At 38.3% G+C, this 131116-nt stretch overlaps 2 long non-coding RNA genes and 1 pseudogene across 6 annotated transcripts in view; 2 read left to right on the forward strand and 1 right to left on the reverse strand.

The window, feature by feature from the left end:
* LOC107313131 (uncharacterized) overlaps positions 1-8275 on the forward strand; it is a 13212-nt gene extending 4937 nt beyond the window's left edge. The window contains exons 2-3 of one of the 3 annotated variants that reach the window (XR_014945284.1): positions 3783-3960; positions 6238-8275. This is a non-coding gene — a long non-coding RNA (uncharacterized LOC107313131). Of the gene's footprint in view, positions 1-3782; positions 3961-6100; positions 6144-6237 lie in introns of those variants that run through there. The other 2 variants (XR_001554828.3, XR_001554829.3) reach the window with 2 other exon arrangements.
* An 11809-nt stretch (positions 8276-20084) lies between these two features.
* Positions 20085-80927, reverse strand: LOC107313129 (uncharacterized). 3 transcript variants are annotated; one of them, XR_014945286.1, is made up of 7 exons: positions 80397-80927; positions 78909-78990; positions 45348-45500; positions 43415-43544; positions 40311-42033; positions 33632-37884; positions 20085-32691 (listed from the first exon to the last, which is right to left on the reverse strand). It is a non-coding gene; the product is annotated as an uncharacterized LOC107313129 (long non-coding RNA). The 3 variants fall into 3 exon arrangements; XR_004307092.2 differs by having other exon boundaries at positions 33632-33680; positions 37759-42033; XR_014945285.1 differs by having other exon boundaries at positions 33632-42033.
* A 40324-nt stretch (positions 80928-121251) lies between these two features.
* On the forward strand, positions 121252-121389 carry LOC116653443 (U1 spliceosomal RNA; annotated as a pseudogene).
* The last annotated feature ends 9727 nt before the right edge of the window (positions 121390-131116 follow it).

Here is a 131116-nt window from a genome sequence, read left to right on the forward strand (position 1 = left end):
ATTCTTGGATACTGAGGATTTTGTTCCAGGACTGCTAGAAATGAAGAGTGTTCAGCACCTCCTGGGAACAGACTTGATCCTGAAGTCACTATTTATGCAACACTCCTATTCCAATCTGTGGGAGTTTTGCATGAGTTAAGTGTCAGTCACTTTGACATTTAGCCCAGCTGGTAGAATGATATACCATGAGTATCTGGTGCATTTTCATTTGAATTTCCTTTTTCCACACAATATTCTTTCTCTTGCTTTACTACCCATCCTCTAGCTATTCTGTGAATGTTAAAGACACCATGTGGATGCTAAAGGTACCAGGTTTAGAAAGCAGCCTTGCAGGGAGCTTTCCTGCAGTAATGGAAAGGTGGGTAATGCCACGGATGGAGAGGAAATGAGCTTGAAAAGGAGGCAGGAATTTCTGAATGTAGCTGTACCACCAAAGCTCATGTGAGTACATCCTACCATGGCATGATGCAGGGGCTGGGGCAACAATGTTGCATCTGACTCAGAGGAGCATACAGATTCTACTTCAGAACCCATAAGAAATTATATCAGTAGCAATAGCTATAAGCTGAAGGAAGTCTTTGTTGGTAAATGTTGCTTAATAAATCCATACAAATTTCTATGGTAAAGTGGTCATTTATCTCATTTGAAATATCTTGGGTTTTTCTGGACTCTACAGGTCCCATGGTATTGTATCATAGTGGTGGAAGTACACACAACAAAATACCTCATAGAAAACCTGGCAATACTTAAACAAAAATTAGTGTTCAGCAAATGTTCTCTTCTAATTTTCTTAAAACTGTCACCACTGGAAAAATTCATATAGAACAATAGACAATAAGTAATAATTAAAAACACTTCATTTTTTTCTTTCCCAGCAGATATTTCCAGGTTCTTTCCCTTGCCAAGGCTCAGTTTCCTTACTTCTACCTTCTTGCACTGGTTTCACCTCTCAATCTTAATGTTTTTTGTCTTTTATTGTCTCTGTTCTATACGTATTTTCTTTGGCTTCAGCTTAATGTAGCACTCAAAAATATGCTTGTCTTGGAACACACAAGCAGTCCTATTTCTCTATGGTGGGATTGCTTATACTCCCAAGTACTTTGTTTAGCCAGATTTTTGTTTCCACAAAACCATTGTACTTAATAATCTATCTGTCCAAAAAGGTGTAGTAATTTTCATCCAAATTACATCATCATCACATTTGCTGTATTGAAGAGGGAGGATTAGCATGGGAGAAGCTTACCATGCACTAAATTTTTTATTGCCCAAACCTTCCAATTATTGTTTAATTCTAGCCTGTTCATTAGTTTTGCCCCTTTTCTTACCAGGAAATTTGTGTATAGGCACTTTAGAAAAAAAGAGAAAAAGAGGAAATGAGCTTTCAGGTGGCCTGGAGAATTTTTCAGGAGCCTAGCAATGCCATCTTTTGTCATTTCAAACACCTTCTGTGTTTGAATTATCTGTTAAGAGCTGACAGACATCAAAAAGACCCAAGGATGACCCATTCCAAAAAAATCCTTGCTGGGCATTTCAAATAGCTTTAGACAGATGTACTTGGGCACTTGCATTTCACTCCAGGTCCATGCTTTATCTCTCTGAGATCGTTTTTTTGTAATAGAGATAATGCTCTGTTGGAGAAAATATTTAGCATCCTTAATCATTAGGATCACAAAATGTTAGCAGATTCTGACAAAAGCATAAAAATGGTCACAAAACTAAAGGCACATAAGCATAATAGTAATAAGCATCTATTTGTTGTAGATTTGCCTGAACAGTTCTTTGGGCACAAATTTACAGTGTTTGACTCCAAATCACAGAGTGAACATTTTAAATTTCCGAGTCACGTCTGGACAACAAGCTTTTATTTAAGGCACTGAAACACTCTGCTCAAGGGTATCAAAACATGAGGATCTAACCCCCCTAAAGTGTGTTCATTGTCTTGTATTTGTGTATGATTTAGTACAGGCTTTAAAGACCTACAGTCTTCTTGGTTTGCTGGAGTTATGTATCATATGAAGGCTGCCTTGGGACTCCACATCAATCTATTCATCAGCAGTCTCCAGTGCATTTTAATGCTCAAGCTGAATATGTCTCTTGCACAGCAGGGCTACAAGATACATGAATACTCTAAGATCAGATATCATGGCAAAAATGTTGATGTGAAAACCCTGATAGTCAGCGTGGTAAACCTGAAAAAATATTTTCCTCCTAAAATAAAAACAATATATTTGATTTAGTTGATTTAACTTTGTTACTACTGTAAAATATAATGTGACTAAAAGTAAGAAGGAAAAACAAGGGAACCTTCCATCCATTAAGCAATTTATTAGTAAAATTAGATACTTCAGACAGACATATGTTAAGAGATGAAAGCTTATTAAATAGAAAGTTATCTGAAGTGCTGCACCAGAACTGATGATTGCATGGAGCCCACCAGAAAAATTAATGTATGAGAATTCAGAAGAGAAATGAGAAAGTATGCTATTTAAAAACTTCTTCCTTCTCAGGCACTTTCAGGAGCACTATCTATTAGTATTCTAGTAGTAAAAAGGATGAAATATAGTGATCAGATTGCATAATTTTATTGGTTAAACAAGTCTTCAAATGCTACAAGAAGTAAGAAATATAAGCAACTGCTGCAATATGTCACCTGTATTAAACCTGCTTTTTTTCCATCTTTCCTTTTTGTGTCTTTTCCCATCAATCTTATAAAACTACAACTGCACCCTTGTATAAAACTCACTTTACATATATCGTAGAATCATAGAATTGTTTGAGTTGGAAGGGACCTTTAAAGGCCATCTAGTCCTACTCCCCTGCAATAAACAGGGATGCCTAACAGTAGGTCAGGTTGCTCAGAGCCCTGTCCAGCCTGTCCAGCCTAACCTTGAATGCCTCCTTGGTGCATCCACCACCTCTTGGGGAAAGCTGTTCCAGCGACTCAACACCCTCATTGTTAAAAACCCTTTCCTTATATCCAATCTAAATCTCTCTCTTTTAGTTTTAAACCATTTCTCCCTGTCTCATATATCTCATTACCAAAAAGATAAATCACAAAAGATTTATCTTTAAAACACTTGTGTTTTAAAATAACTATGTGGTAGAGAACTAAACTGGGTAGCCAATTTCTGCTGCCTCCCAAAACCTCGCAGGCTACCCTACTCTGTCCCACTTCATGCACCCAAGCACGATGATAATCTGCCAGGTGGAAAAGAGAGTGCCATCCAGAATATGTATCTGTACCGTCTGTTCAGGCCTCTTCAGAAGAGAACTCCTGCTGATACACAGCAATTATATTTTAAACAAAGATATTCTGCAGACCACAAATTCCTGTAAATCTCCATTATAATTCACACAAACGAAATAGAGATGGAGGGTTATACAGATGGCTAGGTACTGTAACGACTTTCTTCAGCATATAAACATTCTCATACTGTTTGAGAAGACCAATTAGGAGCTGAAGTCTTATTTTAAGATACAGCTTTTCTCCTCTACCACTTAAACTCTATTAAATATAAATACTTTATTCTCATTAATGGCTGAAGAAAGGCTTTATTTTCCAATAAAATGACTCAGAAGTCATGAAATCTCAAAATTATGTACTGTTCTTATCTCTAGTAGATATTGCCTTTTTTTTTTCTTTTTTTCTTTTTTTTTTTTAACTTTTCCAGAAAACTATCTTTGAAAGAACTCTGAGCCACTTATGTCTCAGGTATAAGTGGAAGAATGCAGTTAATACTCTGGTACTCATCACTCATGTGGTTCTCCGTTCTTGTTTACAGGATAATAACTAGTGATCCTCCATGCAGCATGGAAGTTCTACTGTGAGTCAGTTTCCCCAGGTCAAGGCTGTTGGATGACTGATGCCCTGACTAATTTAACATCTAGCAAAGGTTTATAATTCTTGGACAAAACTTGTCCCACCCAGAAGGCTACCCTGCTCCACCCGTCATGAGCAAGGTGAGTAGACAGGATCAGCAAAATATGCGGCTCTGAAGTATAGGAGTATCTTTGGCTCAAACTGAAACTAATTCAAGAGATCTGCACATCATAGCACCTCATTTGCTCCCAAAAATAGAAGCCAAAGTGAAATACGAATTTCACTTAAAGACCTGTGGAAAGCTTCCTTCCCTTCCTTGGATCAGGAATTTAACACGCATATCATGTATGCATTTCTCTTTATTCTTCCTCTTCTTCTCCACATCCTGAGGCACAGTAAACATAAAGTTAAGAGCTCTGTCTACCTGTCATGGTTGTGGGGAAGCACTCAGCATCAGGAAGAGTACACAGAACTGAGCACTTGACCACAGTGGCTTTAAAAAATTCCTACCAAAAAGTGAGCTTCAAACTTAATACAAAAATGTGCCAGAAAGTACAATTTACATCCTGAGGGGAAGTGAGAGTTGAAATGAAACCAATTTAGATTATTTAGGGATTTATTCTGACCTCTATTGACTAAATTTATAAGGCTTGTGCCTTTTTGCTTCCGCAGCTACTGCAGAGTTCCTCCTTGCAAAGTATACTCAAGCTATCCAGAATTCTGTCCTTCACTAAGTATTTACATTCATAATATACATGATGAAACATAATTTGTTTAAAGTACCACCATAAATTGGAGGCACTACAGTTTAAAGCATTAAAATTCCACGTTGAATATTTTTAAGGCTAAATTTGGATTTTAAGCATCTCAGGCTTAGTGTTCCCAATTAGATATATCAGGAAAGATACCAGTTTTCAGTTTTTGGAAAAGCTTTTTTTTTTTTTTTAATTTAATTTATTTTTATTATTATTATTTGAGTTTCAAAAAACTATCACAAAAGATTATTAGCTGGATAAGAAAGCACAGGGAGGACACTGAAGGCATGTGTATTCCATTAAATCAAGAATGGAGGAAAACTTAATGTTTAACGAGTAAAGTGGTAGGAATGCTTTTAGGAAACAAATTTTCCATCATCTGGAACTAGAAAAAGAAACCTGTTTAGATCATGGAACATAATCTCCTAGCTGCATTCGGTTTTAACATGGATGACCTGGGAATACATCTGACATGCCCAGTACAGGATAGGGGAATATTTTTCTGCTCAAATTCTATTTGTTGCCAATGTGAACAACTGAATGATGTTCCCCTGGACATCAGAACACAAGAAAACATACCAAAATCCTGTGAGCAGTCCTTATGAGCATTTTTCTGTGTTTAAAAAAATTTGCTAAAACTTTTTCATAGAAATAATCTGACCAAGTGTATAAAGCACAATAGAAGAAAATGGAGAAAATACTTTCAGTTTCTCATGGTGTAACAACTTCCTCATGCACTTGTCATTGCTCTTATTGTCAGCTACACATGGCAGCTCCTCTCTTTCTTTTAGTCATATTTGTATCAGCTCCAGATGACAGCATTCCAGCCTTAATGGTAAATCATAAATAGCTTTTCATTCTTCACTGCAAAAGTGTAATCATTATTAACTGCACCGGCATTCATGTGAAAGTAATAAGCATCTTTTTTGTAAGAATCTTATGATAATTTTATATTGCATGAATTTCACTTGGTATAGAACTGTGGTGACAGCTTTTAGAGAATAGATATTAAAGGTTACTTCTATTGTCTTAGATAATGTTCTGAGCCTTAAATGAAAATTGAGGACTTAATCCTACACGAGCAGAATTTGTGTCAAAATAACTGGATCTCCCTTCAGTTGTAAGTGGAATCAAGTCATTTGCTATAATTAATCAAAAACTTTTCATAGTGAAAGTTAAGTTTGCTTCAAGAAATCCTTGACAGGATGTTAGAATCATCAAAAGTTCATTGACTACTTCAGAAGAGCGCACAGCTACATACATAATGAGAGTTCATCTCATTTTACCATGGTTAATAGTATTGGTACTGGGGATCATTCATGTTCATGAGATTAAAGTCAGAAAGAACTTTATTAACAATGAAAAGTGGTTTTGTTTCTCCCTACCCTAAAATGTGTGTTGTCCTGGGTAATCTTTGATATATGCAAGTGAAATTATATCCACATTCATTTCCTTTTTTTATTTTTTTTAAATTTTTTATTTTATTTTATTTTATTTGTTTGTTTGTTTGTTTCATTTCTTTAAGAAAGCTCCTTGATGTAAGGAAATGGAGAGAAGGAAACAGCATTTGTTTGAAAAAGTGAGGGCAAATGGCAACATCAGATGCCTGCCCACTTTGATGGATGCAGAAGCCCTTACAAAAGCATACATCTGACATTTCAGGGCTACTGAAGGGTTGTTCAACAGTCTCTAACAAGAAAACAAATGCCAGTGCCAGTAACAGATCTGGCTGGAAACTTCATGAGGAGCTCTGCTTTACCGATCCTTGAGATAACAGAGATATGTCACCTGCGTGCACTATTTCCTTATATTCTGCCACCATGTCACCAGTCCCTGACAGTATCGTTCAACTCACTCTGACTTTAAATATTATGTATATTTTGTGATAGCAACATCAAATACCTGGGAGTCTTCTGGTGTAAGTGCTAATAAACGTGGATATGAACGCATTGCAAGAGTCTCTTTCAGTACCCTTTCTGTGCACTGGTGAAACTTCCCACCATCCTCTGGAAGCTGGCCTATCTCTTAGAGATAACTGTGAGCTAGGGGTAAGGTGCCACACTGAGGGTGTACAGGGCAGTGAACCAACAGAAGCCCACAGCCAGTATTGGGCTGCCTGCTCTCAGCCACCAGAGGTGACATTCAGTCTACAAGAAAAAATAATTAATGCTGACTAACATCATCCTGACCTTCTTCAGGACCTCATGGACAGAAATTTAGAGGTTTATTTCAAACATTCAGGTTGTGTAATTGCAAATCTTGCTTTTTAATTCCAGAGGTCTTGGGAGCAGTGCCAGAGCTGAGCTAGAGGGTATATCATTCATTATCAGTAGTCTAACCTATGTTGAGAGACAGAGTCCTCCAGCACCAGCATGTTCAGATTTCAGAAGATGGCTCCTCCGTAAGTCAAGAAGTATCTGAAAAATTAAAGAACAATCTGTGGTGTTATATGAAAAAAAACCTTTAAATTGTGGTACTTTTGCGATTCATGTTTGATTTGTTGAGTTGCTATCAGTTGTGGTTCATGAAAAGCATATAAACAGCCACCAATACAAAGAAATCACCAATATTTATAATCCATTTTTTATGCCGTATTTTAAGATGTCATTGCTATCATTACCTGGATCTGTACTGTATCCAAATCTCTTCTGGAAAATAAATAAATAAATAAATAAGCCAGTAGTTCTATCTTAGGCATTTCAATACTTTATTCTTCAAGGATGTATGTGTAGTCAGTGAATAGATCCAACTGCCATGAGAAAAGAATGGATGCATGCCCTGCCCTGGCCCATTACCCTCTTATTCATTTCAATACACCACTTGATTTGTAACTATTACCCCTTGCTCAGCTATTTATTTTATGGTAGCTCATTGCAATTCCTGTCATTGCTTCCTCCTTATTTTTCCATTTTACCTGATGCAGCTTGGCATGCTTGATAAGTGTAAGTGGGCCCAACTCAGTCTTGGCATCTGCAAGCACAGTGCAACTGGCATCAGTCAGAGCCACTAATAACAGGATGGACTTGGCACCATGAATGCACTGCAGGTATCAGTGCAAACCGATGACTTCATTACTGCCTTTATCAGTTTCACCCACCATCACAGCCTCAAAGCCCGAAAATGTGCTTAGTTTCAAGAAACATGAGAATTTTCTGCAGTGTTTTCTACCTGGCTCCACTGCCACTTTAGCTTCAGATTTCCATTTCTCTTGGTGTTTTCTGCTCTCATCATGGGACTATGTTTGTTACCATCCTCTATGGTCTCAGCATCAGGAGTCGAGAAGATGGAGCAGTTTGAGCTGTATTATTTATCTCACCTACTTTCCTTCCAGCAAGAAATGACTCTGAACTCTTCCTCCTTCCACTCTCCCCCAAATTTCTCCTTTCTTCAAGATTAAGAGTTATCAGAAGTAGAAATCCTGGGTATTCATGTGGTAGTATAGATATTTTTTGCTTGTACGTTTATATTTTGCATTACATTTGTATGTCTATCTCTGGTAAAAGTAAGTTGTTTTTCTAAGTGAAAAGATGCCCAGTATGTTTATCTGTTAATTTTGAATTCACAAGAAAAATGAAACAAAATGCTACAACTGTTGCCATCATCTAGAAGGAATAAAAATTTCAGACTCCCATCCCAGCTTTATGCATTTGAAATGCAGATTTGTGTATTTCAGTGCTAGCTGGCTTATAGGAAATACATAGGTAATGCTCATTGAAAGTAAAGAGGTGCATCTATTTGCTAAATCTCAGAAGAGAGGAAAAATGGTTGTAATGCTTATGTTTTCAGAGTAGAGAATACATCTTGCTTTATTTTAAGAATCTTTAAATTCTGGATTTAACAGGGTCATCACATAAATAGTGGGAGATTGCTGGGTGTGATTTCCTCTCTTCTCTACAGACTACTCTGCAGCATCCAGAAGAATAAGTTATGTGAAATAATTAAATTATAGCAATAAATGTTAGGCATCTAACATTGCTTTGTGTAATTAAAGTGTAAATGGAGTTGTAGAAACGGTAGAAAACGTGGAGAAAAATCTGCAGATTTTACAAGAGGTGTGGACAGAGAAGGGAGAACAAGGAAATTGTACAGACTTTTATCACAACTACTTATGGCTTTTTCTGGGGGTTGTATTTCTTTGTACTCTTCCTCTACCCTTCTTGACTCTCCCTATAAAGCATTTTATGAGACATGTTAAGTATTTTATGTAAAAAATAAGTTGTATCACATTGCACTGTAGGTCAAGGCAGGAAGGACACATTGCCTGAATAGCTAGTTAATCTCTTTCATCTTTCTCATGCTGTCATTAATGCTTATCTGTTCCCATAGCTATTGCAAAGTCATCTGTTTTCTCCAGTGGCATAGTGCAATAATAAAATCTTCTGGTTTGACATGCTAGTTTTTTGTGATGCTAGTTTTATACATGTCCATTTTGAGATCAGATTTGTGCTTTCTTGCTTTTAGCTTGTTCTCTAGATTCTATTGTCTGGGAATGCTGGAGTTTAACTTCACATTTCTGTCATCTTGTATGAGAGTGGTTTAATGCTGATGTGTATGGCGTAAGAGGGCTTCTTTTCAATCTTACTGATAAAGATCCTATGAATTAGTTGGCTGAGTTTCTCTGTGGAGTTTTTTTAACTCAGTGGTTATCTAATAGTCTGTCTCTTGTATATAAAATCTGATAGGGTTTACCTACCTGTTTTTTTGCTGAAAGGGGAGCACATCATGAGCTTCCATGTCCTGCTCTGATGGCAGAAGAGACCGTACCTAATTCAGAGTCTTTGACAATCTCTGAGCCTGCAGAGGAAACTTATTTTGTCTGTGACAGTAAAAGGTTTATCCAAACATGATTTAAGGCAAACAAAATGACTAAGGATATTAGCAAGCTGCTCTTACATAACTCTCAAATCTCTCTCTCTTTTCAGGATGTCTAAAATTCCTATTTCAGGAAAAAATGTATTTTATTGCTTTTGAAAAATGTTTCTAATATTCTATATATATAATATATTCTATATTCTAATATATAAATGAGAAGCAGAATGTGAATTACCTTAAGGAAAAGAATACTACAGCTCTCTATGTATCCTTGGGACTTTTTTCGTTTCTTCTGAGCCTTTGTAACATGTAACATTTTGTGTTGGGGCATCAACAAATCAAGAAATACGATCTGCGACTCATCTATTACTGCTCAGTTATTTCTCAGCAGTTATTCCTGAACCATTCAGGACTGTGTGTGGTGCATGTGTATGTTTATCATATACACACATAGCTGGAGAAGTCCCAGTGAACTGGAGGGTGAGGAGATAAATGCTGAACACACTTCTGCTGAAAGAGCTGGAACTGGCCAGCTGACAGGGAACACTAAAAACTCTTCTTCCAGTGACTGTCATTGCCAAGGAGTCCAAAGAGAAAAATATCCTCTTTAGTGTATGAATAAAAAAACTTACACAGATCTTATTTATTTCCTATTCAAAGTTGACACCAAGACTTGAAGTGGTCTGGCCACAAGAAAGGTTATGTGGGCTCTGTGCTACAGAGAAATAAAGTCTGTTTACAGAGAATACATACAGTTTGCCACTTCAGGAGTTACAGAGACATTGCTACAGGGAGCAATGCTTTGTGTATGTGAGATTCATACGCTGGTAAATTCATGAGAAAGTAATTTGATCTTAAAATTCAAGTCTGAGCTTTAATAGATGCAGTCATTCTGAGCAAACAGAACAAATAAAGGTATATTAAAACTAATTTTGTATTAGAGGACAAATGTCTGCAAGAGGGAGCTTCTCCACTGTCTGTTGACTTGAAAAAGGACTGAAGTTGAATATTTTAACATGAATTAATAAAATTCATAAATGTAAAGTGCAAAAGAACATATTTTTACTTCCACCGGACTTTGATACTTTTGTTCATCATGACTAACTTAACAGTGACATCCATAAGGAATTCACTGCAAGCATCAAGTGAATATTTTTCCAGTCTGTGCAGTGACACATACATACCTTATTTTTTAGAATACTGTAGATTCTATCTATACCATTCTATCTGAAGGACCAAGAAGAACGTTTCTGTACTTTTTCTTTCTCCTTTCTAGATGTATCTAGCTGTAGCCTCTTCTAATAGCATCAGAAATGCATAGTAGAATCAATCATTGCTCCCTTTTCTGATTATGTTTTTGGTTGCTGAATTTTTGTATGCAACAATGCAGTAGATATGGGACTGATTTTTTCTTTAAGCAAGAATGATTTTGAGAACTTAAGTCAGAGCCCACAGCACATCAAGAGCATCAAAACGAGCTTTGCTGCTTTCATTAGGCTTTTACACAGTAGTTTTCTTTGAAGTGACTGAGTGCATAAATGGAGGAGACACTGCCCGGGGTGCTGGGAAATTATGGCATAATGACACACAAGTATGTAATAAGCAAGTTTACCAGAACAGTACTGGATTTGTTTAATACGCTATATATATATATATGTAATTGCCCGCTTGTTCTGTATAGGACAATATTTTCAGTCTGTCATACAAAGAGAGAGAGACAGCCCCCCCTCCAAAAGCTAGTATGTATGTCTGAGAAGAATTTCATGCCCATACTGTTTCTGAAAGCTGAGCCCATAGGTTGTGGTAGATGATGACAGAGAGCTGCAAAGCAAAAGACTAGCTTGTTTCCCTTCCCTTTCCCCCATAGCAGTTTTTTTGCCAATGTCTTAGGTGTATTTTTGCTCAGCCTTTTTTGGCCCAAGCATAGGATCTGATAGACTGAGTGGCTTGGAAAAGGAAAAGGAAATGGGCCTCAGCTACATCACGCTGTTTGTGGTGGTAATGCTACTTTTGGTGCTCTTATCACAGTTCAAAGGGACTAATAGAAATGTCTTGTCCCACTGCAACATAGCAGTAACCCTATAGGCTTGAGAGTTTTGGTTTACTTAAATAATCATTTTTCATGCAAGTAACATGTATTTGTATTTAACAACCTGTAAGATTAAGCTACAAATTAGTGAACTTAGTCTGTTGATTGTTATTGTTGATTATTATTTTTGTATCTTCAGCATCATTTGGGTCTTTCATTTGTTCTGCCAGTACATCTTATTGCAGTATTTCTTGTGTTTAATCCTTTTCTACATATTTTAATGATGTCAGCCCAACAGCATTAGGTTGGGTTTCCTTTGTGATAATGCAAACAAGCTATGGAGCCCTGGATGCAAGAAGAATAACTGCAAAAGACTGATAATTGACCCTTATAGAACAATGAGTAGATACTTATACAGATGATCTATATTTAAAGAAAAAGACGTTTAAAATAACTAGAAATCTACTGAGTTATCACACATCATGAATTCTCTCCTTGGCTAAAAACTCCTTGGCTGTTATTACAGCAGCAGGTTCATAACAATGAATCATGGTTGGCAAAGGCTATTTAATCTTTGACTTCAGGACTGTGTTCAACCTTGAACACTTCCATGACTGTCAGTTAAATTTATAATTTGCTTTCTTAAATACTGATATATTTGACGCAATTAGGCAACAACAAGTTCTTCCCATTAACTACTTAATCCTGTTCCTATTCTTGCTCATGGTCATTTGAAGTGACTGCCTGGTACCAAACACTGAACAAAATAGCCCAAAATACATAAAACAGAACAATACTCAGGAATTATGCTCAAAGAGTCTTATGTATCTTTTGGGCTGTCACTGAAACAGGGTCTCCAAGGAAAATCTCTTTGCATCACAGAAGTATCTTGTGGTTTAACTTCCTTCTACTTGACTTACAGTTTCAACCTCATAAACTCTGTGGGAGCTGTGTTATTGGTAAGGCAGAGGTGCTGTAGGGGAGCTGTGTACTTAAAAGCTTGCGCAGACCTACCCACAACTACTCCTTGGTTCCTGTTAGTGGTGTTAACCTCTTCCTTCCTAAAGCAACAAGATAAGAGAAGTTTGAAGCATTTGTGATGCATGAAGAACCTTGTTGATGGTGAGGGAAAATGGCAATCTAATGGGTGGTGATGAAATGTGAGGGGAGTTCTTAAGCGAGTTCTTGAAGTCAGCTCTTATTTCAATGCTTTATATATGTTCTATACAGTTCTTCTTGTTGCTTTACCACTTCCTCTGTGCATTTGCAGATGTACTTTTATGATCAAGTTCTTTTCTCCCTGACATCCTTCCATTTTTCTCTTTGAATCTTGCCTTTCATACTGAGATTTCCTGAGGGTAGAAACGCTCCTGCATACAATTGTGTACATATGTAAATTCAACAAGGATTAGATAGTTAGCACTTTGGATGGAAAACTACACCAAGACTTAGTACACTATTCAAATGCATCTATGGACACTTAAGATTAGAATAGGCTTCTATCTTTGGTAGCCTTCCTCTGTTTTCTTTTGTTGTTGTTGTTGGTTGGTTGTAAGGTTTTTTGGTATTTTTTATTTTTGCTTTTTTATATTCAGTAATGAGAGTGAACTATTGTACTGTAAATAAGGCTGCTTATAATAATGTAAACAGTGCAGTAAAAGTACACCACTTGATGAGTCAGTTTGTTTCAAGCTACGGACCAGACACAAAGTTGTAGAGCATGTTGCAAAATTACAGCAGGTCAGGGGAAAAAAACTACAGTGTAAGAAAATTAAATCAGACATTTGCTATTTGTTTGATAAAAACCTTTTTGTAAGGGGGACCACCTGTCCCTCTTGTAATTGCTTGGATGCTGTCTTTTTCTCCAGCTCACAGAAAACACCTTGGATACACTGTAGTCTTTGCAGCCCAGTTGATTCATTCCTGCTTTGAATAGAGATTTTCATTCTTTAATACTTTGCTCCAGTTCTTCCCTATATGCAGCATGTGTCCATTATTCCCTCCCCCGCTTCCTTCCTCCCCCCCCCCCCCCATTTCACTTGTTATATATCTGTTTCATTTTCTTAGTTAGGTTGAATGTGAACCTGGGGTCAAGAACAGACAAGTCAGGTGATGGGACTGAAGTATAACTGCCTTTTCCAGTTTTTTTCCACCACATTGTCTGGGGGTTTGGGAGCATATACTTGCACACTGTGCAAAAAACAAAGTTCACAGTTCAGCTGTCAGCTGTGAAGCTCACAAGTTCCTTACAGAAGCCCAGACTTAAAAGCTACATGATGTGATCTCTCTTTAAGGTGCTTTTTTCAAGGTATGAAGCCTCCTTTTGGAAAGCGTGTTGATTATTACCCCTTCATAAAATCCATCTTTTGGAGGTCTTTTAGAACCCTGTGATGAGTCCATCTTGCATGTTAATGTTCATTTTTTATTGTCAGTTCTCCACATTCTTTAGAAATATGCTTGGTGTGTATGAAGTAAGGCTGAACTTCGTACTTCTTCAAAGGTGTGGCAGGCACAGAAAAATGAACCAAACACCAGACCTGATCTGTTAATGGAGTGTTGTGCCCAGTGGTCTGAGCTATCTATGAACTTGCCTCAGTACAAATATCTCCATTAAGTAAGATTTTTTTTTCTTGAGGTAGCATGCTATTATGCAACCACTGTGCCCCTAATAAATAGTAGGTCACTTTACCATTCAGCTTCAAGGACCAAAATATATCTTGAATGCAAGAACAGTTACTAAAGGCTTCTAAATAAGTAGTGGAGTGTTTACCTAAATGACAGAGTTATGGCTGACAACCTGAATGGCAATGACATTTAAGTTTTCCTGAGACATTTCTCATTCAAATTACATCACTAGTTCTGAGGATCTCTTTTATTAGTCTTGCTGGCATGTATCTCTATAGTGATGATTCCTTGCTGTCAATATAGCCAGTCATTTCTTCTCCACACCTGTTTTGATTGAGTTATTTCAGTTTTCCCACACGCCTATGTGTATGTAAACCTGTGTGAATGATTGATATGGATTCATACTTCTATTCTGAATTATCTTCTTTCATTTTTCTTCCAGGAGCAACTACTAAAGTTTTGTCTGTATAGCGTGCAAACCTAGCCAAAACTGGAATAAAAAAGCTGGAAGCTGAATATGGGTTTAGTATACTGCCGTCATGTATTCTGAAAGGTAATACAGTTCTGAGGAATGTTGCAGGAGACCCACAGTCAGGTATCCTCACTGCTGAAATTCACATGACCTTGGCCAGAGTAAATTCTTTGCTAAAGCAGAGATGGGAGGAGCAGCCTTCCAAAAACAAAATTTTGTGCCATAAATCTTCCTGAGAACATTGCACAATTTTAGCAAGGCTTCACAGTATGGAGGGCATTGCTGAAGAATGAGTGATACAAACCATACAAGGAGGCAAAAGATCTTGAGGACAGAAGCGAGTCTTTGTTCAAGCAGGTTACCCAGGGGGGAAATACAGTACGTGATGTACCATATGATAAATCCATCATACAAGTTGTTTCTGGAAGGTCATATTTACTGGAGAACTGTCTTCATTTTGAGAGGAATTTCTGCCTAGGCAGAGTGCTTGGAAAAGGCCAGCGTACCTCATAGTCTCACTGAAACTTCATTTTGGCATATAAGGCACAGCCTTGTGCAATCCTCTTGCACGTGGATGAGTATCACCTTTGCTAACTACCAGCTTAACACTCATCAGGTCTAAAAAAGGGCAGGAGATTTATAAAGACATTCTGCTCCGTTTGAGTTTTTGGAAAGCAGATCAGTCAGGCCATCATCCCAAACTTGACCTGTGCTGAAAATAAGCAATGTTGTCCTATTAGACCATTCTGCAAACTGACATTTCTCCTCCCATGCTGGACTCTGCACATCTAGCTGAAGATTGCTGGTAACCAGGTGAGTGGATGGCTAGAGCAGTTAAGGTGGGGTACTGTGTCTTGCAGGAAGACCATTATGTCTTTTTGAGGCTGCACTGAAGATCTGTTTTTCTGCATCTGTGTTAAAAATCACAGACCTTCTCTGACCTCCTCTGCAAATAAGCCTTTGGTTCCTCTACAGATGTGCGAAGTGTTAAATCCATCCTGACAGGGAGGAAGCACCTTCTACATATGATATATGATTTCTGTTGCACAGCTTAAATGACAGACAGACTTGGTCCACAAATACCCTCAAACAGTAGCCATTGCAATTAGTTTTATTGTTGCTCAATTCTCAAGCCACAGGTCAGAAGTACTGTTTGACTGGTCCTGGTAAGATTCTCTATGGCTGGTATAGTTACCCAGATATTAGCCATGAATATTCTAAGAAAAATATAATTAATGCTTTACTAGTCTCAGCCTGCACAACTGTCTTGCACCATCCCTTCAGAAGTACTTAAATATTTTTGTTAGTAGCTATATCTGCTATCTTAAGTTCCCAATTATATCTGCTGCTTAGACAGCTCAGAAATGCTGATGCTAGGGCTGAGGCAGCATCATACAAACCAATACAGGGACATACCTACTTGCAGTATGTCTTGAAGGGTGAAGGAATGAAAGTATTAATGTATAAAAACCTACCTTCTCACCTCAGTTCAAAGAGTATCTAAGAAAACAGAAGTGCAGCCACAGCCCCTCTTTCTTCTCTTCTCCTTCTGATGTAAGGAGAGGATGACAGTGGCTCATTGTTTGGAGGATGAAACCTAATGCTGGGTGTGGCTCTCTGTCCAGGAGAGCCTTGATTTTAGGGTGCTCCAGTAAGGCTATGACCACTTACATGGCAAACCTGACCTGACAGTCATGGCCTCGTTGTCTCTGTGGATGTTACACAACTCATACTCTGTTCTTCTACATCAATTTCAAATGATCCATAACATCCAAATGTAACTTAAAAGTAACTTACTGAGCTGAATTCCCGATGCACTGATTGAAATACACAGAAATGGAGAATCAAATTAACATGCTAGGGGACCTAGTTGCCTCAGTTACTAACTCTTTAATTCATCAGACCCATCATGCAGTTCACTGGACCCACTGCTTTAACAATGGCTTCAGACAAACTATGGTAAGATGTGAAAAGCTGGAATGTATTTGCTGGGGGATGCATCTGTAAGAGGAAGGAGAGACTTCAAACCATGCAAAGATGCATACTTGTACCCAGAGCTCTGTAGTGCAGCCTCTGTATAGTAGCTGATATGTACACTCCACAGAGACTCATGTGTTGGGGTATTTAGAGTATGAGCTGAGTGGCATCCTGTTCAGATCTTGGATCTCAATTTCAAGGATACTGAGTGCATTTTCAGCCTACTTGCTGGGAGATGACAAGCGAGTGGATAGGGCTGTCCCACATACTGATCAGCAGGAACAAGGAGAGCAGCCACCATGACTCAAGGATAGCAAACACAGCAAGGCACCTGAAACATGGCCCAGGACATGTCAGAAGATCTTTAATAAGGCTGAGGAGAACAAACTCCCCCAGACTCACTGAATAAAGAAGCTTTTGTTGATTATTATGAAATGTCAGTGCAGCCTTACCTTCCATGTGTATTTGGGACAAATGTTGCTGGAGTAATCATGGATCGTGGACAAATGGAGGGTGATCTTCTGATCCACTCAGAAGGTTTAAAGGCTAGCATTCATAAATGACAGATCAAGCCCAATGGATTGCCTGTGGACTCTACCTTGCGTGGGGATGTAGCCAAAGATGAGTTCAAGGCAGCACCGGGACAGCTTTCAGTTCAGGCACTTGGCTCTGCCTCACACTGTGCATGGTACAAGAAAAAGACCTGCTGCCTTTTCATTTCTAAATGGCCCATCTACAAATTTCTATTTCAAGGGGAAAGAGTATTTTTCAAGCTCTCTAGCCACTTTTTCTACAGCTTGTCATCATTACTTTTTATTTGGACAGAAAATTTCCTCTATTTTTGGAAGTTTAAGGTCTTTAGAACCTAAGTTAAGGAGCAGAATTGTCCACATGGGTGGATGGAAGCTGACCTGTTTATTGACTTTCATTTTATTGTCTACTGGTTGTTCCCAATAAAAAGAAAGAAAGAGAGAGAGAGAGAGAAAGAAAGAAAGAAAGAAAGAAAGAGAGAGAGAGAGAGAGAGAGAAAGAAAGAAAGAAAGAAAGAAAGAAAGAAAGAAAGAAAGAAAGAAAGAAAGAAAGAAAGAAAGAAAGAAAGAAAGAAAGAAAGAAAGAAAGAAAGAAAGAAAGAAAGAAAGAAAGAAAGAAAGAAAGAAAGAAAGAAAAAGAGCAAAGATCAGTTGTAGAAACAGAGTGTTGGCTAGGAAGGACTTCTTTCTTTCACCTTTGAGAGTTTGTGACAATCAGGAAAAGCAAATTAAACAGTGAAAATATTGGGAGAGAGGTCTTTTTGTGTCTGTGAATCAGTATTGGTAATAACTTGATTTTGTTTTGAGATTCATCTGTCTTCATGTTACTTCCTGTTTGCTATTTTGTTTGTTATTATTATTAGTAGTAGTACTAGTAGTATATATTTCTTCTTAAAACTCAATCAATAAGAAATAAGCAAAGGAAGCCCTGAAGCATTTATGTCTTCCATTGTATGTAACAATTTCAGTTATAGCTAGGATCATTTTCCAAAGGTTTAGTGCATAATTTCTGTAAGCAGGGTCAATAGGTAAGCATTTTTGTACATGCACACCATCCAGGTCATCAATAGAATTCAGGTTTCTCAGTGTCCCCTTTGACTCATGCCTCATATATTTGAAACATGTTCACATTTTTTCTTGTCTGTACATGTGTATTGCATACTTCTTTTTATGCATTTTTATTGAACTAGGGCTTTATTTCAGTATTTCTTTATCATTTTAATTACAAGCAAACATCTTGTCTGACTCGTTTCTATGACATATGTAAAGGTTCACAGGATCTGGTAATTAATAAAAGAGAAGCTAAGAATATATTTTTAAAAAAATCATGCTTAGAATTTGATCATAGTCTGCTTTTTCTTTTCCCTTCCTGTGGGTGAAAAATGACTTGAAGTCCCTCTCCTTCACCGTCACCTGCAGCATGAATTGATATGTGACTTTCAGTATTTTAATCATTCTGCCTTTTGAAGGAGAGGAAGAAATCCATAGCTGCCTTTATTAAACCACAAGTCAAACCTTGTTAACTAGAGTACTCACGCTGTATACATGTGCCTGGCTAATAAGGAAAAGAAGGCCAAGTAGGCAATCCAGTTTTCAGCAAGAAGCGTGGATCATGCGGGGTTTACTCATGTAAGTCCAGCCATTTTTTATTTTTTCAGGGGAACTAGTTTATACTTAACAACTTGACCTCCTTGGCTTTTAAAACATAAGCTCGTTTTTAAAGTTTATTGATTAATCATATGGTTGAGAAAGACACTGTCAGTTGGAAAATTGTAATGCTTACTATAAAAATAAAGTCTGAAGTGGATATGTACAGTACTGGAAATTACTGCAGCTTGTACAGCTCTGTGAGAAGGTTTTCTGGAAGTCAACTTCCAGCTTCTCCTCCTTGTAAGTATTTGGAAAAACTGAGCTTCCTTTATGTTCCTGTATTGTTGGGGCCAGCTACAAGGTCTGTTGAACTGGATTACAGCAATCAACATAAATCGGCCCCTTCATTTTTTCTGTCTAAAAAAACTAGCCAAAGAACAACAACAACAACAAAAAACAACAACAACAACAAAAAAACACCCTTAGAATAAAAAAAGCAAAACTGGTTTGCAAACTATCTAAATTAAAACCAAAATAATTAGAAGACAAAACCACTGAACACCACTAAACAAAACAAAGCCATTGTCATTTTTCTTTTTTTTAAAGATTAGGTAGACTGTGTTGCTTTAATTCCAAACTCAGACAGCTGCAGACTTACCTCAGAACACTTTTTCTTTAGGAGTGTAAGTCAAGTCCTTAATGCTAATGTAGGAGGGTTTTTTTGTATTTAATTTAACATACATTTTGTTATCGCTTGGCTCAGTGCCTCAGGACTATGAGCCAAAGCTGTTACACTGTAATATCCATGAGGTTCAGTTTTCTCTTTCACCTGCAATACTGTACTCTTCAGTGTAATGCTAATGTGACTCCTGCAGTATAACAAAGAACCCATAATGACAGCAGCAGAGGGGCCTGAATGTCATTTACACCTATTTGCTATATTCAAGGTCAGCAAGAATGCACCTGCAAAACACACCACTGCACCCAGACTGGCTACAGGAAAATAATCCACTGAGATGAGATAATTTTGAATAACAGACTTCTATATATTTTTTTCTCTTCAAATCTTGAAGGTCTTTGTATGAAAGATCATAATGAGATGCTCAAGACAAGCACGTGCATTTCCGTGGTAACAGTGAAAGAGACAACCTTTGGGACAACGTTAAAGAATAGTAAAAACAAAACATTATAAAAAAAGTGTGTAGTGTATTTATAAATGCAGAGGCAGAAACCTTGTTTCCTGTTGGCACATTTCTTGGACTCTGTTTGGTAAAGGAACAAATTGTTGACTGAATAATAAAAGTAACGCAGAGTTACACTGCAGCAGAAGTAGAAAGGCTAATGCCTTTGTCTCAAAGAGTGCAAAAGATTTTGACTTACAAAAGAAATGAAAAGCAAATAGTGGTGTTCTGATGTGATATTTGTTATGAAAGTATATTGAAATCCACACCACAAACACATTTTTATTAAAAAAAAAAAAAAAAAAGATATGGTGCATTCCCCCACTTTCATTCTCCATTGTAGTCCAGAAGGACAGTCCCTCTGACCAGCAGGAACAAGGAAGGAGCAGCACACTTCTGAAAGGAAAAGTCCCACAGCAGGGAGCTGTTTCTCAGCCCGCATTTGACTAAGCACAACTGACAGAGCGACATTAGTGCCAGTCACAACACTGGTAGTGATTCCCCCAGTCACTCTGCCTTCCCCATACCCATAACTTCCCTTCTCCCTACTTCCAGCAGAGGGTCCAAATTATCACAGCTTCAGGAGCTCAGGGCAGGCTTCAGAGAGCAGATCCCCTGGAATTTACAATTAAGAGAGTTTTTAGACTGTGCTCTGATAATATTTCACCATACTGCACCTTACCTTTCAACAGGAACATCTAATGTCAATTTCAGAGCAAATATTCATATATTCAAGCCTTCAGGTGGTTTTAGAGTTCAAGTAACAAAAAATAACAACACAGCTCTCCTCTGCTTTTTCATTTCTCTGTGGATTGAAGAAGAAAAATTTTGAATGAGTCAAATCTTATCCAATCTGAAGACAAAGATTCATGAAAGATAATCTGAAGCATGTGGATTCAAATAAACTTGTAATTTAAATCTGAAATGGATTTGTCCATGATCTTTAAGTGAACATAGACCAACCAGTGTTTCATCTGTGCAGATCAGTTTGTTATCTATCACTGCTCTGTTTACAACCAGCACAGATTTGAGAGAAAATTCCCATTTGAAAATACAATTTACGCTGACATTTTTGAAATTCATATCTGAAGAAAATATCTCAAAAGTCACAACTCGTGATCTGGCTTAGATTAAACCCTTTGTTATATTATGTAACATAAACTTTCGTTATACTAAATTCACTGCCTACCTCAAGTGTCTTTTCTGTATTATTATGCTCCACCATAGACTGTTTCAGGTGCCAGCAGCTGGCATATCTGTCCCTGAATCTGTGATTCTCTCCATTGCTGTTATCTCCATTGCACTATTTCCATAAACATATCATCGTTCTCAGGAGACTGTACATTGCTATGCCAAATTTAATGAAATTTTATTTAAAATCCAGGCATAATTTACTGATGAGAGGACAGCAGAAATATCCTGGCACACTTCTATTGTACATCATGCTTTCATGAGAATTAGAGGTCTGTATGTATCAATTGCTGTCTGCCCTTTTGGACCTATTTTGTAGAGTCATAGAATTGTTTGAGTTGGAATGGACCCTTAAAGGTCACCTAGTCTGCCTCTTCTGCAACGAACAAGGACACCTACATCTAGAACAAAAGGTTTAGGAATCTAAATACACTGAGCATCAAACTAGAGCTGTACTTAGATGCTTCAGCTTCAATATTTAGTAGAACTTACACTGCATATATGAATGTATATACAATCTGATAGTCATATAGTAATATTTTTGCTCAAGGGCCATTTTCAGATATCATGGTCTTACATACAGCTACAGCTCTCTTATGCATTCCTTTTTCTATTTTTAGCACAGAGCTTTTATCTGCTTTTCAGTCTCAAGGAGTATTGCTAGTCAATCTGTCTTAGTGCAAGAAGAATATTTCATGGTGGTCATTGTGGAGGATTCACTTTAATCTTGTATTCCCCAGGAAACTGCTGGGGTTTATGAAATGAATCTGTATACTTCCATTACATCTTCTGGCTTAATGCATGCTGGTAGGTCTGGAAGTCAGATGGTTCCTAGTCTTAATATGTACATGATCAATTTAGGATTCAGGCATGGTTTGAAAGCAAGCTGCAGTAGAACATTGTATCTGCAATTTAGAATTGTAAATATTTTATCTTCTTTAATGCACAGGCACATCTTGCACATTCATGACTAAGCTGCAAAAGGAAGCCGGCTTTCAGACAATAACTGTGATAAGCTTGAATAGTTTCACCTGTTCAAATATCTTTATGGATATTAAAATAATATGCGCACTAAATATCAACTAATATTTATCCTAGTGTCATTTCTCCCTGCTGGTAACCTTTGTAAACACATTGGGCGTTGTACTGTTATTTCTATTCAGGCAGCATCATACATCCACTGCATCATTCCTTCTGTGCTGTGACCCTGAGCCCATCATGTTGACTCTCTGAGATCTGCAGATTTATGTCTTCGCAGACTTTTTAGGCATTCATCTGTGTTTTGTCATTTCACATACTTCCTAGTGCTTCATTCTTTTGCTCCCAGCTTCATTGTCTGCTAGCTTTTGGCATTAGGTTGCTTTTTTTTTTTTTTTTTTTTTTTTTTTTTTTTTTGTAATATACATGAAGACTTAGTGAAATGTTGTCTTCTGTTTAGACATATGTTTGGAGTGGAGTTGTGTGCCATTCTGTGTGTTTTAACTGGTTTATTTAAATCTACTTTATTTGAACCTTGATTTAATTCAAATGGAATTTTTAAATGGCTGACTCATAAGCTTTCATGGGATGTGCCCCCCATGCCCAGCATATCACGTGTATCAGTAAAAGCACAAAGCTCACCTAGTAATATCAGTCTTTTCCAAAGCATTTTATAGGTACATTCAGATGTTACACTCTTAAAGACTGGTTTGCTTTTGAAAACTAAGATTACCTTTAGGATGACAAAAATAGTATGTCTATTAATAGTAATACCAGAACGAAATAACCTATTAATAATCTGTAATCAGCTATTTTTTCTCTTCAATATATATGCATCCAAATATCCTCCCATACTTTACCCAAGATCAGACAGTACCCTTTTTACCCTTGATTCCAGTTCTCAAACCCTTCACATGTAGAGCCATCCCTTCCATGGAGGGCAGTACCCTGCATGCTGCCAGGTGATATTGTACAACTGTGCTCACTGCTAGGTTTTGCTTTGTTTGCCCAGGTACCCGTAAGGAGCTGTTAATCTTAAGTAGTGATGCTGCACAGTCAAGGAAGAGGCACAGAACCGCTTAGAACCAGAGTTTTCTGATTGTATCTTGTTAAGCTTCCTGGTTGGTGCAAGTAGCTCACGTCACCTGAGAGAAATGCACAAGGCTAAGAGAAAGAATGTTGTAATGAAGACCTTGATGGGCAGGAAAAAGGGAGTGGAACAAGACCGATGAGAAAGCATGCCATGAAATCACTGCAGAGGCCCAGACAACCACAAACACCAAAATACAGTACATTTTTCCTAAAAAAGAAAAAAAGTGAACGTGAGTACAGCCATCTGGGACTATACTGGCAACAGCAAATCACTGCAATCAGAATGCAAGATCTTTCGGTCCACTTAAATGATCATTTAAGTCTATATGAGCACCGTATATTTACATATATTAATATGAGAATATCTGCATTCAAAGAAGAATGACAGAATATCATGATGTCCACATCCCTACCTCAGAGGAATCCAGCTGTGACTCAAAACTGAGGTGAGAGGACCCTTGAGCATGTTAGATTTGTCAGCCTCCAAATGTAGGCAGCTGTTTATTGTTATTCTTTGTACCTTCTTGGAAGAAATAAAATACAGGCTGGAACTTCAGCATAGTGCTGCGCCTCCTAAAACCCACAAGGAGAAAAAACCTCTGAAAGTTTCATTACAATTTTTATTTTATATTTTATAAGATGCTGCAAGGTATGGAAAAGAAATCACAAATAAATGTTAAAAAATAGAAGAGGAAGACAGATCATATCTGAAATTGAAAAATAAGTAAAAGTATAGTGATATGCATTACTGTAAAGGATAAAAAAATTGAAAATCCATTTAAATGATTAGTTGGGAAGAACATTGTTTGCCTATAAAGACTAATTATATTAGATATTTAAGGAATAAAGATAACAATAGGACCAATTTACTATGTAGGAAATTGAAGGAAAGACCTGAAAAACTGATAGCAGAACAGAGCAGAAAGTTGGCCTTCCTGCTGAAGTACAGCTTCGAGGTATGAGAGGATGGTGGAGTCATCGTTCCTGGAGGCGTTCATGTAAAGGGTAAATGTGCTGAGGGACATACATGGTCTAGAATAGTTACATGCTTGGGCTGATGGTTGGACTAGGTGATCTTAGTGGTCTATCCAACCTTATTGATTTTATGATTCAATCTAGTGTTCTCCCTCCCAACAACAGGCATATTTTAGTGTCTTCTGCATGCTACATATCTAAGTTCTTCACATTTCCCTGTGTAGATGTACTCATTTATAAGCAGCATAAACAAAGGGGGAAAAAAAAACCAAAAACATGTTATCATAAAACAAAAAAGATCACCAGTGTGCTGATTCTTCGACTTTTTATCTATTTCCTGACTTTTCATGTGTTTACTTCTTAAGCCCACACTCCACTGTGGAACAAATGCTTCATCACCTGAAGGAACGATCCCCTGGCAGGAGCAGGAAGGAACCAGCAACATTTTCCTGTGGGGTTGAGGGCTTGGCTTGGCCCTATATTGCTTCGGCAACAGAGGAGGAAGCAGCTCCTCCATCTGCATCAGCCCCACACCAGTCTCCTCAGGAATGGGGCCCTGTTTGCTGTTCCTGTCACTGGAAACAAGGAGAATGAGATGTTGCATACTGTTGGCATAGTAATGCCTCTGTCAGCAAAAGCTACATCCCACTGTCCTTGTCTAACCTTTATAATCCAAACTATTTCTCCACCCCAAGGCACAGATCCTCCTGCATGCGAAGGGCTGCCCTGTGCAGCCATACAATACCCTGATCAGCCTCTTTACTCAGCCTGTTTTGCTCATTTCAGTACAGTTGTCTCCAGTCCAGCAGAAAATGCATTAAAGAAGCTTTTCATAGTAGGAACATTTCACATCTCACTGTCTTTAATATAAATCTTTTTATCTTTTTTTTTTTTTTTTTTTTTTTTTTTTTAAATGAGTTTTCATAATGCTGGCAGACATGGAAGTCTCAAGCAGAATGTCTGTTCCATGGGGCTCTCCCACCTCGCACCCCATCAGTTGGCATGAACGTGGGACTGCTTCTCCAGTGTGCCTGAGGGGATGGAGAGCTGCCAGGGATAAAGGAACAGGAGCATGGACGTGATCATGGACATGTCAGGACTCTAAGCAGAAGGCTCCTGCTAGGTACCCAAAGCACCAACATGCTACAAAATCCAATCCCAGCTTATCCCTGGAGCTCATGGTTCTTAGGACATCACAAGCACAAAGTAAAAACTTGATTTTCCTGTTAGGAAATGCTTACACCTTGTTGGCAATTGGGTGTTTGCATTCTTTTAAGTCTAAGTGTCTTGGGCTGAGTGAACAGGAGCACAGCTTAGGATGGGAGAGGTAATGAAGAGAAAGGGAGGGGACTATGTCTTAATCTGCCATTCGGTAAACCCATCTTCATGCTAAAATGAATATAGTGATTAATAATAATAGCAACTTTTGACTATTTTGAAAAATTGCAATGCTAGAAAATGAATGTTTCCAAGTTTCTCAGAAGAAGAAAGATTTAAGGGGAAAATAGTATACTCAGAACTGAATTTGAAACTATGTATTGGTAATGCTGACCATAATCAGGAATATTCAAGTAATTTCGTACACTGACCTCATAGTCATAGAATCACAGAATCATAGAATGATTTGAGTCGGAAGGGACCTGTAAGATCATCTAGTTCCAACTCGCCTGCTATAGGCAGGGACACCTTCCTCTAGGCCAAGTTGCTCACAGCCCCATCCAGCCTGGCCTTGAATGCTTTCAGGGAGGGGCATCCACAACCTCACTGAGCAACCTGTTCCAGTGACTCACTACCGTCACTGAAAAGAATTTCTTCCTAATATCTAGTATAAATCTACCCTCCTCCAGTCCCAGAATTCACAAGAGCAGAGTAGAGAGGCAGAACCGACTCCCTTGACCTGCTGACTATGGTTCTCTTGATGCAACCCAGGATATTGTTGGCCTTCTGGGCTGTAAGCACATGTTGCCAGCTCATGTTGAATCTCTGAGTAGTACTTATCCCTGGCTCCTACTCTGCTAGGTAGAACACATTTTCTGTCTTAGAATCACAGAATCATAGAATCCTTAGAGTTGAAAGAAACCTCTGAAGGCCATCTGGTCCAACTCTCCTGCAGTGAAAAGGGACACCACAGCTAGATCAGGTTGCCCAAGGACTTATCCAGCCTTGCCTTGAAAGTCCCCAGGGACAGAGCATCAACCCCAACACATCTTAGTCTATGAAAATTTATAAATGCATATATGATGACTATTATACACACATGATGGAGTACCAATTGAAAGGGGACCAACTAAGAAACTCTGTTGCGCTTATCAATATTCCCACACTATTCCTCTCACAGATATTGGTATGGAGAAGAACTCTTCACAGATGCATTCTTTAACCTATTTTATCTAATTTGAGAATTACAGAACTATAAGATGTCAAGTTGCTTTTGCAAAATGAGCTTTTGCAGGAAGAGTCTCTTTTTCATGCAGTAATTATAAACAGAGGGACTATCGAAATTCCAGAGAAAAGAGAATCTGTCTGACAAATGATGTCTTAATGTTTGATCAAATTCAAGGCATTAATGGTATCATGCAGCATAATTTCTGCTTTCTTGAAAAACAGTGCAGTTCATTTTGAAATTGGAATTCCCTAGAGATTGCCAGGGGAGTGCAGATTATTAATTACAGTGTTCTCTCATTATCTTTCGTTCAGAACAATAGTGCTCCGGAGGTCCTGTGGAATCCTTCTCCCCTGCAAGGTGTCGGGTTTTGATTAAGCATCATTTCATACAGTTCATTAACAATGTATCTTAAAATGAGCTTTTGATTGAACATTTTTATTGGGCATTTAATATAATTTATGGTTTCTGTTGAAATTTTACATACAACATTTGCCAAGTTAGTTATATATTTTTCATTAAACAATGGCATTTTAAGTTTTCTGAAAGGTTCTATTTTTTGAAAAGAGGAACAGATTATATAAAAATTGATTATGAATGCAGTATATCATGAAAATAGCCCTCCTGGCTATATTTTATTCCAGTGGAGCTACAGTACATAGGTGTACGAGCAGGTCCATTTTCAAGCGTCGTCATTTTGCACTGCCAAGCTGAAAGCCAACCTTTAAGCTTACTTTTCCTATTTAAAGTGCTAATATGGGGAGTGTTTGGAAAGCAAAGCCTCCTATTTCATTATGCTGACCCACAGTGTCAGAGGTGGATCTTGGTGGTATGGCAGTAGGGGTTGAATCTTCACACCAATATTCCATTACAAGTTGTTGCTGTGTGATGGATGGCAGCAAAGGGGTGTTCTACAAAATGGCACCTGATGTGGAAGTGCACATGAAGCAAAGGTGTGTCAACGAACTCTTCAGCACCTGGAGGGGATGTTTTGCCACACGTCAGCTATGTAAAGTTTGTAAATATTCTTGGGAGCATTGGCCTCAAGCCCAGTTGAATACTCTGATGCAAACACAGGGAAAAAGATCTTTCAGCAGACTTACTGGGAAGTTCAGGTTTTGTTCCTAAGTACTCTGGGGGACACTAAGATCTGGGGCCTATGAGTGGTAAGGAAGAATTACTCTGCATCTCTCTTACACAACTGCCACATTAAGACGAATCATACACTGAATGCTGAGTGGCTTTCAGATCAGCCAGGTAGAGAGATGTATTTATATCCTACAGTTAGGGAGCACTGTTTCAGATGGGAATCCTGATTGGAATGTCTTCTTTGTCTGCAACAAGATTAAAAAACATATGTATTTTATATGCTGAAATAGCATGTATAGGATGTTCAGAGAGAGAGATACATTATAGTTAGAAACAAACTAGTAGTTGGAATTTGTGTCCAGGGAAATTATTGGAATTATTTACACACACATGCAAATATGCAGGGAAGCAATCCAACACTGACTGACTGTTACAAATCTGCTGGGATGAAACAAGAAGTCAAGTTTTCACTCAAAATACTCAAAGCAAAACATGCAAAACTCATCAGAACCTTTTGCTGAGCCTCAAGACAGCTTAGGGAAAATCTTCTATAATTTTTCTCTTTTACTTGGGCCCTGGACTTTGTGGTTGCTTGTTGGATGGGAATATTAGAATATTCAGCACACTTTTTCCTTGACCCATTAAGTATTAGAAAGCACCAGGAAATCTTATTATAAATATTTCCCATTTAATTATGTGTTTCCAGAGCTTGAGATCTTTCAGGATCTGGATGCTGCCTGTCCAAGCCAAACCAGAAATCTTTTTAAGAGATATGGGGTCCAACCACGTCATGTGGGTTCAGTTTAATGTTCCTGCCATACGTGAGAGGAAAAATGAAGCCAAAACATTCTGCTGCGCTTGTCTCAGAGCTGGATCCCTTTTTTATTTCCAGTGGACTCCACATTTCCTGTGCTGAGATGTAGCATAGGAGTCCATCTCTACTGCTGTGAATGGCTCCCATCAGAGACAACCCCAACTAAGGATTTTTACTTTATTGGAGAGCCGCAGTTTTCTTTTGTGCCCATGGATGTACTGATAGTTACCACTCTGGGGACATTCACGTAGTCTTGCTCTTGAACCTGGCAACCCACTGTGTGCTATTCAAACCTGGCAACATCTCAGAGAGTTCTTCAATAAAATATCCCTTCTCGCATTTTCTGGTTGCATCGTGCCACTTTTGAGTCAACTCCCTTTCCCAGGGTCACTGCAATACGGAAAATGTTTTTTTACTGATCTTTCCTAGCTACTGGTAATGCTGTTAATACTGCTGTAATTGACTTAGATGTGGAAATACATATACTTATTCTAGGGTTTAGTACTGTGTACTTGATAGCACTTTATAATTCAATTTCTTTCTAATTAATAGTGCAGTCAGCTTTCTCTGCTCTTTTCAGATGATTCATTGCATAAAAGAAAAAGAGATGAAATCACTTAAAAATAGGAAAACATAACTCCACAAAATGGATTATATTTCAAGCTGACAGTGCTCTTTTTCCTTCCACGGTGTTCTATTAATAGATGCAATAGATACATATATTCTGTATTATTCTTCTCTGCCGGATTTTCTGTCTCTTTTCTCTGTCATAAATTTCCCTATGTTTCTCACTCCATTCACTGTTTTGGGTGCAGCAGCCTATTTCTCATTTTGTACATAAACTCTAGTTTCTTGCTTCCCAGGGCTGGGAATCACTTCCTCCTCGAACACCTTTTCCCTGAGTGATTCTATGAGTCAACCATTGCACTAATCCCATTAAAACAAGCTTAGTTACTTTGTTTTTAATTGAGATGCTAAGATAAGGACATTCCATAGCTGATCAGTGGCATCATCATGCTTGGTAACCTTTGCCTCTCCTCACCCTGCCTGCTCCTAGCAATGCTCCTTCATGTCGCTTCAGGCTTTAAGTTTAAATTTCAGACAGCTCAAAACAGGGACAATATCTTCATGTGTGCTCCACAAAGCGACTAGCATGCTTTTCAGCACGCTAAAGACTATAAATAGTTTTTAAACAGCTCTTACACTTGTGTTACTTACTATGTCAGCAAGTTTCTGTTTAAAAAATGGCTGTCTTACAAAGAAACAAATTAAACTGGCAGGTTCCCCTGACTAGGAAACTCATTACTGACCAACACCCTCCTATGTCATGTGGGTGTGCCTGTGTGTTTGTGAAGCTCTGAAAAATCCAAGGCAAGGTAAAAAGCACAACAGTTCAAGGAAACACTTCAGTCTCAAATGGTAGGGCTTGATGGATGCAAGGCTAAAAGCAATCTGGGGCTGAGGATTTTGATCTTTAAAGCAAGCAATGCAAACAAAACATGAAAACAGTATTTGAAAAAGTAGAAAAACTTAGTATTTGGTATTCCTTATTTTGATGGGAAAAACTAAGGCACATAACTCAGAATCTGGTCCAAGGCAAAGTCTCTTCTCATGTGCCCTTGGCTGGCTGAGGGAGCACCTCTTCTGTGCACAATTCCTGCTCTCCCATTCCATTTCCAGTTGGGGGAGGGACAAGTCTTTGCAATTTCCCACATGCCGGCCCAGTAGAGGTGTTTTTTTCCTGTGGACACAGGGTGCCTGGGGAAGGGGCACACCTGAGCATCAGCATCACCTGGGGCTGAGCAGGCTTTGGAGCAGCAGATCAGAGGAACATCAGATCAGATGGCTCCTTGCACAGCCATGTAACCCTTGTTCCCCCAATGGTAAGTGTAGCATGAGTTTTTGCCAAGTCCCTAAGGCAAGGAACAAATGGAAAGGTCAGAAAGGAGTTTTCTGCTTTCATCCCAGGATAAAGTTTGTTTTTCCCGGTTTGACCTTCAACTCCCAGAAGACCTGAGTTTAAGTGCTTTGATTTACTTCCATAATAAAGTGATCGATTAATGTTAAAGGCAGGCTTTATGAGGCCTGTCCTCAGACAGTCTCGGAGCCTGCCACAGCAAGGATGTTATATTGCCATGATCCACAAAAGGTCACACGGAGGGAATCAAAGACAAGATAAGTGATGGTTTACATATCAGAAAAGCCGTCTGTAGTACAGGCAGGCAGCGTGGAACATGATGTCTCCCAGGGCTCTGTGCAGATGGTATGTAGTAAATATAGCCTGAGCTGCCTCCCCAGGACCTAGCAGTGTTGCTGCTGTGGTTGTTCAGGGTTTTACTTTTGAACAAATCTGTGCCCTGGAATTGTGAGGTACATGGACAGCTCTGCTTAAAATTTAGCAAATGATAAGATCTGATAAGCAACCCCAAAAGGCTGATGTTGAGCATCCTGCTCTCAAGAGCTAAGATTTTGATTTCTTAAGGTGTTGTGCCCTCAGTTAAAAATTCTAGTTCACTTTTGCTTTCTAGGTAGGTTTCACTGCAAGCATTTTTTCCTTAAAACAGAAAAGCAAACTGAGTAAGCAAAACAAGAATCAATACAAAACTTCTGTGTCAGTCTGTGTCTGCATGTCCTAAAGGGAAAGCTGCATGCTATCAAAAGGAAAAGCAAACATTTCTGAGTTTCCCATCATGCTTACAGGATAAATTGTTTAATCTTGCTCCATTTTCACTATTTTGGCTTTCCTGGGGTTGCAGAAATTGGGTGGCTGTGCTGAGAAATCCCCTCAGAGCCAGCTGCTCTGTTATTCTCAGAACAATAGAAGGAGATGACAGGGTACAGGGGTGATGATGCACCCCTGAAATCAACTTGCACAGCCTGACCAGAACCAGCCTGGCTTTTCCTCTTGGCTTAATCCAAACGTGGGGGAGAGCTTCTTGTTTCCTGCAGAGTGGTTGTCCCAGATCTGCTTCTAACAGTGTAAGAGTATATATAATTGAAGCTTTTGTTTTCTTTACAGTCAATAATGAAAATCCCACAGCATCTTACTGGCCAGTTACAAGCCCCTGTGCAACATCAGCCATTAAATCTGAACATTAAAGACGCCGCCTTGCAACACTGGGGCCCGGAATTCGAATCCCCCCTGTGGCGCAAGTGGTAGAAGTGCCGCTCTGCTACACAGAGGCTCGAATCCCGGGGGCTGGACTCGATGATCTCTAAGGTCCCTTCCAACCCACATGAAACTATGAAACTATGAAACATGAATAGCTGGTGCTGTTCAGTCAGGAGCAAGTGGTAATATTAAAATTGTTTCAAGAATGCACTGACTGCTGCTGATGTTCAGTGATGGGAAACTGAGGTGTTGACACGCTGGGAGGGGACCTGCTCTTAGTGCCCTCTGTCTAGAGGCACTTAAGATGAGGCAGGTAGTGCTGCCACCTTTGAAAATAAGTTTCCTGAACATCCATTTAAGGGACTTGGCTGTTGTGATCGTGTAAGCCTGTGATAAAACTTGTCATGGTAGAAGGAAATCATTTGAGTAAGAAGCTTGTCATTAAAGGCTTATCACTAATAGGACTTTTCACATGGCAATAATGTGCTAAGGCTGAATATGGCAAAAGCATCTGTATTTCAAGTTGGATGGTATCCTTGCAAGAAGAGAAGAGAAAAAAGGAGAGAGATCTAGGAGGAAAGATTAATCTCAAAACACACAGAGTAAAGCAGTCTATGGCAAAGCACTGACTGATGCAGTCTGCTCAGAAAAAATATTTGGCAAAATGCATATAATGAGTTTTTCAGGCTCCTAATATTTCCTTTCTATTATTTAGAGGACAGGTAGAATTTAAAGAAAAAAAAATAAATCTGTCTTTACAACATTCTAATAACTTAAAACAATTAAAACCAGCTCATAAAATTGTAGGTAGAACTGATGAAAAAACTTGCATCAGTTACTAAATCCAACCCTTGCCAGGACAGAGCTGCAGCATACATTTTACTAGTATATCCATTCAGTCAAGTTTTAGAGCTGACTTGATTTATTCTCTTTACATCTGGGGTTTTCTTCTATTGCCATCCCAGTTCTTTGGAGTTGCAACCCGTTGATATTCTGCTTGTTCCAAGGGAAATGATATGCATATTAAGGATCCAAATACAAAGCACATTTCTCTCTGTGTTCAGTGTAACCTGGCTAGACGGTACAGTTGGCAGACACCAGATGGTTGATTGGAGTCTCTAGCCAATCTCTGCAATTGCCGAAGCCTTAAGGACAAAACAACACCAGGGAGATGGATTTGATATGATCATGAATCACTGCTGGGACCACAGCAGATAAGTTAAGATAGGAGTCATGTGGGTCACCTTCTCGAAGCTCCTTCTGGTACTAAGTGCAAACAGAGACAGAAGAAGATTTATATCAGAGAGAAAACGATGATAGATGGTATTAGCAGAGTAGTAAGGCGTATTTGGGATTTACTGAACATCTTCACACAATGCTTTGAAAGGATCGACTAGCAGAAGCGTATGAGCTTTTCAGAATCAAAAAAAAAAAAAAGGCAAATCTTGAGGTGGAAATAAGGAAAATGAATGGTTCATTTAAATGATATAGCAAGTACTTCTAAAAAAGTATCAGATGGATGTTCAGAAATATAGAATGAGGGATGTGAAAATGTCCCCATGAAAACTAGGTGGTTATTATTAAAAAATCTCCTTGAGCAGCCATTCAGATTATAAAATGAATTTCCTGCAGCTGTACTTGCATCGCTTCTTCCACTTTTCATAAATTCTTGAGCAACTGGTCTTTTTATATTCAAGATTTCATGGATAGGAGCAAGCATTAAGCCTGCACACTCTAGAGCCTTATGAGTTTCCACCAGAAAGCATACTATTTGTGCAAGAAATAGTTAGTACAAACAGAAGGAAAAGGTTTCTGAAGAACCATGGTTAGCAATCAGAGCAGATTTCAGTGGGTATTTTATGACCTGAACAAGACTGTGACTTCTGTATCTACAAGTATTCTTGTACACAATCATTTTTTGTCATTAGGACAAAAGGAAACTTAAATTTATATTATAGATACTGCCAAGAAATTTATAGTAACTTTTTTTTTTTTTTTTTTTTTTTTAAGTATCTACTTATTTATTAGACACAAAAGTGCTCCTGTCTTCATTACAGTAGATGCACTTAAAATTACAGCCAATATTCTGGGGTTTGCCTTACTGTAGCTATCTGAAAGAATATGCAGTTCAAGTACAGACTAGCTAATAGAATGCTTAATGTCAGACAACAGAGTAGAGCTTTATTTACAAAGTAAAAAGACTGACCTTGACTGAAGAGCAAGTGATTTGTTCTGCTTTGCTGGATAAATGAACTCTGAAATTAAGGAGATCATAAAATGATCACCACATAGAAACAAATGTCAGAAGGAAAGTAGATTCTGGATGCTCCTACATTTTCTTTTGCTCTAATTTCTGTACTTCTGTGTGACAGCTTGAAGGGGTTTGCTACAGTGGGCTGGATGAATTGCTGGGGGCACAGCTGTTTTGTGCTTACTGTACATGTACTATACTGTACTGTATCTGGAATTTCCACCTTCTCTACTTCCTATTGTGTATATACTCAGGCAAAAATGCACCTTTCACTTTCAGAACATTACATTTTCTCCTCTTTATTCCTCACTGAATCACCAGAGATGGAGTGTACCAGTCTTCCTAAAAGTTAGTATAGCCTGTACTCACACTACACCTTGTGCTCTGAGTATGAGCTGAGCAGTAAGGAAGGCATAGCAGGCTGGCTATTCACAGCAATCTTTAGGGCTTTCATTTTGTTCAGAGATGTCCCAGGACAGAAATCACATTCAGTGAAGCCATTGACTCACTGGAATATGACAGATGGAGCCAAGCACTAGCTTATGGCTCTGTGAACTGTTGCTACTCTAACACAACTTGCTGATCTAAGCCAGGAATCATGTTCTATAAGAACGAGTACCGCCCCAAAATTCTAGCCAGTGGATAATACCTGCTCGTGTACACTCCTAGAAGAAGAGAAGAAATAGATGAATGTATGCAAAAGCAGAAAGAAGCAGGCTGTACTGAGAGAAGATTGGCATCCCTAAAGTCATTATTGTAAATAGAATATTGTAAATATGAAATCTTGTCATTGTTACTTTTGACAACTAATATTTTTAAAGTATAATTGCTCTTTAGGAGTGTGCTGCACCACAAAAGCAGAGAAGATATACGGGAAAATCTCTGCCTTCACAGTTGCTGCCTACCATGCTGGCTTTCCAAATGCTGCAAAATGGTGCCTGGTCCCTACAGACTTGGCGGAGCCCTGGCAACAGACTACCTGAAAGAACAACTTCTACCTTTTCCTTACCAGCACCCAAAAATAATGATCTGCAAGCCAAGTTGGTTGCAAGTCAGGCACAAACAGTTCTACCTTTGGATGTTGCAAGCCTTATATTTTTATCTGAGATGGGTGTTAAAAAGGCCTCTTGAGAGAAGAGTGGGGTAATGATCTGTGGAACAATATCGTCACTTCCTGGCACTGAAATATTAACCATAGTACTTCTTATCTGCAGTTCACGTTATTTTGATTGATTCTCTCTGGAAGATGGTACATGCCCAGCTCCCCTCAAACCCTCGAATCATTGCAATACTTAGTGGCCCTACTGAAGGGGTGCCACGAGTAAAGGGGAATTTCCTGACAATGGGAAAATCTTCCTTAGACCATGTGCAATTTATTGGTCTAGTCGAGTCAATTACAGCCATGACTCACCTTCCAAAATATGCAACTTGGCTTTCATTATTTGCACTCACACAGAGCCAAACGGTTGGACCCATCCTTAAGTTACAGTCATCTCCTTGTGCTGTACTTGAGCAAGTGATAGTTCAGTGATTGCAGAATGGAAAGGAGGAAGATTTCTTTAATTACTTTTCTGTACCTCAGTGTCTTGGATTCTATCTGTGTGGAGTTGAAAATGTTTCCCATAAACTGTGCAAATATGTGTCTTTTTGGAGCTACTCTTTGACATTTGTGAAGATAGCTCCCTTTTCCCATCTCTAACTTGACAGTCAATCAAGAGCAAAGTAACAAGGGAGAACAAGATAGAGGATCAGGGTATGCAGACTGAAAAAGAATCCAGGACAAAGAAAAAGGAAAAACAAAAGGAAAAGGAAAAGGAAAAGGAAAAACAAAAGGAAAAGGAAGGATTAAACACAAATACCTTTGGAAAAAGAAGATAACAAAATATTGTTTACAAAGAAAGAGAAGAAAGAGAGGAAAGGGAAAGGAAGGGAAGGAAGGGAAGGAGAAGGAAAGGAGAAAAAAAGAAAAGAAGGAAGAGCTGTTTTGCACAGGTGCTTTTCCCCACCATGGTCTATCTCTTTTCTCCCATTGCCATGCCCCCCTGACTTGCAGATGATTAGCTTTCTGACCCATAGGCTTCACTTGCCTTTTTCTATTGAGTACAGATTTGAAAAGGAGTTCAAGATGTACATGTGCATGCTCACCATGCAAAGCATGGCTAAAACAAGCTGCAGTGTGACGATTTACATGAAGCACAGGAGACCTTCAGGAAATGTCTGCTGATCTCTCCAGCAGCTCCCCCATGGAGACTTTGCCATGGTTACTTACTGCTTACAGGTGTCACCAGATTCCCTTGCTCTGCACTCTCAGTGAAGTCAAGGAGATCTGAATCCAAGAGCAGAAGTTGGCCTTTAAGATTCACTTCCATGTAGCATATGTTGCAACATTGTACACCAAGAAATGTAACCAAGAAGAACAGTGGTATTTACAGTATGCTAAAATTTAACTATTGCTGTGGCCTTCAGAAGCCTGTGGGACATATCCAGAAGACTGCCCATATTTTGCTTCATCTGACACAAGGTAGGACTCCTATTGCTGTGGAATGAATGGTGCAGTACGAATAAGGATTCAGGTTCTGGTCCTGTGCCCGTTATCAAGCTGAGATGGCCAATGGTGACTAATTTCCTTAATGAGCAGGGCAGGAGAGGCAGAATTGAGTGGAGTGAGGGATAACGATCTACTTTTTAATTTATTATTTTTGGTAGCAATGTCAGAGAATAGGCTCTTATTTTAGGAGACGTTTAGCAATTAGCAATGAGTTTTCTTTCAGACATCCAAAGGGATGATGCTGAAGGTGATACAGTGAATGCAGGAGATTGCTACAAAAATATGTGGGTCTGTCACACTTTTAAAAGATATTGCCTGTAAAATTACTAATGCAGCAAACAGCATAGAGCACATGTGATGAATTTTAAAGGACAGCAATATACTGTCAGTTATCTCCATCATTCCTCTGCCTGAAAATTCCTTCTTTTAGGAGGCTGACACTCCCAAAACAGTGAGGTAATCTTCACCACAGAGAGGAGGTGCGAGAGTCTGCTCAAATCTGGTTGTGTGTCAGTTTCTGCATTTCCTAGTGAGTGATATTACCAACATGCCTGTGTCCATACATTCTCCTGCCCGTAATGCAATTTTGCAGTAGCAGGATTAGAACAGATTGCTGGCATTATGGCAGCAAGGATATTGTTGGGAGTAGCTTGGCAACACTTGCAGGTGTTGTGACGCTGGCTCTTTGCTCAAGGGCAAGGACAGGGAGGGGGTGCTGAATACAGAACAGTAAGAAAAATGATGTCAGGAAAGTTCAGAAGATGAAAGCAGTGACAGTAAATAAGTCTGAAATTATTTTAGGTTTACATACTTTAAGTCCTCTGTGACTGAAAACACAGCCAAGAATTGCTTCAGCAATATTCCTTCATAAATCTGCATAATAATCTCTCAGAGGGGCTTTGGTAAAATTACAAGTATTCATTTACTAAATTGGGTTCAGTGTCTGTATCATACTCTGTATGAATATTCAGTGCCATGAATTCACTCAAACTACACTGAAGTTAGCATGGTTCACAAACTATCTTAGATTATAACCCAGGTAGAAAAGTCTATATTTAATATATATAGTATATATATTATATATATATAGATAGATAAAGCAACTTTTAGCAACCAATAATGATAGTAATAAAATGTTTATTTTTTGGCAGTTTCTGATCTTGTGTCTCTGAATTCAACACCAACATGTTCCTGGTAGAAAGGGACCAAATATGATGATAACTGCCATTCAGATACAAGAAAACTCTGCTATTGGAAGACTAATAATAGAAGCACTGGATATACAATACTGTGACCTTCATACAAAACTGTGTCAATTCTTACACTGCTTAGAAAACTTTACAGAGAGTCAGAGTCAAATTTTGTGCTGTGAGCTGAGATAAACTGTAATCTTGTACAATTCTCCTGTGCTTCATATGCTCAAACAAGTGGAAAATAAAATAAATCTATATATGCATAAAGTAAATTTAAGATAGCAAACATCTGTAGAGTAAAAATTCTCACTATAGTGTGAAATGGATTGAACACAGGTTACCTATGCTCTCACTGAGACTTCTCAACCCATTCTGTTTATTCTTGGCCTGGCCTTGCCCGAGTAATCCAAGCTATCCATCCATTCCCACCAAGGTGGTTGCTTTGAACATCAGATGCTGTAGTAATTCTAAAAAAAAAATAATTAAAAAAAATAATAAAAAAATAAACATCTTGGATACTTCTGAACCTATCTGTAGCAAATTGAGACAGAATAACGAAGAAGTCACTCATGCCACACTGAAGGTGAAGCGCTTCAAAGGCAAATGTTCAGTGGGTGGTGTCTGTGGGCCAAAAGGCACAAAGCAAAATGCAGCGCAGAATGGTAATTATCTACTCCAGCTCATAGTTTTTCAATTCCTTATGTCAAATAGGAGTTCAAGCCTATTTCGTTTGAAGGTGTAACTATCCAAGGTGGTATTTTTGTCAACAGCCATTGCAGACAGAGCAGTAGATTTTCTGATTTTGTCTTTGTTTTTTACTTTCTTTTCTATTTGGCTGCTTTCCAGGTTTCATTTACTTCCCCACCTCACATGGCATTGCATTACTCATATTCCTGATTCGCCTTGAATTTAAAGGGAGGTAAACTCAATATTCAGTTCACAAATCTGTTCTAATTCTAGGGATTGTGCTTGCATCCTTTCCAAGGTAAATTCTGTGATTTATACTCAAACTGCACCTCTCCCTTGATATTTCTGCTGGTTATTCTTTGCCTTTATTCATTTCATGGCTCATATTTTCATCAAAGGTCCAATTTTTGAGATCAAATGGAAGGATGTTTTGAAGGAATGTACACATCATTATTACAGGATATTTAATCTTCATATCACCTTCTCCATGCGGGGATTGTGATGCTATGACTGCCAGTCTTGCCAACTTTTCTAGCAATAAATTCATTTTTTTAAAATTCAAGATGTATCTATAATATCTGGACAAGTGAGTATTGCTCAACCTGTTTTCTGCTAGCAGAATGAACAAATACCACAAAAAGGGGTGCAAAAGCCACACTGCAGCAACTTCCTCATTCTTTATCAAACTAAAAAGAAAAAAAGTGTGCATGATGGTATCAAAGTCCTGATGGTCTCAAAGGAATTTGTGAATCATGCAAGGAAATGAGCTTCTGGCTGACTGTAGACTGCTCCAAGAACAAGCATCAGGAGGAGTTGGAGAGCAAGATCAGCTCAGGACTGTGATTTGAAGCACAGCACTAATTTGAAGACTGGGTGAGTTTGTTCTTCCAGTGAGTGAGGGTGAAATGGTGCAAGTTGGGACCCAAGTCCACCATGGGAAAGGAATTAAGTAAAAAAATGCAGTTTATTACTTGGAAGTTTTCTTAAACCGTTGCCAGAATCACACAAAGAATAATATCACACAGTCAGTATGGCAGCTAGTATGACTGATTTCTTCTATTACTGAAGAACAATCACTGCCTCCTGGAAGAATTAAGTTGAGCCAAAGACCAAACCTTTAGAGAAAAGCAGTCACATGGGGAAAAGGTTAATTAGTAAAGAAAGCACACACTGATGACTTTGATTTTGAATTATTATCCCTTCAGTTTTTAATCACTGTCATCCTCAGCTCATCTATTGTTGCACAAAGTCAGGAGAATCCCTTAATTTCAAGTTGTTTGTAAAGCTGCTGAAGAGTTAAAAAGATTTCAGCAACCAGAAGCTGTTTTAGAGAAGAATGGAGTCCAGAGCTTCCTTGCAGGATCCTGATTGCCAAGTCACCTTGTGCTACCTTCTGATTCCTCCTTCTCTCTCTTCTCTTCCTCCTTTCCCACCTTTCCTCTTTTGGTAAAGGTATCTAGGGACTTTAAATGGGATACAGAAAGTTGATGGTTGTTCCACTATTCCTTCAAACAATTCTGAGGTTTTGATACAGTTTAAAAAGATGTTAAGTTTTCAGGTTCTTTCCTCTGAATGACCTCCGCTAAAGCTGGGTCACTTTGTCAGTAGCTGTACCTGCCAGGTTAGCATTCAGAAAATCTTGATGAACAGAGATCCTTTGCACCGGTTGCTCTTCATTCATAGATAAATCCATGATCTTTTATCAAAGAAAGCGATGCCAAATCATCATGGGGTATAAAACATATACTTGTATTCAAGAAGCAGAAACTGTAAGAATCATTTAGATTATATATCGTGGTACTACACTGTTGCTTAGCAAGGACACTGATTATGCTCAAGAGAAGTTTGAGGAACAGCTTTCTTTAGTCTCAAATTTGCGACAGTTCCCCTTTGAGTTGGCAGTACATTAATGGAAATGGAAACTTGCCTCATTCTAAATGTCAGAATAATAGAGCACCAAAAACAATTCAGTCATGTCTTTCAAACCACGCACATATGGTTCAGCACCAAATGTCACTATTCTTCCTCACTTCCTTTCCATTTGTCACTATCTCTGTTGATTATCATTGTTTGGGTTAAAACTTTGATGAAGACTCAGTGGGAAGCTCACCTTGACAGTAACTAGAAAGCTTTTGCCAGATATGTTTTATTGCTTGATGCATGTCTAACACAGTATTTTCAGATGCAATAGACTTGAAATACTTACATATTCCAGAAGAGTTTGATCTGATTCTTCCCTTTCTTTGAAAGTTCCCTTCTTTCACCATGCTGACTCCTGTAGGACAAGTTACACCAGCAACACCCAGTAAAGTGGAAGGAACATTTTTTACTGCATGCTCTTGCCAAATACAGAAAATCTTCAAAATAGCTAGCAATTGCTCAGATCTAAGATCAGCTTTTTGAAATTACAGAATCATAGAATTGCTCAGGTTGGAAAAGACCTTAAAGAACATCAACTTCAACCTAACAATACTACCCTAACTCTAACAACATAGTGCTAAATCACATCCATGAGCACCACATCCAGTTTTAAAACACACTGAAGAATAAACATTTATCATCCTTATAAATGCTGAGACATTCAACACCAAAATAGAGTTTTCCTTAAGAATGTATGTTCTTAAGTCCTGTCTCTTTAAGCAGTGACATTTTGCAACTTAAAATGGTAACTCAGGCTATCGTTATTACAACAGTTATGATATTGTCAAATGCTAGTTGCTTTCCAAACTTACAGGAGGATAATTTTCCTGCCCTAAAAGCTTTCAGTCTTGAGGTAGATATAAAGCAACAGCTAAGACAGATGAAAGGTAGGGGAAACAAAGAAGAGGCACAAGCCACAGTTACAAGTACAGCATGTAAAAAACGTACATCTTATATTAAGAGACCGATAAATCCTCCCTAAAAGAGGAAAAAAAATAAATAAAAATCATATAAACATATACTCTAGAGCTGCAAAACACCCCTTACATGTACTATATGACCATATGATTTCATGTTGTTTTTTGTTTTCCCTCTTTCTTCCCAAAGGATTTGGCCCTCATTCAATCAGCAGGGTGCATCAATTTGATGATTCTTCTGTGGAAAAGTGCTGGAACATATAAAAGTAATTGCCTCAATACTCAGAGATTTGTTTGTTTGTTTTTTTTTAATAGGGGATGTAAAGGAGATTTTTTTTTCTTCTGTCTTCTTCCTGATAAACAAATAGATTGAATAAATTCAACTAGAAACAAACCTTTGCATTTAGAGGGTTTTTGAATGATCGAAGCTTCACCCATGAATAAAGGAGAAAAAACAGAGTTGTATGATAGCAAATATCATTCTTTCCTCTGAACATCAACTATTCTCTTATTCTCCTGATGCTTTAGAGCAGAATGGAGGGTGCCACTAGAGATTATTTTACTAATCCTTGCTTGCTCTTCGAAGCTTCTACCAGTGTGTCGCTGTAAAATTCAGAAAAGACAGCTGACTTAAACAGGAATGAGCATGTACAGCAAACCTGCTTAGCATGAGATGCATCTCTGAGCTCCATGGCCTGAAAAAAACTGCATTGAAGAGCATTCCAACATCTGTAGAAAAAAACAAAAAAACAAAAAAAAACAACAACAAAAAAACAACTCTTGAATTCTTTCCTTTTTCACTCTTACTCACATATATAAGGATCAGAGAATTTTATGTACATCCATACCACGTGAAAAACCTTTCAATTGATGAGGAGAATGATGAAGTATTGTCTGCTGTTATTCCAACCACGTAATGACATCATGGAGGGAGTGCGATGATAGCGAAGGTGATATGATAGGTCTCATTCCTAATGTTGGGGGTAAGTGCTTTGGAACAGGTAGGATGGGTTAGGGTAGGTAGAACTGGGTCAGCCAGCTGCTGTGCTGCAATGTGATGTGAATGTGTTGAGATGGCCAGGAAATTTCCTTCTGTGGAGGAAAGGCAGGGGAAACAGTTATGATTAATATTAGCACAGACATTTTGTTTTGACAACCAACCTGTGTAAGGTCATTTAAGTGAGGTAATTTATAATTAACATACACCCTCATTGCATTTCCATCCTTCAGCATGAAGAATTTAGAGCAGCTGAGAAGTCAAGCCATTGTTCTGAAAAGAAAAACTGGAAAGCAGTATTATAGAAATATTCTCATCATATATTTCTGTTAGTGTGGCCAATTGAACAGAGATCGTGTGTGATCTAATTATGTTAATCCATTATTCCAAACTGCAATTTGTTCCATTTTAAAAAATGCATGAAGAATTGGTTTCCAACAACCACTTTTAATGACTATTCCCTTTTGTGAGCCAAAGTATGTTAATTTGTTTCTTTGTATCAAATATTAACAGAATTATAAATAAAATCAGAAACACAGTACTCCTCTTAGAATTCAGTAGATAAACATTCTTTTCTAACCTGACTCCCTTAAAACAGAGAGGTCTTTTACATAATTTGCAGACATTCAAAGAACCTATGTCTTCTTTTAGCAACACAAGAGTCTATTAGAAATAAAAATAAAGCTGAAATAGTACATACTAAGTTCCTTGAAATTCAGTGAGAGGTCTACTATATTCTGCTGAGAAGGATTGTCAGAAGCTACAGCACATGCATCACAAAGCTTTTAAACAAAACATCTTTCACTTCTCCAGGAAACAAATATCTGTTCTACTTCAAAAATTATTTAACAAAGCTGTTTCATGGCCACTTTATATCAGCACTTATTGCTGTGTAAATTAAAATAGCTAATCAATTAATACAGAAGTAATTTTATTACTAAATGGATAGAAGAGGTACAAAAAGCCCTAATTAAAAGCATTGTCTGCTCTGCTTCACAATAATGATTCCCTAAGAACCAATGTTATTTTTGAATTAGCTTAATCACAAAGGAATTAAAGAGAACAAAATTATTTGTATGAAAATAGTGCTCTAAATGCACAGAGGCTAGACAGAAAAAGAATCCAGAGTCATTTCTATCTCTGATCAACTGGCTTGTCTAATCCATTTTACTGTGGATAGTTGGCCTGACATGACTTCAGATTAAAGTGATTAAAGTGGCATGAAGTGTATAAATCTATGAATTTGCAAGTACAAACATGTTTAGGAATTCATTTATCTTTAAGGGCACAAGGAAGGAAGAAAGTTCAAAGTGAAATCTGGATACATTTGTAAACACAGATAATTCCGTGGGAAAATTGGAAAACAACTGAAAGCCTCATGATTTCAGCAGTGAATCCTTATGTCTTTAGCCCATTTCTTTGCACAAAAAAAAGCAATTACTGAAGTAAAACAAGGAAGACCCCAAGATGCGGTACCTGGAGAACTGATGCGGAAGTCCTTAGGTAAACCTACAAGTCTCGTTGATTACTGCCCAAATAAAGCAGACCTCTGGCATTCAGCTTCCTGAGCTGGCATGTCAAGCGCATAATGTCTTTAGAGCTAGAGCTGCCAAGAGAAAGGGACCACAGACAGCCAAATTATGATATCACACCAATAAAACCTCATCGTAGTGACATACATAAAACACTCTGTAAATTGCTTTTTGTAACTTTTAATTTATTAAGAGCTTCTGAACTATGTTTTCATTCTGTGACATGTTTTCATTTACCTCTCGTATCCTTCATTAATTTGTTTCCTGTTTGAGAAATAATACCACATTTTTGGCAGTTTGAAACTGCTGAAAAAATATATCATACCCTACGTGAGGTAGCTTGCCAGAGAATCAGGAGTGTGTGGTATTTTGAATTGCTAGGCTGAATTACAGTGAATTATTTGACTACTTGGTTTGCCTATTATCAAGGTTGAGTCATGAGTGCTGTCTGTCATGCTGCTGTTTGCTTATCCCTAAGCACATATTCAGAATAGTTTCTGCAGCTGAAACACGGGGCCTTGGAGAGTTTGGAGATGTTGGATTTATGCACTGTAGGGTGGTGCACAGACCTGTTTGCTGGGTGTCTGGCAGTGCTAAATAAAAGAGACCAGGCACAGTTTTCTCCAGCATTTCTGGGAATGGTGGGAATGTACTTTGAGCAGATACAGCGCAGAATTCAAACATTATTGTCCTGCTCCTTTCCCAGTCACTGTTTCTTTGCCATGAGTTTATAAAGGTGACTCAATGATTCTGGGAATGGGACCAAAGGCATAAATGGACAGAATAAAGCATTAAAAGGACTATAATATAGCATCAAGTAGCTCTGACACCTCAGGTAACCATCCATAAGTCAATTTCAGAAGCATTTATGCTTCTTTAACAGCCTGCTTGGCACATTTTTCCAGTTATGCCTGCACAAAGTTTGGTCCAGCCATGAGCTGCAAAGTTCCTGAAGGAAGCCTAAACTCCCTCCCCTACACCCATCTTTACCCTCATCCATCAAAATTTCCTTTGCATATGCTGTGACTGACTAAAAACACAAACTAAAAGGCAGTCCTGTACCAAAGCAGTAAGTCTATAACTTGGAAGAACAAAGCAGTGAAATCTTACTACAGGTAGAAGTATGCAACTATTGAAAATATATAGCACATATGGAACCCTACATCTATTGCACTCTTTCACTCCTTTACTAATACAGCATCTTTAATAACTCCTTTACTAATACAGTGTCTGACTTCAGTGTCAGTATTATCTGTGACCTAAGTCATAAAGTTTCTTTGAATATTTTCAAGAAATTGAAAAGATAAAAAAATGCTTTTAAAAGCAAGGAAGTCAGGTACAAAGCCAACTGCAGTTTCATTTTATTTCCATTCTGCCAACACATAGAGCAGTGGTCAAGAAGAGTGTTACTACACTTTTGAAAATGACCTTTCAAGGCCAGGCCATTCAGATGATATTAATATTCCTGAGTTATAACCCACAGGAGCAGAAGGGAGTGTTTGAATTAAGGGACACTGAACCTAAAGCAACTTTAGGAATGGATTGATGGGAGGATTGGGGAAGATTTCCCACAGTTCATGTGGCAGACAGGGAGGAAAGATCTTACAAAAGCAACAGGGGCCAAAGGTTTTGTGATGAAAACTGGGGCAGAGAAGAAAAAGCTTATTTTTGTTTCCTTCTGAGATATGGCTCGATTTTGACATAAAAAAAATATCTGCTTCCTGCTGTGTAGGAAGCTCATACCATAAGATCAAAGAACACAGCATGTGTAACTGCTAGCTCATATAGATTTTAAAGGACAGGCATCTGGAATTAAGAAAGTCAAACCCTTGTGCAAGCAAGAAATGAACAAATGCTTTATGCTAAGCAACACTTACCTAACAAGAAGAGCTGGAGCCTGATTTCCATGTGTTCAAGAGGGAACCCTGAGGGTTGTGCTTCCACTGTGGTGGAATCTATCCTGGGATGTGCCACACTTCTACTGAAATTCGGTGATGATGGAGTCACTACAGTTCCACAATTTTGCGATTCTGTTGAGTAGAGAGTATTGTAAAACACATTTTAGTCAATCCTTTTCATCTTTCTTGTGCACAGACAACGTTCATGCTTTATACTAAAAGTAAAGAGTATCTTCTAATTTGTTTCTGGGGTAAGTCAGTGGAAACTGAAAGAATTTTATTAAGTCCATCTCTAGCAGTCCATCAAAAAAGGGCAATGCTTGCATGCTGTTCACTGGAGGACCAAAGAAGTCACTGGAAATGAACCCAAAAGAGACTTTGTGATCTCCCTAACAGTAGTTTCACCTCTAAATACAAACCAGCTTGCAGCACAGTGAGAACTACTCCTCTAAAGCACACTGAATTTCATGCATATTAACAGCGCTGCACAAGTACAGAGAGGTTATAACTTATAAGGTGTATATCTATAAGATGCACATTGGAGAATCAACCCTCTGGGGATCCAGTCACTTTCCTAGAAAATACTGGGACCTTTCTACACACTGTTGTCCTGGGATTTTGAGCAGTTATTTTCCACAGTGCTGTGTGACACCATTGAGAATTGAGGCTGAAACTCACGTGGATATCTTACCTTCTGGTCCAGCTGCCTTCTCATTGCTGAGTTCCTATGGGCATTGCCAGGTGTTCTGGGAAAGGGTGTGGAAGAAAAAGGTAACTCACTCCCCCTCACTTTCCTTTTATTTTAGGCTTCCAGTAAGGAGGAGATTTACACACACCTCCTGAGAGACTTTTATTGCTACTGGTTAGGTGTATTGCATGAATATATTTTTTTTTCTGAGTGCCTTTCATATATCAACATACCTCTCTATATGTATTTTACCAACTTTAAATCTGCATTTTGTTAGTTAATTTCTACTGTCAGAATAAATAACAAAATGTGGTTATGCTGCTGTCTAGGAGGTTGTTCTCTTTCAGATTTGGATAATAAATTCTTGTTTGTAAATATTAACTGCATTGAGATCTTTTGAACTTTTCTTGAATTGAGCTGACAACATTAAGTGCGATAGGTGCTCCGTACATGACTCTTGAAAGCTGAATCTGAGTCTCTCTCACTTTTTCTCTTTTCATACGTTCTGCTGACATTTGAATTTGATCTCATGTAGATACTCATTCCATATCTTAGAGTTTGTAATTTCTCCCCCCATCCCCAACCCCCCCACCCTTTTTTTTTTTTTTTTTCCCCTGCCAGTGTTATTCTGTTTGCTGTGGATATAGTTATTTTTACCAAGAAGTCAATGAGCACTTGCTGACCATGGCATAATTGTTCTGATTATTCCTTATTTGTTCTGTGTGAATGATCTCTGAAGTTATGTGGTTCTTTAAACTTGATGGGACAAGTAAAATAAATGCGTAAGTAATCACATTTATGATCTATGTATTATCTACATACATTTGTGCTGTGGTACCTTATTGTGAACAAAACATCTTTTTCCAAAACAGTTGTGTATTTCAAAATATTTCCAAATACTCTGTCACATTTCTCATATGCACAGATAACCACAGGATTGGATTCTGAACTTGCCTCATTGAGGATGACTTCTAATCACAGAGTTTGTAGTTTCTGTTTTACTTCAACCACATGAAAATGTCATTGCTTTTACTTCACTGAAGTTAAAATAAACAGCATTAATTATGATAACAAAGTATTATTATAAGAAGAAGAAATAGAGAAAAATGAAGCATGGCATGCTAGATTTCTTGAAAGTAAATTTTCAGAACCTTTCCTAGAAATGCTGTCCATTTTCTAAACTTTTGTTATCACACTTGTCTCTGTGCAAGCTGCCATTTTACTTGCAATCCACAGTAGGAAGTCTGGATTTATTATGCAGAACAGGACTGGGAGAGGGCAGAAACCTATTCACATGCATAGGAAACAAGGGACGTTGAAAGGTAAAGCTCTGCTTTGAAAAGTCACAATGTAATATGACACTTTTGTCTCCAGTTTTTCTGCCTTATCTCCATTCAAAGATACATCTGCTGTCACTGGTGCCGAAAATAATTTTTATTAACCTTTAAAACTTACTAACTCTGAAGAGCAACGCAGACCAAGAAGCTGAACTGCATCCTACTCTTCCCAGCTCACAATGACAAGTATAACTCTCTACATATCTCACTCAAAGGAGCATGTAAAGACATCTGTGCATACCAATGAATGGCAACTGGAATATTCAGAGGTTGCACTTTGAAGAAAATAGGGCTGCTCAAAAACAAATGAAAAAATAATCTAAGACTGGCTCCTTGGTAAAGGTGATAATGGGCAGGAAGGAATGAGTTGCTATATGACTTAGGTTTTAACTGGACCTAGTCAGGCTGAGAATTGAAAACAAAGGTGTTCTCTTTCCACCCCCCTCCCTCCTCTACAAATTAAGCAGATTTATTATGAAGGTCCTCAAATCTTACTTCTACATACATACTACATAGATTGCTCCGAAAGTAATGTCTCCTATTTATCTCCATGGAAACTATACTGTACTCAATTCCACTGTTTGGTCTCCATCAGTGTTTAGCAAGCATAAGTGAATGCAAATGGGTGCAATTTCTTCTGCAGGGAGGAATTCAGTGACATGCATTTCCTATATACACACTTCTCTTTCAGATGTCATTTTGTCCGACTGCACCTCTGCTGCCAACTGTTGCACAGTGACAACATGTAATGAAATACTGGTGGGAAGGTTCAGCCTCTACTGTCATACCAACATCAGCCCCTGACATGTGGGCCAATTTACTAACATAGAAGGCATCACTTTCATAGTAGCCCTGGTATATAGCCTCTTCTCCCATCCCCAGTGTAACTCTTTTCTGCTTTCCAGTATTTAAGTTATAAAGGTATGCTGTGCATCAGGGTAAGGATGGATACTGAGAAGTGTCATGGATGAGTCAACAATTTAGGCAGAACAGAGCTTTCAGATAAGACCTTCAGAAAAACAGAAAGAAAAGAATCTTTTTTCTTTCCCTCTTTTCAATTGTAACTGTATTAGAAAAAGTAATGAGAATTGTCATGCAAGGACAAAGATATTTTACAACAGAAATATTTGCCAGACTGTTAATCTATCTACCTTTGGCTATATGTAAGCAATAACAGAACAGTAAACTAAGCCCAGCTAATCATCTCCATAAGGGGATTTTGTAATAGCTTAGAACAAAATGACTTACAACTCCCCATACTTCCAGTATAGAGAGAGCATGATTAACTTATTGCAACTTCATATGCCTTCTTGATGTAAGTGAAGACAGCTGGTGGTTGCCCTAAATTGTATCAAAGGACCATAGAAAAGCTCTGTGCTTCACTGTGAGAACCTCTACCACTGTCAAAGCATAGTCATCCTGACTCATGAGTCATTCTTCCTTCCATCCTCCCAGGGAGGAGAGGTCTCACTGTGTGAATATTGTGCCCATGTACACAAAGGCTGAACAAAAATCAATATATTCTTCAGAACTGGGTGAGATTTGAAACTGAGATACTTTGCTGCCCTTTTCCCTCAGATGAGGGGGCAGGTTTGTACTTGTAACCATCTTTCCAAGCCTTAGGCTCCCAGATGGCTAATACTCCTGCATGTTGTGGCACTGACTACAACTTTAGCTCAAACAGGCTTCCTTGACTTGGCTGTAACTGAATTGTTATGGAGCATTGCCTTTCTCTTGGTTGTGGCTTTTTTTTAGGTTTGTTTAGGGTTTTGTTGTTGTTGCTGTTCCCCTCTCCATTTTCACTCTTTTATTCTGCTTTCTGCATTTTGATCACTGTGAGTGGAGTACTCCATGTTAACAGAACATGATGAAGTAGGAGCCCAGTGTGCACACTGTATGGGTCTGTTTTCTATACCTGACAAATACATACAATTATTTATTTTTCTGCTTGTTATAACATACTAGAATAAAGTTATAAAGATCAAAAAGAATGTGAAAGAAGCCATGGTACACTGTGTATAGTGCTCCTAAGCAGACAGGGCTACTTTATCTTCTTACTGCATGCTGTTTCTTAAAAAATAACTGTAAAAAATAACAGATTCCTTCAGTGATCCTTTGAAATCCTGTTTCCTACACATTATTGTCATAAAAGAAGCCCATCTGATTCTGCTCTGACTGAATATTAGTACTCTACTTGTTACCGAGAAGGATGGAAAAGTCAAACCAAAAGTTTAACAACTATTAGCACAGTTTATTAGAGGTGCATCTGTGACTTTTATGACCAGATTGGCCACATATGTCTTCAGGAGACAAGCCACAAGTAAACATGACTAATATGTATGTCAGTTGTTTCTTCATGACTCTCTGAGTAGAATTTTTACTAAAAAATGAATACATTTTCTTGTAGAAGTAAACATGCTGGATATCTGAATGGCACAAAATGTGATAATTAATACCACATAATTTGGAAGGATACAAGGACAATCAATTTTAACTATCATATTGCTGTGTAATGCGATGAAAAATACAGCAACAATAGCAGGTCAGCAAAGTCCTAGGCTGAAGCAAACAAGGACGAGCCCAAACACAGCAGACATGGATACAGAAATGAAGGAAAAAAAATTTGCTTACCTTTGGAAGGCCTCAGATAGGAAGGAATCTCCAGCAAAATACCTTTACCTCTACTGCAAACCTTAAATGGGATCTGCAATGATCCTCGCTCCACCCCTTTTAGTCACTAAGGTGCATTCCACGCACCTGAGCTCCCCTAGGTTGGCCCTGCCTTCCTAGCAGGTGCTTCATCACTGTTTCAAGCTGTGACTTAGCATTTCCACTAAATGCTGTCTAATAGATTGCCTTTCACAGACAGTTAAAATAGCTGGTATTATCAGCATTTCAGTCTGAAGAGATTAGGACAATCATTTGTAACATGAACCAGAAAGCTTGCAGAATTAAATAAATAGGTTTTCTTTTCTAGAAAATAGTGATCATAGTAAGAATAGCAAATATTCAGTCCATTTATGCATAACAGGAGAAGGATATTGCTTACAGATACTAAACAGTCCTATTGTACATCAGAAATTTTTATTTCTTCTCCTTTTTCATTCCTTCTTCAAATCCTGAAACCATTGCTTTCATCACTGGAGCTATTGAACTGAATATAATTAATACAGTACATGACGCTACTGAAGGTAGTTCAGTCCAGTCAGGCTTGGTTATCTAAATTCTCCTTTAGTTAAGGCAGCCAGGGTAAACTCTTTGCAGTCAATAGTAAGAAAATGGTGGTTTTTTGGTTACATGCATCTCATCTACTTTAGGTGGCTGCTTTGAGATGAGATGAATAGTGCTCTAGACTCTAGTCTGTAATGTAATGGCCTATATGCCACTCAACTGAAAGGGGAGACTAGCTCTTCTATAGCTATGTAGATGAGTCTTCTTTTTATTCTAAGTAGCATAATTAGTTGATGCTTGTCGGATCCTTTCAACCTGAAAATGCTGTGTATGGGCTTGTTCTACTCCTCCCCCAAGAGGATGTATGCAAAATATGTATGGATTTAACAATTATTTGTTTTGAGGGAACAATTAAGAAAAAATTTATGGAGTGTCCAATGCACTGGAAGAAGCTGAGTTAAAGCAGTTTTAGAATATTTTGTATATCCAATCTCCATATATGCATCGACAACAGCTTATTACAGTTTTTCCATACCGCGAGATCTAGGCTTTCTGCCAGAGTACTCTTTGGGTATGCTTAAAAAGCAGCACCTGGAAGTACTTCCAAGATCACAGATTGAGTTGCGCAGCCCAGTGCCACCATCATTTTGGGGGTCAGGTTTGTATACATACACTTCTCCCTTCCTCAGTTCCTCATTTCTTGGGGGAAGGAAACCAGCCACATAGAGCAGATGGAAGTCATGACAGTTTGGCTAGGGATGTATTGAGATTTAGGCTATTTGGAATGGTACACTTATCAAACGATTCAGACATATGCTATGTGCCAACTGGTATTTAAAGAGTACACCTCAGTGTAACAGATCAAGTTTTGCTTCTTACTTACCAATCTCATATTCTTAAGATAAAAAAATAAGGGTCAAATACAACCCGCATCTTCCCCTCCCCTCCCTCCATCCCACCCCCCTTTTTTTTGCAGACGATAAGTAACAGAGATATTTCTTCAGTAAACTGTTTCCCCACTAATCCATTTAGGCATCCCTTCCATTACTGCATATATAGCATACATGAAGCTATCATTAGGTCACATGGAATTACAAATATACTTTAAACAATAACATTTTTTCTGTCCTTTCCAGAGGGTGCATTTCACAGGCTGTGCTACTTTCCATTTTGTGATCAAAAAAGTGATTGAAAATGTTCCCTTGCTCTCCCCTAGTCGAGGTGTGCTAATAGTCATGAGCGAGTGATACTAGAGGCATTAGCAAAAGGAGAGAGAAATCCTCTGGAATCAGGCTGGACAAGACTGAAGTTACTGAGAGCCTTTCAATTTGCTTTAAATGGAACTGTAGTAGTCTTTGAGATAATAGAATACATTCTGTCTCCCTTAATCTCCTGCATGCGATATAACTGCAGTTGGAGGGAACTGTGTGCAATAGTTTTCATCTGGCAGGGATCATATCATGCTTAGAGGGAATCTTATGGAAGACTTCAGGGGAACAAAAATGCTCCAGACTGACTCTTGTCATAATGTGGTGGAATCTAGACTCACTTTGCAATTCAGATGTGGAATTCAAAATCCACAGCTTATTTCCTTGGCGTGCCTTTGTCTTCCTTTCTTTCCTTGCAGTTTTTCTGAGTTAGGTGCAGTTCTGGGTCTGGTGCCTAAAGATCTCTATGAAGTCTCTGCTGTTGTTGTCTATTGAGGCTTGAGAGATTATCACCTTAAAAATTTACCTTCTATGATGGTCAGTCTAAGGTGACTTTAAGATGATGTTGTGTGAACAAGTGCAAGTTGACTTCATAGGCTGTAGATAATACATGGTAAAACACTGTGCTGAAACAATTTTCCCAGCTGTTCTCAGAGCAAGGCTCATTGTGCAAGATTCAGAAGGAATCACATTACTTTTAAGGTACATGACATCTCATTGTAAAATGCTACGCACAAAATCCCTGTGCACTGCTATTATTAAGTCAAGAGTTACTAAAAATAAGTGTAAGTGTCCCATTCACAGCATAGTATGTAAGTAATATACTATATCAACATGTTTCTTAGATGTACCTATGTTATTCTTACTTAGAAATAGCCACTGTTCAATCTTAATCTATCATTATGCAACATTTACTTCTGCATTATTTATACATGATATATTAACCCTCTGCCTCTTGCTTTCTTTCCTTGTTTAATACTATGTTTTTTTTTCTTGATGGCCATTTCTAAAACCAGAAAAACTGGCATGTAGAAGAGTTCAGACCTGGAAATCCAGTGTTCTTGCTCAAGATACAATTAGATAGACCAGTGGTATGGAAGTAATTTAGCCATGTTTAGTACTCACATGCTCCTGTCTTGCAGAAGTCCTCTGGGACGATGTGTATCCCATAGAACCAGGCACAGGATGCATGGATGGTGCTGGCTCCCACAAACAGTGGCAAAGATCAGGATGATAAAGCAGAATAATGTAGCTGGATGTTGGACCTAGCACAGCCTTTTGCAAATTGTGTCTTTCACACTTGCAGTTTTATTAAAAGCCGTGGAACAAGTATTGCCTGTCAGTTGAAAACCCCCATGGTCTGCATTTGCAGGAACTAAAAATCTACATTAGCACATCTGAAGACTTTTTGTTTTGAAGTCTGAGGGCAATTAAGGCATGATGGCACCTGTACCTTCTACCCAAAGCTGAACAAAGAAACTGCAAGTTGTCTGCATAGATCAGTAGTCAGCTGGCCAGACCCAGAACAAAATTAGGCAGTGCTCTCTGATGCACAGTCAAGAGCAGCCCTGGACTGGCTGGTCAGTCCTCTCACTGGAGCTCAGGTATAACTGTCTCTATCATTTTTCTACCCACATTTCTCATCACTTAGTAGGGATACAGGACATTGTATGTAGATACCAAACTGGAAATGGGCTGTGTTCTGAAATACCATTCCTGGATGACAACAGAATCATCATGCCACTGCCATGGATTTAAAGATACTGGCAAGATATGAGTGAGCCAAGTTTAACTACAGACAAGACTTTTTGCTTTTCCCCTTTCAAGGATATGTCAACTGTGCAAGACCTTTCTATCCGCAAAACTTATCGTCTTGCAGTTTCTACTCATTCTCATCATAGTGAGCCATCAAGTGCATCACTGAGCTGCACACAGAGGTGCAGCTCACTTCAGAAGTAGACAGGTAATAGGTGGGATTACCCTTGTTTTGAAGAAGGCCATTTGGCTAGATGAAGAGGTAAATGACAGAAGATTTAACAGCAGATACCTGTCATTTTCCAGGGACATTAAATCTCTTATATGTGGTGCCTTGCAAATGCTGTCGTGTAGTGTCTGATCTGCTCTTCCCTTAGAAACAGTGTAGAGGAGAAGCTACATTACAGTTTACTCTTTCTAAGCTGGATAAAATGTAGATGTATAAACAGAAGCATTTTTAAAAGTTTCTATAGGAGGTCATAGTCTACATCTCCCAGCAACAGATAAGGAGATACACCCAGACTGCTGCTTTTTGGCCTCTTGCATTTTCCAGGAAATTACTGCTTTTACTATACATTTTCCCCCACTCTCCGTCCATATCTTTTAATTCTCTTCCTTGTTTTTGTGTAGTGAAGTGCAGCCACTGGACACCTCCACAACACGCCAGGCTTCAGATGAAGCTGCTGCTGGGATGAGGGGCATGTAGCCAGAAACGTGGCAGCTTGGGAGTGGCACGAGTCCAAGGAGCACTAGAAAGGGAGATTGCTGAAATCAGTGGGGAAACCAGCGGCTGATACTGGACACAGGCACTGCTGTCTGCTTTAGGCGAATCTGCAGCTGCTCTCTTATTGAACGTAATTTTAATAATCTTCAGCGATATTTTATTTCTAATGAGAATCTTGCAGAGCATGTTTTATTCAGATTCTGTTTTCTCTTCTTCTTAGTTAGTTGGGCCACTCTATTTTTTAGGTCTTTCAGACAATATAGAAGCAACTTCTTGGCTCATTTGCATTTGATAGCTGTTTCCAGAATACACTTTCATCACATTCAGAATACACTTTCAGCTCACCTTCATCTAACTCTAACTGCATTTGCAGAGAAGTTTCCAGTACAACTAATGCTCTGATGTGAACATCTATGTCTATGTAAATGAAGCAATTAGACAACTATGCTTTGCTGAATCCTCATCACTGTTCACAGCAATGCCTTCTCTTCATGATTTATATGTATACTTGCTCCCCATGCAAATGCTATTTTCTGTTAATACATACAAATATTCAAATGATAAAGTGAAGCAATCACAAATATAAACCTTGTAATACAATGCTGGTGTTGTAATTTATTTTTTTAAGCCACAGAAAAATTTACAGATGAAGGTATGCTGTTTAATGTGATTATAAAACAGATAACTGCCACATAATGTGTTAATGTTTCCTTCTTATTAAATGCTGTCTTTAATTAAATGAACTCTTTACCTAAGTGAAGCAAAAGCAATTTTGTGATTTGGATGCTGTCAATAAAATCATTATGACTAGTGAGATCAGGTGTTAATAATTCAGAACAAATGTACAGTTATAAGTTCAAGGCCATTAGTTGTCACCTAATGGAGAATCAAAAGAGCAAGGTTTATCAAGATATTAAGTTACAAATTACCCATTTTTCTGACAATTGCATTACTATGATTGTTATTATTACTGGTACTAAGACACACTACTTAATGAGGAAGTCATTCTGTCCTCAGGTGGGTCAACTTATTGCCAATAATACCTAAAACTAGGTTTCAGAGCTAACAAATTAAAGTGACAGTTTATGATCATGTAAATCCAAACATATGGGAGACTTGTTTCTCCTTTCTGAACTGCACACAGATACACTGCTTTTTCTCCTTGTTCTGTCAGTCAAAACGAGATGTATATGAGGACAAAACAGCACAAGGTCACCAGCCAAGAGTTTGGCACTTCCTGAGATGTGGCTGTTGTTTCTGGTACATAGTCTGAAATAAATTGAAGAGGCTTCCTTTCCAGTAAGATCTAAGGACTGAAAAACATGCACAACAGCTGACAGCTGAAGGTTGGCCTTCAAAGTTTCTTCCAGAAGATTTTCTTCCATATGTTATTAATCTATTATAATCTATTAGTAAATGGCATTACGTATATAAACTAAAAAAAGAATCAGAAATTTGTGTTGCACATTACTTCAGTATAGATGTGACATAGCCAGCTGAAGGAAACTGAACAATTCTTACCCTTCCATTTTAATTTAGAAACTTAGATCTGTCAGGGCTTTATATGTCTGGGTTTCTGGCTGTCCCTTTTCAGAACTGCTCCTGTCTCAGCTTCTGACTGGGTCAACTCAAACAGCGCTGCCAAACATAGAGCCGTGGTTACCACTCATCCTGTCAGACTTCATTAGTCTTCTTGTACATTTGTCTGGGAAAATATCTACCTATCTGTTTTGATTTACTACAGAAAGATGAATACTTTCATTTCAAGTCTATAATTATTTTATGACCTCTGTTCAGAAAAGATGCCAACCTTTTCTTTTTTAAAAATTATTTACTTTTAAGAATTTCCCTCTGACTTCAAAGCATATATTAGCATGGCCTTCTTACATATTGGACATAGTTGACATAATTCGACCTGTTACATTAGCAGACACACACATTTTGACATTGTTTAGTTTGCTTGCAGTAGGGCATACAACACAGAGAATATCCAAAAGAGATGGCAGAGTTCTTGTTTTGATTTCTAGCCAAGCAGTTACATGTCCTTCTCAACAGTGAACACCAGCACAAAGAAGATGAGTACGTAGGTATGAAGAAAAAACTCTGAAAAATGCCTTTGAAAGTTCTTCAGTTTTGTTAGTAAGAAGCAATTTAAATTTGTTTCATTTGGAATCTGAAGATCCTTTGGAATGGTCCAAGAAATTTAAAAAAATAAGAAAAGAAAGAGTAGAAAAGGATTTGTCTATGAAGTTCTGTAGTTCAGTCCAGTATGACATCTTCCAACATAGTTCATGATGTGGAAATATTTGAGGTATGATTCTGTTTGGATAGCTGGAGTTTAGTTAGATAATTTAGTCTTCAGCTCATATTCTCTTCCAAGCTCTGTTTCAACCACTAGGTGTTTTTCATTGTCTGTCCTACTCTAAGGGCAGTAATTAAGACTTCTCAGAGCATTTCAACTGGACCCAACATACCCTCACATTTATATGCTTTGGTTGAATTTTGAAAGGTATCAATCATAGTAGAAACTAAGAACAAGGAATCCACATTGGATAAAATAGCACGCTTATGCTGATTGATTCCAGACAGTGCAACAGCTCCTGCTGTGAATTAGAAGCAACAAATTTACTGACAAACACTGGTTTCAATGGAGGAAGCTCGGTTAACCCAAGAAGCACAGGACCAGGAAAGGCAATGGCAATTCTGCAGTTTTGACTGCCTTCCAAGTCCTCCCCCAGTGGCTGACAACTACGTGGCTGTCCTTGTTATGTTGTCTGAAGGCCTTGACAAAGTTGGCATCTGTGGATGCTGCTTCCTGAGCAGCTTGTGCAGAGACCCCAACGCCAGACTTTGACACCTGCTTCACTTATTCCCCAGATTGCCTCCTTGAAGATGCCAAGGAGAATCCCCTAGGTTTCTGGAGGGCAAAGGGGCAATCCTTTGTGTTCCCAGATTCACACAATTGTTCTAGAAATTTCTTGCAACAGAGGGTATTGATGATATTGTGGGAAGAGATTAGAAAAAGATTGAGATGTAGTAAATCTGTCCCACTACACATTGATCATATTTATGGAGCAGAACGAATCTTTCAGCTCTTTCAAGGGCAAGAAAGACTTGCCTAGGGGGAGCTACTTTATTGACAAAGCAGCTGGAAAGTAATTTCAGTGCAAGGAGACACCTTGTGCAGCTGCCTGTTTTTGCAGGTGTAAGGGCAGACTTTGTTGCTTTGAAAAATGTGATGAGGTAGCTGATCAAATGCTGTGATATTAATAACTCAGCTATGTTTTTAACATACTCTGCATGATCTGATTTTGCATCTGACTGTGTTTGTATTTTAGAAATATTTCATCAACTGAATTAAGTGAAAGAAGTGTTTGCTGGAGTACTAAATTTTAGGCAAAGAGTTCATTTTTAAATTTAAGTACAGTGATATTTTTACTGGCACTCTATTCTAAGTTTTTAAGTCATTGCAATAAACAGAACGGACTGCTTTGGGAAGGAAAACAACCTGTTTAGATGATGCAAATACTACCCTCCCCATATGAACCCTCCCAATCTGATGCTGTATGCTTTTTAATTTTAAGCTCTTCATATAAAACCATAAATGTACATATAGAGATTGTTCCAAACCTAATAGTCTTTTAAATAGTAGGTATTTTCAAATCAAATATTTGGAAAACTGACAAGAAAAAAATCAGAAAACTCATCAAATATTCTTGTTTTAAATTAATGGCAACATTTTAAAAAATATCAGCAGTAGGGTTTGCAACTAGCCAGATTTCTCTTCAGCATGGTGTTTGTGGTAGTTTTTGTTTATATGTTGTTAACTTTTTTCAAATCCCTTTATTATGAATTTCAATTAATCACTATGTACCCAAGGGAAGCTGAACAATGTCTTGTTTTCTAGAAAACATTTCTTTCACCAGTGGTTCTAGCCTAGTTTTTGGATCCATCTCCAAATATTATGTTTGTAACTTGTTTTACAGGTACAAATAAACAGCTTGTAATCTGCTGGTATATTTATTGGTTCATAACTTGGTTTTTAAATAAAGCTTCTGGAATTCAAATTAGGATTGCATTATGCATTTCTATAACTGGGTTTACAGTGATCATTGCCACATCTGGTCACCATATTTTTGAAAAGGAAAAAGTGTCTCTCATGTTCAAAAACCAATATTAAGTCTTTACATCTGTGGCTGAACTCAGGACATACTATCCAGCTAGCTTCATCAGGAATTATATTTTTAGAAATACCATATATCTTTACAGAAGTAGATAGATGGACTCCATGTCTTAAGTTGAAACTAAAGTACTAAATCATGCCTTGACTTTTAGCTGTTAATATGTGTCAACTGAAACTTCCTCACTCCTTGTCATCCTTCTCCAGATTCTTTCTCCTGCACACCTGAAGCCATCTTTAAGTTTAAGCTGGCTTACAGTTTAAAAGAACAGGTTGAAGATGGGAAAACACTCAACCTAATGATCTTCTAGTGATAAGGTAGGAGATAGCCTGAATTAGCACAACTCCCTCTCTGTTGCTCCGCTTCTTTGTTGTGTTGGCTTACTCTGGTTCACCTCATCCAAGGGACACTGCTGTGGTACAGTGATAGCAGTTGCCTCTTGCGGTGGAAATGGGGCTTCAGATAATGCCTTTCATGTTGCAAAAACATGGGGTCAGCTTTTAGAGGCATTTAAGCATGCCAAGATTTGGATAGGCAGAAAAGTGATTTTAAAAATTAATAGGAACCTCATTTAGATATTTAAAAGCATTTGAAAATTCCATTTATGGTCTGCCTGCCCAAACACACCTTAAAAGTCAAGACCTTAGGGCAGGATAGACTATCGTTTGCAAACAATTGGTTTCCCAAATGTTTTTTTTTTTTTTCCCTCCCACTTATAAGTCATCCAGAAATATAGCCATATTTTACAGTAGCAAAAAAGTAACAGAATTATTTAAAATAGGTTGGCAAGCAATTTTCTAGATGTTTTTGAGCTATGAATTGCCATTTGTCAGCTGTTTGTAGTAAATACTTAGTAGACTTTTTGATACAGGGTTGGTCTTTCTAAATTACAATGTCTGAATTATTTTCCTGGAATGGATGATGTAACTTTATTAATGACTTCTGTTGCTTTCCATAATGAAATCTCATCATATAATACATTTTGTTTGCTTTGTTTGAAAGGATTTCAGTAAGTGGGGCTTAAATTAGCCGTTTGAGATCAGTTGTACAGACAGCTCCTCAGTTGTTCAGATGCTTGTGAAACCTCATCAGCAAAGGGATAGGGATAAACCAACTCAAACCTTTTCCCCTTCTATTGGCAAATGCTTCACACTGTATGGTTTATGGCTACCTTTATTGGCTCTGTGCAAATATTAACTAATCAATCTCCAGAGACTGTTGTGAAACAGGTAAGCCTAGTGCCACCTGGTTTTACAGTGGGTTACACCTCTGTAAAGACACACAGAGGTCTTGTACTGAGGAAAGTACAGGGACAGTATGAGTCTGTAGTGACAAGTGCCACCTCTGCCCAGGATGGGCTACCAAGCTGTTGTCTGGTGTGTGAAGTGCCACGAGTAGGTCTCTGACAATATGCAAGCACTGTCATGTAGAAATATTCTGCTAAGAGTCCATAAAATTTCCTCTCAGTGTGCTAACTTCCTACATTTTTGGAAACTGGTCAGAAGACAGTCATTTTCATCCTTAAAAAATAAAGAAATTGTATCATTTTTAAAATAGGGTTTTAACAGATCAGAAATTGTAACCTCTTTTCACATTGCACGTAGAGAGGATAAATCACTGGATGCCTTAATTTATAAGTACCCATTATATTCCAAATTCATTGCCAGTATCTATTTACACATTTCCCACAAAGAAATTAAAATAGAAGAACATATTGTTCCCCAGACTTGTTGATTGACTTACTGATTTATAGACTTGGTTTCTGAGACTCAACCAAAGCTTTTCCCACTGCACCACACTAAGAGTCATGAAAATAGTGGAACAGAAATACCACACAACCAAGCCATGCATGCTTTCTGCTCAAGCAAGTTCAGGCTGACCTTGAAATGTTTAGATCTTCAAACTTTGAAATCTCCAGCTAGCCACAGAAGAAATAGCTGCTCTACACCAACCAAAACATAGAGGAAGATTGGTGTTACAAAGAATCATTCATTTATTTTTCTTTCAACACTAGCAATTTAATTAAATTAAACCCAGCAGAGAATTGATAAAGCCTACAATGACACTGAATGTTTTGAATTTGAATTTCCTGGTAAAGCAATCTTCAGGTCCTACTCTGTGTTTACTCCAGTGTTTCTAAAAGCAGGGTAGATAGCTTTCACAATCTATTCTGTTCCCTTTGCACATAGCATAAACACTATTTTTGGCCTATGTGTTTTCTTTGTGTGTGGGTTTTTTTTTTTTATTGTTGTTGTTTTTATCTTTTTGGCATTTGTTTGTTTGTTTGTTTTGTTATTTTTTAGGTACTTCTCAGTGTGTACTTTGACTATATAGGTTTTCCTGCAGGTAGTACTTGTTTATTTTTAGCACAGCTAATGATGTGCTAACTTCCAACATAACAGTCTTGACTTCTGAGTATGGGGAATGACTCACATTCATTAAAATTAATCTTGATACATTTGGCTACTCACATAAAACAGAGGTGCATAATGTGGGGGAATTAGAGGACACAGAATTCATTAATCCATGAGGTGGCAGTGATGCCAAGCAGAGACAGGAATAAATTTTTCATATGTGTCTTGGTGACAAAGTGATTGTTTTGGGGAAAATGAAAAGAAGGTTGGAATTCATGAACATTTAAGCCTAGGAGGGTGTTGTTCCACAGACTGAAAAGAATAGTGGATTGTGGAAATCAAATTGGTAAAGAATTTCTGTAGAATATTCATGTCACACAGTTGGATTTTGCTTTTCACTCTGAATTTTGGTAATCCTTCAGACTGTTTTGACCTAGTAATTTCTTTCCTTTGGAATGATTTAGCCCAGTAAATTTTGTACTGGTGTACAGACTGAAAACAAAATCCATTATGTGAGTAGCAGCAAAAGGTGACATCAGCTTTGTGCTACGTGGTGATTGTGATTGTGTGTGGGCTGTATCTAAGTCAGCCCCTTCTGTTTAACATAACGGTGTGGCCAATACAAATAGTTGCTGATGCGGATTCTTGGGGAAAGCAGAGAAAGGGACAGGGAGAGCAATAACTCTACATAACTTTTATCTAAGAAAAACACAGCTCTCAGTCCAGCATTTCTTTTAGGACCAGCCACCCACTGACTTCAAGAGGAATTTGCAGTGAGTAAGCGAGATGAAAGCAGTTCAGCATTTTGAAACTAGGATACTTTCCATAACGCCAGTCCTTCAAGGCTGTTCTAATATGGGAGAGGGTCATCCTCCCCATACTCTGGTGGCTGTATGACATCTATTCAAACAGAACATTTGCCTCAATTAACTTTCATGCCAAACACATGGTATTTTATAAAGAAGAATTGCCTGTGTAGCCCCACCACGTCCTCCAGTATCTATGACAATATGTTCAGTGTTGATGTATTTTAATACTGACAAAATAATACATAATCACTAATAATTTACATCTAAGTAGCGCATTTTATGCAGTGTCTGGTAGGCATATTACTGATTTGAATTGACTGGGTTTCCCAAATCTTTTTTGAGTCAAGTAAATGAAAGCTGTCATTTTCAAAATTGGAGGATTAAAGTTGGACAACGGAACCTGTGCTAAAGTCTCAAAGCAGAATAGTCTCACATTCAAAAGCTCTGAATCCTTGCAGTTTTGAATACCTCCAATATGATGCAAGTCATTCAGCAGGTCAATGATGCAGAAGGAAAAGCTGTGAGGGAAAAAGCCCTCATGCCCAGATCCAAGTCACTCGCATATCCATCAGGCAATTGCCATGTGTCAAAATAATGATATTTCAAGAGCAAGATAGCTTTCATATCCCACTTACTTTCATTTGAGCTTTCCTGCTCCCATCTCTAAACTGCTACAGGTACAACAAACATCAAGCCCCAAAGCATTTGAGTAGCTTGTGGAAGACCTTTTCCAGCTTGAGATTTTGGGACATAATTACAATATTGGGGATTTCCATTTGATCCCTGTATCCTGATGCATCCATAGATATAGCCTTAATGGGATGTCAAGGGGAAAAAATGACATCAATTGCGGATGAAAATCACCTCTTCATTTTTGTGCGTCACAAAGAAAAGCAAAACCAGAGAAGAACATGCTGAGTCTGAACTATGCTGATGACAAGCTCAGAGATGTGGATGCTGATTTTGTTATGGATAACACTGAGCCCAGCTCTTGTAGCTTTCCTTTTCCTGTTCAAAATTTACCACTTGAGCTTACATTTTATTTAATTACTAATGGCTTTGCCAAGATGCACCTTGCCTAACAAATACATAAGCAGTGACATAGAACTCAGGATCTTCGAAGTCCTCTTTATTCTAAAGGATAATTGTTGTTATTATTTTAAATTATGTAATAATGCCAACACACTGAAGTAATGCATCCCCTAAAACACACACATTATAACGATGATCCCCCTTTTATTATGTTTCTCTAGGATCCTTAAACGAATCATCTCTGGATAGCTTTCCCTGTACCAGATGCAGCTAGTGAACAATTTTATTGCTATTCTTCACATTACTAGCATCTAATCCATGAAGCCAGAAAAGAATGTCCAGAGAAGAAGCAAATCAGCATTGATCACCAAGGGACTAGTTTCCAACAGAGTGGATAAATCTCCTATCTCTCTCTCTTCTAATGTTCTTCCTGGCCCAAGGCACCCTGATGAACCACTGGCCTCCATCCAACTCACAGTGAAAGGAGGACAGATTCACAGTGAGATGATTCAAGGGAATAGTCTCATCAATTGCACCCAGAATGCTTAATTTTATTGCAAAGACCAACACCAACTCCCACTGCCAAATCTGTCTTGCTGAGATATACACGAGCTGAAGCTGAGTCTCATCATGTGTCAAGGACAATAGAAAACCGGTTTCAACCAAAACCACAAAATATCAGGAAATAATGGCTGGGAGAAGAGTTAGGCCTACCTTCCCTTTCTCACTGCACTCACAGCAAAAAAAGTCCTTTATTTCAGTATTAGATTCTTGTGGCAGACTTAATGTCTTCACCAAAATGGCAGAGAAATTGAGAAAAAGGAGCTGTACACATCAATTTGCCTCCAAAACATGAATAGGTGATGGCTACAGGTTGAGAACAACTCTGCTTTTCCAGCTCTGTCAACAGGGGCTCTGATGGCATCAAATGCTGTGGAAGTCTCTGCAAGCATATGTTCATGCTTGTGGATGCATGCTCTCCAGGCTGATGCTGAAGCAGCCCTGGAGAACAGTATACTACATCAGCTCCTCAAAAGTATACACCAGCATTATGCACAGAAAGACAGCATTATGATAGATCTCATAGAGAGATCATTTCTCTGTTTTGTCCCTAGCGTCACTATCACATGTGTCATTTACAGACTAGAGTTTCCAGGAAATGACACACCAGAAGCCCTTCACCTTTGCAAGTGAAACCAAGAAAAAGCTATTAATGACAGGACAAAGCATTTTTTAAATACAAGAGCAGGAAGAAATCTGCAGCTGTAAGTCACTTCATTTCAATTAACTTATGTCAATTTTATTTATTTATTTATTCATTTATTTAGAAACTTTGTTTAGCCCTTCCATTTTTTCATGGGTTTGGCTCAGAGTACACAGAATTTTTTGAAGTCCAATTTTTTTTTTTTTCCCCTGAGCAGCACACAAGATTCTATTTCTTGGCTTGAAAATAAAATATGGATGAATTTTCTGACCAGTATGAGTATAGTAAAGAGCCCTCTGAACATTGTGGTACAGAAGACTGAAAGACTGATATTTTAGTGAAGCTGAAAGAGAGCACGTTGCTTACGAATATAATAGCAACTGTAGCCATACTAGCAAGAGCTGAATTACAAGGTCATCAATCCCTGGCTATGAGACCTTGCCAGAAGATTCCATTATTCCTAATTCTCCTACCACAAACACCACATCATATAATATGATATAATGCAATGTTATACAATATGTAATATAATATTTATATTACAATGTATATACACGATGTAATAATTAAAAGCACAGGGAGAGAGCTCTAGATAAGCCTGAATCCTTCATAAAACATGCTGCCATTTGAATCTTGCTCATTGAGAAAGTGATATTTATGTTATGACACTCTGAGATTTCCTAATCATGGAAGCATGGGAAAAACACATAAACAAGAAATACAAGGGGGCAGAACCTTTTTAAATTGCTCTAGCATATGTCAGGGAATAGGATTAGCCTTTCATATCAAAATTGCAGGGGGGTCTTGAGAAAATTCCATAAGCTGCCTCCTGGATGTTAACAGCTGTAACCAAGCAAAGCTAGGCACACACAGAGGAGCCTTCTTAAGAGAAGTGCTTGGCTCACATACACCTTACACTAGCTTTCTAGCTAGTTATTCCCATTATGTCTGAAGGCATGCATATGCTTTCCTCCTTTCCTGACATTGTTGAAAATACTCCTTTAGTCCAGTTACTGACAGTAGTTTTCTCTTTCTAGCCATTGTGGACCAGTAGGTTTGTCTCGTAATTGACAGTTTTTGCTCTTCCATGCTCAAAAGTAGCAAGGGCTAACTGGGGAAATGCGTTAAAGCAGCCCCATTATGTTCCGTTGTCACTGGTTCATGACGTTACACTTCTGTTTTGAGTAGTGTTTGAGCTCCAGAGGGCTTGGTGTGTCGCCTGACATCGAGTGATAGATGTTGCCCATCCCCGGACAGCAAGACAGAGAGCTGTTTTTATTTGCAGCTAGACTCCCTAAAACAATGGCTCATCCATTGTTCAGGGGGATTGCAGCTCGTGTACAAACAGGATGGCATGACAGCTAGAGGCCAAAGGGACAGCCTGCTCTCTATAAGTTCATCGGGGGTGGTAAACACAAGAGAGGGAGAAAAGCTATTTAAGCTACAGAACAATGTTGGCACAAGAACAAATGGGTCTGAATTGGCCATGAATAAATGTGAGCTGGAAATTAGAAGAATACTTCTAACCCTCAGCACAGTGAGGCTTGGGAACAGCCTTCCCATCGGGGGCAAGAAACCTAACTGGGTTCAAGATGGAACTTGATAAATTTATGAAAAGGATTGTATGTTGTGGTTGCCTAAGACAGCAGGGGACTGGACACAGTGACGCAGGATGCCATTTCCAGGCCTATGCTCTCCACAGCAAACACAACAATTAATCCTTCATATGTATGTTTTTTAGGCCTTCTTTTCCAATCCAGGGCTGCACTTCCACTCATAACCGTATTGGAGGCATTTCGATTCAAACACTGGCTCAGCCCAGCGGTGCTCTTGCTGTGTAGTGACCACTCTGAACCACCTTCAAGGAAATTAATCTCAGCCTTGATTTTGTGGGAAATTATATTATTTGTTTCAAATGGAAAATGACAGGCGTTTAATTTTTACAGTGCTCTTACTGATGCAGAGACTGCTGTGCAATTTGGCACAACATGCCATTTCTCATCAAGAAAAGCCTGAGACTGGAATAATAAGGAAGTTCCAAATCAGGGTGAAGGTGCACTGGCAAAATTGTTTTGGGAAATTCAAAAAGCCTGTCACACCCTATGTACCTGGAGGATTTGATAAAAATAGGCGATCGTGCTCAGAAATTGGAAGCGTTGTATAGCAATGTTGAAGAATTCTGTATTAACTGAAACTTCATTTTTAGTTTACTAATTAAAAATACTGTTTAATAAACAGTACTTGACATTAAGATTTCAATAGAACACGTGAAACAATCATAATGTTTGTGCAGTAGGAAACGGTGGTGATATCATTCCAATATCTCTATTATTTTGTCTCAGGAAATACAGTTATCACATTGTTTCAGTGCTAACTCATGTGCTAGGGGCAGCAAAGACACTTCCTTAATCCTATCAGACTTCCTCCAAATTATCACTTTACAGTCTATACAGTCAAAGTTGCATTACCTGAATATCAGGAACTGTGTAAGGTGGCGTTCCAAAAAGCACTCGAGCTTCTAGGGGGAGATTAAAGCACAAAGAAGGAAGATGATCACTCCTTAAAGGAACTTCCAATGACACGTTTGTTATTGTCTGAACAAATTACTTAAAACCTCAGAAGGGTCACTTCAGGCTCCTCAGGCTCGGGCATTTCTACACTCCCACAACATTCAGCAGCTGTAACTTACTTCAAATCTATTTCATGTGGCCCACCTCTGGACATGAATTAGGAAACATTTTCCACAATAGTAGAGGTCTCTCTCTTTCTGGTGACTAACCCCACTGGTAACGCAGAACAGCAAACCTATGTCACATATGGTACCTTATTAACCGCTTTAGAAATATGAGATGTTTGCATATTATACTTATCTGTCATCCTCCAACTGAGCTGTGTTTGATGTAAATTTCTTGGCTGGTATGTGCGATCTCAGTTTTGGAAAGTCTATAATAGCTTAATGAAAAAGTTGGAAGGTGCTTGGTCATACTTCTCTGTCTGCCAGTTGTGCCATTCATAAATTAGGGATAATGATATTTACCTCCTTTGTAAAGTACTTTGAGGTACAGTAAATGAGAGATTGTGATTAGTTGCTACTTTATGTTATAAATACAACTGGTTGTTTCAGAGCCACATTAACTTGAATCTGGAGTTCTATAAACCTTTATTAAATCAAGAAAATGAATAATCATTTTAGAAGCATTATCTTCTACATGTCTATACTTACTGCTTACACAGATGAATTCCAGATGCTTCTGCAAATGATCTTCACTGTGCTTTATCTCACAGAACTTGTTACTCAAAATGCCAAGGAAAATATGTGTTTCAAGTACTAAGGCAAATAAAGATATTTTTTAGATAGGGCAGTCTATAGGGGCCATTTCCAAAGTAAGTGTCTCAAAAAATAATGGGCTACTCCAGGACTCCAGTGTTTTTATAAAAATAAACAAACAAACAAACAAACAATAATAATAATAATAATAAAACAAATAAAAACCAGCACTGCTTATAACAAGAGAAAAAGCATCATACGTTACAAGATAGTTTGCACTATAATAAATAATTCACCAGAGAATCATTCTATTTGGAATGCATAGTTTACATCAGGAAAAGAACAGCAAGGTAAGTTGCAATATATATATATGGTAGTGTGATGTCAGCAGTAGTTCTGTATCACTATTTTCCATACAAGAGCACAAAATAATCTCTTGTTGCACTTGGAGACAATGATTACTAGTTCTGGACATTAACAAAGCCTGGCTCTGACTGAGTTGTGCCAGGTGGGTATTTGGATCTGTGAATTTCAAAGCAATGATTTTGCTATAAAATATTACTGTATATACATTCAGTTGGGTTTCTGACTGTGAGGTACTTCCACACTGGCTGTTGACTTTGTAAAAAATCTCTTAATCACATCTAACAGAATTTCTAGAAAGTTTTTTTCTTGACAGAAGAGATGAAATCAATGTCACATACAAAAGTACTTGAGCAAGCTCTATCAGTGCAATGTATTTATGATGCATCAGCAGACAGCCAGTAGCCATAGGCCATTACCTTTAAATCCTATAATATGCCACCTACAACTCACAGAATGTATTAGACTGTCTAACACAGAGAACTGATATTACACAACATATTGATTATTGAACCAAAGCTTCTTTTAATAATTTTTCCTTACTCCTCAGCATCCTGTAGTTATTAGTGAGGACACTGCCTAATGACGAATTTCAGCTGCAGATTCCTGAGGTGATACTGCAGCTTGTTTTCAAAACTGCAAATGAATGGACAAGAGAACAAATACTTTCCCTTTACTTTGATCCATGCCATCCCCCTCCCACCACTCTTAAAAAATAATTCACAGGAGCATCTATGTGCGTTCCTGCTAAGCAGAAACAGCACGCTCTGTAATACAGCTTAACAGTTGTCACTTGGCTGATAATTTGCATTCTTAATGTTTCAACTTGCAGTCATCATTGTTGAGCTGGCCCTTCACCATCTTAGGGCACTGATGTGATTTGAAGTATTTAACCTCCTGGATCAAGAGAGCTGAAGCTCTGAATTTAAAACAGGAAAACGGAGCTTTGCTAAGCAGAATGGGGGTTCGCACTCTGAAGTATTTAGTGCTAACTTCCTTCTATTAAAGAGGCACGCTGGGAATGGCTTTCTCAGCTGGAAGTATTGTTGTATGTGCGTAGAAAACATCCCCAGGGAGAGAAGTTACATCTGACTTAGTTTGAGATCTGCAGTCAGATTTGCTTATTGTAGGTTTGGAAGCTGCTCTCAGCCCTAGTGCCACCAAACAGTGGGACTGTGCTGCTGACTGGAGCAGAGGTGCAGTGCAGGCCCTGCTGCATGGTGTCCATACACTTCACAGAGTGCAGGCAAATAGTGTGCTCCTGCCAGAAGTGCAGCCTCTGTCAGGGATGTGTTATAGGCTAGTGCAATGTGTGTGACTCCTCTACTTAGGGTATAATTTGTTGGCCAAGATAAGCTCATAGGGGATGCATTTACATACACCTAGTTAAGTACCTTATTAAATACTATGCACATTGGTAGTACATGAAATGGTGTTAGTTTTTTTTTTAGAAAAGTTGCAGATTGGAAAGATGTTTGAGCAGCATCCTAATTCAGAGCCATGACCTGTTTTAACCTTGGCAGAATGGTGTGAATTGGCATTATGTCCTATCACTGTGATAGCACAGCATAAGAGGAGACACCTTGCCCATCCCTGTGTCATGGTTTTGTTCGGGCAAGGTGTCATCACCTGTTCTGTCAGGCTCTGCTGTCCCTTGCTGACCCCTCTGAGCCATTTGGAACTTTTCCCTTTGGCAAGTACCAAGTTCTATGCCAGGTGATGCTCTGGGATGCAAAGCAGGAAAGCTCATGCTCCAGCTGTACATTCAAAAAACCCTGTGATATTACTGCAGCAGCAAAGCCCAGAGGCTGCCCTAATAGCCATGCAATTGCCTGTGATTCACCTGCTTTGTTGATGCACTCTGGAAGTGCACTCCAGGCAAGGACAGCGAGTACAGGTCTCTCCCTCTTTGTTGGAGATGCTCCTTTAAGCCCCCTTAAAAATTCTGGAATAAATCTTCCACCATTGGTGGGATTTCCCCATTGCCTTCACATCATGGAAGGTCACCCTGAGAAAACTGGAGTGCTGCAAGACTCAGATGCACACAAGAGATACTCTCCCCCTTGGATGAAGCTTTCTGCTCCAGAGCAGTGCTCTCACTGAGGTGATTTCTCTGGATTCCCTTTGGCTCCTGGCAGAGCAGGAAGTGGTGAGTGCCATTTTTTTCAAGCTGTATGTTACTAATTATTCCCTCAGTGAAATACTGCTACAGGTATCATCGATCTTTTCCATCTCTAAGTGACTGCTCTTCAAGATCCCAAAGGCCCAGAGAAAAGTTTCAATAACCCACTTCAAGAACGGCACAGAAAAATATTTATTAGCACTCAAATTGCACTTTAAATCTCAAATTACGCTTTACAGCTTCAAAGAATTTGAGAAAGCCCACACTAATCTACGTGCCGTGCCTTGTAGATGTGACTCCCACTATTCAATAAAGAGTGAAAGAAGCAGAGGAGCCCAGGCTGGCTTTGCCTCTGGAATTCTAAGAGGGGTCTGCTCATTAGCAGCCTCCAGTAGAGCCCCCCAAGTGTTGGCTTTTGGGGGGAATTTGTGCCTTTGCTGCAAAAATCCAGTCTGCATAGCATGCAGTTTCATAGACAATAGTTCTGCAACCTCTACTACATTTTGTTTAAGCATTGGCTGCTGATAACGTTTTTTTCTCTTCTGCAATTTTCAATCACATTATCAAATGCAATTAAAAATTCATCTTCCCAGCCCAGTATGGAATAAAGGAAAACATTTCAGTGAGCTATTTAACATCATCCCATCAATTAGTAGGAAAATAATTCGGACAGAAGTTCCAGTTCTGTACTTATTCTGCTAATCCTGTTCATGAACGGACTTAGGCTTGGATTTGGTCTTTGCTGGATGTCTCCTGACTTCACAGTCGAGAAATAGCTATTAACAAACAAAGAAAGAACCCTAAGTATGCTTTTCAACAAAACACCACTAAGTGTCATCTCTGCCACAGGACATTCACAAAGAATAAGAAGCTCCCAGAATGGGTTTATTTCTGACAAAGCAACGTTGAATCACAGCACAGAGGAAACCAAATGGTATTTCAATATCATTTGCACGGCGCGACTTTTACGAAATGTAATCTAAAATGTCAAAGTGTTTTCTTATGGCATAAACAGAGAGTGCTTGACGGTATGAATTTGCTCCTGCTGTCCTCTTACATGTAGTAAAGAGGAAGTCCAAAAGCAGATTTCATATCCTGTTTGCTGTGATGCTAACATCCATAAAAGAGATATGGTGAGACAAAGGACTGTTGCCTCCTAAATCAGCAGTTTTCAGGCAGGCCACCAACTATACATAAGGTTTGTACTGTTAGTCAGAACTGATCTGGTCAGGATGTAAGGTGACAGATGAGAATCTGTTAAACACAGACTCAGGAATTCCATCTCTACACCTCCTGCAGCTTCCTGTCTGTCTGTCTATGACTTGTTATTTAAGAACTGGAAAAAGATCTCTTTTCCTCTCTGTCTTCTTAATCCGGAATATAGAGATGAGTACTTCAAATGACACATGAGGTGTCTGACTTTCCTGCTCTGCACACCCACAGCCTCAACAATTCTGGTCATGTCTTACTGCTGGTGAGGAAAGCTACCTCTGTGATTAGTTACACTCACATAATGTAATGTCTAATTGCAAGTCCCAGTCCTCCTTTGCATCTCTGAGGGCTTGTTTTGACTCTTAATGTCTCATAAATTATTTTCTCTGTAAGATCATCAGAGAGTGCAAGAGACAGAGGGAAAAGTCCCACATAAGGTGACATAATTGCTTTCTCTGCAGACTGAGCTTTAATAAAGCTGCATAGTCTAGGGCATGATTTAAAACTTCGTACAAGAGTCCCCACTGTCAACAAAGGGAGAGGGAAAAATTACTATCTATCTGTGAACTTCAATACTCTAAAATAAAGGAAGCTATTAAAATAGCTGACAAGATGGTAAAAGCCTATTGGCCTTTTTGATGGATCACCAAGAATTTGCTGAAACACCAATTGACAGACATTATATAAAATCCAAAATCATCATATAAGTAAAGAACAAGTTAAGAATCTGTAAAACCAAAATCAGCAGAAAAGCCCTGTGAACTTGAGTGGAAGGGGAACCTGGCCATTAAACAGCAGACAACCAGAATTATAATACAAAAACCAATTATGCAATCACATGGCCCTTTACAATTTATTGTTCCTACATTGCTTCCTCTTTCACTGACCAACAAATGTGACAACAGAATGATCCCATCTGCAATCTCCTTCAGAATGAATTAGTAGGAGACTTTCAGCATTAGTGTCAAAAATAAGTCAGCTAGAATGTTTTACTCCTTCTGAACCACTCCTTCTAAACCACTTTTCTGGGTAGTTTTCAGAGATATCTGCAGACATTTTTAAGCAGAGGACTGTTAGCTGCCTGTTGACTTCATTTCTGGGATGTGACAGAGAAGAGAAAGAAGGTAGAGGAGTCATTGTGTCACTAACACACAGCTTTATATAGCATTCTTTGAATAGTGGCCCTGTTGCCTGGACTCAGAAGGTGAAAAACATGGTTCCATGAAGTAAACCATCCTCATGGCCTTTGCTGAGGCTGTGCAAAGTGGCATACAGCAACCAGAGAGGATCTACCCTTGCTGCTCTCTGTTTCTTCAAAGTTTACCTTAGCCAGTGTGCAGACCTTATTTCTCCTAGTTGGAAGGGACCACATCAGAAAGTTTCCTGCCAGACTAACACTGGTGACACTGAAAAAATACTGGAAATACTTTGAGGAGGGAAGGAATAGATTGCATGTCAAGGGGAAGTTCTTTACAGAAAGAGTGGTGAGGTGCTGGAACAGGCTGCCCAGAGAGGCTGTGGATGCTCTGTCCCTGGAGGTGTTCAAGGACAGGTTGAATGGGACCATGGGCAGCCTGGTCTAGTACCAGCTCTGGAGGTTGGTGGCCTTGCTTGTGGCAGGGGGGTTGGAATTTGATGATCCTTGAAGTTCCTTCCAACCCAAGCCATTCTATGACTCTATGAAATATTTTTTTTCCAATTTTACTACTGTTCCAAAGTGAGAAGAGTAGGTTTTTTGTATTATTGTCTTAAGCAGATATGTGGTGTAAATGTTAGAGGAAAGAAAAAGATGACACAGTGACTTCAGAATTTATTCCTGAGTCATTATTGTCATTGCTACTTCTAACTTTGGAAGCTACTTAGGGAGTAGCTGCCTCTTGTCTAATTTCACACACAGTATTTTAATATTAAATTTATGATCGCTAATCTTTTCAAATTTCATAAGCACATAATCAGTAAAAACACAGTATTTCTACCCAAGAGATAAGGATAATGTTCCCACTCCAAAAAAACATGACTGTCAATTGTGACAGTAACAGGAGGTTTATTGTATGTAATGTCAGCTGCTCTTACTGTCTTTCATTGAGAGAGCATGCCATTGCCCTGAGTCAGGCAGGATTTTCTTCTAGTTCAGCTCTCTATCAAAACAATAATCTAAAGTACCAATCAAATCCTGTATATAGCTCAATCCACATGCACCTTCAGCTAGCAATGGGGGAAAACTAGATGTTTTACTATATGTGTACCCATGAATGTATTTCCATAATTTTGGAATATCACAATGGCATCTATATACAGATATGTAAGAGAATGTTTTTAGTCTTTCTGAACCAGGAAAGGATTATTATTACAGATTTTAATGCCCTGAAAAAATTAGTACTTTACAAAGTATTAAAAATTGGTGAGGTACAAAAAAACCCCAGAACCCCACAAAACAACGAGATTAATATAAGTATAATCTTGTTATAACTTCAAAGAAAAGTATCTAACTCCCATCAAACTGAATGTGAAGGAAGCTGCTGAAGATAGTGTCTCTTTCAGAGCATTACAAAAAATAATCAAGCAGGAATATCTTAGTTATTTACTTATTAACTGTTTTCTGTTACATTGAGATAGAGGGATGAACAGGCACACACACGTACATTTATGCTTTCTGTTGTTGTTGTTGTAGTCTTATAAATCCCATGCAGGGAGGGTGGAACAGTTGGAAGGTAACTCTGCCATTACATTCACATACAAAGCAGGGCTCTAGTTTTATCCAAAGTAACTGCCCTCTGCAAGTTGCGATACTTCAGCCATTCTGTTCCTGTTCAATCTGTCAGGTAGATGAGTTGTCTTGTGGACTATCTTTACACTTCCCTCAGGTAGATGACTGTGTCAGAGTGTTTTATTTGCTGCTGCTTTGCCTTTTGTTGCAGTTTCTCTCATGACAACAGAGAGCAAAATGGCTGATGAATTCAGTGGAATTTTATAACTCTAATGCCCTCCACCCACAAGTGGATGTTCTAGATGCAGCAAAAAATACAGTAATTTACAGTAACTAAGTAATTTGAAATTGAATATATATTATTAAATAAATGAGCTTGTACATCTAGCGATTCCCTGGCAGAAGGAGGTGTTTTACCTCCAATATTTCCCTCATTCTCCTTCAAAGCGTTCCTGTCAGAACGTAGAAGACATATTGCAAAGATTGCTGGAAGAGCCAGCCCCTTTGCATGTGTCCTGCATGCCTATTTGCAAAGTCACTTTAGAAGAGTCAGGAAAGTCTCCACATTAGAAAAAAAATCTTCTCAAAAAGAGTGTGGAATCACTGGCACAGCATGCCCAGGAAGGTGGTGGAGTCACTGTCCCTGCAGCTGTTCAAGAACCATGGAGATGTGGCACTGAGGGGCACGGTTAGTGGGCATGGTGGGAATGGGTTGAAGACTGGACCAGGTGATCTTGGTGGTCTTCTCCAACCTTAATGATTCTATGCTTCAATGATTTGAGAAAGTCCTATCAAAAATAGTTTAATAGTAATAGCTGCTCACAATTACTCTTCACGCTGCCATTTAACTTGTTTAATCTTGGGGATGAGTTTGGTGCAGGCAACATTAAATTAATGCAATGGTGTCTTTCCTTCTTAGAAGTAAATTACTGATATAGATTTCCCATTGATTATCAGAAATGGGCCATCTGGGACCATTCTTCTCCACCACTTATTTTGCATTTCAGATTTTCCCATTTTTCTTTATTTACTCCTGTCTTTTCACTTCATCTTCTACTTGTACAGCCAGTGAGATAATCATTTACACACATGATCTTTTATCTTTGCAATCATATTGAATCAGAATGTTCTTTTACTCATGCTTGGGCATACTGAATCAGTCACTCAGTCACCTCACATCACATCCAGGTGGGCAGCGAGGCAGATTTACCTCCAGACTTCCTTACAGCCATATTTCCTGACCTGCTCACTTGCACTTATTCATTACTGGAAACCTTTAAGCAGAAGCAGCAGCAGCTCAAGAGAATGTGGATTCACAGAATTACTTCATGAAACTCTTTTACAGTTATATATCTCAGACATTCATAAACTACAGGTTGTTTTATTTTTATCTCTTTGCAGGAAACAAAGGGAACGTGTTCCAGATGCCTTCTGAGCTTGTAAATTGGGCACATTAATGTTCCCATTGAGACTGCAGGATTTTTCTTTTAGAAACTATGTCTAGTTCTGTGTTTGCTTTCTAGAGCATACAGCTGGGACCCAACTGATTGCAGGTGAGAAACTATGATTCCATATGCATGTAAATATGCTTATGCACATGTATATAATTAGTAGCACCCAAATATGAGGTACTGTTGTTTTATTTCTCCAAGATAGGCAAGATAGCTACATTTTATTTAGAGGTAATATACTTCATTTGATCAACTGGTATAATTGGGAAAAAAACCCAATACTTTCTGAGCCGCTGAATTCCATTTGGAATTCCCTCATGTTGACACTTCTTCCCGTGCTTTTCCTCATAAATTTCTCATTAATCATATGTGGGTTTATACCAACAAACTCTGACTACTCGTACAGCAAACAGCAGCACAGAGAGAACAGCATCTGCCTAGTTTTGTGAAGTGTATGGAGATCCAGGGCTGATGACTGCTGCCTATTTCTGTGCAAACAAGGTCCATGTTTGATGAGTGATCCTGCGGAGAATATTTTCAAAACACAAATTAATTCACCAGTTCCATGCTCTGCTCCAACATGCGGCAGCTCCTCCAGAAGCCCAGAAGCAACCTCTGCACAGCGCTCTGCCGCAGCGCAGTCCCAGCAACCCTAATGAGTGCACATTTCTCTTTTAAACAGAAGCTCTGTCTTATGCTGAAAACCAACTGAAAATATGAAACTTTGATTGTACATAACACCAATAACATCATATTAGTAGTAGCAGCTGCTGATACCAAATGACTGATGGAGTAAGAGAGCACGTGCCATTTTTCTCTGCCTTGTACTTTGCTCGTCTGTCTTGTCTGGGAAGATTCTGTGACATCCATTTTCCATCTCTTGGCAACATTCATTTCTCATGTATATCTGCAGCTGGTATTCTGTGACTTAATTTTGTCCACTCTGTGTTCTGTTTTTTGAGCTAGCTGTCTTACTTAGTTGCAATTACTTCTTTGTGTATCACCAATGAATAATTTCCTAGATGGATGGTTGCTATAAGACCATTCATTGATCTTCATGACTTGCCCTGAAAATCTTAACACCTTATGTATTACTCTGTGCTAATATACATATATATATGTATATATAAAGATTCCGTGGAGGCCTTTTATCTCAGCTCTATGCATCATTGTTAGCAGGATGCATTTTTTGAATACTTGAAGAAAAAGTTGCAGAGACACTACAATCTGGTCCTGTTCTCTGATTCCCCTTCTCATGGGACCTGTGCTTTTTAAAGAGCCCTTTCTCTTTCTTCAGAAATTGTCGTTTCTAAAAAAGATGTATCTACATTGTCTTTCTTTGCTTTGTGCTCAGACCTCACCCTTCAATTTTGTTTCATCTGTTTCCTTACCACAAACTCAGAACCCCTTAGCTTTATCTCATCTGGTATAAACATAGTGGGAGCTGTAAATGTCAAATACTCAACCACTGTCATGCTTATGGAAAGCTTATTTGAGGCAGGATGTAACCAAGGAGGAGGAATTAATATTTCTCACAAGCTCATTTTTCTTGTTGTGCCAGCTTGACTGCTCTTGCCTTCTTTTGCTGTCATTGCTAGGACAACTCGCAACTGATATATGGCCAGGAACCAACTTTCTAACTTCTAACCAAGATGCTTCAAATGTGAATGCTATGAGCACAGCAAGGAGTGTCATCCAGTATCCAAACAGAGAAGCTGCAGTTAAACAGTGTGTTATTGGCACATTTGGCCCCTTGATTAAATATGGGACACAAATCATAAGGACTCCTCATACATGCTGCCACCACTCGTAGTGGGAATATAAACCATAGGTAATTTTTGTGCAGCTCATCTCCTGAGGGGAGGGGGAAGGGGAAGGTTGAATGAAAGACCTTGCATACAGCTCTTCTCACCAGTACACACATGACAATACTTGTCATCTTGGTAGCAAATCTGAAAATGGGACATTGGTAGTACCTAAGCATCAAGGTCAATTATCAATTAATCCTGCAATTCCCATTCTCCAAATTCTATTCCACTCCACAGAGATTGTGGGCTTGTGACAGACAGCTGGTTTCAAGGGTATCACTGAATTCTTTATCAGATAATTTCAAGAGGTTCATTCAAGTCAGGGTTATGATTTATGTAGCTGAATTTAAGAATTTTTTTACTTTTTGCAATGAAGTGTTTTATTCTTTTTCCAGTTTCCAATGAAGATATGCTAGGATATTCCTGAAGTGGGCTAAAGTGTAAGAATAAAGTCAGAATGGCTCAAGACCTGGAGGGCTGATTTACAATTTATCTGATAGGAAAATAATGTTTTCCTTAACTAGCACTGACTGCTGTTCTATGCCTGGAGGAGCAGAAACTCAAGGCTAGAACTGCTCACATTTTCCTCCTTTCTACTCCTATTTATTCTGCAAAAGACATTCTTTACATCTTAGTGAAGAGAATGACAATTCTCCACATTTTATAACCGTATTATTACAATGGTTAAAAACAACCCTCTCTTGTGCAAAATCCTGGGAAACATTGCAATCTAGATTATTGTGACTGTAGATAGAAGGGGACAGACTCTTTAGAGGGGTTTCTTGTGATAGGACAAGTGGACATGATCTCAAAATAAAAGAAGGAAGGGAGATTTAGGTTGGTTATAAGGAGTAAGTATTTTTACAGTAACGGTAGTGAGGCACTGGAATGGGCTGCCCAGGGAGGTGATGAGTACCCCATCCATGCAGACATTCAAGGACAGGCTGGATGGGGCTCTGAGCAACTTGATCTAGCTGTAGGTGCTCCTATTCACTGGGGGGAGTTGGACCAGGTGGCCTATATGAGTTTCTTCAAACTCAAAGAACTTTATGATTCTATGATATTATCAAGAGCAACAGTAGTTCTTACTACAATACTCCATGTTCAATCTAAAACAATATATTCAGATCATTAAGAAATGCGAATAGTGTTGAATAGTTAATAGAAAATATTTCTTAGTTCCAAAATCATAGGTTGAAGTTTGAGCACAGAATTTGAGTCACCTCATTATTAAACTATGCCTGTTTTGGACAAAGAACAAAATTTGCCCTCCTATGCATTAATGTTTTCTTAATTCTCCTGGGCTATGAGCTGCTCAGGGTGGAAACCTCCTATTCCTCTTTGTTCTCTGAAATCCCAAGCACACTCCTGGGTCTTGTAATAAATAATAAAAACAGTCCTAAAAACAAAGCAATAGAACTGTTTTCAAGCAAGGATTTTTATTGTTTGCATAGCAAAGACTTCCATATGTTTCTCAAAGTTTTCCTTGTGAATTATGTTGCCTTTGATAATTGCATTGCAGGAAAAGAAAACGGTCTTCAGCTGGCTACTGCACAAATGTAAGCTAACCTGTAATGAATGCATTCTTTCTCTGCTACACAGATCTTTTTTACAGCATTTTTCTTCACAGTTTACATGCAGCTGCTGTTCGTCTATGCTCAGGTAAATTACCATTGAATAATTGCAGTGCAAGGTCAAAAATCAATTAAATGAAAATTACAGTTATTTGTTTTAAAAGCTCAAGCAATATTTTATATCAGAAGTCTCTTAGGTGGCAGGCCAAACAGGTTAATCATTGCAACCATCTTCCTTCTCTGCTCCTGACTCTAATCTGCCTTTACCAGGAGTGCTAGAAAAGGTACCAAATGCTCATTTATGGTCTGTGGCAAAGATGTGGGGGTTTTGAGGAAAATGCAAAAGCTATTGCCATGTATCACTTCTGTGGTACTAATACGTCTTACAGCACCTGCATTGCACAGATTTCAAAATAACTTAGCAGAGATTTCACTGTATAACACTGAATGAATGCATTTGGTTTTTCAGCTCATTCAAGCATTTGAAATGTCTCAGGTCAAGTGCTGTATTACACCATATTTAGGATTCCAGATTTTTGCACCTATGTGTAGATTTTCCAAGTGGTCCTTACCTGTCAACATGAAGATAAGTCTCAATTTCTTTATTCCTCTCCTCCCAGGCTAAAATTGTGCTTTTCCAATTTCTCTTCATTCCTTGTGCCATAATTGTAAAGAAAATATTGTAATAACAGAAACAAACAATGTTAAAAATGGTATCAGTTTATCTATGAAACACAAAATTCACAGTAAGGTGTTGCCTAGATAGACAATGATCATTTTCCATGGGATTTGTGGGAAGAGGTGGTGTTAGGTTGTCTGCAACTTTAGTTATATTGCTTACTAACTTCTGTTTACTTATTTGTTGTGTATGTGTGCACATACACACATTATTTGTGGTCAATGTTGAGATGTAACTTTCATCTCCAGATCTAGAAATAAAAGCTTTTATATCTAGTTGTCTTTCTCTCAATAAATACATAAAGAATGGAATTATTATGTGCACTGTAATTAATGTCATGGTGACCTCAATTAGGTGCACCATAAGATTGTTTCCTCTTGATTCAAAACACAGATAAATACTTAGAATAACCATGTGGATTACATCTCACAGGAATCACGTGGATCAGCAGGTCTTGGATAACTATAATCTAAAATTCCAGCTCCATCTGAAAGCAGAGATCATAATCCCCTTAGATAAGTTGCAACATCAATAGCATATTGTGTAGTGTTGCATCTAATAGCCATATTTTAGGATGTCAAACAGGATGATTTTTCTCCCTGTAATAACATCAATAAGTAAAGCAGAGTAGAATTATATATGTAGTGTACATCCTTTGAGAATAAATTTTCTGTGCACCAGACCATAGCAAAACGTACAATGAGACCTTTTTACATGAATACTCAGTAAGATAATAGACTTACTGAAGTAAGTTATTCTGAGGACACTAACAGGTGAAATGCAATACAAGAATGAGCCCACTTAAAGGAAAACCTGAAAAATAAATTCTGCATTGTAGAACAATATAAATTTCACATAGCAGCAGGGTACTTCAATGAAAATTAGTTTCGTGTAACATGCTTATATGTGTAAAATGGGCATCTACTGTACTTTGGCTTTAAAAACATTATTCACTGTTTTCTAGTACAAAGCCCCAGCAGGCATGCACTTGGCTAGCTAGTGAAGAACTCTGCCCCAGTTTTCCATAATGCATTCATGAAGGGATTTGTAACAACCAGTGGTTACTGCAACAGAACGACTAAAATGTTGTACCGTGGCACTTTTGAAACAGGCACAAAAGTTCAATTGCTGCAGCTCTTACAGGCTAATGATGTGCTGTAAACACTGGCATATTGCTAGCAATGTATAATCCATACTCAAAGCAGCCATTCATTAAGACTTATAATTTATTTTTTATATGCTCCTCTCTTCATGTTAAAACTATAGATTTCAGAAACTCTACTGGTGACTTGGCCTCATGGTGGTAAGTACTTGCACCCCATGGGGCTCAATTTAAAGAGAGCTTTGCAGAGAATCCCCAGCATGTATACTTCTCACTTACCTACATCTCTCAGCTCTCTTTTGTGCAGAACAGCCATTGTCTGAGCACCTGCAATGACACTGGGAAGGTCAGAAGGGCTCATAGGAGTCTTGTCAAAATGCAGAGCCTCAGGCTGCAGCAAACGTGTTGGACAGCGAGCAACAAACTGCATTCAGCACAGGGCCAAGGGCTGAGATGGAGAGCTGTGGTTGTTAAGCAAGAATAATTAGGTTGTTAAATACAAGCTGGGCTTAGCTGAAGATGAAGAACAGCTCCTCTTCAGCCAAGAAAACTTGGCTTGCTGGAAGTGGTGTCCTCCCCAAACCTTATTTTTTTCTCCCCTACTTTAAAACTACTGAGAGCTTGCTTTTCTTCTTTCCTGGCCGTTTTCTTTGTTTGTAGCAGTTCTAAAGCCTCTATACCTTAGTTTCACACTCATCTCCATTGTTCTTGGATTTTATTTCTGCCTTTCATAAGCTCTTGCTAATTAATAAGGACATACATTCAAACTGCATGAGAAACAGCATGTAAAAAAATTGGAAGGAAATTTAATCATATGGCAGATTTTGTCTGAATCTGAATTGAAAAAGATATACAGACATGAAGAAATGGATGCTGTGTGTTGGCCTCTCACTTAGACTTCCCCTTGAACTTTGCTCCGCCAAAAAACTGAGCTCAGAAGCCTGCTGAGATGGCATGGTACTCAATTACAAGTGAACACACCTTTGGAGTGACAGAACTGACTACCTAGGATATTGCTAATTCAGGCAGTCAGGAAATGCAAAAACAGATGGATGGCCACTGTTTTGGATCTTCTTCCCATGTGCCCCTGAAAAAGATTAAGAGCAACATTAGCCCTGGGAGCAGTCTGGCCACTATTCAGAAGCTCGATCTGGGCAATGCATTGCTGAGCAGAATCACCCCATCAAAAGGTATGATCAAGTTGTGCTACACAGATGGCATTTCATTCTCTTTATCAGAAGAAAGGCACTTGAATGAGCTTCAATGCTAAAGTGAGAACAATAAGCAATGTCCAATGCTGGTATTGTGGAATAAGTACGTAATGCTATAATAACAAACTGTGCAGTTTTACACAGTCCATCCTGAAAAAAATGCAAATTCCATAAATTTTGCATTTTCAAGGTTGGATTTAATCTACAGTGATTGTATTTGAATTTGATTTAAAACCGTGCAGGTAGCTTTCATCTGTGCTGTTTGCTGGAACTGATCCATTCTACTCTTCTAGAGAATCCAGTATCTAGACAAAGAACAAAGTATACTAAAATTTATAAAGCAACAAAAAAATTCCAGATTTGTTTTAACACAGGTATTTGTGTAGACAATCCTTCTGGAAACTTGAAGTATGTGTGTATCTCTGGGGGAAGAAGGCTTGAATTAGAAAAGTGCCTGCAAGAAAGTGTTTTCCTCCCCTATCTCTTAAAGGAGAACTTTTCTATCTGAACTGAAACTAAGCATACCCTGTAGCAGCTATGTCAGAAACCAAATATCTTAATGCGGGACTTAGGAGCCCATACCTTTCTCGTGAGTCAACCTGAAATAAACCCTTTCATGAACTGCCATTCATACAGAAAACACAGTCTTCCATGCTGTTTCTGCACAGGCTTTATTTATATGGGAATGAGAATGAGAACAGTGCCATCATGTATGGGAATAACACAATGCACAGCACGCTCAACTCAGAGTCATATTGTATATAAAGCAGAAGTATCAGGGAGAAACTGGGGGAGCTGGGGGATAAGTTCAATCCGAGAGCCTCAGCTGGGCCTCCCAACACAACTGTTATGTCAATAAATCCTAATAATAGCAAAAAATGGAGCAGTTGGGAAGGCGTTATTATCCTTTTCTTTTTGCTGCAAGCCAAGGAAGTTATTAGTTTGATTTGCAGTCAGATCTCAAGTAGAGCTGGATGGTTGCCTGGATCCAAAAGCATTCACCAAGCACACAGTGAGGAACATGGGGCCCTGAAATGTGGAGGCCAAACCACGTGCACACCTTGTTGGGACATTGGGCTACATCAGAGGCAACGTTTACAAGACACCTTGCATAAATATCCAGCCTCTTCAACCAGAGTCACTGTGCCATTCAGTTTTCCCACCCTGGTGATAAGAGATTCACTTTAAAGTCATAACAGATGAGGGTAAAGTCCATCTCCAAGATATAGAGAAGTGTGTTAATAATTAAGAAAATAATTCTGCAAAAAGAGAGTTTGCAAAAGCTGACTGCTTTTTTTTTTTTTTCCAAGCGATTTTCTGTTTGTTTAATTACGCATTTCTGTTCCTCCCTCAGCGGATCTGAACTCTGCTGACTGAATCCAGAATTTCCCCTCCCAAGCAGAGGAATGAACCCCCGCATTCTGGAGCTCAACAAAAACAGCGAAAGCCTACAACTGGATTTTCTTTCCCTAAAATTACTCCCTACCTTTTATAACTCCCACACAAATAGCTGTGATATTGTAAATATGATAAAACCCTCTACGTGAGCTGAATAAATTGACGAGAAGCAAAATAATCATGTGGGTTGGACTGGATTGGCTTATTATGGATTCAATAGTTAATTGCTTGTACAGTGGGATAAAAAAGAAGAAACAAATAGAGAGAGAAATATATGTTTGTTTGTGGAACAGCTGATGGGCTGCTGGCCAGGGCAGACTGAAAAAGACTGCAGGAGTTTTTGGATACTGCAAGAACCTATTACCGCTGGCTCACATGGAATGAAATTCAAAGGAAGAAGTCTACAGACTGCGGTGCCTGGAACAATATAGCTGTGGTTCAAGGGTTTCTCTTTTATGGCCTGATTACAAATGTAATATAATTAACTGCAGCATATACTAGCACAGCTCTTTTAAACTTTACAGAGCATAATTAAGCAAGGAAAGAGAGATGACCTGGGAGCAAAACTTGGAGATAGATCTCCCAGCTTCCCTCCATTTCCTGTCTTCTTTGTTAGATGCATCTCTGTTTACTGGATTGTGAATAGTAGGGCTGGAAGGCAAGTAAAATTAATAGTAAAACTTGTTTGTGTGAGGTAGAAAGAGCAGGAGCATGTACATTTGAGTAGCAATCTGGAGGAATCAGATGAGCAAGGCAGAAAAAGAGCAGAACAAATCTGAGCTGCTAAAATCACCTAGGAAAAATGTGACAGCATGGACAGTGCTATACCTCAAGTTGGAGCAAGCAATATCCTTTGTCTGCAGCTGCTTAGAAGTCCTGCCCCTTTAATAGTAAACATGGTCGGCCTTTCTTCCTTCTGAATAAGGGTGTGGATGTAACTCTAATTGGTCTTCAGCAGCCAATGCAAGGCACAAATCTACAGGTTCAGGGAGAAAGAAAAAATATCCTTAAGTCCTCTCCTTTCTATTCATTTTCCAGAAGTTTTTCAGCAATAGTCAAAGGACCAGACACACGGATTATTTAGCTCTCAGCAGATCTGCCTTACTCCAGCCATGCAAAGAAGCAGCTGATCTTTCTCCTAGCCCAGCAAGCAGAAAAGTGAGCAGCTTAACATCAACCACATCTCAGGCAAAAATGGATCAATCAGAAGAGATCTGGACTCTTAAAAAAGAGAGGCAGGAATTGAGGAATATTTAAAAAATCAGTGAATGGTTTTCATCAGATTAAGTGCAGTCCTAGAGCTGTGGATGTCTTAGGTTTTATGTAGAAGGAGAATTTGCTATTGCTTCATAACAGCTGAAGAAACTTTGAGAAATTCCAAGCATTTAATCATTAGCTAATCTGAGAAGATGGGCCACAGCCCTCTTTGGCTAATGAAGATCCCCAAAAATATGCAAAGGATCATTTCTCTAAAATGTATATTTGAGGACTGTAGGCTGCATGGCATCTTAAACAAACAGTCCCGGTGAAGTAAAGTGGAATTTGATCCTGTGACATCTCCCAGGAGGGGGTATCATCAGCAACAGGAAGAGGAGAGCATCTCCATGGAGGTGGATGGCAATGCTCCGCTCATGAGTGCTCATAACATGCTTGGAGATCCTTGACAAAAGGAGCAATGCAATATACATGTGAAGTGTTGTTATTATTCCTATCACACAAGTTTATTAAATTTAATGAGGACACTGAGGGATTCCATTAATCCTAACCACAATACCAGAGTCTCTCAACATTTTCTTGATGATGCCATTGAAAATATAACAGTTCTGAGTGTCTTGCATTTTTACGCTGTGAGATTGTTAAGTGTACTCCACATGCAACTGCATCTACTCATTACCCCCAACATCTATTCAGGCTCATGCTTTATCCTCTTGGCCTCTTTCACAGTAGAAGAATAGGATCCTCCATAAAAACCATAAATATATTTTTCCCATAACACTTTGCAACAAATGAATGTTAATTCAGGCTAAATTATAATGGAGCTTCCATAGAATTATATACTACATCTACATGAGTATCCAGGGAGCAGTTTGATTAATATCATTATCACAATGAATAGTAGAGAAATTAATGTGATTTTCTGCTAATGATAACAGAGAAGCATTTAGATTTTACTTTTGGAAGACATCTTCCTTATTTTCCCATACAAAGTACTTCCAGCTTGCAGATGGGAAGCATGAAAGTGACAGTCAGTTCAGTAAGGTCTTTCGGGAGCGAAGCTGTTAGATTTTCACTTGCTATTAGGCCTTGCTTTTTCAAAGTCCTGCTCAAACGCATGCATCTTGTCTACATGTTTTTTCTCTTTCACAATTTGAGATATATTTTGTAATAAAATATGTGTTTGTTCATAGTGAATTTGAAATAACTTCACCAATGAATTACAAGTACTACTAATGATTTCTTTCTGTGTCATTAAAAAGTTATAAAAATGAAATAAGAAAAAGAATTATGAGATACAATCCCAAAGTTAAAAATAACAAATAAACACAATAGAAAATAACCATAGCAACCAGACAGCAGAAGCATTCCCAGTAAACTACACAAATGTTTGTATCCTTTGCCACTGAATGTTTCTGTTACAGTAGCGTCTACAGAGCATATTGAAATATACTCAAAGAAACACCTTTGTAAACTACATGGATGAACACCACAAAAAATCAGGGAAACCTCCTAACTGCTTAGGATTAACAAGCATTCATTGGACATTTACAACTGTAGCCTACCCACTACAAACATTCACTACTGACACTGACAACTACTTAAACACGTGTTAGTCATGTGCTCCATTACTTCTAAAACAGCATCCAAACAGAAGCTATCACAGTTTCCTTCAGTAACACATAGCCACAGATTAAACTATGAAAATAAGCTAGAAGTTTTCAAAGAGATGTAGAGGTGTAATAAAATGAAAAACAGTCCCCTGCTTACTAGTTTAGGAATTACTCAGGACACCTAGTACCTAGTATTGTATTTAGATAAAAAGTCATTGCACAGATTTAAAGAGAGCTACTTCAGAGAAATGAGTCGGCACAGAGCAGGGGCCTGTTGTGGTTGGAAGAAGGCATGGACATGTGGAGTTATAGAATCACAGAATGGCTGGGATTGAAAGTGAAATCAAAGATCCTTTTGTTCCAGACCCTCTCCATGGGCAGGGTTGCCTCTCGCTAGACCAGGCTGCCAGGAACACATACATCCTTACCTTGAACACTTCCAGAAATGAGACATCCATAGCTTCTCTGGATTACCTCCTGCACACTGTTTTTCTTCCAATACTCATGTTTTTGTTGAAGCTCTGCTGCCCTGAGCTACAGTCTCAGGCTCTGGTTTTGGTCTGTTGCAAGGCTCAATTAGGCATATCAAGTTGGCAATCAAAATTGGAACAGCTAGAATGGAGGACAACAAAGCACTGGAGTCACTAGGAGCCACCTCTCTGGAGAAACGTTTGTCCTACTGGGCTACATAAGCCAATTTTTGTGGGTAAAACAGGAGTAAAGAAAGACTTGCAGAGTGTAACTGTTGAAACAAGGAATAGGAAGGACAAATACTAAATGTTTTCAGAGTTTATGGCCGTAAAATTCACAGCCTGCAAGTAAAATGTGCAGAAAGCCTACAAGCTGTGCTTCTATATGTCTATTTTTTAAAAAAATATTTTATTATTATTGTTATTATTATTATTATTATTATTATTATTATTATTATTATTATTATTATTATTATTATTATTATTATTATTATTCCCTGAGATGGATGTATTTACTTTTACACAGATTAGAAAAATATCTTACAACAGATATTGGTTTTCCAATGCCTGCCAAATAAAGCAAGTTTCTGTACTTACTGCCAACAAGCTGTGGTATGTTCCTTTATCATCATATGCTTTAAAAATAATAATTAAAAAAAAATTTAAAATGATTTCTAAAGCAGTTCTACATCTTAAGAACCAATATGACAAAAACTCCTCACAATGTTTTTTTCATAGCAGGACTCCAGCCCTTTCACAGCAGCCACTGTCACTGAGAGAAGCAAAGGTTAAAGCAGCTCCTGAGTGCTTTAGATACCAATTTGTGTTGATAAAAGTAGTGAAATGAAAAACAAGATAAAGTTAACCTGAAATTCAAAAGATATATTCTGACCATAAGGTTTATCCAGCTCATTTTCCAAGGCAGGCGGCAGAAGTACTACTGTTTCAAAACTTTAGTTTGCATTTGGACAAAACAGTAGAAAATATGATGTAACAAGTAAAATTCTCTTCAATGGTTGAAGACAGATCCACAGTATTTTTCTGATCCCTAATTTCTTAGCATGTTTAATCTCAGTATGTTTTTGGTGGGAGGCAAAGAATGCCATTTAATAGCAACTCAGCAAGCTCCAGATGTAACTTCTGGATCTGAATGGCTAGTTAGTGCTTAATGTGAGGACACTTGCAATTTTCTAGCTAGGAAAACAGAGAATATTCTCTGGTATGGCTATTTTGCTGCCCAATCCAGGATGAAGCAGGTTCTCCATTTGCTACAGTAAGGATCAGACAAGATCCTTACAAAGATATCCGTGTCACAATCTTACAAATACATTAATTAAAATGCAATTTATTTTAAAAATAATTGTGATTAAGTAATTCAGTGATCTGAAATGTTCTATGCAAGGCAAGAAAATCTGCAAAATTTGAGCCACCTTCCAGCTTTCATTTGTGTAAAAATGAATTATTGAGTAAAAAAGTATTTGCTAACAAGTAAAATATTGTCTTTACTAAACTTTTCTGAAAGGTCTTGTCCTTTGGTAAAACCAGTGTGCTGTATTTATGCAACAAATGGTGTACTAATGGGCTTTCATGCCCTTATAGAAGACCAGAATTGTCCATACAAATGAATAACTAAAAACACACACTAAAGAGATACTTAGATACAAAAGCAGAAAACTGAGAATGTGGCAGGACTGTTAGTTAGGATACAATTGTACAGTTCTGGACTTTTATGCTTTTATGATCTACTACCACCTCCCTCTTGTGGACAGCAATTTATAGTGAAGACTGAACTGCAGATTGCTGCTTAGCAGTTTGATGGCGTAATTTATATTCCAGATGAGGTAGAAAACTTCTTTGAGTGTGAATAAATACAATGATGATTCCGACCTCCCAACATTTATACATTCATTATCTCCCACGTTTACAAGAAAGCATGTATGCTGGGATCACTGCCATGGTAGTAATTACTAATACTCAGCAGGCTGAAATACCTTAAAAGTTTGCTAGTTTCCTTGAGAAATACTGCCCCCAGGAAATGCATGATTCAAATCCAGTTTGTACATGGTGAATGCCTACCCATAACCATGCATAATTCAAGCAGTTCATGAACCAATAGGAGCCTCACTTGTTACTCCTGAGACGACCAACAAATGTCATGGTATGAATAATAGAAGAACATGTATATTTGTGTAGCACATTGAATTATCAACTGTTACTCCTCAACTTACTGCAGCAACAGGCAATTATTTCTGTGTTAGCAGATACTGAGTAAATGGAATATTTACCTGATGGTTTTTAAAATTCTGAAACCACTCATCAGAGGCAGTCACTACTACTTTACTCTCTGCAGGGGTTTCGTCAAGAGCTCTCTAATGCCAATGGTTCATTTCACAGCTTGCAGCTCATACTGATGCCAGTACCCAGTTTCCTTTCTGGTAGGCTACTTTAATTTTGCAACTGTGAGAGTAAATATAACTCAACTGATGTCATTCAAATGTAGCCACCATCATTTAACGGCATAACAAACTAAGCTGGTGGGAAGGAATGCACAATTTGTTGAGTGTTCTGGCTGGATTTTAAGGTTATTCTGATTCAGTGTACATCAGCATTCCTATAGTTTTGATTGCTTGCATTTTCCAGGCTGGGATTTTTCTTCAACTCTTTTGATGTCTGCAATGTAGATGTCAGTATCTGTGTAGCAGTTTAGACTTCTTTTATACCCACTGGAAGAAACAAGGAGGGGAGCGGGGGAAGACTAATTTGGAAGTTAGATGGCTAATAAGGACAGATTAATTTTTCTGCAGATGGCTAAACAGGTTCTAGAAATATCCCATTTTAAAAACACACCTAAGCTGAAAATATATGGGAGATAGATCTTACCTTTACTGTCTACAGAGCATACAGAGCTATGCCAGTGTGCGACACTGAATTTGAATTCTTGTTTACTTGAGATCACAACTTCCCTTTCACTTTTTTGTACAGTCAGTTTCTTCCCTAAAACCCAGGACTGACGTTAATTAATCTTCTAAATCATATAATTCCATGAAAAATAAATAAATAAATAAACCATTTTAGAACTCAGGTCCTCCATATCTCAGTTAGTTGCTGAGTGTGCATTCTACTTAAAACTAAATGTAAACAAACAAATTAAAAACAGTGATATTTGGATTTACAGAGAGTACAAAGGACATTGCATCTTCATTTTTGTTACGTTTCTTGTCCAATTGTTGTTTGAAAGAGAATATTTCCCAAGATGAAAAACATTTTTAGCTCATTATACTTTGTCTGTTGTGAGCCATTTGGTGTTTTGAAATGAGGATAGTACAGATATTCACCAGAAAATCCATGGAAAATTGTACACAGTTGAAGAAATGTGTATATCTGCTGTTGTATAAGACACAGTAGGTTGCTATTCAGCCAGATTTTTCCTAGCTCATCTGGGCTTTTCTCTGCAAATGCCAGGCAAAGCTGGTAAGATGCAGAAGTGTTCTGTTGTCGCTCTTGTGGTTTCAATGAGATTAACACACAACCTGCTCTGAATGCAAGTGAACTGTCTTCCCTGGATATTTTTTGTGCTTCTAAAAATAGTCTCAGGTTAAAAATGGATTATATAAAGCAACTCAACAGCATCCAGCATAGTACAACATAAAAAACTATTGCAGTGTGGCATGATTTGGGTGCACAAGCTGCACAGGTGGAGCAATACAGCAGACAGAGATTTAGCCCAATGTGACTTCTGAAGGCCAGTTCAAAGCTTAAGTGACATGAAAGACAAACTGCTAAATATTAAGTATCAAGAGAGAGCATCATCTACAGCTACCAAGGTCACCAATGACATGCAAGATACTTCACCCTGCAGGAGATGGAAGCTCTCAGGGCATTCTATCTGTGGCACGCCTAGTTTCATGTTTCAGCGTGAAACTTGTTTTATTTGAACATAACTATTGGTTATTTTACTTAAGCTGAGTTAACAATCCATTGAATTCTTCTTTACAGAGTTGCTGCCTACCACATCATTACTTCCTGTAATTGTCTGCGATTGATTATGTCTATTTACATGAAATACTTATCACTCATCTTTACTGAAATGCTTCCTATTGTATGTTAGACCATTTATATAATTTGACACGAACTCTTTAATTCCTGTTACTGTATTCCAAAGTTTTTACTGCCTTTCATGTTGTCTGAAAGTTTAATAATGCATTTCGTTATACAAACAGGAAATGAAAACTGATTTCAGTAGTAGAATCTGAGCAGATCTGCACAGAAGACTTGATCTATATCATGACAAACCATAGACAACTGCTTGTCGACTGAAGTTTTCAAATTGGTGCTTTTGTTTCACAGAAGCTTCAACCAGGGCATTCATTTCCTGCTTTTTTTTTAAGGAGAATGTTGTCATATGTTTTCCCTGCTCACATACATCATCTCTAGAAGTTCTCAGATAATAAAATAAAAAAGAAACATTCATCATGGAATTAGGGCTCCTGGCCTAGTTCTATTCGGTATGATGAGACCATATGTCTGTGGGGATAAGAAGTGGCTACTTCGGGGTGGTCACACAGAGGCCATCACTGAGTTCACCACTCTGGCTGAGATGCGTATTTTCTATTTGCACAATGAACTGATGGTCATTAACAATATTTTCTCATGCTTTGTCAGCTCTTATGAAGTGAATTGTGCATCACTGAATCTGTACCATTCCTGAAGATGTTTCTCATGTAATCCTGTCTTGTCTAGATTTTTGTTGTGCTTATTGAGCACAAGGTTGTCCATGTGGAACAGGAAGCCTACAGGGTGGGAATCACTTGCAATCCTGATGGCAGATGTTGGTCAAGATTTGTTCTTTGTAGAATCATTCTGCTCAGAGCTGGTGTTTCCACTATCCAAGTTGCTTCCTTTCCCATTATCTAATGGTTCACTCCAATATTTACTACTTCATTTTAAGAGACAAATAAATTAGTTATAAGGGGTTTACATATTCAAAATAATTTTTCTTGAGAATACCTTTTTCTTAGAAAAGCAGTTGCTATAGAGGAAAATTAATAGCTACCACTGTATAGTTAATTTTTAGATTATAGTACTTTTAAACATTACTTTGGAATTTGCACCTTCCTCTGCTTTATTTTGGATAAGCTAATTAACTTTAAAAATAGTCTTCATAACATACAAAACATGAGAGAAAGATGGTGGAAGCCAAAAGGTTGACTACAGCAAGATTTGCATTGAATTAAATTAAACTCCAGCACAGAACAAACTCTGTGGATTGCAGAAGGAGAGTCTAATTTGAAAGGGTGTGCCTTGCTGTGCAGGCTCTTTAAGTGTGATCTGCTTTTGGCCTAATTTTCTGTGACAGTGTATTTAATAACAGTGGTCCCTCACTGAGAATACCTTCTGCCTGGTCTGCCACTGTGGAAATTTTGGCTCTGTAATCAGCGTGTCTGTTGATTCAACACACAATTTCTTTAAGGAAAATAAGAACTCTTAACAGTTAGTCATACAGCCCTAAATGAAAAAAATTTATGGTGGTATTAAGGTACCCCCAACCTAAACTATTCCACATTAGTTCCTCCTCTGCTTTATTCGCTACCTATTAAAAAAATTAGGAACTTATGAAACAAGAAGGTTTCCTTCTAAGACTGATTATTTAAAACCCTAGAACAGACTCTCAAGGGCAGATCAGGAGTTTCACAACAATATGGATTAATGTGATTTTTTTTTTATGTGTGCTAAAAATATGTAGGCACTGCTGTTTGATAAACGTTTTATGGGTAACATGCATTTTTCATTTATGAACATTCATCATTAAGTGGCTTTATATTTAAAACATTACCTAATGGAGCTGCATGAAGTCAGGAACCAACATGTAGATGTACTTCAGAGCTGCTCGGTTTCCAAAGCAGCAGTCCTATTTAAATGTGTACATGCCTTCTGTGACCTGACATATTAGAGGTTCTAAATTCAATTTAGTTGGAATGTGCAATTTTTCTTTTTTTCCTCCACTGCAATTATGAGGGATATGAAGTATATATAGCAAGTCTATGAACACACTGTACCTGAAGAGCCCAGCAGATAGGCTGAAGGATTATTTTTCTCTTTCCTCACTGTTATACAAATAATTGTAGGATTAAAAATCAAAAGAATCTCTGTTAAATTTTAAGAGCATTCTGTCTTGTTCTGCTATGCTTACTGTAGACAACAGGATAAAAACAGTACCTGAATTAAGTCAAACTCCTTCTATTAGGGAATTCGCATACTGCATCCAGCATAACACTGTATCAGTAGCACATGACCAGCTTGGCCACTGGAGCCATAACATGCAGTCTCAAGCTCACAGCAAGGTCCCAGGTGCCTTGCTGCATGAGTATCCCCATTTAACTGCAGTGGTGAAGCAGGGCATCCTGGGGGAGCCCTTCTTCCCAAGGTTCCCTCTCTCCAGCCCTTCCTGCTCTTCCAAAATAATGCTTTAATCCCTCAGCCAGCTGTGGCCCCTCACCTCAAAGGTGCATATGAAGGTGAGGAAGATGGACCTCAGGCATGTTGCTCTGAAAGCAGCATCAGCAAGGTGTACCTGTTTGCAGAGAAAGCAATGTTGCACTTTTGTAGTCATGTGGGTGCAGAGCAATCTCTGGCTGTGTCAGCAAGTCCTCCAGTGCAGTGCAGAATGAGAGCAGTCACACTGATGAAAGACCAAGTTAACGGGTTTCCCATAAATGCAGACATAGAGCACTACACAGCTTGGCAAGCACCTCTGAAGCTCTCCTGTTTGTGGCTTTAAGGTTAAAAGCTGTCATCACATTCTTAGCTTAGGAACAAGGCAGCATCCTATTAAACAAAACTGAGAACTGGAGATTGCTTAATTTCTGTGTTTTCACTTTCCATTCACTGTGCATAGGAAAGGAGGCCACAGTGAACAGTATTGGACTAGCCTCGGGAAACTGGATTTCAGCACGACTCCATTTTGTCAAAGGGGATGTCAGTTTCTGCACTCTGAAGATTTGGGGCTTTGTTGCAGTCCAGAGCAAAACGCCAAAAAAATCATAGCTATCCTTCCATTAGCTTTATCCTTCACCTTCCAGTTTACCAGGGGGTAAAGTGGAGATAGAAAACCTAGGTAGCAGCAATGCTGCAAGGGGGGTGACAGGTAGAAAGCACAGCCTTAGGGGACCACAAAGGGAGTTCTAAGTTTAAGAGGGTTCATTATGCTACTACATTTTAAATAAGTGTTTGGGAGGAGTTGAAGTTATACACAATGAATTATTTTATATTCTTAGACCACTTACTAATTTAAGCCAGACACAGGAATACTAAGCGTCTTTTTATATAGTATCCATATTGTCCAAATTATCTCTTTATTTCTCTCATTAAAAAGTGTATGTATGCAGTTCAAACTGCATGTAGCCAACAGGAAGGAAAAATAAACAAATGTACTGGGGGGATTAGTTCATCATTTGTTTTGTTCTTGATGGATACATCTCAGTCCAACACAAAGAATTTATGTGATGTTTCCTATGGCATATATGTCCCATTTAAAAAAAAAAAAATCAAGGTGAGTTGAAAGCTGTACATGTCTAACTTCAGCAACATTAATTACTGATCATCAGTCTCAATCTCTTCAATACCTTTTCCAAAATTAGTACAATGACTTCTGGCTGGAAAAAGAGAAAAAAAATCTGATCACTCTGCACTATCACCAGTCATTCCTAAAATGAGAAGAATACTTCTGTTACCTCTTCTGCTGTGAATGCTGTCTTTATAATGACTGTCATAACATACATTAAATTTACTTAGTGATATATTCTTATGCCTAGAATAACAGCAATTGTCTCCCTCATGTACATTCCCCCTATAGCCTAGCATTAAGTAAGCCTTGTCTTTATGTGCAGCTTTCTCAAGCACTGATTGCCTGCCATAGACACCTGTACTCTCTGCTATGTTCAAATGTTAACAATAAAACTTGTGAGAATAGATTGATGTGAAAAGGTGCAAAAGTCAAATGGAACCATATCTAATTTTATCTTGCTGTCATCCTATGGTACATTCCCAGTCACGTAATAATAAAGAGAACAGAGGTAAGGCTGAGAAGAGAGGAGAATAGTAAATTGCTTTTTGACAACTGCCTTCTGACTTAAGTTTCACACACACCTCTTCCCCAGGCCTATAAAAGTGTACTTACTGAATTTGGCACATGAAAATGTAAGAAGTCACGGCAATATATTCCAGAATGATGAAAGAAGAACTTTATACAGGGACAGCCAATGGGAAGCTCAACAGGAATTTTTAGTGCCTGCATTTTTTAATGCTCTCTTCTTGTTTAGGGGTGCTTTATTACAGTCAATTGCTTCTCCTCATTAACTTATAGTTTGGCGCTGATAGCTCTATAAACTGTCCTAACAGCCCCCAAGAGTACTGCTGTAGTGAAAGATCTGGTTGTGTTTCCATTGTAAACCTACTTTCAGAGATATTTATAACTCAGCCATTTTAATTTGCATCAGGCTTTGGGGAACTTGGCTCACAGGTCAGCAAGTGAAACAATTTTCAGCTTATGTATTTGAAAAGAAAAGATTTTAGCCAAGAGCAGTTTACAGTACAGAAAATTCTATCATAATTTAGGAGCTTCCAGGATAAGAGAATTTATATTCTCTTATGCTGTAATTATATAATGTGAATTATACATGTTGCATTTGTTTATATAAGTCCAGATTAATGAGACGTCATATTAATGCTTTAAGATGTGTGTTGATCAGCACCAAAATATGTTATTTTTACATATATATGAATAGTAGAAGCATAGATAAAAAAACTTCAATTTTTGAAATTATGTAACTTTCTTGCATTTATAACTGCTTCACCAAACATAAAACATAAAGAAAATTAATTGATGAATAATAGTAAATAATAATAATTAAATAATTTTGTTCACATGTCATGATGATAACCCAATGTTCCAGAACAAGAAAAAAATCTGATATTTCCTTTTTTTAGGTCCTTGCTTCTGCTGTGAAAGTACTCAACATCATATTCAGTATCTAAGCTATTGACAAGGAAATGAAAGAGGCTCAAAAGCTCAAGTTTCTTTTAGGTTTTGGGCTGGCTGGTAGTTACCTTTATAATCAGAGTGTTTTTCTAGTGTGGATATATTTACATAAATATATTATCTGTAACGTGAATTCAAAGATTTGTTTGAATATTCAGTAATATTTGTCTTCAGGCAAACATTATTTTAACTTATATTTATGGTAATTTTCTCAGTTGTTTAACTTCAGAATCTAATAAACAAAATTTCTATTCTAGATAACATCATTGAGATCCTTCTCTTTATTAGAGTTTTCTATTGCACATCTGCTTGTCACTAACAGTCTCATCTCTGCTCTACATCACATCATTTCTAGTCTAACTCAATTCAAATGCTTCTTTTCACTTGATAGCTGGTCTTTCACTCCAGCTTCATCTAACAGAGATATGCATTACCTCTTCTAGGTCACAGGTGTAAAAAAAAAAGAGCAGAATCATCCTTAATGATTACCCATGTGGAGGGCCATTACTTGCATTCCTTTTTTTTTTTTTTTTTTTTTTTAAATGAAGTTCACTGAAGAAGTCCCCCTGTCTTCAGTGTTTAAACCAATTTTGCCTCTGTGCAAATACCTCACACTTTTCAGTGTATGTGCTGATCTTGGAGATTTACATTTTTTTCACTTAATGTTGTCTACCAAGATGCCTTAAAGTAAAAGTAAATTGTGATGATGGTTCCCTTTTCTTTCTTTCCTTTGCCTGCCTTTTCTTCCTCCCCTATCCACAAACACCTCTTTCTAATACGTTCTCAAATATCTGATCAAAATTGTTCCCTGCTGTACATATATCTATCTTTACTATTTTGAGTAACATTTACTTACTACCCCTTCTGTCCCAAAACCTTGATCCAGCCATAAAAGATGCTTTTGTTTAATATTAGGAATATAGGGGCTGCCTTTGAAGTAAAAGATTATACCCTGCTGATTTCGGATGTGTATGCAAAACTGTATATGGTGCATGTTGCTAACAGTGCTAGTTCACAGGATAGTTAGAAAACTGAATATATTACATATAAATATGTTCATTTGGTTTCATTTTGAATGAGATTTTAAATAGGACAGTTTTTGGTTCAGCACTGCTTTGTATTAAAGAAAAACTACTATTATTAATACTGGCCAGTTTTCAGTAATTACATATTATTTCCCTGAATATTTTAATTCAGTTCAGCCTATCTGAAATAGCTAGTTTTAATGATGAATAAAGTATCACATTATCTGCTTTGTCCTTTGTCTACTTTCAGGTTTCTGCATGCCTAAGCTTGGGGATAGGAGTTAATATGCTGAATATATGGTTTATAAACAATTGTAATATCACACCAAAAAAAACTTGATGTCATTTCAGATTGAGATGCTTTTATTATTTTATTTTTTTTTAAATTTGTATTTGATTGTTTTAGTAGTTGACGTTTTTTGAAATTTCTGTAAAATTCTTGGTCTGTAGATAAATATACAGTTAAGATCATGAGTTTGTAGACTATCAATTAGGTACTTTTTGTTTAAATTTGAACATATGCAGTACTGTTCACAGAACAAAGCTTAAAGCTCTGAAAATTTGATATAACTGCCTTCATGAAAATCTCAAACCTTTCAGTCTCTGGAAAGTTACAAAAAATTGCTCTTTCCTTTCATCCTGAACTCTAACAGAAGGTCAACAACATTAAGTTTCTACACAATGAAATTTCTGAAAATTTTCATTATCAAAAAGTCAAAATAAATTTATAAAAACAAAAACATCTGCATTTAGTAGGGATAAAACAATTTTTCTGACCCCCATTGGACTTCCATCATTCTTAAATGATGTATGGAGATGTAATGTGATATAACAGCTGGAATAGTCAAAACACGCACCCAACAGACTCAAAGTTATCAAGACAGACCTTTACAAAGCCCAGCAAAGAAATAAATTTTTCTGATTTTGACAAAACAGTGTTTTCTGACTGCAAACAGGTACGATTATTCTCAACAAATAAAAATATTTTTCATCATTGTGAAGTTTGATTCACATCTGCAGTTTTCTGAGGTCCTCAAAGGGAAGTCTCTTTCTATAGGTGGAAACATACAGGTTTCACTGCAATAACGGCCACATTTTGTTAGGTTCCTTTAATTTTGTTTTAAACAAGCAGTTTTTTATTTGTACTTTGAAACTTCAGAGTGGTTTTACAAATGAGAAATCTGGGGGACTTTTTCTAAAATATGGTAGAAATGAATACACAGTAATTACACAGAGCATTTTCCTTGGCTATATTAGGGACAGAAAGATCTCATTATCTTCATTCTACATTCAGCCCCTCTTTAACTTCCACTTAAAATTTTTCTTCTTCGCCTTTTCCTACTGAATTATAATTGAGCTTCAAGAAGAACTTGCAGAACTTGCCTGCTCAGAAACCTCTAAAATAATAAAATTGAATTTTTCTCAGATTCTCTGCTGTGCAGTGCCTTCTTAATTTCTCCTACTGTACAAAGGCTTTGATGGGATATAAGAGACAGTGCTCTGGCTTTCTTAACACTTCCTAGTCTTGTTTTTCTATTTTTCTTCCATGACTGTTCTTCAGGATTACGCACTCATTACAATTAATGATACTTCTGTAAATAAGATCTGTGTCTAACAAATGAGTGGACTGCATTATATTTTGACACCATAGTAGAATTCATTTCAAGAAGATCAAAAAAGGCAAAGGGATAGAAATGCCTTGTGTATGCCTTTGAAGTTGCTGAAAAAAAAGGGGGGGAGGGGGGGGTGATAGTGAAGGGGGGGAATGTAAATAGTCATGGAAGAATACTGTATTGTATATTCACTAAATGACGATGGGCTTTGAGTGTGGAAGTGATCTACTAGACCACCCAAGCTCAAATAATACATACCATGTTCTGTGCCTTATGTATTCTATCAAGTCCTTAACATGAGGATACATTTAACACACAAAAATTTAGCCACAGGAAGGATTGTTCGTACATTCATTTAATCTCTTATGCATGTATGTTGAAATAATCACTCGCATTAAATACTGCAAACTACAGAAAAGAATTGTTCAGCTGCCACTATTTGCAACCTAATAGCTGGCTGAACAAGGGAGAGCTAGATATCCTGAATAAACAATTATAGTTAACTATCTGGATCTTATCAATACCAAATCAAATCTAAATTCAAATAAGGAAGAATTTTTAAGTTATGAGAATGAGCATAAACAGCAGTGCTGTTCTTCAAAGCCTTAGCCACCTGTTGAAGAGTTATGATGTTCACTGATATTTGTTGTTCTGTCCACAACAACATATAACGATTGAAAACACAATCAATTCAAAAGGAAATGGAAGTTTCAGAAACAGTTGAAGGAGAAAACAGCATGGCTTAGAATCTGAGAACTTTATAGACTCTTCTTCCTTACCATGGAATAGAAAAGGAAGAGTCAAGCCCTGGAGTAGGCAGTCCTCCAAAAAGAAAACAAAAATATTACATTGTGAACCAAATTCATCAAGAACTCAAATCTACTATAAGGCCATACAATTGATACTCCTTACTAAATAAATAGAAAACAGAACTGCAAATGAAATGATTTTAATTGGTAAGCAGACAGGAGAAGATTCTGACCCTCATTCACAGGCACCTCATTTGACTCAGAAAAACAGAAAAGTAAAGTTATTTCATTTAAATGATGTAATTTATTCACAGTTTTAAGAATCAACATTTCAGAAACAAGTACCCTTCATCTTGCAGATATGTCACCCAGAAGCTCTCCTCCTGTCTACAGGGTCAGAATGCCAAACAGCAGATGCTCTTAGGAAGCATATTGGCATGATTTTCTGCAGCTACTCAACTCTCCTTTCAGGCTCCCTTTTTGCTATGAGTAAACCAGGAAATAGCCTAATGGAGGTCTATGCATATTCAGATACAATGAGAAATACAAAAAGACATGCACCATTGTTCATAGTTTCTATGATGCCCACATAAAATCATCAAACAAGTCCTGTCCTACTCCAATTCATTGAATGATTTGCTCTTCACTGCATTATATTTACATAGGATCATTTACCATTCTATTCCTGCTTTTTCTTTTTCCTTCTTTTTTCTTTTTTTTTCTCTCTCCTTTTTGCTTTATTTCAGAAATACTCCTATCATTCTGCACAGGACCTCATAGAACCTTGACCACAGGCCTTTGAGTAGAGCAAATTCACAAATAAGTTTGAAGGGAGTTTTCTCTCATTTTGAATAATTTACTTGCTGCTGAATCTGATTTAGTCCCTTGGATCTGCCACTGCAGTATCTTTCAGGGACCCTGGGCATTATACTCCAGAGATTCCACAGAAAGGTTATGTACAAAAACTCCTGAGTGCTATATAGACCTTAAAGTTTTCCCAATTTCCATCAGAATTCCCTGGGAGTCCATTTTTCAGCTTATCTAAGTTCATTTTGAATAGTACTACTCTTTTTTCTTTCAGAAATACTGCCATGAGTATGCTGAACAGATAAGACCGCCCCACTTTGTCTCTGTTAGAAGAGTTTTCTTGCTTTTCTTACATTTTGTTCTACAGCAAATGTAAGGACAGCTCCAAAAGTAATGTCTCCTATTGTACTACATTGATCCACAACATCAGAGATAGATGCTGGTGTTATGGCAGTAAGGGTTGAACCTTCCAAGCATCATTATTTTTATTACATGGCATGTAGGCACCTGTTCACCACTGATGAAAGTTATAAGGTAGAATGATACAAAGATTATAACAGATATTTCAAAAGTTATTTAAAAGGAAAAACTCACCAATATGGATGCCTTTGCTAGGAAATACTGAGCCAACCTCAACTGGGGAGCAACCTCCAAGAGAAATACTGCCTTAGTAGTGGTCAGCCCTTAAATGAAGTATAGAGGAGGTGGAGTCAAGCTCCACCCCGCCGGGGAGCACAGCTAAATTACTCTCACCTGCGCTCCCACAGCTGACCCAACACTTGCCTCAGCTGATTAATCAGAGTTTCAGGCTGTGATTACCAATTTCCCATACAAAAGTGCATACCTAGCAATGGTGTGCTGAAAATTAGTCTTGTAGCTGTGAATATGCTCTATCAAACAGTATTGTGCTCTACATGTCTTTGTCATTTTCACAGAAAAAATAGGAGGCATTACTTTTGGTGCAGAATTGTACCATAGTCCAAGTGTGATAATGAAAACTGGAATCCTTCAGCGTCCTGGTTGCTTTCATTTTCCTTTACATTTTCAACAGAATCTCACCTGCAATAACCTTTAGCATTCAGTTTATCCTTTCTTTTTCTCTTTGCACATTTGGATTGTCTACAGGAAAAATAAATAAATAAATAAAATAAATAAAAAATAGGATCATATTAATGAATGTATAAGATTATAAGACATTATATTCCTGTGATGAAGGACATATTTTTACCTTGCTGAGGCTACACTTTTTAAGAATCATGCTTCAATAATTGAGATTTCTCTACTGTGAGAGCTAATTGGTAATTACATATTTTCTTTAATTACTCTTTCTCATACTATTTACATTAACCCCAGGTCTGGAAACAATATCATTTATATGTGCACACATACAAGTTCATATAGAAATCGATTTTTAATGAATGTGACATTCCATAACACATTCAGTTTTCACCAAAGCCAGAGCTTTTATATCTGAAATTTCAAATGTGCATTTGAAATGATTTCTACTAAATCACAAATACTTTGGAAAGATGTGCATGTTTGTATGTTGAGATTGTTTTAAGTGATCTCCTTCTTCAATGCTAAATACTGCCTCTGCTTCAGACTAGCTCAGAGACCCAAGGCAGACATTCATTTTTTATTCCAGATGAAGTGAGTCCCCTGAGAGATCTTAATGATCTGAGCTGGGAGGGAAAATTGCATGCAAACCTCAAAGGACTTACAAATAAGGACAGTCCAATAAGCCAGGGTCAGGGAAGTCCTCAAGAGGAATTTCACTAGTTTGTGCTCTCCAGCTTCGCTGTGATACTAGCCCTGGAAGAAGACTGCACTGGATTCCTACAGGGAAGTAGCCGTGGAAGCATTAGTTCTGAGTACCAAAAGACTCTGTTATCTCCTCACTGACACCACTGCAGCCATTTCATCCCTTACGTTATAACTGTCATGCTCCTCTAAGACTACTTCTGTACAATTGTTACACTCCATCCTCCCAGGTAGCTTGTCAGAGTCTCAGTCTTGACTGCACAGTGTGAGGGTCACATTTGTCCTTCCCTGTCCTGGCTCAGCTGTGCATCATGTAGTACTGGAGGCTGCTCTGTGTCTGCTTACAAAAATTCCTATGGGCAAAAATAGCAGATGGAATAGAGGCAGGCAATGATGAATCCTTGCATTCCCTTTCCTACTTCATACTTTAAATAAGCAGCAGATGATAAATCATAAGAGAAGTTTCATTGATTGTAATCTCCATGGTGGTTATTTGACAAAGGTTAGCAAAGGAACTATTTCCCCATCATCTGGTCGCATAGAGAAATTAAGCCTCAAAAAGATCCTAGAAAACTATCCGCACTGGTTCTCTCTGTTCCCTACAAATTGCATTCTTATGTGCCTACTCACAAGACTCCTGGGAGGAGCCAGTATATTCCATTTGGTCAAGCATTCTACTGCACTATTGGGTAAAAACTGTTCCCAGCATCCTTCATTCTATTGTTCCAGTTTACTGTTAGGTTTACCTTCTTTCTCCTGGCCTGTCCTTTAATCTGTACTTCCAATGTTGTCTATTTCATAAACTTTTCAGGGTACTTTGATTCTGTATACTTCTTGTTTGAATTACACATAACAATGATAATAACTAAAAAAAATAAAAGGATTGGGGGGGTGGGGGTGGAGAAAAGAAACAATATTGCTTAATTATAGTTTAGGAAGGGTAGATTCAAAATTGAAAGAATGAATCCAAATTTCTCCTGATCTGAGACCACATGGCTCAGGGTTCTGGCAAGTGTCCATATCTAAGAATAACAATGCTTAATGACATTGACATTAAAAATGAGGTTTAAAAAAAATCTGTATAAGCTAGTGGCCACATTTGTCACTAGAAATTCCCAGAGTTACAGAGAAGATGGATTATCATGAGAAGAAGCAATCCCCTCAAACTGTCTGCTAATTCTGTTAAAATTATGCAAGTGACAAGTGTTCTTAAGCACTGAATAACCCTTCCAGAAGTATCTCTGTCTATCAAAGCATGTTGTATTAACATCAGCTTGAGAACACACTATTCCATACAAAGGTATATGCAATAATTATTTTTAAAAGGACACAAATTTTCACTGTACTGCCACCATGTCATTGGCTACCACATTGCTCAAACTGAATTGCTGAATTTTTTTGCTCCCATAGATACGTACTCCATATTTCCAAAGCAGATAGCACTGCTTGTAGCAGCAACAGCAACATTAGCAACATATGAATTTTACTCTGCACTTGATATTTATCATTTGGGCTTTTCATATGATAGAATATTGATTCTTACCTTCTGTATTCCATTTATTAGCTAGTATTTTACTTTAACCCGATGAAATTTTATAGCGATCCTCTTTTGGGAAGTCAGAGAAACAGGCTTACAGAACCCTTCACATATTCATTTTGTCTCTTTTGTCATTGTGTTGCCATTTCACTGGCACAAAATTATTTAAAGCGGATGTAAAGCCTTACTGGCCCCAAAGCCATCAGTTTTCTCTATCACTGTACCTGTTTAACTGCAGTCAGTGGAATGACAGAGATCCCCCAGACCATCATTGGACTGATCCCCCAGACCATCATTGGACTGAGAGCCATTATGCTCTACATCCAAGCGTGACCTTGAGGGGTGTACTTTGCAAATATGCAGTTCCATAAGTACTTGTGATCAAAAGTTGTGGTATGCCTAGATTGCATAATTTCATAATAATTGGAAAAGATTATTTATCTCCTGCCAACTTGAACTGATCTTTATAAAGTGTGTAATATGACCCAAAATGTTAAACTGTGTCTTAGGGCCGCTAGGTTTTACACATTTGCAGGGCTTTAAAAATTAAAAGTCCTAAAGCTGTTGTTTTCGGGTATTTTTAATGTAGTCCACAGAACTTATACTGCTCCATTTTTACCATTCTCTTTGGTATCTCTACAATGACAGGAATTGCATTTTTGACCTTTAATCTAAAGAACATTCAGACAAGATTGAGAAAGTGCACATTTGGAAATATATCCTTCAGAGACATATGAGATTGAAAAGAGAGTCTGAGTGAGGGAGCAAACAATAAAACACCTCTTTCATTCCTAGTCTCCAGAGTCTCTGCATGATACCTGGGGAATCCAGATGGGCAAATGGTCTCAAAAAATGAGAAAACATAGCAGATTTCTTGCAAAGGAATCTATAAAAAGAGTTTTAAAATGTTGTACCTGTCAGTGTAAAAATTCTAATCTAAACTCTCAATTCAGAACAGTAAATATATCTATTATGAAGGCTGAGGAGACTGAGCTAGTTTCTGCCACAACAACCATTTCTCTAGCAACGCCTCCCCATTCTCCCTCTCCATGCACTTTAATCCTGAAGTGAGAGTAGTAGGAGGAGAAGCATAGGACGTCTGCTGGAAGAGCACTGCTCTTATCCTTTCACCCTTGTCTCCTTTACTTGGCTGAAGTTGCACACATCTGCTTTGCCAGGTTCCTCTGGTGCCTTCTTCAATGGAGCCCCCCTGCCTGAAATTCCCTTCCTGACCCAATTCTTCATGTCTCCACTCCTTACTCTTTTAAGTCTCTTCTCAAAATACGCTTGTCTCATAAAATCTCTAAACTCCAATCCTCCCATTGAGTCCATCAAAGTAGCATAGATAAAAAACAAACAGCCCCCTGCAGCTCTACTAAGACATGAAAATGAGCCAAATGCAAGTGCTTAGTTACTCTTCTTAAGAGTTTCTTTCTTGTGCTGCTTTTCTTATTTCATCTATCTAAACTGATCATTAACTATTCTTCTACATTTATTTTTATTTATTTATTTATTTTTTTTACCTAGGCTATGGCATTCCCATCAAAGGATCTTTTCTTTTCTTTCCTTTCCCTTTCCTTTTCTTTTCTTTCCTTTCCCTTTCCTTTCCTTTCCTTTCCTTTCCTTTCCTTTCCTTTCCTTTCCTTTCCTTTCCTCTCCTCTCCTCTCCTCTCCTCTCCTCTCCTCTCCTCTCCTCTCCTCTCCTCTCCTCTCCTCTCCTCTCCTCTCCTCTCCTCTCCTCTCCTCTCCTCTCCTCTCCTCTCCTCTCCTCTCCTCTCCTCTCCTCTCCTCTCCTCTCCTCTCCTCTCCTCTCCTCTCCTCTCCTCTCCTCTCCTCTCCTCTCCTCTCCTCTCCTCTCCTCTTTTTTTCTTTTTCTTTTTCTTTTTCTTTTTCTTTTTCTTTTTCTTTTTCTTTCTTTTAATAAAGACTCCATGACAGATAAAAGATCTTCTTGGCACAGGTAGGCTTTTCATTCTAATGTTCTCCAACCAATTATTCAGCATGAAAAATGACTGAAAAGCTCACGATGGGCTATCACCACAAGATTCCCATCATAATTTACTTAGCTGAGAAATGCAGATTGGTATCTAGGTTTTCTGATGCTCGTGGAGACAAAGGACTGTATTCATCAGATGGTTGGAAAATCAAAGTAACAATAAAGCCTACTTTTTTTTTCTTTTCTGGTCAAGGAAGTAGTTTTACAGATGTTTTCTAACGTCAGAGTGATTCAAACCATATGGGTGATTCTGGTTCCAAATCTTCTAAGGTCAACCAATCACTTGCTTTCACCCAGAGAGCTGCAAACTTAATCAGTTGAATTCTGACTTCTGAACATTTAAAACTTGTATTTAAGCAAAGCTCAGTCTGAATCACACTTTTTTTTCTCCCACCTTTCAGGATAGCACTCACCTCAGTGCATAAGAGAGGCACAGGGCTGATTCACAAAGGCTGTCCCACTTAGACGCCAGATTTCAGTAGGACTGAAGCGAGGAAAAGGCCTTCTGAGGACCATTTATAAGGTAAGTTCTTTCTTTTAGCCCAAGATTTATTTCCCAAAATATGAAGAACTGAGGATGAAGTCAGACCAAGGTCAGTGCACTGTGATTTTATTTGAAGATGGATTTAACTTCACAATTCCAAAGAACTTTGTATCATCTGCACTTAAGGCAGCTGGATTTCTTCATAGTTAAATGTGTCATTTGGAAGGTAAACATGTTGATTTGCTCATTATTAAGAGCATCATGGAAGAAGATAATTTTCATGATTCAGGGGTGAAATGTGAAAAGATTGTTGCTATGAAATATTTTGTTATTCTTCTTTTCAAAGATACAGGATCACCTATACAGACTACTTCAAAGAGTGATCTATGATCATAGTAGATTGTATCCTAACTCCTGGAAGAAATTTTGGGGGGACAAAAAAATTACTTTTTGTTTGGTTTAAAAAAACTTTTTTTGTTTGTTTTGTTTTTTAGTGTATCAAAAACATGCATATCAGAGACTAGAATTATGGACTCTACAAGCAAAATAAATAATTGACTTTACATACTACAATCAGATTTACAGGGGGAAAAAAGCAGAAGCATTTCTTTAACCATTGCACCAATACTTCTTTGTTTTTCTGCTGGAATTTGCTCACTACAGTAATATAATGCACAATGTGTTCAGAGAAAAAACTGAATTTTTAAACTGATGAAGTCTTTGGGGCACATGTTCAATTACTTATTGTTCTGAGAAGCCCATTTGCCAAATTTTTACTGTGAAGCAGTGGTGAGCAATCAGCAGCATGGCTCATATTGACCTCTTTATTAGTGGACCTCCCCCTTCGCTAAGGTTCAGATCTTTGCACTTGTAACTTGAAAGCTTTATGGGCCTGATTGCTTTCCCATGGCACGTGTGCAGACACAGCCAATGCTCATCTCACCAGTCACAGTTCTGAGTAAGTCACAGCTCTAAGGCAGATAGGATGTGTTTTCACAGCCTTCTTCCGTCTTCCTTACCAGCTAAAATCAATATTCACACAAGGATTTTCATTTTAAGCAATTATTTCAGGCTACATGTTTTAGTTTCTTTCTCCTGCTTTGCTCAGTCCACTCCTTGAAAAAAACTCAGTCTTTTTCTCACAGAGATGCTGGATGTAAAACATAAAAGGATGAAAAATCTATAATGCAAGAAAATGTAGCTCTGGCCCAGATTAGGCAGCTACATAATAGAGAAAACCACAGGCAGGTCAGACAAATTCTGAAGAGTCCACAGTCTCAGTTTATGGTCAATCTTTGGCCAAACATATTGCAGGCAAAATCTGACAATGCACAGAAGGCCGACTTTCTTACATAACTGAGTAAGTGGCCTGCCCAGCCTGAGAGCTGTGATTGTCAAATTTTTATTTGGAAACTGATGGATTTCTGTAACCATTAAAATACAATAGTTCTAAGTGGGAGTTAGTTACTGGCCAACTGCTGTAGCCAGTTGACTGGTAGGACTACTGAGTGTCACCAGGAAATTCAGCTGACCCTGTGCACCATTAATCTCATTTTCAAAGGAATTTACCCAAGCCAAGGGTACTAGAAATGGAGAAAAGGGGGAAGCACACATCTTATGCAACTGACCTACTCATCTACATTCCACAAAGTAAAAAATGAAAACTGGTATTTGAGTAAAATGCTGTATACAGAGAAAGACATTAGGTCCCATCTTCTCATATAAACTGTCTTTTTTTTTTTTTTTTAATTACCTTTGCATTAGGTCATTAGGTGTTGTGTTTTTCCCCCCTCTTGGGTTCAATTTCCATGAAAATGGGAAGATCTAAATGCATCTGCAGATGGGGTATGTCTAATTTAGAACAGAAATCTTCACTCAAGAAAAACTTTTTGTTTTCACTCTGCTTACTTTATTGACCACTATGCACAGTGAAATGGTTTGCACCTAGTTGTTGTATGTGAGTGCACAAATGCGCTTAATCTGCCAGCCCTCTGGAAGATGGGCAACTTGTTTCCTTTCTCACAGCTAGATAAGCCTGTTTTCTTTGTAGAGGAAGAAGGTTCTTGTACACAGAAGAAACCTTGAAAAGGCTACAACTTTCTAATGCTCAGAAATGCTTTATACTCCTGTTCCTCAGGAACAGGCAACAGCTGAGCATTTCAGGTGGCAGCACTGTATTCTGAACTTCCCACATCAAGGTAAACCTTTTTGGTGGCTCCCATCCTTGTGATCCATAAGAACATTTGTAACATGAAGGGGACATTATATAACACTGCCTCACTCTGAGGTGTATGGGGCTGAGAAATAGTGAAGTTCTTGTGATGTGTTTATAAATACTACTGCAAAATTTACCCTAGTATTTCAAGACTGGATAGGGTAAATGGAAATGTGAATAGTTAGCTATAACTAAAAACAATTTTGGTTATTTGCTTACACTTCCATCTTATATTTCAAGTACTTCTATTTTTGCCATCTTTCTTTCCACTGTTTTCCAGCATTCCAGAGAGCAAATATACAGTCTTAGATCTCTTTGACAAAGCAGTGACATTTATTTATTATACTGCTTTCAAATCCTCGTTACAATAAGACTAAGTGAAGCAGTCAACTTCTCCCATGACGTAAGGGAGACTAGTAGTATAACTATGTTTTATTTGGACATCTCCTTGCCTACTAAGCCAGAAGCTTGCCTAATTAGACCTAACCTGTAGTAGAGGGACAACTGGTAACCTTCTGATGAAAAACAATCTTCTTCAGATTTTACTTTAATTAGCATTGAACCAAAATATAAAATGTTTCAGTAATTCCTATGAACCAGATATTCAAGTAACATTTTCTTTCAGAACCTAAGATACATAATACTTCCCAGATTAACTCTTCTACCCAGAGCATGCATCCTTTCAACAAAATTGCCACTTTTCTCAGTTTTGCTGACACAAAAAGGTTTTTGTTTTTTTTTTTTTCTTTCCTGAACAGCTGTCTGTGACTTCAAGGTTTGTAGTCTTTGGGGTTTTGTTGTAGCTAAGTCTGAGCTTTCTCCTTCCCTTGCCAAGCAGAGAGGCGGGAGGAACTAGCTCATCCCAAGATGGTGACCTTGGATTCCCAAGGACCCCATCTCAGAAGCAAGCTGCCCAAGAAGTCTCCAAATAGAATCCTGGGCTGCATTTGGTAAATATTTTGTGACAGAAATCTATCAAGCTTAATACAAGTGGGTTTTTTTGTTTTGTTTTGCTTTTGTTTTTTTCTCTGCTGGAAAATATTATAACACTGAGAACAGCATGGGGTTGTCCCACTCCAGGGGAAATTCTTGGGGTTCAGAAGAAATCCCTGTAAATAGGTTACAGAAAAGAGCAAATACAGCTTTCCATATCTGTGCCAGTGAAATTGGCAGGACTTTGCCCAGAGCACATACTATAAGAGAGACTTTCATCTGCAGAATGATGATAAGAGACTATTTTCTGGCTTCTATCATATGTCATGATCAGGGCTATAAAGCTGATGCACAGAATGCATGGCAAGTTTCTACAGCTGCTGAAGCCAGGCCCTGCTGATACATGTTTCCTCCCTGCCCTTTACAGTGATGGTGGGACTCAGTTGCGGTCATGGCAGCATTCTCTGCAAAAGTGAGGGCTGGGAAGGGTGGTGTTTACACACACCAGCCAGACTTGACAGGAGTCCTCATTTCTAAACATACAAGAGATGCAAAAGCATTGGTTATGGCAGTGCTGTAAGCCAGCTTTAGAGTTTGTTATATGTTTTTTTCTTCTGATCATGAGTTAGAACAAAACTCCATAACTCAAAAAAGGATGTTTATATATAATTAATTTAATTAATTAATTTAGCCAACATCTAATGGCATATTAAGGGTCATATTTTATGAATCACACAGAATCACAGAATTGTAGGGGTTGGAAGGGACCTTTAGAGATCATCGAGTCCAACCCCCCTGCCAAAGTAGGTTCCCTACACCATTTCGCAGCCTCGTTTTTGTACTTACATATGGGCCATCATGTCTCTTTCTCCAGGCATAGATATATTCATATATTAGTTTATATACATTTATAAAAAGATACATAATTTTCAAAAGCACTCCTGATACACTTTGGTCTATTGACGAGTCTGCATTAGAGGTGCACAAAGAAGGGAGATGTAACCTGGGGATCAGGTGCTGATGTTATCTGAATATGTGCATGCATGTGCTTATGTCTGAACCACTGGCTGTACTCTATGGTCACATTAGTCAGCCCACACATATGACACTATGTAGAGTGAATGGTGACATAAGTATCTATGCCAAACGCTGTTGCTCTGTTAGATCTGAGCTTGAACATGATGGTCCAGAAGCAGTTATAAACTGAAATAACTGCATGTAGTGGTATGCCCCTTTGGAAGCAAGATGTCTGATTTTCAAAGGGTAGTTTTAATTCTAAAAAATCTGTAATTTATGCTTGTAACTTATCAGCAGCATTTGAATCAATGGTAAAAGTGCTCTCAGAATTCCCTGCCTCAGTATCCGCTCCTCATGTAGATAAAAGTTTCTCACTATTGAGTCTGGGGGTGACAGGAGGAAAGGGACGTGTCTGTCTGCTTGAAGATGCCATACCCCTCTACCACATTTTATATGCAGTCCATCACAGAACAGAAACAGCAAGCACTAAAACAGCAGGCACCTTGTCCCTCTCACATGGAGCTTTATGAGCTGCTGTAATATACTTTGAAGCCAATGCAAATCCCATTAGTAGTTTCAAAGTCCAGCTAACACACAGCATGGCCAAAAATGTTAAGTAGGCAAGGCAATAACCACACTGAACTTGACTTTTTTCTTCAGAAAGATGCCTAGATTTCAGAAGAATTATTTTCTCAATATTAACAGTTATAAAATCACGTTTGTTATATTGTTTAATTATATTCAAAAGTACTATTCTACTTGGTTGCATTTTATTCTTTTGCAAATTGTTCTACACAGACTTCTAGCACTAGAGATCAACAGTAAACATGAATCTGTCCCAGAACAAACTGAGCTTCTTACCCCAGCTCCTGGGGTGAAGGCAATTGTGCCACTTGTGCAGTGGATCCAGTACTGACTGCATATTTTCAGCTTTGATGATATGCATTGTGTGTAGCTGGGACAAATCCCATAGAACTGGAGACCATTAGCTCGCTGGGAGAGGGGAAAAGTCAGACATGAGAGTGACTTTCGGGGCAACAGACAATAAGGATGCAACATGTAGGGGAAAACTAAAAGGGAGAATAAAGCAGAAAAGAACTGAGAAAGTCTGGGAGGAAAAAGCAAGAAGACACCTTGAATACTAGAACACACCTCCTCACAAAATACATAAAAAAGTAACTGCAGCAATAAATGTTTAAAAGTATCATTGTTAATTAAATTATTTACTATGTTAATAACTATCTTAATCATTGTGATGGTAAGCTTATTACTGTTCTGTTAATAACTATGCTAATAAGTTCATTAACAAGTCAATTGCTCTAGTGTCTAGAGCTCTGACATACCTTTACTATCCAGGAGATTGCTACTAAACTACTGACGTGCCTCTGATTGACATCAGGGACAGCAGGTACCAGTCCATCGCAAAGAATGAGCTTCTGTTTTGAATCCAGAAAACCTGACTCTGTCGGTAAACATGCAGACTTCTTTACAGTACAAGTGACAGAGCATTGGAACAGGCTTCCTAAAGAGGTTGAAGAATCTCCTCTTCAACCTGTCTGGATGCCTACCTGTGCAACCTATTGCAGAGCATCTGCATTAGAAGCAGGGTTGGACTTGATGATTTCTTGAGGCCCCTACCAACCCCTGCATTCTGTGATTCTATGATTCTGTGAAGAACTGTACTTCTTGATCCTTGTCTGAGACACCTAAAGAGATCGTAATTTTTTTTAAGATGACATTGAGCATCCTCCTAAAAGAAGGCAGTTCTGTATTCAGCATATCTTGAACTTCCTACAACTCACTCCATTAGATAACAACAGCAGTAGAAGGACAAGATGAACACATTTACAAGTATTTCAGGTTCTGTTATGCAGTTTTGAAAAGGATCATCTTGAATGGCTGTTAACAGTTTGCTAAAAGAATGTCTTTAAAAACTCTGTAACTTTTTTGGTAGGGCACCAGCAAGATCATTTCAAATGTACTTCAAATTCTCCAGCATTCACTGAAGATCTGCACTAATATTGGTTCATGGAGAGCAATAGCGCAGCAGAGAGGTGCCTCCTGTGACATTCTTGTAACCATTACAGTTGGATGTTTTCTTCTTTCCCAAGCCACAGTAACCATCATGGCAGAGGTAAAAGGGAAAAGTGAGAAGGGGAATTGCGCACTTTGACTTCATCCTGTGGTGGAACTTCATTAATCTCTAGCCAGAGGCACCAAAAACTTTGCTTTTCTAAGATGGAGAGGCTGGATATGGAGGCAAAGGGAGAAGAAAGAGGATGAGAAAAGGGTTCATGCAGAGACATTTCAGAATGTCTTAAAAGATGAAGAAAAATGAGGAGTTCATTTTTTTTTTCACAGATCACTTTAACATTATTTTTAACCTTGCTTCTTTTATAATGACCCCTCTGGAAGGGTGAAACATGCATTCTTACCAGCTCTTTTTATTCAACTTAAAACATGCGTGCTGAGTTGTTGTTGGCTTTTACACTTGGGAAGTAAAAAGGAACAGGATGTTAGAGGAAAATATATTTCTGAAACATTATTTGTTAAAATGTCTACAAAGAATTTTGTGGCCTTCACAAATAGATGAAAGTGAAATAGCTCACAGTTTGACCTTCCAGCCTTTCCTGGGGTCTCAGTTGGTGACACTGCAAAGCATGTAGCTGCCTGTTTCTGGTTGAAACTGCATTACAGTAGATTTACACCATAATTTGCCTTCTCCCTATCCCCCTCACTCCCCCATAGTCTCAGTGAAATTATCAGATATCATGTGTGCCAGGACAGTCCTTGCAAAGCCCATCATCTCTGAATCATGCTCCAGCAAAAACTAATTTAACTAAACTAAAAAAAATAAATACATTAGTCAGCACTAAGAAAAGGCAATTGAACCAGGGTTCACCAAGTTATACAGAATTGTCTGGGTAGAAAGGGACTTCTTCAGATCATCTAGTACAACCCCTAGTTCCTGCAACAATCTAGTTAAAGAAGACGATGGCAAGATAATGGTGGATCTGAAAAGGTGAAGTGAAAAAGAAACAGATTCCAACCCCCCAGCCAAGCAAAAACCAAAAGTGCATTCATGCCCAAATAAATGAAGATACTGCCAGACATATTCTTTGTGGAGACAAGGATCATTAGTATTGGTGGAGTAACTTTCAAAACTACACCTGCACTTTTAAGAGCCGTGTTTTGACAATGTTAGCAGGCTCCTGTAGGAGCCTGCTTGTAAGCTTTGATCAGAACAGATCTTGGTCTACTTCCTAGAAGTCCCTGACCTATACTGTTTCAGAAAATTTTGGTAGCTAATAAAATACTTCAGCTAAAGAAAAGTATACTCCCAATCCAGGAGTTCTGTATGGAAAAGTCTGTATAGAAAACTTGATCTGGAATGGTACCTATATCAATGGAGACAGTGAAAAACCAAAGGAAAAGATAGACAATGATCAGATATAAATCCATGAAGGCTTGCCTCAGCACTGTGTTTAAATATCAGTGAAGTGAACTATTTTTCAAAATGTCAGAAACCAAAGATTTCACCCTTCCATCTCAGGCACTATTATTAACCTTTGATTTCTTAGAAGTTCAGATGAGATCCCTAGAGATCTTTTATCAGCATGGAGTCTACAAAGTTTTTCCTTGTGCAGCCATGAGTCGAGAATGTAATTAGGATAGGCAGAAATGTTGGCTCAGGAAACCTGTTCAGCTAAAAATGGAGACAATTATAACAAGGGATTTAAACGATCATAAAATTTCATGTTTTTTAGCCAGTAAGTCAGAAGAGGAAATGGAGACAACTCCAGATGCAAGCTCAGCATCCCCTTACTCTGTTTTAAGATGAGGATATTAAACACACATTGTAACTACCCAAGCAGAATCCATAATGCAGATCAATAGTCTTACTGCTTGAGGAACATTGTATTTGATGAATGTGAAGCGTAGCTAGTAGACAAATTTCCAACAAATAATGTCTCAATTGCTCGTCTGTATGTGCATATATTAATTACTGATAATTAACATGCTAATTAACCTCTTAGAAAACAGAAAAAATCAGCATTCTTCAATATTTATGTCACATCCAGCTACTTCTGTTAACTGACAGTAATTGTAGAATCTCAGTGTATGTCTGGCTTTAAGGGCCAGATTAGGGCAAGGCTTCTTCTGACTTCCTCCGTATTAGATATTTCAGAGCTTATAATGTGCCAGACTTGTGAGAAGCTCTCTCTTCTTTTGATGCACCTGCTCAGACACTCTACATAATGGGGCATGGTCAGTCCCACTAAAATCTGTATGATTTTCTATCAAAGTAAAGAATTAAGAGCTAAGTTCCTAGGTACTTTTCTGAACTATTAAATGTGAATTGTTTACAGGCTGTTGATGTAGGGTAAAGACAATTGTTAGAAACTGGTACTGGAAACATTTTTTCCCCTTAAAAGCACTTCTAGTGCTGTGCATTTTTGTTCAAGGTCAGCCCCTTCTTACCAAGGTCCAGCGAGAAAAAGAGAGTCTACTGCGAACAGGATGATCACACGACTCCTTCCATAGCTACTGCTGCTGGAGGTGAAATGAGGAGTGTATTTTGGCAAACCCAAGTGATCCTCCTCTCTCTGTATTACATCCTGGGGAATAAAAACACTTAGAATCTCCAGACTGCCAATCTTCATGTAACACTTAGTTAGTGGGATTTGAGGTGGAAAGAATAAACACAGATGGTTAAAGTCCAGTCTTTGACCCTAGGAATGGCTGGAGATGTCTGGCTTGGATTTTATAGTCACCTACTGCTAACCAGCTCTAGTAAGTCTTTCAAAATATCAGAAGTTTTCCAAGTTGAATTGGGTACGTTTATTAAATATATTGCTTGCTCTCCTCTCTTTCACAAGCACAGCAGTTTAGTGCCCTTTGTCAGCCTTGCACGGAAGGCACAAAGTTCATGCTCAGGTTCCATCCTTTCCGTTGATGATTTTCCCCAGTATTGCATAATTCAACCCAAGTTGCTCAAAACAGATTTAGAGCATGTCCCTTGTTCAGAGAACTTCCAGGATAAATATGACAGATAAAAAATACTAAGACAGGGAAAGAATACCAGAACAAAACAGAAAGCATGAGGCTCTGTAGATAAAATGGGCTGTTTGCTGAAGGTGGCAAAGGAGCAGGTAATCAGACACTGCATCCTTGGATCACAGAATGTGCCATGTGGCTGTGAACCCTGGGGTTTTGGCTTGGCCACTGCAGAGATAAGGCCAGCTGCAAAGCTTGGATCCTGATCAAATGTTTGCAATTCAAACACCCTGAGAGTTGGGGTTATTTGGCATGGGCCCACGTCTAGTTTATATTAATGTTTATTGCCCCTTGGCCATTTGGAAACTAACTTTCATAATTCACACCTTGGCAGTGCATGTTTGGCTGTCCCGACAGCAGGCTACAAATCCAACTCTGTTATGTAGCAGCACTCCTTTCAGCTGTATGGAACTGCCTTGCATGTGGCTCACATATTGCGAATGACAGGGGCCGAATGACAACTTCATGGCTCACTCTTAGAAGCTTAGCCAAAAAAGCACAAAAGGCATGTCTCCTGCTAGGGCTTTCATCTTCACATCCACTCAACACTGTTTACAGCAATTCCTTGGGTGAGAAGATCAGCACTCTCTTTGCTCACCATCCTTTCCAGAATTCTTACTTGGCACTCTGTCACCCACAGCTGCTCCACTGGTTCCTTGGTCACATGATTCAGAGATTTAAGAAGGCTCAAAATCAATCTCTTGCCTCTTATATATGGCTTAGACTTATCCTGTGATCTTGAAACTTTTGCATTAATGGTACTTAAAGATTTACATCTTCTTCATGCTAGCCAAATGATGAGACCAAGGGAGAACACTCTGGACTCGGGCTGCTTGGAGCAGTAGGAGAAGCCATTTCTCATAATGAATAAACATATTTCTATAACTCCAGAAGGTGAGGAATTCAGTCCAAGATTCATTTTATTTCTCTAGTAAAAATTATATTTTATTAACCAGACTTACATTTACATCTGCTCCATCCTTTCAAACTCAGAAAAAAATAAGCAAAGATATACTTTGCAGAGTCTATTTCTAGATTCATGTCGGATACTTAAGTTCATCATCCATGAGCAACCATTTCATGTATCAGACCATAATGATTGCCTTGGTTCAGTCTACAACAAACTTTTACCTTCTCAGTTAGATCCTATTACTCAGCATAGGAAAGCCAAAGTAAATGGACTTTTCTTCTGTCACTGCTTTTCCTCTGTTCTTAGTATTTCTCTGACTTTTCTTCCACAACTTCTGTCTTGCTATTGATGAGCTGAAAAATACTGTCTTCTCCAGTGTTACTAGAAGTCAGTTCTGGAGATTGCTTGTCTTATAAAGAATGAAATGTGTTAGTACTACCACTTCCTTTAGTAGTTTCCCTGTTTATATTACATAATAGGGCCCACCTTGGCCTATTTCTAGCCTCATGTTCTGTAATAACTAGCATGACTACAGAAAGTATACAGTATGTGAAATACCCACCATATGAATTGCTCTGCTTTAAACATTATCACTCAATAAAAACAAAAATAAAAATATCTACAATCCTACAAACTCAGTTTGGCCGATTAAATGTTTTGATGAATGATATTTCTTGTTAATACTAACTCAAGGCAACTGCATCTCAGGCTCCAGCTGACTTGACTTGAATAACCTTTCTAAAGCCCTGTTGACTTCTGTTATTAGGAGAGAATACTTCTTCCAGTTGGGAGCTGTGCAGGATTTCTAGCATCTCTGGAGTTTTCATTGTAGAAAAGAGCTGCAGTGGCTCTGTTTTCATCTTTCTCATTCCCTATGGGTCTCTTGTCTTCTCTGAGCTTGGCTGGCACAAAGTGCTGACAAATCAGACTTACTGAAGTGCTAAAGCTTCACACCCAGTCATCAGTGTAGAAATGACCAAACAAGGTGAAAAACAATTTTCCACTCACGGAATTAAACCTCAATCATAAATTCCTGACTGAAATACATAAACCTCTTTTTTTTTTTTTTTTTTTTAAAATGAAATCACCATCTCAAAGCAGCCAAGCATGTTTTCTTTTCTTTCACTGTGGCCACCACCTCACCAAGCCTGCAGCCCTGCAGCTGTACCACAGTCTTGCCTGGAGCAGCTGAGGGCAGCTGAGGGAAATGTTGGTAGGAAGCATTTTCCCACTCATATTACTCTGGCTTTTGACTGGCCAGTGGCCAGAACAAGCTCTGGCACAGTTTATAGCAGTCTTAAAATATTTAAGGTTGTGAATTGTGTAGCTAGCTGGTGGGGGAGCAAAGGGCTGCCAGTGCTCTGTGCAGCACCACCAAACATCTGCACACCAGGAGTGACCTTCCGGCACTTGGGGTCCCTCTACATTCCTCCCAGGACAGGGACAGGGACAGAGCTCAGGGTGAGCTCACTTGGCTTCACATCACCCTCTGGTGGCTCTTCCTCATGCTAAGGAGACACTCTTGAGTATTGAGGAGACACTCACTCTTGCAATGTTCCCATGGCACGTAGAAATTCCAAAGTAAAGTATAAGAATCTCCCACGTGGCACCCTTCTTGTTAGGAGCACAATGAAACTGCAGGTAGGACTAATTAGAAAAAGCAATTATTTGTAAATTTGCACTTTGATATTCACTACTCACTTTAAACTCAGCATCTCTCCATACCACCTACTATAGAACATTTTATCCACACCTGGAGGCAGCCCTGCTGCAGTGAGTGTCTGCAGATCAGATCCCATGTTAGGCTTGAGTTTAACCTCTAATGATAAGAAATGCAATAACCTGAGTGAGGAAATATGACCAGATTATTACTCTTCTTTGTATATACATTCTTGTGGAGAGGAGCTCTGGCTCCTGCTACAATTTGAATTTCAGTTACAGAAAAGTACTGCTATCCAGTATAACCTTGAGAGCTACATCATGCTGTTTCCATTTAGCTGTGCTGAGCCTAGAGATAATTTGTACACCTTAAATATAAATTACATCATGTTAAAGAATTCATAGTAGTCAAAAGCAATCTGTACAGGATAGATTTGAAAAGGTAAAATGCATAATATTAATATAATTTCTAGAAAATCTGTGTTAAGAATCTTGTAAAATGCAGTTAATTTAATATAACAATGTAGACAATATTTTAAAAAAGCTTTCTACAATATTAATGAGAAAATTAAATTTTAATATTTAGTTCATCAAAACAATTCTTACAGTCTTGTGAAATGAACAACCCTAAGTTTCTTCTTTACCAAGATGCTAAGAAATAAAAAGAATTATAACTTCCATGCTTCTGCATACACCTACTTAGTTTGCATACAAAAGACTCTGTATTTTGCAGTGCGCAGGAAGAGCAAGCCCTGCAGTAGAGCAGGTTTTCAGAATACTCATTAAACTCAATTATAAGTAAAACGGATTGTTGCTTTATCATCAGCCCAAACTTATCACCTTAGAGCTTTCCAATTTGTAGCGTGACCTCACAATCTCATTTAGTGTGTACAAAATAACAATGCATATTACTTAAATAGTATTTCAGGGAGCTCTTTTCTTAAAAAAAAAAAAAAAGAAATTTAGATAACTATCTTGCATCCCTCTCTCTCTTTCTCTTTCCCTCTCTCAGCTTATTCCTGTCTTCAGTGAGATCAGTGACAAAACTTTCCCTGGTACCGATAAGGGCCCACAGTATGTAGACAGAAATATGACTCTGATTAGTAGAAAAATGAAATTATTCTCCCTTGAAGGAAATTTAAGAGGGAGAAATGAGGGGAAAAAAATCTGCATGGCTGAACCTATTTATTTTCTAAGAAACTATATTGTGCCATGTATTAAGCTTCAAAATTGCACTGAGGTTTTGGCAAATACATACCCATATGCACACACTCAAAACACTGTGGAAGGTAGTTGAACAGTGAGTAACGGATATTGACCCAAGAATCCCCTTTGCCCTTGTTGATGATCTTGATTGCTGGTGTATATTCATAAGAAAGCAGACTGGATTTTTTAGTCCTCTAACACACTAGAGGTTAACCTCCAGTAAAGCTGTTCTAAATCATCATTTTCTTTCTTGATTATAATGTCCAGTGCAAAAAGATCTTTTTATCAGAAAAAAAAATGGGCAAATGCAAAAATGTCTTACTAATAACTGTTTCTTTACAAATTTTCTACAGTTGTTTGAGCACTGCAAGATCAATAGCTGTTGTACCAAAAGATGGAATCTATCTCCCATAGCCAGTTCTCACTGAAATGTGAGTTGCCAATTCATTTTGAGTTTTTTGAGGGAGTGTATCACCCTTTAATTCATAATGTAACTGGAACTGTAAGAATTGAGGGAGAGGGCAATGGTGGAATCCAGAAATGTTAGATGTATCTGTTCACACATACTGATCTATGAAGACTTTCTCTGCAATATTCCTCTGTTCCTATTACTATAGGTTTTGTCCTCTGAAAGTAAAAATTTATGTGTGTTATGATTCAAAATTGTCCTGTTAATATTTCTTCCACCCACCAGTGCTTTGTATTTCTTCTCTTTTTGTAAACTGAAAGGCATTTCCTTAATCAATATGTCTACTGTGGGTGAATTATCTTTCTCAGAAACTTCTCCACCCTCTGCCCGTGGCTGAGCAATGTCCACTCCTGATTACAAGTCAATATAATATTGTGAGCCATCTATTTTTAACAAGGACAGTAGATTAATGATCTCAAATTTCCTAAGTATTCCATATTGGCACCTTTTTAATGAAATGACATCACCATTGTTGTATTTCAGAGCTTGTTCCAAATACACAATTCTCTGCTCAGGAGATTACAGAGAACACATGTAGAGAGGACAAAGCAGCTTTTAAAACACGGGCAACAGTGGCCTAATCAGGGGAACAGAGGCAAAAAGACACTATGTAGGCAGCTCTGTGTGAATGAGTCTGGTGAAATCTTGTCAAGCCTAACCCACAGTGTTATCTCATGAAGCCCCCAAAGGTACTAAGAGGCTTTGTTCTTACCCTCCCCTTCCTCATCAACATATGTTCCTAGCAGACCCTTCTTGTGCATCATGGCAGAGTCACTTCTAGTCAGCTCCCAAAAGTCACCACTGAGGTGGGAGCTGAGAGACTGTATGAGTGCAAATCAGAGAAGCTGAACTAAAGCCCTAAGTTTGCTAAAAAGTTGGCATCGATCAGACTGTGTGGGTGGACAGTATCTCTCTTTATGCACTAGGAACATGGAGTAATGATTAGGCTTCTGTTTTCTTCACTCACTTATGCTGGCTTGTTGCTACCGAACATGTGCTAAAATACTATGGTGCTTTACCCATAGTCAGTCTCCATGTCATGCCACAGATGGCAGGTAACCTGAAATCACCCAGTGGAGGAAAACCAGCGCTGCACTAAGACAGAGACTTAAAAGGAAAGATTCCTCTTTCTCTCTTCTTTGTTGGTGGCAGAATTATCAGAAATAGCACAGAATATTAAAGATGTGGTTAATACTATAAAGATATCTGAGCATCTGTTTAGTAACAAATTCTGCAGAGGCTATCCAGAAAAGGCTTTTGTTTTAAAAAGTATCTTTAAATAGAGCTGGGCTACAGAAGGAAGTTTGACTTTACTCTCTCCCTTGAACTTTGGGCTGAGCCGCAGATCTAAATCACTCACCAAATTATGGGCTACAAAGCCAAGAGGTGTCTGTTTTTCTAACCATTTTTTCTTGACAGTGCACAAGGTGTTATAAAATCCCCCAGGAGGAGATTTTAGTGTAGCAGAAATGTAGGTGATTAGCTTTGGACACACAGAAATTATTTGCAAATGATCTTTCTGTCATTTTCTAAATTTTCAGCTGATTTTTCCAAAACTAGAATTTACTGTATTCCTGAAACTGACCAGGACTGACTGTCTCTGGTATCCAGCTGTGCCCCAGATGCAGCTACACTCAGCTGGAATGTTCAGCCATGGAAGGACTTCCCTGTCTCATTTGTCCCCATGTATATCTCTGAGAGTGTTATTCTAGGATGCCATGACAGCCAAATATTTAGCAACATGGTTAACTAGCTGTATGTGGCTCTTGACCTTGCTAGCTTCATCCATTTTGGCTGCGGGAACTGCTGTATCTCCATTATGTCTAGGACACTGCTAATACCATGGAATGAGAGAGTGCTCCTAATTTCTCTCAGCTGGGCTTTGCTCTTTATTCCTGAATCCTGCTCACAACAACATATGCAATCAAGGCCACACTGTTGGCTCAGTTCTCCTGATAGCTATGGATTTCTCAACACAACACAAAGTATTCTTCACTGTGACCATTATTCCAAGTTGTCTAAGTGCATAACTTACTGTGGGTGAAGTGGTTCTGAGCAGAATAAGGGAGCTGGCATTGCTTTCTGTTTAGATCACATGCAACTCAACTTACCTGCTTACAGACAGACATCTTTCTCAAAAATATAAATAGTTGAATGAAAAGAACACTTTGTGGGGATGCCAATCAGCAAACCAGCTATTTGAGCTCAGAAGAAATTTAAGACTGCTTTCTGTTGAGCTTATTCTTGTGAGTGGCTGGGTCTGGCACACAGGAAACAAAAACCCAGCTGAAGCTTTCTCCACGCTTGAAGCATTTATAGGGCCCTTTTTTTCCCATGTGGCTGTTCTAGTGGCTAATGATGTGAGATACTGCTCTGCAGTTTTTCCCACAGTAAGGGCATTTACAGCATCTGTCTACTCTACCCATTTGTCTATTTTCATGATGTTTGTTACTTAATGATCTGAGAGAATTTTAGCCCTCTGTCACATTTGTCTGAAACCTGCCACTAGGCTCAAAACTTAGTAACAGACAAAGAGACAGACATCCAGTCAAACCCTCCACTCCTACTAGTTTCATTCCCTTCAGAAACAAATTAAACACAGCAGCACTGACAAAATCAGCAAAACCACACAGTAAGAAAGATACTGCATGTTCTAAAGCAATCCCCACAATCCTTGAGGAAACAGTGGGAAAGCCATGTGAAGGGCAGTACCTTCTCCTCCCCTTCATCAAGACAAGCCGAAAGGTGCCCATACTTACCTGGCAGGGGAGACACCATGATCAGGCAGGTGGTTTCCCCAGGGCGAGGCTCATCCCCTGCACTCCAGGTGTGCTGACCCCTGCGATCTCCCCAAATGCGGGTTTTGGGGTGCTTTCCTGCCTAATATTCCAGGATACTCTGCCTGTTGAGCATTCCCTCCTGCTTCTCAGATTTGATGCTAAATAGAAAAAAAATAGTTATTAGTCTTCTTATTACGTAGCCTTCTACAGAATCATGGAATTATAAAGTCATAGGTCATGGAAGCATGGAATCATAGGGCTTGGCACTCTGGAGATCATCAAGTTCAACCCCCACACTAAAGCATGTTTCCTACATTAAGTTGAGAAGGAAAGTGTCCCGAGGGTCTTGTATTTCTCCAGAGAAGATCATCTGCTGCCTAGACAAAACAAAGCTGAGAGCTGTGTATCCACAAAATAGTTATTTCCTACCTTAGTCTACTTGCTATGGTAGAGTGGATTTTTTCAACTATGTACATCTGCTAACAATTTTTTCTTCTAGGTTTTAGAAAAATCCTTTCATACATATTTTACCTTTCCTTTTTTGACTTTTATCCACGCAGTACAACTGTCATCTTCCTGTCACAGGAAGTGAGATCCTTGGATTAGCACAAAGGAAAATAAACCAACTCCCACCAGCTACAGTACAAGTGTAAATTACCATGTGGATAGTTGGGAACTCAACACTTACACCAATTAAAATATTAATGAAGAATTCTAGCTGATTTTCTGTATTAAAAAGGAGGCATTTCTAAGTACATGATTGCTGTATAATATGCAATTTTAAAAGACCTCTTTGCTACTCGGTGCTCTAAATCACATGCTTTTAAATATTGGATTGAGTTTTACCCCTTGATCTTTTTGAGAAGCAGAACAAAAGTTAAAAGCACAGTAAAGAAAAAGTATGAGGCAGCCCAGCCTCCCTGAAGTGATGGATTGAGTGGGTGGTAGTCATTTGTCAGGGAAGTTCATCTGGTAAATTCACAAGTGACTTCATGTCAAAGGGAATAACTGCATTTTGTCTCCATGTTAGCCAGGCAGGTCAGCATTTCAGAGATAACTGGACTGCAGTAATATTTCATAGCTCCCATAGTTTCTTATGTGGGAGGATCATTTTGAAGTGCTTACCTGCCAGAAAAAACACACACACACACACACAAAATAAATAAATAAAAGAAACAAAACTGTCTGGATTGGAAGGGAAATGGAAAGAAAATAACATAAGATTTTGTTGGCTGGTTTTGTTCCTAAGGCTTATCATATTTATTCAATGCAGTCAGGATATGGAAAAGTACTTTACTGATTCTCCACATTTACTTATTTCTAGCCTGATCTGATAATAACAGGCATACAAGCTTGCCTTCTTAAGCTGCTGATCAATGTAAAATATTGATATACTATTGATATATGCTGAATGTGGCTACCAGCCATGCTAGTATCCTGCAGGTACAGCTATGCTCTCCATTGTTATATGCCAGGTTTTTTTTGGGGACACACAGAAACACTTTCTTTTTTTTTCTCATTAAATCACTGTGTTATTAACCTCCAACCATGGCATCTTGCCTTTTAGTTTTAGGGAGAAAAGTGCAAAACTGCACATGTAGGGGTGGCTAAGAGAGCCACAGTCACGGAGCATTTTGGTGCTGCCTAGTGACTGGGAAATAATGCTTCGGTAATGTTGGGTTAGAGTTGCAGGCGGATTACTTACTCTTACATAATTCAAAAAAGAATACCAACTACCAAGGTACAGATTAAAAAGAAGCAGAGAACGAAAACAAGAGGAAGCTGGATTTACACAAAGGATAAATTTAAAAGATTGCTCACCACTCCTCTGTATCCAACTGACAACCTACAGAAGTTTACCTAACCCATTTGGTGGGAAGCATGTCCTCTTGCATACCTACCTCTCACACTTCACCCAGGAGCACATTCTCTCTTGACAGCATGCAATGACTTTTGTTCTGGGTTCCCTTCTTGGTTTTCCAGTCTGTTCTACAGACCAAACACTCTATCTTATATCAACACTGAAGTTATGCTTAATATAAACACATAAACAGACCCAATTCATGCAAAGTATGAGGTAGTTTTGCAGGGACAGTGAATTTGAGGTGAATGAATCTTAGTCCTACCTGTAAGGGAAACCATGACAAAAACTTAATGCAAGCTCACCTTCTGTCTATTAGGAATGCCTTCAGATAAATGGCACTGATGTTTGCAAAGAATCTATTCTCTGCACAGAGAAAGCAAAGTTTCTCCTGCTAAGAAATGCAGAAATACAGTCTTTTGGTCACAAGATTTACAAGAACTACTTGCAAAACCTGTTTTAAAGTGTGTCCACAATTCTCTAAATCCAGGCTTTAGTGTACAGTAAAGAAGTGAGACCAACCCAAGGGGAAAAAAAACTACACAAAATTAAAACCGAAATTAAAAAAAATCACTATATATGTGGGAGTAATTAAGATAGCAACAGTTACAGTGGCAGAATTAACAATAAAATTGAAGCACAATCTGTGAATTATATTTATATCACAGAATACCTCAATTATGTGGCCTTGAAAATGCAGGACTGAATTTTCAGCAGTCTGCTTAAAGACAGCTTCACTCAGGATGATCTCTTCTGGAGATGAGAAACATAGAGTTATAGTACAGAAATATAGCTTTCAGCATAAAAAGGTGACAGTTCTTGATGATAGTTCATTGGTATTGCGTAAAGAAACACTTTAATGAGCTACAAGTAAAAAAGTGGTTTGATTTTTGTTTATTTCTTTTTTAAGCTATATTTAGGTGTTTTGTTTTTTGGTTTTTTTTTGTTTTGTTTTGTTTTTTTGATAGATGTATCATGTTCCTATAACACAATGGAGGAAATCGATTTTATATTAACATTAAATGGACTAATTACTTAAAGAATACTAAAGGAAAAGAAGATGTCATTTAGCCTGTCTTCTGCTTTTGTCTGTTAATTGTGTGAAAAATAAGTGCTTCTTGCACATTTCTGAAACCTCAAACTCCAACACTGCAATGGGGAAAGAAGCTATTTAACAAATGAAAACCATACTAAAAATAAACATTTTACACAATTGTCTTAAAGGTCTTTTCCTTATTGAAAAACAAAAACAACAACAACAACAAAAAACCAAACCAACAAAACTGTGCTATTTGGTTAACATTGTTAGACATAAATAAATTTCCATCTTTCCCCTAGCAAATGCAACCTCAAACACAACCAGCGCAGAGCTTTTGTCCGTGCTGTAGGTTCAACTTCCAGTGCTGAAGACCATATTGTATGAGTAATTCTTACTGACAAATGTATTCAAATTACAAAGTTGGTCACAGGCAATGCTGAATTAGCTCCTTTTAGGAATATGTTCTCAACTGTTGGTTCATCACACTGAAATACCCACCCTGATTTATTTTATGCCACAACATTAGGACAATTTGGGTGGTATTATTGGAATATTTATTTATTTTGGATGTTTCTCATGCACATCTACATTCCTTAGGAGTTCATGTTTTTTAAACACGGGACAAATTAAGTCAAACATAATAAACAGCTCAAATAAACTGGCATAAGAGGCCTGCAGACCTACTCCAAAGTCTTCCCCAGCTGTTTCCTCTGGAATACAGGGAAAAAAATACATAAACAAAAATCTCAAACCAAACAAAAAGCCACCAACAAACCAGACCCACAAATAACCTCCCTAGCCGCTGCATATGCGGCTTGAAAGAGGTGCTGCTGCACATACACATACAAGCAGTCAATAAAATCTCTCCCTGGAGAAAGCATGGAACAGCTGGAAACGCCTTTTCTTTTGTGTGTGCGTGCCCTGATCAGCCACAGAGCTGTGCAGAAGAGTGCTAAGCTGGCAACTGAATCACAATCCCAAGGACTACCTTACACACACACAACTTTCTATGAGTAACGGGAATTACTCATTTCAGTGCCCTTGTCAAGGAAATTCATGTCCTTTTTATAGCAAGACCCAGCATTTAGTTGCACACTATCCTTGAAGACTCAGTGATGTGCTTCATATACCTTTGGCATGAAGGTATATGTAATTGACTTGAAAGGAGAAAATGTTCCTAAAACAAAGAATAACCTTCTCCACTTCTCCCTCCTTCCTCTCCACTTAATTGTGTGCTCCTACGACATACAAATCCCCTGCACATCTGAACTTAATTCAAATACTGCTGTTGTTAAAAGCCAACAAGCAGTGATTTATACAGGAGCTGTGCTAACTCTAATTCTTATCGGTGTCACTCTGTCAAAATAGTCATTTGGTGACACTACTGAAATGTAGGCATTTAGTTAAGTGGCCATTTCACTTATGCCTTTAACTGTGAATAAAACTTATGGGTATTAGATCAAATGAGATTGAGACAAAATGACAATATGATAACAATCCCAGACAGATGCATGAGCAGACTTTTGGAAAAGAGACAATTACATGAATGCCAAAAAAACAAACAAACAAAAAAAACACTTATCTGATTAGACTAATTGTTGAATACAACTAGATCTAAAATACACATAGATTGCTACAAAAGTAATGCCTCATTTATTTCTACAAAAACTAAAATAAGCATGATAACGTTATTCAACAGGTTACATTCTCAGCTACAAAATGCTATTCTTCAGCATAGTCACACCATAATCTATGCATTTTCACCAGCCATGAAGAGCCTGCATACTGCGCTCATACACATGTGTACTAGAAAAGGCAACCCATACTTGCTGTCATCACTGCTGAAACACACTACCTATTGTCACACTGGGCTCACATCCACTGTTTGGTTTCTATAAACATTCAGCATAAACAAATGTCAACTGGTGCCATTTCTTCCACACAGAAGAATTCAGTGACAACCCTTTGCTTCCTACTTGCACTTCCATGTCAGATGCCATTTTGTTGAACTACCTCTCTGCTCCACCTCTCACGTGGCAAGAAAATGTAATGGAATGTTGATGGGAAGTTTCATCCTCTACTCTCATACTGCCAACATCTTCCTATGATATCACAGAATCACAGAATGGCCTGGGTTGAAATGAACACAATGATCATCCAGTTTCAGCCACCCTCCTATGTGCAGGGTCACCAATCACCAGACCAGGCTGCCCAGAGCCACATCCAGCCTGGCCTTGAATGCCTCCAGGGATGGGGCATCCACAACCTTTTTGGGTAACCTGTTCCAGTGCATCAGCACCTTTTATGTGAAAATCTTCCTCCTAATCTCTAACCTAAACCTCCCCTGTCTCAGTTTAAGGCCATTCCTTGTTGTCCAATCACTATCCACTCTCATGGACCAACATAATAAAATAAGAGGCATTACTTTCAGAGCAGCCACCATATCTTTATATTAGCTACATCCTCTAATGCCCTCTTTTTCAGCACAGGTTGTACATCTATTTTGGAGGGACTGAGGTGTGGAGAGCCTACAGTAAATCCTCCCCAGCCCATTATTTCACAGAAGCTGATCTAACCGAGATTTTTTTTTTTTTTTTTCATTGCTGCCACAGGTTTTTTATAAGGCTTCAAGGTTACTCAAAAAGGGGTTACTATAACTTTCCTTTTTGAGACCATAAGAGGAGTCCATTTTGCAGCCCAAAAAAGTATATTCTGGGGGGGGGGGGGGGGGGGGGAAGGGAAGGGAGTGTCTTCAGCTCTCACTCTAACATCAGGACTTAGAAAAATACATCTTCAATGCATTTTTTTTTTTTTTTCCTGCCTTACTTCTTTCATTTCCCTGTCTGAGTAACCATTAGTAACCACTGAATCTCCAGGATACTGACCCCAGGTATATAACAGGACAAAATCTTGATTAAATGTGACTCATTTAGTGGGACTGCAGCCAAGAAAAGAGTTACCAGCAGTCCTTGTTATCACACCTTCTGTATCGGAGGCACATTTTTTCCTTTAATATGCAAAGAAAATATTTATCTCATAGAAAATATATTCTAATTTTGAAGATAACTTTTTCAGATTGTCAAACAAGTAAAAGCAGAGGAGGACAAACCGAGGCTCACTAGGAAAATAGCCAACTGTAAGACAACACAGTTTGTTTTTTTTTTCATTTAGCATGTATTAAATAAACATTATTATATATCAGTAAACTGAAGGGCAAGCAGGGACTTTTCAGCTTCCTTTTCTTATCTTTTTTTTTTTTTTTCATAAATTTGTACGTATGTATGTTTTTTCTCTTAACAAAGGACAACAAATGTTCCATATACAACTGAAAATATACTCCTCCTGAATATGCACTAGGGAAGCATAGTGAATACACTAGTTCTGTTTCAGCTCAAGAAGAGTACTTGTGTGTAAAATTATTCTTATATATAAATTTCTCTAGAATCAGTCCACACTACTTTAGTTTAAAACCTTAAAATCAGAAAAGAAAAAGTTACTCAACCATAAACATTGGAGATATTGTCGGTGCTCAGTCGAGTTAGAGAGCTCTCTTAGTTTCTTGTAGCATCAGGTCAGTCTGTTTATTGTGGTCAGCATGCATCTTTTTATACCATTTACGTACAAACAAGACATTCCTGTTTCTCAAACAGTTTTTCTAATCAGTTAATTGGTCCCAGCTTCTCCCAAACAAAGGTGATAAAGGATGAAAGGTTTCTTAAGAATAACAAGATTAACAATGCATATCAGTGGAACCTCCTGTCCATCCCTAGAAACAAACAGACACTGCTTGCTCTTGTCTCACACTCTGGTCTTCCAGGGTTTCACAGTGATAAGGTCTATGAAGGAGTCTGATAAGCTCTTTGGTGACTTGCTCACAGTTACATATACACCCACAGATATTTTATGAATCCAGAATTTTGTGTACTCAAAAGCACAAGAAGGGTTTTTGTTTTGTTTGTTTGGTTGGCTAGGTTATTTGTAGTATTTTCTTTTATTCTTCACCGTGTTCTCTAACGTTAGCCTTAATTCTGTCTACGTACTTTGGTGGAAGTATGTCAGCATGTATCCAATTGGACCTTGTTGGAGAAAAAATACCAGAACTCTTGTTCATGAAAATCAAGTAATTATTGGAAAAAAAACAAAAAAAAGAAAAGAAAAAAAAAAAAGAATCAGAAAAACATTAATGAAAATGTTGGCTGATAAAAAGAAGGATAACATATTTGTAACTACTTTGTTTATAATGAAACATCTACTGTTAATTTTACATGTGAAATAACATATAGTGTGTATATAATCCTTTCTGAACAATTAAAGCAAGCTTAAAGATTACAAATTAAGTTCTATAAATCTCTCCATATAAAGCCTATATATAAAAGAACTATTATTCCACTCCAACAGATGGCAAAACTGAGTAATCAAGATTAAAATCTGAAACAAGGAAGGGACATGGTTATATTCCAACAGCAACTGAAAATCAGAGTCCTGAACACACTTACTCAGCTGCTATCTAATGCTGTAAATCCCTAACCTGGATTTCTGGCTTAAATGTGGTCAAGGTTCCTCAAGCATCCTCTTTGAGCATGCTGCTGTTGCCACAGTTCTTTCCTCAGGTACAAGCCCCAGCAGAGACTCACAGTTAAACCCTTCTGCCTCCATGTCATCTGACAAATTCTCTGTGGTGGAAAAGAGCATCCATGGTGGACCTACAACCAAAACAGTCAAAAATGCATGGCTTTTCTGCCTTTCTCTGACACACTGACCATTGATGCGTAGAGAGTTCACAGAAGGAGCTATGGATGTATCTCTCTCCATGGCCTGAAAAAGCCAGAGCCCCAGCACCATCTCCCTGCAAGAGCACCACAGCTAATCTTAGGGAAGCTCATTTTGGTGGGACGCTGCAACAAAGCCAGTCTGCTCAGTATTGAGTATTTTAAGATTTGTTAAATTAAAGAAGGAAGTGAGGAACACAGTAGTGTCCAGCTTCAGGTACTGAGATGGCGGCAGGGCATCCCCTTTGACTCCATGAAACATTCATGCGTGGCCTACCATACTCAAACTGTTGGTTTGAACCATTTCCTGGGGAAGCAATGCATGCCTGCTGGCAGATGGCTCTGTTGATCCGCTTCAGTCCTGGACTACAGGGCTATTACACATGAAGAGATGCTGTCTCTGATCTTATACTATCTGTAATCCTCACATAAACACAAGAGCTTCCCTTCAGCTCTTGAGTGCATGCTGCCTGATTTCAGGTTTTGGGATATGAAACTGAATGGATGGAAGGTATCTCCATGAATTACAGAATAAACCACTTACTTTCCCCCAAAAACATTGGTATTTTGAACTTTTTCTTCATATACCCTATTAGCATGCTCTAGGCAGGAACTTATGTTTTCCATGTCAGGGCCACATACTGCAGTTTTTTGTTCAGAGGCATAACACTTTTAGTTCAAATTGGTTGTACATAGAAACATGATCTACATGTTTGGATGTAGATCAAAACATCTAACTCCTAATGTATGCATCATTCAGCTTTGTACTAGAGCACTGTACTAGTACTTTGTACTAGTCCTGTACTAGAGTTTCTTTACTTGATGCTTACTTGAAGATAGTGCTCTTTATCTGTTTATATTCTGTTTTTGTGGCTTATCCTAAGATCTTTTAATAGAATTTCTGGGAACAGTGGTTTATGTTTCACTGTGCAGCTTTGTAATAATAGCTGTCATATTTACTCCCAGGTCAACAGTCTTCATATTTTGGCAGAGTATTTGCTGCTGCTATGTGGAGTTCATGTAGGCTAGAGGCAAACTTGTCATCTTTGCTTGCACCAGTTGCACTCTAGGGACCTCTGCAATCAATTAAAAAATGGCGCAACTCACTACCTTTTGGGATCTGCCTTTCTTTTTCTAGCTATCACTCTTTTAAGTGGTGGCTGTCCAAAGTATGTAGGTTGCAGTGTTGTTCTTGGTATGTTCCAAGCATAAGCTTTTCATCCCTCTGTACATTTAAGCAGCTGCTGATGCTTTTTGTTTGTAATATTTTTGTGTACTAAACGAGGCCTGCTGCCACAAAAAACCCTGTAGATTTCACTCTGTAGGATGTCCCAAGTGACTTCCTTCTGCACTAACATTCATAACCAACACCTTCTAGCAGCTTTGTTCAGCTTCATTCTGAGTTTTCCAGTAGTTCCTCTGAATTTTCCTTGCAGCTCCCATTAGAACCCAGTTCCTTGAAACTGCAAGACTCTGCTCACTCTGAGCCAATCTCACACATATGCTTCATTTTCACATGGAATTAAGGGTTCCTCACATTTCTCTACTACCACTTCACAGTCAGCCTCCACTCTGCCTAACAAAAAGCTACTAACTGCAACAAGCTTTTTGTAACCAGCCACTACCAAAAATAAGGCTACCTTCTGAAGGTCTTACTTTTCTATTGGCACTGCTTGCTTACAAACAGAGAGCAAAGTGCCTGCTGAAATTCCTCCTGTTGTCTTCCACATTTCCATAGAGCTTTGGCTCAGGCAGAGATTTTAAGTTCTCCGTTCCTCCACTCAGGCTATTTTTGTTCTGGGTACCATGTGGTGCTCTGAAACCACTTGGAGACAAGGTGTTTAACAGATCTCTACTCCATTAAGTGTCTCTACTGCAGCTGCCTCTGTATTACAGCAAATGAATCTTTTAAAGATATAATGCCTCACCTTTAACTGATTGCATACTATATTTGCGTAGGTTCGTTCATTTTCTGATGGAGAGGTTTTTCAGAACAATCTTGTTTCAGGCTGTATTTGAGTGGGACTGTTCACCAAGACAATTTATTATTTTTGCTGTATGATTTAACATACTGCTGCATCTGTCCCATAGCTACTGCTTCTAAACTTTTAAGTTTGTTTTTGGGAGGTAAGAATATGAAGAAGAATAATCAGATTTGATAAGACAG

The sequence above is a fragment of the Coturnix japonica genome, chromosome 4, assembly GCF_054131305.1.
Source record: "Coturnix japonica strain WE chromosome 4, WE-NBRP24, whole genome shotgun sequence".
Taxonomy (NCBI): domain Eukaryota; kingdom Metazoa; phylum Chordata; class Aves; order Galliformes; family Phasianidae; genus Coturnix; species Coturnix japonica.